This window comes from Camarhynchus parvulus, chromosome 4 (assembly GCF_901933205.1).
Source record: "Camarhynchus parvulus chromosome 4, STF_HiC, whole genome shotgun sequence".
Classification (NCBI taxonomy): Eukaryota; Metazoa; Chordata; class Aves; order Passeriformes; family Thraupidae; genus Camarhynchus; species Camarhynchus parvulus.
Window position 1 is genome coordinate 8596416 of NC_044574.1, and position 144179 is coordinate 8740594.

The 144179-nt window shown below is 41.5% G+C and overlaps 2 protein-coding genes and 1 non-coding gene across 4 annotated transcripts; 2 read left to right on the top strand and 1 right to left on the bottom strand.

The window, feature by feature from the left end:
- The first annotated feature begins 3612 nt into the window (after window positions 1-3612).
- On the top strand, window positions 3613-77157 carry NSD2 (nuclear receptor binding SET domain protein 2). Of its 2 annotated transcripts, XM_030946786.1 has the most exons (24): window positions 3613-3743; window positions 17689-18313; window positions 33409-33574; window positions 37537-37703; window positions 38059-38550; window positions 42806-42950; window positions 43975-44052; window positions 45482-45600; window positions 47670-47774; window positions 48980-49061; window positions 50017-50141; window positions 62898-63029; window positions 64070-64193; window positions 65187-65387; window positions 66069-66248; window positions 67304-67460; window positions 68200-68405; window positions 68872-68975; window positions 69191-69460; window positions 69554-69670; window positions 71454-71595; window positions 72250-72356; window positions 73613-73817; window positions 74719-77157. In XM_030946786.1, exons 2-24 carry the CDS (start codon window positions 17717-17719, stop codon window positions 74982-74984), a joined length of 4287 nt encoding a protein of 1428 aa, XP_030802646.1. In that variant the 5' UTR covers window positions 3613-3743; window positions 17689-17716; the 3' UTR covers window positions 74985-77157. The 2 variants fall into 2 exon arrangements, with proteins under 2 accessions (XP_030802646.1, XP_030802645.1); XM_030946785.1 differs by lacking the exon at window positions 47670-47774.
- LOC115903800 lies at window positions 71178-71307 on the top strand. Its single transcript, XR_004060730.1, has one exon.
- Window positions 77158-100462: 23305 nt separating the features above from the next.
- Window positions 100463-127607, bottom strand: NELFA (negative elongation factor complex member A). The gene is made up of 11 exons (XM_030947425.1): window positions 127000-127607; window positions 119787-119958; window positions 118527-118688; window positions 117539-117628; window positions 115568-115698; window positions 115328-115397; window positions 114386-114474; window positions 113103-113214; window positions 110678-110934; window positions 109590-109689; window positions 100463-108086 (listed from the first exon to the last, which is right to left on the bottom strand). Exons 1-11 carry the CDS (start codon window positions 127249-127251, stop codon window positions 107902-107904), a joined length of 1620 nt encoding a protein of 539 aa, XP_030803285.1. The 5' UTR covers window positions 127252-127607; the 3' UTR covers window positions 100463-107901.
- Window positions 127608-144179: the final 16572 nt, after the last annotated feature.

Sequence of the window (144179 nt, forward strand, 5' to 3'; positions counted from 1 at the left end):
ACAAGGAAATCTACATCTGTACATTCTATATGGCCTATTACAGTACTCATTCAACACCTTAGTACAATAAACACTGCAAACATGCTGTGCTGCTCTGCTAATTTGGGAATATCTGATTAACACATAGACTACCCTCATGTAACTTCACTTTAGCACTACTTTCAGTTAACATTGCCACCAAGATAATCTGCATGCAGGAAAATACACACTAGAGAGGTTATTATATAAAATCCCAAAACAAAAATGGGTACAAGAAAGGAATTTAGAAAGCAATCAATCCTTAGCATCCATATAGGAAAGAAACATAGGCAGAAGGCTCCTGCCATGGAGATCTATGAGATTAAATGTGCTCATGAGCTGCTCTTTGCCTTTGCCAGGGCAATGGCAAAGCTTCAGCACAGGGACTGCTGGTCCTCATCGTGTCTAATGGCAACAAATACCCCAAAATGTCAACAGCACTGACCCTGCTCTCCAAGAAGGCAGCTCTGCACTGCTGCACTGAGTAATGCCACACACACTGCCTGTTCCTGGCCTCTGTCTCACACCCTGCACCTCCAGCAACTGCAGCTCAAGGCCTTGGCTTGCCCAGCACTCACTGTCCCTGCTGTGGCAACAAAACAAAACTTCCTTCACCTTCAGAACTCCAGCACATGCCTAAAGCCAGGGGCACTCAATTCCGTTACTGCTGAATAAGTGATCTTGAAAAAGTGCTTGAATTGCAAATTATCTTTTGGCCTAGTAACTAATTGATAATCTCCAAAATATTTAAATATTTCTAGGACAGCATGCTATGACTACATTTATTTAAATGCCTTTGAGTTGAAAGAGAGATATTAATTGTGATATTGTGATACTGTTTAACACAATATGTCAATAAAAGTTGAAAGTAAGAAGCAATAAAATTTTGGACACCAAATGAAACAGGAGTCACTAATAAATGAATACTTTTATTTGCTCTAGTTGTGCATCTTTGATATTTCTTGGATACGCCATTGAAACCAAAACTGCTAAAAGATATTTTCTAATTTAAAATTGCAAGGAAATATAATGAAAGAACAAAATCTCCAAGAGGTTCAGCCTGGGAAATTGTGACTACTAGAAATTGATTAGAGGACGTTTCCTTCAACTCCTTCAAAGCTATAGCCCAAGTGTAATGCAGCATGCCTGTGATTTGTCAGCACAAGCTTATTCTGCACTGCATATGCATTTATACCTTGAGAAGTTAAAGCTTTTTTGAACTCAATTTTCAGAAGTGTCATATAACTATATCCCCTTGCAAAGGACCAGGCTCTTTGTGTACTGCAGTGGAAAAATGAGGTGTCTTTATTACCACAATAAGAGCTCAAGGAAACAGCCAATTGTTTTGAAAATTAAAAAACCTGCAAGCACAATTTTTATTTAAAGGGTCAAGACATTGGACAAGTTTGCACCAGTGTCTATCTACAATATAAACTGGTAGTATGCCATTTAAAGGTGTTAACTCCCAGCATAAGCTTTCTTGAAAATCTGCATGGTGCATTTATCAGGAGGTAATTACATGGCTGCAAATCTTGGTCTCACAGACAAGACCAGTGATCTACAGGAATTCTAAAGACTAAGGAAGATTTGTCACCTTGACCATGATAACAAAATCCTTCCACTTGCACCTTAAAGAACTGACACAGAAGGCAAACATAGGAACTGTGTTATCTGTAGGATATTATACATTAGTGATAGGTACAAAATGAAAATTTTTTTCTCTTTTGTAAGTCATACATAATGATTAATTTATATCATCGGGCCTGTACAAAATGTTTATTCCCAAGAGAATGTAGATAAAGTATTTGTATAACACAAATTATTGATGATAATGTTTTTTATAGAAGTTGGGGGGTTTTTGAGGGGGGAACAGAAAACACCCCTGAATACATGGCATGCTTTGTACTTTTAGTATGTTAGATTTACTGTTCAACTATGAAGAAAAGCAAGCCTGTATATTCCCTTACATAAACAACTGGATTCACATACTTGCACTTCTATTTATTTGTATTGATACTGGTGCCTCTATTTTTAATTAGAAAGGATCTTTAGTTTTTCTCTGACTGCATTTAACTGAACTTTAGAAAGGAGGCTGGATAAAACTGTCACGACTCTTAATCCAAATTAGCGATTTTAAAATGTAATGGCACTTTATCTTTCTCTTTAGCGCTGTAAACACTGACATTCGAAAACTAAATCTTGTTTGTCTAACACCTTAAAGATAGTGTATTTTCTTTTTCACTGAAAGGCTGTAAAACAAGTTAAGGTACCTTTATCACTGCAGACAGATCTCCTCCAGCCACCTTCAGCCTAAAGTTTTAATCAGCTAATGATTAAGATTTTCATTACTAAGTACTTAGCACTAAATTTGCACTGTTCAACTGCTAACTGCCATGCAGCCACCATTAAACGCTCGCCTGAAAACATCAACAAACTTTAACATATGAAAGTAAATTAAGGATCACGTAAGAAAATAGTCTGAGCCTTTCTGTAACAGATGGCCTAATTTCACCATTATCCATGAAGTATGACGCTGGTGTGTTCCCCTCCCTCAATTATCATCTGTTTACCTTTGGCAGGAGTTGCGACAGGTCGTTAGCTACCAGGTTAATGCAGTATCCATAGCACCGAGGAACTCCATTCTCTGCCTTGTACACAAACACAGCTTCTCAGTGCTCCATAAATCCTTTATTAAACCATTGAAAGCTTGAAAAATCTGGCCATTACCTGCTTTACATTATCTGGTGCAACGGTTCATGAGAATATTTGTTCCTATTGTAACATGACGGCTGTTTAACGATTTGACCTAAAAAAAAAAAGAAATAAAAAGGAAAAAAAAGCTGTGTTTTCAATTGGCAAATTACAAGCACATGTACTTATTTTGATGCAAGCTTAAAAAAAAAAAATAACCCAGGCCATACTTCCAGAAGAGACAGCCCGGATAATTCGCAGCCAGGCACACTTCGGCTCTTACAACCATTCGACAGCCTCCAAATTGTGCGCAGTTGTACGGAAAGTCAAAACATTTGGCTTAAATCAGAATTTTCAGGAAGCGCACGTGTACGGTGGCTGAGGCCAGCGGTGAAGAGACCACTTTTCAGCCGGCCAGAAGGAGAGAAATAATATAAAGATATTTAAAACTAAACGTTTTTTCACCTTCACTTTCGGGAAGGGGGGGGTGTGTGGGTTGGTGGTGGGTTTAACGCGTTCTTGCGCACCTGGGGACGGCTCACGGCCACATCCCCGTACCCCAGGGAAGATTAATAAAAACAACAAAAAGATGTTTTTTATAAAAGCGTTTCCCACCGCGGTGGGCGGGCTCTGGACGCGCTCTCGCCCACCTGGGGGCGGCGAGCCAGGCTCCCCGAGCGGGCCGGGCCCCACCTCGCCCCGTGGCCTTCCCTCCCCTGGCAGCCGGTCCGGGCTCCCCTTTCCGCGGGGCGGCCCCGCTGCCGGCGGCCCCGCTGCCGGCGGCCGCGCGTGCGGGCGGCTCCGCGCGGGGGGATTTGAAACGGCCGCTCCGGGGGCCGCGCGGCGGCGGCGGCCAATCAGCGCCGCCGATTTTTCGCGCTGGTTCTGGCCGGAGGAGGGGGCGGGGCCGCCGCGCAGGACCCGCCGGAGCCGCCGCCGCCGCTGTGTCGCCTGGGCTCCCGCCGCTCCCCGGCACCGAGATACCGCCGCCGCCTCGCCCGGCTCCCCGGGGAGAAGGATGCGCTAGGGCACAGGTCGGTAGGCCGGCAGCGCGGCTGGCTCTCCCCCGCGGGAAGGGAGGAGGCAACCGGGGCACGTTCCCGCAGGCCCCGGGCGGGAGGCGGGAGCGGCGGGAGCGGCGGCGGCGAGGCTCGCCCGGCCGCGGGGATGCTGCCGCCCGGCCGCGCCTCGCCGCGGGCACCGGGAGCCCCTCTCCCGGGCCGGGACCGCGAGCCCTACCCGGCAAAAATGCAGCGGAGGCGGCGTGGGGGACAGGAGGTTCCGTGGCGGGGCATCCGCGCTCCCCCTCCCGCCCCGGCGCTTCTCCCGGGGACTCCCCCTCCCGAGGCTCCGCTCCCCTCAAACTTACCGTCCTTACCGTCTCCATCTGCCCGGGCAGCCCGCAGCTCCCGTTTCCCCGTTCCCCGGAGGAGGGCTTTTTTGTTCGCTCCCCCCTCCTCCCCCCCGCTACCTGGCCCTCGCTGCGGGGCCGCGGGTCCCCCCGCCTGCCCCTCGTCCCCCCCCGGAGGCTGCCGCAGGATTTATGCCGCTGGCTGGGCCTGACTCTTAGGTGGCGGAGGAGCGGAAAGGAGCGATGCCGAGCCGGAGTCCCGGCTGTTGCAGCTTCATCCTTTCCCTCCGACCGCCTCCTCCTCCTCGGCGCTGCGGGAGGTCGGGGGCAGCATAAAGGGGTAAAGGAGAGGTGCCCACCCGTCCCACCTCCCTCCCCGGGGAACGGGGGATCAATCAGTGCAAATCAGACAGAAAACCGGAGCGGGGGGACACGACCGATGGGAAGGGGGGAAAAAGCCCTCCCCAGGATTAAAACCGCCCCCTTAAGGGGTAGCGAGGCTGCAAATGTTCCCCCCGTGGCGGTGAGGGTGTGGGGAGGTGGAGGCTGCTCCTGCCCCTTCCCGCCGGGTAGGACTGAGATTGTACGGCAGCAGGAGTGAATGTAACTCTGGAAATGTATGGAGGGGGAAGCCATGTTTGATTTATTCCTCCACTAAACACTGGTGTGATGATCCTTCTACTTACACCCTTCTGCAGTCCATCCTGGACCGGTATGGGAGGAGAGCCTTGTTAGGAAAATGGAAAGAAAACATTCCTGCGAAGGCGTGCGGGCTCGTTGGCTCGATATTCATTAAGTATAAGAGGACAGGGCTCTTGTAACTTGAATTGATATTTGTGTGGTAAAAGAGCTTGGGGAACTTGTATTCCCAAGGCCACAGTTACAGCTCATCTGCTGTGGCTTTACCGCTCTGGGGGTGGAGAAGGGAATTTGCCATATTTCTTGAATGTATTTATACTTGCTTTTTGGTTTTGGGTTTTTTTTTAAATATGTCGGCTGAAAGGAGGAGTAAACACTAGTAGAAGTACAGAGACGGTAAACACCATATTTAAACACATTTCAGAGAAAATGAGCTTCTTGCTAACAGGCATAAGGCAAGCAAGAGGCTGGTATCAGTCATTGCCCATGTATTTCATGTGCATGAATATTTTCTTATTGGCATTTACATTAAAATTGGTTTATAATGTTTGTTAAATTTAGGAGCTAGTGCACCACACACTGAGTTAGCTAAATAGGTCTGCTTTAAAAAAAATTGAAAGAAAAAGGAAGATATGTTTGGCCTTTAGCCTTTGCATACATCCAAGGAAGGTAAACACTAGGGTGGAAGTGAAGTTTGTAATAGATTTTGCTAAGAGTCCTTGCTAGTGAATTAAGCAGACGTATATCTATATATGTAAGGTTACTAATTCCTTACACATGGACAGTGTGGCTTCAGCTGCAAGAATAAATTGGTTCTTCACTGAAATGTCTGTATGTTAGTAGGATATCTGCAAACTTATTGCTGAAGCTATTATTTGCTTGTTTGCTGTGGGAATTTCGCTTGGGAAATGCAGCATATCACCGTTAATAAACTGCTCAGTTTCACAGTGTGGTGAATTTGACTGTGGCGTATTTGACTGTTGGATGAAATATTGGAATTAAACCACTGTGTTGCAGGGCTACTCAGGGCTCCGTACTTAAAGTAGATGCAATTTGTGGTTGCTTTAGTAACTATCTATATCCCAGATATTAAATCATACAGGAATTTTTGTCTAGTATGCAACCATCAGAAAATCTGACAAGTTTTTTCAATATGTGAATACAAATGCTGTAAATAACACTGGAGACAATGTGAAGGTTATAGGACTATCCACCCTCATACATACTTGGAAAAATCCAGGTATTAAAAGTACAGTAAAACCTACTACTTTATCAATTGTTATTTGAAAATGCCAGAAGAAACTAGGTCATTATACTTAAAGTACTTTAGAAGATGGAAAATAAAAATAAAATATATTTATTTTTAGTTCAGTATGAATCCAACAAATGGCTGGTATGAATAAAAAAAAATTTTGTCTGTAGGTCTATGTGCCTTTTCTGAAGCCAGTGGTAGTTTTGCAGGTGAGATTATTGCATGTAAATTACTGCCTGCATGCAATAGACTGGATACTACAGCAAAACCAACCCTGCTTGGGTTTAGACTGGAAACAAAAAATGACCGTTGATGGGTGGTTTTCTAGTATTTGGGTGGTGAATATACGCATATATGTGAGTTTGTATCCAAAACACTGCACTAATAAAGTAGCAAAGGAATGGCAAGAGGAGATTGTTTTTCAGTCCTGTTGTTTGTGGCCCTTTCACCTCTCACTGTTGCACTGAGCCTGCTTTTTGTTCCACCAGTGTCAGTACATTTCCCTAGCGAGGTCTTGTTTCTGCAGCCTGATAAATGTGTTTCCTTGTGGTCCATCAAAGCCTATTGACTGCATTGGGGCTCCATGTGCATAAATGTTCACCTGCTCTGCTCAGATTTTTGTGTCAAGGATCTGGTGTGTGATGAGTAGAAGACACAGACAGAATTCTTGCAGTGATTTGGTCACTGCTGGTCATTCCTGCTTATATAACCACACAGCATTTCTTGGGTTTTGAGCATAGAAGATGGTTTAATGCATGAAAATTGCACATATTTCCTGTGTAGAGCAATGTAAAGGGCCAGGCCTTTTCTGGGGAAAAAAATTAAACCTCTCATCAAGATCAGTGTGCTGCGCAGTGAGAAGCATCTATTAAGTGGTATTGCTGAAAACAACAGATTCCCTAACAGTCAGTAATCAGGCATGAGTGAGAACTGCTTGGGTGGGACTAATAATAATGCCATAGATGATGACTCCATGTTTTAGTCCTGTTTGTGGCTCTACTGTTTGAGCTCTTTCATTACTTTCCTGCAAAGAGAATTGAAATGGCCTTCTGGTTGAGTAGATGTGATAGATCTGGTGTAATTATCAAATCCAGCCTTGGGATGAAGGAAGAATGGACATCATAGAATTAGAGAATGGTTTGGGTGGGAAAGGACCTCAAAGATCACCTAGTTCCACCCCCTCCATGGGCAGAGACAGCTTTCTCTAGAGCAGGTTGCTCAGAGCACCATCTCAAGTGGATCAGTAAGTCCCATGTTCCTAGGGAACATCACTTCCCAGTTAGGCTCCAGCTTTGAGAAGTGTCTTCACCAAGGATGCAGTAGAATCTTGGTGGTCAGTGAGAAGTGGAGATGGAGCTTGGCACCAAGATTAGTGCTCAGGTGGTGAAGTGAGTCCAAATTTCCTTTGGTGCATAATTGCAGAGAACTTGGGAGAAAGGGGCTGTAAGGACAGTCTTGTTGATGTGCCAGTATTCACCCTGCTGGTTGTAAATTCACATAGTTGTTTGAATGGGTCAGTCAGCTATTTTATACAGTTAATGGTCACTTGGAAGGTTTTGATTCTGAGAACATTTTTGAAGGAAAAGAGAGAAAGTACCTAAATTTTCTGCCTTCATTGCACCTTCAAATTTGCTTCTCTATGACCTGCAGTCGTTGGAGGTAGCTGTATAAATGTATTTGCCTTTTTCCTGTCACTGACATAAATTACTAAAATGATACATCAGGTGTTATTTTTAATGCTTTTATCAAGTTTGTCAATATCTCTAATAGTTAATTAGTATTTTCTAGCATCAGTAGGAAGAGAAGTTTTTGGAATCTGTAGAAGGAAAATGTAGGCCATATTCCTTTCTGGTGCCCTTTTGGTTGAATAGCGAGCTACAAAAATACTCAAAGTTCATGGTGAACAGGAATTTATACTAATATTTATTAATACCTTGTGATGATAAGTAGTGCATGATGGACTATGCATTAACCTTCCTGACAAGCAACTCTAAACTTTAGCACCAGGTAATCTATTGACTCTTTGGTACATTCAATAAGCAACCTCTGTCCAAAGCATACAGTAGATTATAACATAAACTGAATTTTTTAAACTGCATGTTGTGTGCAATAGACAAGTACCTGTGAATCATGGTTGAACCAAAAGCAGGATTTGTACTATCCTTGCTAATGTTAAGGAATAATACCATTGCATGGAAGTTGTTCTTATGGTACCATGGTATGCTGTGTGGAAAGTAGGTGTTTGAAAATGTACTTGAATGTTTCACAGCAATCAGATTGCACTTGGTGAGTATGGAAGAGTGAAGTACTAACCTGATGTACTTCACAGTTTTCATATGTTGGGCAAAATGACTTTGCCCTGGGGCACCACTGGTGCAGGATCTCATATATGACTTATTGTGAAACTAGTAAAATATATAAGAGACTTAAAGCATGTTTTAAATTGCAAGGATTGCTCAACAGGTGATGGCTCTGTTTCTAGTTTTGTTCCCATCCTTTTAGCTTATCCTATTTTCATTTTGGTGCAAGATAGCAATTTGATCTTCTTTTGAACTTTGGTATTCAGCTCCCCAGCACAAATTGGAGCTATTCGGGGTAAGGATACATAGGTGGCAAATGACTGGAAAACTGCAGCATGATGTGCTATTGAGCTTGATTTTCATAGAAGCTTTGCCATTTTTCCTCTGCTGTTTGTGAAGGATACTGATGGTTTTCTGTGTCTCTTTGGAGAAGCACAAGGATGTCTTGTTCTGTTGTCTGACAGAGATCACCATTTAACTGTCTTTGTGACATCTCTTTGGCTTGTGCCTTATGCAAAATACTAAAATATTAGCATCTCACATCCATGCTAAAATACACATTAAAAATGTGTTTTATACAGAATCCTAGAGTGTTCTGAATTGGAAGGGACCCCCAAGGACCATTGGGTCCAGTGCTGAAGTGAGTGGCCTGTACAGGGACCGAACCCGTGATGTTGGGGTTATTCACACCATGCTCCAACCAGCTGAGCCAAACTCAGGCTATACAAATCATCTTCAGGCGTATTTGGCCTTGAGGGCTAAGATCAGAATTCCATGTTTTCTTTGCCAAAGTCACATAACAGGAGTGAGATCTGTTCTCTGAATTCTGCCATAGTAAACAAGAGATAAAAAAGGAGCAGAAGATGAGATATTCTGTGACAAAAATATCTTTAAGAGAAAAGGCTGAGGTTAGGGAAGATCTCATTAGAAATGTGATTTAAATGGAATTTGAAATATTTTGAAAAGCTACTGATTAAAGAATAAAAGAAGCATTGGAAAGAATATTTAGTAATGCAGCCTTCTGTCATGGTGTTTGGGAAGCATTCCACACATTTATTCATTCTAATAAGCAGAAGTGTAAATGTTCACACTGTGGCATGGGTTAGTCTCTGGAGCTGAGGTTCCCAAGATCACATATCAGATAAATTAATTGTGGGACTTGCCAGCCTTGGTGGGATTCCATTGGAGCAAAGATCCTGACTGCACTGGCACTCTGAAACATCTAAACTGGGGAGTTATCTCTGTAGTAGAGAATGCCTAGATTCTAGTCTGATAATAAAGCCAGAGGGATTTAAGCCAAAGTATGAACCTTGTAGCACAGTGTAGGGTGAAAGATGTGAATATGGACCATTTCCCTATATGGAGTGCTTGCCAACAACTTTCAATCAAATACTTCAGAATGAAATTAATCTTGTGATTTTTCTGTGAGTGCAAAATGCAGACTCAGGAGCTGGTTTCTAGTAGCACTCCTGAACAAACTAGAAACAAATGCTGGGATTAAATGTGGAATGTGACTGAAATTCAGCAGTAGTGCCAAAAAAAGTTCCAGTCATAAAATGTGTAGCTGAAAGTACATGTGCAATATCTATTCATCAGGTGAAAGCCTGGCTCAAAATGGTAGTGATAGCTGAGCCTTCAGAAACTCTGCAAATAAGGAGAGCAGCTACAATTGCTTAACACTACTGATTTCTGCAGTCAGAACTAGATTTTCCCATGAGAAGTATGTACAACACAATTTGTCCAAAGAACTAAATGTGATAAGACAGTGAAGTAATGCGCAAAGCTAGTACTGTGCTGAAAGGAAAGCAAAAAATTGCAGGAGATACCCACTGCAAACCTCTCTACTCAGAAGTTTTGGAAAGTGGACAGGAAGGAATTGGTTTGTTAGACAGGGAAGTGTTTTATCATTCTGTCTTCAAGTGGAATGGATAAGGTTCACTATATCTACAGAAACTTAAATTCCAGACCTTTTACCTCTAACAGTTACACTAATCACTTTCTGAGAGATTTTTGATGTAGATGTAGCAAAAGAAATAAAAAAGGAATTGAGAGCCCTGAGAATGATGGTAATGCATTTTGGCAAGAGCATGGTAAATCTCCAGCACAGGGAAACACTTCAAGTAATGTCCAAACCAGAAAGGCCACTTCATAGCAAGTATTTGGGTTTGTTTGAAGAGTGTCTAATGTCTGAGGTCTCAGGCCTTGCTTGAGTGTTCCTGGCATACATCTGCCAGTTCCCTCTGTGTGTGTGTTTTGCCTCAAGGAAATACATTGATAGAATTATTAATGTAGTTGCATGTAAATGGTTATGGTCTGTGTGAAGGAGATCAGAATTAGCACAGTATGGCCAGGATCACATTATAGTCAGTTCCATTCAGATGTGGATATGTGCAGTTTTTAGTGAATGGTGCATATCTGTGAGTTAAATTCTGTAGTGCTGTGGAGTCAGGATTTATCACCTGTGACCTTTACCCTCCAGATCTTTACCTAATGCTATGAGATGTGAAGCTGAAAGTACTGGTTGAAAGAAATCAGCTATTTGTACACATTACCTGTCCACATCAGAGAGGTACACTGTGAGTGCAGTGTATTGCTGCTTCTGTAAACAGCAGAAGATGTGGCCAAATGCTGCTCCAGGATTATTTTGCCCTCTCTGTGTGCATACAGCTGGGCCTTCATAGTGTTGGCAAAGCCTCACATATCTCCAGTGTCACTGCCACTTCCTAGAATGATTCCAAGGCGCCAAGTGTGCTTCTGGCATTTAAATGCACCCACTTGGATGAGGAGGCTTTAGTGCTGTGATAGACAAAGATAGCAGACTTGTCAGGATCTAGGCAAAATGACTGTAGCCTCTGGATTAGTTAGCTGCTGTCTGGTCACATCTGGGAAACACTGGTTTCTGTAGAGGTGTAGCAGATAACATCTTGTTAGCACTGCAATTTGATTCATTGCATATAACATTTTGTGGTGTCATCCCAGGTTTGATCTTCCTTCCCTTGAATTCCCTCAGAATCCGCACGATCAGAAATTTTCATGATTCTCTTGGTGAAGCTTCAGGCAGTTGCTGTGCTGTCACAGCTACATATGGGAATAAGAGCAGAATCAGTGGCCATAGTGAAGAGGAAACAGATTATAGTATGTTTATCTGCTGCAGTGAATATTATGTAAGCCAGAGGATCCAGATCCTGAAAGCGTGGTGCAAGGAGTGGAGGTGGGATGCTGACAAAAAAAGGCAATGGGATTAAAGAAGGTATGGGAAATTAAAGTAGTGTTAGACCAGGTAAAAAAGCAGTATAAATAAGCATCTCTGCACTGAAGTGCTGTGCTATTTGAGATTGTGTTTGGTTCTTTGTTCCCAAGCTATGCGGATGCCAGGTGCACAACTCTGAGCCGCCTGAAAGAAGGGAGAAACATCATTTCATTGGCGAGCAGAGACATAAACTGAGCAAGTACTGAATTGTTGAGTCCTGTTTTGCTAGAGAGGGACCATTCCCTTTGGAGTTCTCCAGGACACAGGAAAGTGTCAGGTTTGGGGGTTGCCTTTTTGTATTTATTAAATACTGGTGGTATATTCACTAGTTTCTACCATTTTAGGCAGCAGTGTTCCTCCCTGCTTACATGCAGAGGAGAAGCCATTCTTTTCGGTGTTATCTGTGGTCCCACCACAGTGGTGTGTGTAGTCTCACTTCAGACAGAATTACAATATCTTAGAAGAATCTGATTTTACTCAAATGTATCTCATTGCTTCACCCCCCTCCAGCAGCATGAGTGGAACTGACAACATCAAATTTCTGCAGGAGTGGAAAAAAATATTTCTGTGATTTTAAAAAAAGGAACTCATGGAGAGGAATCCTCTTACAGACTCTTCTAGCCTTGTCCACATGAAAGGGTTGGTTGCAGAAGCTTTTCCCAAGGAAGAACAAGAAAGCAAGTCAATCCATTTGGCAAGCTTGCTTTCTGCAGTGGCAAGCGGCATTTGAAGGGAAGAATTGCTTTCCATTCTACGGTTGTTAAATGCCCAAGTTGGTATTACCTATTGTCTTGATAAGAAGGCGGTAGATACTTGTTTTGGTTCATGAAAATAGGCTGTGACATTGAAGTTCAGAAATTTTATCCATCAGGGAAAAAAGAAAAGCCAACCCAAAACAAATTTTAAAAGATGGATACATTTTTTTTCCCCAAAAAAAATTTGGTGGCAGGTAATATTTGGTAGTAAATGCACTGTAAGTACACTAACTTTTTTCACAGAGTTTTCAGAATGTGCTTTATCTTGTTATATCTTCTGCAAGATTAATTAAGTCTTTACTTCAGGTGCTTTTACATTAATAATTGTCTCCTTTGGAGAGATGCTTTTTTAAAAATTTTCCTAAGACTGATAAATTTTTAGAAAGGTTTGGTATATTTATTTCCAATTCTATCTCAGCTACTACAGAAAAGGTTTTCTTCATGAGAGATGCTGCACTTGAATTTTTTGGCTAGAACTGGTTTGTGACAATTTTTGGCCAATCTTGCAATGCAATTTTTAAGTTGTGTTTTCTTCTAAAATAAAATTCTGTTTAGATCCTGTAGTAATTTTTCATTGTTTTAATGCAGTGAAGAACACAGTGTACTACACAATAGTAAATACTCATCTACTCCTATTTGATATTTTAGGGGTTTCATACAAGATAATATGAGTAAGCATACTCAAGTCTTCAAATGTATTAGCAAAAAAAGTGTAACCTTCTTAATCTCATTAAGTATTTTCTCTCATTCTTATCTGAAAACAGGAATAACCTTTTGTCTTAAAATTGATGAGACAATGGAGAACACTTACCAGAAAGCAATATTAACACAAAAAAGCAGCAGCCATCTATTAGCTTTTTAGTGCCAGCTGATTTGTAGGTAATAAAAATAGCTTTAGTGGGTAAAGGTCTCTTACTGTGAATTTGTACTGAAGTTTGTCATCCTCCCCTTCTTTCCCTCACCTCCCTGTCCCTGCCCCCAGTAATTCACCTGAGTAAGAAAACCCTTAGACAAAACAAAAGTGATATTTAATAGGGATGCTTGTTGGTGGTTACTTACTCAAGTCCCTCCCTTTGGCAGAACTGAAAGGAATGGAGTACTCCATTCTTTCTGACACACCAGAAAAGCATCTCTGAAATTACAGCAGATGTGGAAGAAATGGCTAATAAATATCCCATAAATGATAGCGGCTTGGCTAGTGAAGGAGGAATCTGACATGCACACTAACAGTGTTTGACTCATGACTCCTGTCAGATGATGAACTTTCAAGTAATTAATGCATGATTTAAAATGTCTGCAAGATAGTTTGCCTTATATAGAACCTGTTTTTTAGTATGAAGATGTGTACGAAGCCACTTCAAGGATTGTCCAGTTGTCATTGTGTGTTTAAAAATTCTAGAGACCTTCATCTGATAAGAAATCTTCTTTTCCATACTGAAAGCTATTTGTTCACAAGCCAAAATATCATGTTTATTCAGGAGACTCATGGTTATAATGGTTTTTTTCCCCCTTTGTTAGTGAAAATGGTGCTTGTTGAGTCACCAGACATTCAGTATGGGACGATACTGGCTTAAGCTCATTAGCTGCTACTGGCGTGTGATGCTTTTGTCCCCTTCCTTTCCCTGCCCTCCCCCCCACTTTCCTTTTCAATAGATACAGAGTCATCTAGAAAAAGATAAGGGATTGCTTTTGCTCCTGTGTGGTACCATGGTCCAGCATGAGTGCACTTGATTTTAGCTACCAAATCTAATTGTATGCTCAGCTGCTTCAGGACCTTACTCTTACAACTTGAATCAACCAGATCTTGTCTGTGATCTATCTTACTTCATTCCTTAATTTCTTGTCTTCTAGTTCTCCTTGCATTATTCCCAAACTCACAGCAGCACTGCTTGGTTGGTGGTTATTTTCTCCTTGCCCCTTCTTTCCTGCTCTGTCCCCTCCTCTCACAAAGGGCCTAGTTCATTTCCTTCTGTTTTTTATAGTGTTACCATGAAGTTTTGTATAGTAAAGGTGGTGCAAACTGTACCTGGCTACAATTTTGGTCTTCTTCCCTGAAACCCTTTGCTATTCCCATGTGTAGATTTTCTTTCTTTTACCCAGATTCCACAATGTAGCTTATTTTTTGCAAGGAGGACTGAGATGTGTATCACTAATTTCCATCCCACTGGTTGTCCTAGAGATGGTGACTAACCTGCAGATTGCTGTCTACGTGTCTCATCTCCCCATGGGATTATATTTTCTGTTAGGTACTCACATCTGTTATCTTAGCCCATTATTCTGCCTCTTACTTTAAGCCTCTACTCATTTGGTTCCATTAAATCTTTGTACAAACGTGGTCTGTTTCCCATGTTCTATAATCTGTATCTCCTGGTTCTGATATCTTACAGTTTCAAATGACTGCCTTTGTCTTCATTTTCCCATTTACGATTGTTGTGGGTACATTAACTTCCTCCTTTTACCAGTATTACTCCTGGATTTGTTCTCTCTAGGCTCCAGTGATTTGAGGAGCCTTTTTCAGTGCTTTCAGCTGTTTTTAGTGACCTGTATTAGTGAGAGTCATTAACTGAACCTTCACTCACTGAAGTTCTTGAAATCTGTGTATCTTCAGATGGATCGAGCAAATCAAGGTAACTGCTAAAAGTTCAGGGTCTTTTACTTATTGGTCTTTTTGTTTTGGTTTCTGGTTTGTTGTTGTTGTTGTTTTGGGGTTTTTTGTTGGTTGATTGGTTTTGTTTTTGTGATATGGAGTGCATACTGTTAGGTTTACTAGCTAGAAAGAGAATAACTTGATTTTTTTTTTAAGCCATAGCTTTTAATTTGGTTATCTGCGGGTCATTGTTCAGACAAGGCCTTGAGAAGTTTGATCTGGCTTAAGCAAGGGGTCGGAGTAGATGATCTGAGGAAATCCCTTCCAGCCTAAGTTATTCTGTGACTATGGCAATTTTTATGTTTTGACATTCTTAAGATACCCATTGTAATTCATCAGTGTCCTGAGATGGAGTGCACCACTAACGCAGTCTCTCACTGGATTATTTACTGCTTTTTTGGAGGCGTGCCTCAAGCTTAATGGCTCTGTAGCTTCAAGACGTATGTGATGAGAGTAAGATTTATAATTCACCCGCACAGAACAAACTGTGGGTTAGAAGATGCAGCTGGCCCGATGCAGAAACCCATCCATGCCCTGATCAGTTTATGGATCCCTCCTGAAATGCTCCTGGGCCGGGAAGAGCCGCGCCGAGCCCGGCGCCCACTGGAGGGCGCAGCGGCCGCACGGAGCCGCTCCCGGCCCCGCAGGGAATTGGGAACTTGGATGCCCAAATCCCATCTCTGCTTTGCTCCGTTAGGGATCCCTGCGACGGATATACAGATTTAGCAATAGACCGCTGGTTTGGTGGTTTTGTTCTTGGTTTTGGCGGGTTTTCTAAGGAATTTTGCTCTCTGTAACTATGTGATGTGCTTCCCAGCAGGTTTCCCTTTTGCACAGAGATTTATAGAATTTGTCACTAGTTGTTTCTTAAGGGAAACGTGATTTCAGTTGTCTGCTGAATCACACATGAAACACTGTCATGTTATTAATTGGGTTGAGTGTTTGTCTCATGTCCATGTTTTCAAAGAATATACTGTGAAAGGACACGAGTTCTCTTTAGGTTTAGTCATTTATTCTGTTCTGATTGAGTTTTGAGTTTCCTTTTATCTCTGATTCCTCTTAAGAAGAGTTAATATAGTTGGCTGCTTTCTACTCATTTTATCAGAGATTTTATTGGTAATTCAGATTTCATCTGGCTAAAGACAAACTAGAATTTTTTTCTCTTGCAGATTCACTTGGAGTTCAGGCACACTTGCTGTCCTTGCCTTGTTTAATGGCAGATTTTCAGGCTGCTGTTTGTGCCTGGAGGGAGAAGGGTTTTCATCTCTCAAATGAGTCTATATAGCTTGTGTGTAAAGACACACTTTTATCTTGTAGATATTTTAGAGCAGCATGTTAGGGAGATGGGACCACTTGCTAAGGAGTGATGGAGTTAATGGTTTTAAAATTTTTTTTCTACATCTTTGTAAATGAAAAGGTTTCATGTTCGTCAGCTGCTTTGAATTCAAGCTTGTCATCTTAAGAAGCTTTGGCAGGCTGCAGCAGTGCTCAGTTATGAACATGTTTACATTGCTACTCCTGATGTAGAGCTATCAAAAATGCAAGTTGGAGGACTATGCCAGTTGTAAGCATTATAATTGTGTGCATTAATAAACAAGGTGAGACTCAGAAGTGATTTCTCCCATAGCAACTGACAATTCAGTAGTTATTCATCATGGTTTTTGCTGCACTTTTTTGGAAGCATGGGAGACTAGATTTGATGAAATTTTGATTCGATGTGACAGTTCTTGGACTTAATCATATATGAAATTGGTTACCTTGAGCATGGATATGATGATTATTGTGCTGAGCTTTCATAATATTTATGGTGGTGTATTTTTCTATATCGTGTATATACTGGACCCAGTAATATGAAGAATCTATGCAGGTGAATTTTAAAAATTGAAACCATCATCTTGCCTGGTTTAGGAGCAAGAGTCATTCTGCCAGATTGGTTTGTTTGCTACAGTGGTGTAATGTTGACATAGGCAGGGTTAGCTGTTAGAGCCCTCGGAGAACCTGTTTAAGGCAGAAGATAGTGCAGTTTTAGCTTGTTGCATGTTTGCAAATTACTATATGAAAAGTGAGTGTTAGATGATATTGTTGCCATGAAAAATCTGAAATTCCAGGAGTTGCTTTGATCATTTGAATTTTGTCCAGTACCATCACTGGCCTGAGGGATTAGCTGTTTTCCAGTGGGCTGGTGTTCCTGGCCCAGAAGGCTCACTCTTTATTCATTCTTACAGCCAGAATGCTTTGAGAAATGTCTGGAGACTGAGCTGTGGTGTTTCTGCAGGGGGTGTGTTTTGATGGATGTTTGAAGTTTGGAGAGTGAGGAAGGGAAGCTTGTGATTCTGCTGTCCATAGTGTAGGTGCTACAGGAACACAGCTGTGGGGTTTCACAACCTTTGGAGATAAACTCATCTGGTTTATGTTGTTAGTAATGATATTATCTTAGGTCTAACCTCTTACTTGTTTTATATAGTGCAGTACCTTTGTGTAGTTATAAGCAACACTCATGCTGTAGATGGTTAACAAATGGTTAAAATGAAAGCTGTGATTTTGCTTTCCACTTTCGATTTAATAAAATTGATGATTCATAGATCTGTTTTTCTTGGAATTCTTTTGTAATGCATATTAACAGATACTGAGGCATTTTGCCTCTGAAGATTGTAAACAAAGCTTTTTTTAGTAAAACTAATGAAGTATGTTGAGTTTTATATTAGTGCTGATGTCTGTCTGAATACTTAAAAGCTTTTGACATTTCTTGTTTAAAATATTTTTTGTCTTTTTGTCTTTAATATAGCAGTGTAAGACTGGAAACATTGGGCTGAATGGACTTTAGCATCAAAAGAAGTTCTCAACTGTTAACTCAAAAAATTAACTGCATCAAAATGAAGCAGGTACCAGAAATCCTTGGAAATACCAATGGGAAACCTCAGAATTGTGAAGTGAATCGTGAATGTTCTGTCTACTTGGGCAAAGCACAACTTTCTGCCACCTTACAGGAAGGTGTCATGCAAAAATATAATGGCCATGAGACTCTTCCATTTATTCCAGCTGATAAATTGAAAGATCTGACCTCTCGGGTGTTTAATGGCGAGTCCGGGGCCCAGGATGCCAAGCTGCGCTTTGAACCTCAGGAAATAAAGGGAGTTGGAACACCCCCCAACACTACTCCTATCAAGAATGGCTCTCCAGAAATAAAGCTGAAAATCACTAAAACCTACATGAATGGGAAGCCTCTTTTCGAGTCCTCCATTTGTGGAGACAATGGTGCAGATGTGTCTCAGTCAGAGGAAAATGAACAAAAGCCAGCAAACAAGGAGAGGAGAAGCAGAAAAAGAAGCATAAAATATGACTCCTTACTTGAGCAGGGTCTTGTTGAAACAGCATTAGTATCAAAGACTTCAAGCACCACTGAAAAGAAGGTAGTACTTTTTTTTTAATGTTTTCTGTGTTTTGTGAGGTTTGTTAATCATACAGGAGTTTCAGTGTTGTATGCTCATCATCAGGCATTTAATAGGTGCCTCACAAAACGGGGGGAGTAATTTTCTATGCCTCACTTTGTCTCAAAAAAAGAACAGATGCACTCTAGTTCTGGTACCTGTTTCTTCCCCAGGATAGGAATGCCCCATAAATTCAGTTTCCATATCAGTAAAGTAAGTCTCCAGAGCAAATCAGGGCATGTGGAAGTATGTGATGTATGAAACAGAAACTTCCACTGGACACGTAGCCAAGACCTAGTCAGGATGTGCACCTGAGCAAGGAAACTGAGGACGTAGAGATGGTCTTGAACTCCTGGAGAATGAGGTATTCTGGCTTCCTAATAAGCAGATGTTTCAGAAAAAAACCCTACCTTTTCTCCGTTTCTGGTTCTGAATTAAAACAAAAATGTACTCAGCCGTCAGCTGGCTGATCAGCCAGCCTCTTTGCCATCAGATTTTGCTAATTGGAATGTAGTCCCTATGCCTATTTGTGATTTGAAAAGAGCTGGTTTGCTTGCTATAACCTAGTGACTTATTTTAATTGAAAACATCTAGATCTTGTATTTGGTGTCATTAATTTTGTGGTCAAGCTCTTTGGTTTTTTACTTCTTTTAAACATTGGCAGTAATGTTTAGACTTTTTTAATTTGCCTTACCAGATTGTAAATAAGAATTTTGCTGGGAACCCTTTTCCCCCTTTACTTAGCTTTTATTGCCAGGCTCCATTTAAAGGAATGTGGTTTGCAATAACTTTATCTCAGAGGAAAAACCCTACATAGCAGGGATACTTCTATGTATATTAAGTTTCTCAGTGAATAATTCAGAATGGTGTTGTATAACAATGGTGAATGTTAATGAATGCTTTGGATTGTTGAAAGGTCCTGGTTTTGCACACCTTAAACACAGAACGTATGTTACGGTGTTCTGTCAGCTCCAGTTAATCATGGAATCGTGGGCTGAAAAATACCTCTTAAGAGCATCCAGTCCTGTCATTAACACAGCCCTGTTGATTGTTACTTTCTTCCAAGGTCACACAAACAGAAAAGAAACAGAGTTGCTGTATTGCTGATTTTATTTGCAGTTCTTTTCAATAAAACTAAATAATAAATGAGAACTGTGTAAATGTGTTTCTAGGTATCAGAAATATTTATCGTTTGTTTATGGTTTGAATGCGTAATTTATCCTAAAATTATCAATACTCATGTTTTCAGGAATGTTGTTCAAGAGTTTGTTTTCCTTAATTTAGTTAAGGAGAATGTTTTAACACTAACTGGTTCAGACTTTTCTGAATCATTACTCAGAGGTAAAAGGTATGGGCAGAGTCGATATTTTGAGTAATTCTTTGTCCAGCTCATTGTTAATAAGGATAAATTGGTCTAGGAGGTGGCATGTTTAATAGCATTGACAACTGAAGCATATTTGTGTGGGTTTGTTAGTTTGGTTTTTTTCAGAAGGAGGAGGTGATATTTAATATGTCCACCTATGCAGTTTGTTCTGAAGCCCTTTACATTGGTTGTCCATTGAGAGTGGCCTTTAATTTTTCCTCATGCACAGTTCATATAAAATGAAAAGAAAGATTTGTCTGGCTTCTTTGAGTTATCTTTTGGGCAGAAATGATCAGGAGAAAACCACATCAAGACTGCTTCCCAGAGTGGTTGGGGCTCAGTGGCTGCTGAGTGATAGGGTTATTTGCTCCTGTGCCAAACCCCTGAGCTACCGAGCTACCCAATCGAGGCAACCACCTGCTCCATCTCAGCCCTTGCAATATGGCAACCCTGCTCTTTTCAGAGAGTTTGAAACACAGGGTCACACTTCTGGCTTCTTTTTTTTCCTAGCATAGTGCGCTTTAAAGCACAAAGGTCAAAAGGAGAAGCATTTAAAGGTTGCAAGATGTTATTTTATGATATAACTCCTTGATTGTAAAAAACCTATTCTTCCTGTCACAGGGAGGATTTGCAACTGTGCAGGTTTAAAATAAGGAAAAACAAATATGAGGGAACACGTGAAGGAGACGTTTCAAATGTTTGTCCACGTGTACTTGTCAGGCTTGTGACATACATGTGTTTTCTGTGATGATAACTGTAATGTCTTATTATCAGTGTTCTTTGGTTTCAGGCTGCAGCCTGAAACTCCATGGCCAGCATCCAAAGCCTTAATGTTAGTGCATCATACTGTGGTTTTATGTAGCCGATTGTGGCTGCAAAGTGGAAATTGGGTAAATATCCTTAGAGTAAAAGCTGATTAATTTTGCACTCAGGTACCTGTTTATTGTAGGTTACAAGTTAATGCAGAACCTGTTTGTCTGGTTTTATTTTTCATCTGGTTTCTCTCTCAATTTCTTGTTGTCCAGCCTCTTACTCTTTTGATTTAACAAAAATCACCCTGTTTCAAATGCTGCCTTTTGTGTAGGGTAATTATATCTCTGTCTGATGGACGCAGCAGATTACTATTGCACTGAGGTGAGAGGCATATCATGTAACCAATGTTCCAGTGCTCTGCTGTTGGGTTCTTGTTGTTTGGGCATTTTTGTTAAGAGAAATGAAGGCTATTAAAACATTGTCTGTGAGTTAGTTTTCAGCTGGGAATAAATGTGGTCTGCCCAGCTCTGTTGTGAGTTAGATTTCTGTTGATAACCACCAGCTTTTCCAGGCCTCTGAGAAACAGCTGTACTGCTTTCATTTTCCCAGGGTAAAGGAGATGAAGTGGGACAACCTGTGCCTCTTTCCTCCTCCCCTCCCTCTTTTCACTCTTCTTCTCTCCACCTGAGGAGTTTACTTTAAAATTCAGGCCTCTCATGATAAGGCTTGGTTTCTTCAAAGCCAAGGCATTGCACCCCTGGATGTTCTGTTATGGGTGGTGGGTATCACCTTAGAGGTTTGAATCAATGCCAGAATCGTGGGCTCCTGGAGCTGCTCATGTGCCAGGGTGCCCTGGGACTGGGATTTATCCTGGCTGCTTTCCAAGTCGCTGTTTGCCAGTGATGAATGAGATTTTTTTACTCATTGCTTGTGTTAGAAGTGAAGCAGTCCTGTTTGGAGGAGAACAGCAGAGGTTTATTTCATATATTAATATGAAGTAATCCCAGTATGATCCCTAGAGCAATGCAGAGTTTCTGTACAGGAAACAGAGAGTACATCCATGTGCAGCTCTCGTGCTGGGGGTCCCTGGGTAGGTCTGTGCTCTCTGACCGTGGGAGCAGCCCAGTCTCTGATCCTGGCACATCTGAGCTCGTTCTGCAGAAGCTGGGATGGGTTTACAAGTGGCAGTTTGCCCTTTTGGCTGGCCTTCCTGGCCTGGCTTCCCAGCACGGGTGCAGTAGCTCACAAAAGCAGCAGCACTACGTCCAGAACAAACCTGGAAGTCCACATCTGCTCTACTTTCTAGTTTAAGGTTTCCAGCTGTGTAATGCATGTACATGATCCAAAAACTATACCTTCCACATAGCTTCCTATCCACTTTTCTTGCAGTTCTCTTCTAGTATTATACCAGAAACTTGGCAGGTTTTTACTCTCTCTCTCTGCAGGATATGGCCTTTAATGACCTTGCAGTAGCTACATGGGGGGCAATTGCAAATTGCTGGAGGAATTCCACTAGTCCTTGTCATATGTTTATGTTGCCATTTCACCTTCACAGAGAAAAACTTTCTGGCTAGCTCCATTATATCCATTATCTACATACTGGCAAAGATGTAAAAACCCAGTAAGGGTAGAACTGAAACAGTCTGAGAATGATCTTCTAATAGTGCCTGTGGTAACTAAATGCAGGAAGATGGGGACCACTGAAGGTGAGGATATTTCTCTGATGTTTGCATCTAATCAGGTAGAGGCCAGCACAAAGCAACAAGTTCCTTTTGTAATATTGGAGAATGGAGTTTATTGAATGTTTTATTATCCCATTGCAGATGGTACAGACGGACCCCAAGATTGCTCATTTTGTCTTAATTTCAAAAAGAAAAACGGGAAGAACTTGATTGTTTCTTATCATCAGTTGTTAGGAATTCCTGGTAAAGTACAGTTACTGTACTTGTGACAAAATGTGCAGCTAAGCTGCCACAGGAGTCAGGATCTGTAGTTGTAGGATAAAATGAACTCAATTATGTTTTCCTTTTTAATAGACTGTCTTGAGGTATCACATCCTGTCTTCAGGCAAGTGATTACACAGACTGTCTGGCTGATGTCACCAAGATCCCAAAGGAGGAGTAATCCTAAAAATCTCTTCAGAAACAAGAGAAATAACTTCTTACCCTTTTTGAAAGAGTTTCTGAAATACTGTTTTGCATTAGCCCATAGTAAAGGATTAAATTTAGCTGAGCCTTGAGAACTTGTTAGTGCTAAGCAGCTCATGATGTGCAGCAGTAATTGTTACTTCAGTACTTAAATTGTTTTTTCTTTATGCCTCATTGGGAAAGTATCTTAAAGAACCACTTGTTCTTTAAGAAGCCCTGAAAAGCATACAGCATTGTACTGGTTTGAGGGGAGATTAGAAGCTGTGAGTATTCTTAGAGTGGCTACAAAATTAATTGCAGAAAACCTGAGTATTTGTTCAGGCTTTCCATAGCAGACTTCCTGTTCTTGTATGTAAAAGTGGCTGATTTAAGTGCACTTTTTACGTAAAACTGTTGTCCCAAGAAGTGTTCCCTAAATACATTTTTGTCCTCTTTCTTCATAAACACATTGGTGGGAGAATCCAAATGGAGTATGAAGTAATATCTTGAAGTGTTGACAAAAATACTATCTAAGAATAGCACTACCAAGTTGGATCAAGGAGCCATTTAATTCAGCACCTCTGCTCGGGGTAGGGTTCAGTGGAGGAGGCATAATGGGGAATACAGATACTGCAAATCATGGAGTGATGCTCCTTTTGGATATACTCAGCCTCCAGCAGTTTGTGACTCAGAGCTTTCTGGAGCTGGTGACTTTGTAGTTAATAGCTGTAGATGGATGAATTCATGGAAGGAGACCTCAGGTTCTTTTTGAGCCAGTTTGAGCTTTTTGCATCCAGTACATGAAGTCACAGGGCAATAAAGCAGCTCTTTCACCTTTTCAATTTGCTATCTACTTGTTTTGCTAGATTCTGCCATAATAATAGAAATAGGGATCCTGGACTTCTGTTACTGGTCATTGTGTAGATTTCTCACAAACCTGCTCTATTTTGAATTTCAGCTTGTCCAGTACTGGTGTGTCATTCCACATATTTTACAAGCAATTCCAGAATGCTACTTTGTGTTATCCTGTTTCTGCACTGTGCTGCCCTTTGGGTTCTGCTGTCTTGTGTTTTATTTTAGAATAAAGAACCAGAACAATAGAGGACATTCAAAATATAAATGTCTTGTGAATGCATGCAGTGGCCTGTTAATGATTTTCTATATTGTTCTCAATTTCATTATTTTTCATTATAAATAATACTTAGCATATGATTGATTCCTGACTGCTTCTGAACACTGGGCCAGGTTTCTGTAGAAAAGAGCTGACCAGATGTAGCTGAGTCAATTCAAAGAATGTCAGCATATCTTGCATTTTTTCATATTTATCATTGATTTTTGCATTCCAGAGCTTTTTCTTTTTTATTTTGGTCTTTTGGGCATTATGGTGGACATGACAGATGAAGTAAAGCGGTGAGTAAGCCATCTTTGGAAGAACTAGCTTCCCTTTACATGTCAGCAGCAGATGGTGTTGAGAGATTAATGACAGTTTCTGGTTTTATAAGCTGACCAGATTTATTGTCAGTTGTTGCACAGGTAATGTCATGATTTAAGTGATTTAAAATCTCAGCTTTTCCTTTTCCTCCTCCTGTATTGACCACTGTAGGTTGGTTTGGCAAGGAATTTGCTGCTTGTTTAACTGTTTGGGTTTCTTTTAGCCTTTCTGTTGCTCTGCTCAGTGTTCTGCTTAAACAAAATAATGCATGTCTAAGTCTCACATGTAGCAAGGAGTTGGATCTGCAGTTCAGGGTTGTGTTACTTGGATGGATTTACAGGCAGATATTTGGGAAACATTAGTGATCTGTACCAGATGTAATTTCTGGCCCTTATAGCTCCCTTCTGTCAAGAAAGAAAGATATTTTGTAGTAACCCTTAGGCAAAGTAGCAAAAGCAAAATATTTTGATCTGTCTTGGAGCAGTGGGTTCAACCTCCTTTACAAGTTTCCTTGTTTTAGAGTGGATTTTATGTAGGGCAGATGAACTTTAAGTTCTCCAAAAGAGGTCTTTGTCCACAGACACTAATTTTATGTTTGTCTATTACCATCTTTCATCATCTTACAGTTACAAATAAAGGGATCCAACTGGGCTAACTTATATTTTTGCTTTTTGTGAATAACAAAAGTTCCCACAGGAGTGGCACTCCCATGCATCATAAAATACTAGTAGCTAAAACTGTATGTTGTCAATAATCAGAAATTAATTCCCTTCTCAGAAGGACTGTTTTTAAAAATTGCTATTTTGAAAGCTGACTGGAAGAGGGAAAACTGCATCTTGCCTTTATCCTTGTTAAACAAGCCCTTCTCTGCTTCCTTGTGAGGAAGGGAATTTGTGACCTCATAGCAGCAACTAATGCTAAAAAGCTTGATTTTGTTTATTTTTTCTGTTTTGTTCGTTTGGTAAATAAATGTCAACTTGAGTGTATGTTGTGGATGCTTGTGATGAAGTGAAACAATTTGGGATCTCAGTTCTGGTGGAATTGACAGCACTTTGGTTATGTGCATCGTGATTTTGCACTGCAAAGATTGCCCTAATTTAATATTCATGGGGGATTGGGGTTTCCCAGAATTTCTGTACATTTTTATTGCTGGAAACAAGGGATGTTTCAGAAATAAGCTTCAGCATTGCCAAGTTAAGGTAATGTTTGTCTGTTTAGGATTTTCTTGGTTGTCTTTCCCCACCTGTCTTAGACTTACTAACCACTGACTTGGCATTTCATCTGTAGAAGAGGAGGCCCTGCTAGGTGAATGTAACAGGAGAACCTGTGAAAGTTCTTGTGCCTGCTTTTAGGTGTGGGAATTCATTTTAAAGGTCTGATCTCTAAAGCAAAGTAGTACTTGCACTATGTCAAAATATTAGTTAACTAACAGAGCCCTTTTATGCCACATAATTATTTGTTCTGTTTAAGCTTAGTCAGCTGCTTTCAGAAGTGTTCTTTTATTAAAAAAAGAAAGGTAGAGCTAAGTCTCTGTCTTCGCCAGAAAAGTGTCCTGTAAATGTAGTGGCCTTTTGGCAGTGCTGTCTGGACTTGGGTTTTTCAGTTTTCTGACAATATTAGGATTCAGAACATGTAGCCATGCTGTCCTGGATGTCTGTGAGCTGCCAGGAGGAGGATACCTGTTCAGAAAGTGTCTTGGGAAAACTCTCTAGGGGCGTCAAACTCTGAAGAGTGCTAAAGATAAGGTCCTCTTATAGATTCTGATCTTGAAGAATGTGAAACTTGGTACATGCAGATAACAAGCTACATATGGATATGGCATTCTGAAAATCTGTAGGTATGCTGAGATGATTTAGCTTTCACTCTGTTATCCTGTGTGAAGTTCATATGGAAATTGTTCAGAAATAATCATTTCTCATGCCAAAGTTCCTCATGGCTCTACAGTTATGTTTTTACAGATTTCTGTAGCATCTTGTATCCACACTGTCTTTTATACCCAGATACCACATCAAAAGTTTAAACCTTTGAGGGTGGATGAAGGTTAGATACACAGGATATAGGCAGAAATCTTTTTCTAATACTCATTATAAAAGGTGGGCATATTCATTGTGATCAAACATTATCTAGTTTAAATTTCTGAAACGTGGAACCTTTCATTAATAAGCCAGTAACTTAAAATTTAGGAGGTCATCTAAATGAAAATGCAGAAATTCAGTAAAACAGCTGAAAGAAACTAATCTCCATATTTTTAAGAAAGACTGAGAATTGGGAAGTGCTCCAGATCTCACGTTTTACTGAATCTGTGAGTGATTGAGTCTGTTTCTCTTCAGCTCTTTACTCTGAAAGAAGAGTTGTGTTCTAATTACTAAAATATCATGTTAAGTTTATGTCTGAAATACTTGCTTATATAGTGTTTGGGTAAAGGAAGACTGATTTGAGTAGACAGATTTGCTTTTAAATGGAATTTTCTCATGTGCTAGAGACTTGCTAATGAGGGAACCAAAGCCAGAAAAAAAAATTGAAATGGAACCAGGAGTTTACTGCTTGATTTGAAAGACAAATTTGAACTTCTGCCTTGTTTTAAAATCCACAACCTACATTCTGAAAAAAACCATACATCCCTGTCTAAACTTCAGTGAATTTTATTGTCTTTTGTTTGCTTTCCCTCCTGGAGAGAAGGGTCCTGCATGGTGACACTCAGCCTGCTGTTCACTATCTGCTTTAGATGAGTTTGTGGGAAGAAATGGGAGAAACAAACCCATTGTGATAAAACTTCATATGTGGTTCAAACAGCCTCAGCCAGCACAGAAGAGTTTTCAGATCTGCAGTGATTTTCTTCAGCATTTTTTGACATTATTTTATAGCTTTACCATCTAAGCATGGTGAGGGAAAAAAAATAATCTGGGTTGTGGCAGGAAGATAAGAATATACTGTCGTCTGCAAACATAGTTTTTTGCACTGTCAGATTTGACCCCCTTTTAGTGATAGAAGAAATTAAGTAAGTGGTTAGTAATGGAAGAAAGTGATAGATAACTTGATGAAATACATTTAATGTAATTGCTCTCAAAATTAAATTTAGAAGATTTTAGTTAAATGTCTAGTTTGCTATAAAATCATTACAAATCTAAAAACTTAACAAGCCAGTTCAGAATAGAGTTTGTTTGCTTTTCTGTTCTGAGGTAGACATTTCATGTCCTCTTCCCCCTCAGCAGTCTTTACCTCACTGTGTATTTTATGAGGTTGTTGCAGATTTAATTGTGCAGATATGGATGCAATGGCCTTTTGGGAACTGCAGTCTTTTGAATGCTCTGTTGTAGTGTCCTCTTCTGTTTTCTGAAGATAAAACATAAAACTTTGCCAGTTCATTGCTTCTTTCTTTGTTTCTTCATCCTTCTCCATTTTGTAGTAATAATTCCACATTTTTCCTTAATCTTGTGAAGTTCTGGTTTACTCTTTACTCTTCTGCCTGAAACATTCTCTCTTAGGCAGTGGTTTGCAAGTATGTAATTGTGCAGCATTCTTCCATTACGTAGTGAACAGAATATAACAAGTGAAAAAAACTAGTTTTATTCTTAATATATTCAGTCACTTGTCATATATCTGAATATACTCCCCTACACCCTAGAATGTGGGAGATACTTGAATAAACATATTCAAGTATCTGAGAGGCCCTTTGGGGATAAACAGATTCACTATAATGTGTGCGTTATAATCTTAAAAATTTAAAACCACTTAGGCAGTTAGGGTTGTGAAGATACTCTATTTTTATAGGCAGAATCGCATAGAATGAACTCTGGCCATTTCTTAACAAACTTAAGTTGCCACATTTTTTTGTTTGAAGCAATAGTACATACAGAGGAGTTTGCACTGCTTTTGATCAGCTGTAGTTGTAGTTTTGGGGTTTGAAGTGATTTGATTTAATGAGCTTTTTGTCCCCAGTCACAAAGTGAGAGCAGCCATTTCTCTGTGGGATGACAGGGTGTCACTCTTGGGGACAGTTCCTGCATCCCTGGGTGCCTTGGGCTGAAGACTGAATGTGGATTTGTCTTTTGGCATATGAAATTCCTGAATTTTTCACAAAATAAGAGCTTTTCTAAGAACATAATTGTTACAGTGGTTTTTTTGAGGAAGGAAGGCACAGGATTGTTGCCCTGTTACTTTGGTTTGTTTTTTTTAGGTTATAATGTCCTTAGTCATTGAGGAATTCAAGCAGTAAAATATTACAAAAATAATATTTTCTGTTCTGTTGCTCTCTTCTTCTCCAGATGCACCAACCACCTCTCCTGAACCTCTGAAAGGAATGAAGTTTTTCCTGCTACCATTTCCTTAGTTCTCTATCTGTGCTGATAGACAAGGAAGACAAAACAAAACATTTTCACTTTTATTTTCATTACACGGGATCATGAGAGACAGTAGGAGTTTTAGCTGACAAAGCACAGCACAAGTAGATAGCAGGAAGAGAAAAATAATGTGTGTTTGGTCAGCAACCAGTCTTAGCTTTTTCCATAGTAAATCTTATCTTTTTCCATAGGAAAGAAATAGGTATGACTAAGTTTGTGTGTTCTAATTTAATACAAAATACATTTTAATTGTATACATTCTGTTTAGGGGCCTTGATTATTTTGGTTTAGTTTCTTTGTAATGTGAGGAGCTTTGTTTTTATCCTGGCCTGCAGCTGGACCTCCAGCAGTCTGTGTTTGTAGCAGGGCCCTCTGCTATAGTGAAAGTGGAAGTTCTTTGGTGCAGAGTGAAACCGAATGGAAAATGAAAACAGAAATACCAGATAGCTGCAGCTTAAGCTGTTCAATATGTACTTCCTAGTTACATTACACAGAAAAGAGCATTTACTGTCTTCACTTGTCTTAATGGTTGATACTTTTTTTTGTCCAGTATTAAATTCTTATGGTGTTGTGGAGACTTGAGAACTTAACCAGTTCTCAGCATTGTTCTTTGTATAATCCCTTTGTGACAATTAGCAGAGGAATTTTTAAAAATTATTTCTATAGCTTTTCAAGTTTATATAGTGAAGCAGTAGTTCTTTGATGCTCAAGGTAATTTGCAATAATTTTGAAGGGCTATAATTCCTTGCATATGTGTGTACATGAGCATATACACACAAAATAGCTGAAATACACCCAAAACACCACTGTGTACTTTTAAAAAGGATAAAGTAATCTCAATCTGACACCACCTAATGAGCCTTCTAGGTGGTTTTTTTAAAAACTACCTTTCTCCCTTGTTTACTAAACACTCATCATGGTGTTTTCATAGCAGAGTCTACAAACAAACCTAAAGCTCTCAATGCAGTAAAGATGCTGTCCTTAAATGAGTTTGGTTCTGGTCATTTAAAGATACTTTTAAGCTTTGAAATGACCTGTTATTCATGATGTGTTCTTGTCTCATCATATTCAGGCAGACTAGAACTAAATGGAAGTTGTTTGGATTTTTTTTTGAGCAAAGGTAGCCAAAGTTAATTAAATGCTAGTGTTTTCTGTGGCCAAGCCACTTCTTTGGGCTGGTAGAATGCTGACAGCAGTGTTGTGAATTCTTGTCAATCTGCCTGTCACTCATTGTCTGTGAAAGTGCTGAGGGAATGACAAACAAATCTGTCATATGTTAAGGAAAGAGGAGAGGCATGGTAAATTTTTGTTTTATTTTTCAGTCCTTCTCAGCCTATTGCAGCTGCTGGCCCAGATGAGTTTTTGAGGATGCTGCTTCTCCTCTAGTCATAATTTCTCAAAGGAAAACTCAGTTGCTGTAAAGGAATTACTCAATTTTCACACTCCACGTCCTCCTGGACAAAATAAACTTGAAATCCATCTAGTTGCCTTTCCAAGCAATTGTTTCATTACTCCAGAAAGTCAGGAATTTCTGTGCTTGCCATCCTGAGTAGTGCAAAGCCTGTGGAATGGTTTGTGTATCCGGTGTTAGGATTAGTCTGTGTGGGAGTCATCACCTCCACCTCAGCACTGCCCACCTTTGTAAATTCTCTGCAGTCTCTTGGTTGAAAGGGGATCAAAATCCTCAAATTCCTTAAAGTAGAAAAGTACTCTGATCCCAAGCTGTCTCCTTCTGATGTTTAGTGTAACTGGTTTAAAGTTTGGGGCTAGGATGACTGAGGTGGGAGTTCCTCAGGCTGCAGAGCTTGGCTGTAATTAAGGATGGAAAGCTGAAGGAAGTTCTGCAATTAAATGGTTTTAATTCTGGCAAAACTGCAGTTAAAGGTAATGGGATGGGGCATATGCAGGGCACTCCAGACTTACTTAGCAATGATAGAACCAGAGAGTGTTCTGTGCTCCTCTGCAGCACAGGGAGGCTGCTGACATTAATGGGTAGATCTAATTACAAGTGAGAACAATTTCAAAAAAAAGAAGTCATGAAAAAGACACAAAGGAGCCAAAATTTGAGAGAAAGCTATTTTAAAATAGTTTGATTTTGTGTGATCTTCCTTTCTTTACAGGTGTGTTCTAAACCAGGAGTTTCCCATCTTAATTTGTTTGCTTAAATATAATCACAGGAAGAATTGGTCAGGCCTGGCAGGAGATGTTCCCTGCATTTTTCTTCCCTGCCCTCACACAGCCCACAGGACTGTGCTTCTACTCCTGCCTCTCCATCTTCATGGGTGCACTCATGCCCTGTGCTGTCTGACCACATGTTGTTCTGAGTCCAGACTTCCCTAACAATTTCTGTTTCCTTTGGGAGGAAAAAGAAACTGCAAGCTGAATTACTTTTCTTCTATACTACTTTGTAACTTGACAGTGATCTCCTACTCTTTAAAAATGCAGAGAATACAAGTGTCTTATAAAGGAGCTTCAGTCCTCAAGTGTATGAGGAGAGATACCATGGGGGGATTGGGTGGCAAATTTGTTTAGAAATTATTTCTTTCCCCCCTTGTATTAATAATTAAAATAACCCTACCTGGATACTAAAGTAAAATCTACACATGTGACTGCATTTGGTTTGCAAAAATGTTTCTGAGAGGGAGTACTGAATAAACTGTTGGTGTCCTACAGCTGCATGTCCAAAGTGCACGCCAGGAATTGCACCTCATTGTTTACTGTTGGGATACCTATGGAATACATCAGAGCAATTCCCAGAATGAGAAAATCAAACTAAACCAGAATGGTGTGGGAAAGTAAGATGGAAGTGAGCAAGTGGTGTTTTTTCTATACACTTCTTAAAAATCTCATATGACAGTTCCATGGATATCGAATGCTATGCTGGATTTTGCTGTTGCTTTTAAAGTATGAATGTTTTATCAGTAGAAAAAACCATAAGTACATCAGGCCCACCACAGATAAACCTTGCAGGTTTTGTCAGAGCATGTAATTTTCAAGTTTTTTATCATGATCCAGTATAGTGAAAGAATTCTGGGCATTTCTAAAATTTTGTGAAGTCCTTGTAGACACATTGAAATGTGATATTCTCCCCTGTACTGCCACCCCTTTTATATTATGCTGCAGTTAGAAGCATTGCTAGAGCCTTTTCATTATTCCAGCCAGCTCCCTCTCAGACTAGTCATAAATCTTTGTAGCTTAGTTGCACTTTCTGAAGAATACAGGGAGTCATAAATTAAAAATGAGTTTCAGACTCCTGAGTAACTTTCACATTTCTGAAAAGTTGATTCATTGAAAAAAAATTCCATCCTACCTCTTCAGCTGAAATGCTGAAGTTGATTTGTTGTGTTAGGATTAATGTTTTTCCAGACCTGCCCCTGACATATGGGCTTCTTAATTTTTGGCTTTTAAGCATAACTTTTCACATCATGTTTAACTGCTAGAAAGAGCATTTGATTTTTCACATCTGCTTGGAATCTTTTAGGTCTGCTGAGAGTGCTGGACTTGAGGCAAGCTCACAGGATGGGTTTTCTGACAGTCTTAGAGAATCCTCAGAGAGCCAAAAACCTTGAGACACGGGAATGTAGCTCTAGCTGGAGTCACATGAACCAAGTCTGAACTCACCAGAAAAGCTGAATCACTGGATGAGTAATTGTCCTGAGCAATCAGAGGACATGGCTGCATGTATGTTTACCAGGCAGAGTTTTAAAAGCTTTGAGAAATGGATTTCTGAGTACGTTGAGTTTTAGGGGTTTTGACTGGTTGTACCTCTCTTATGTTTGCAAATAAATCTCTATGCAGTTGCAGCCCATCAGAGATTTTAGTTGTTTGTGTTTGGAGTATAATGTGTAATTATTTATGGGAGTATTTGCTGGATTTGAAAATATGTACAAGATAAAGTGACCTACTCTGATTTACCATAATGCTCCAAGTACTTGTTTATAAATTCTAGATTTCTGCTCTCTTAACTGTCTTCGTTCTTTCCTCTTACCTCTTCTAATTAATTTTAACTGCCTTCTGAATGATGAGCTGGTATTATACAAGATGAATGATAAATGTTGCATACAAATTTACTACTAGAAAATTTAAAAGGAGATTCAAAATACATGATTTTATAAAATATGTGATAGGTGTGTAATGAGATACCTTCTGTGCTTTTTTACAGAGTTAGTGCTTACCTAGATAAAGGTGCACTCTATAGCCAATAGAACAGATGAAACCAGAGAGACAAAATGCAGCTAATTCTGTGAAATGGTTTTATTTGGTGAATAGATGTCTGTGTTGCTGAACTTTGTTATGATGTAGTAAAAATGTGTCTGTCATAGTGGGACATGAAACACCCTTAGCTAAATCTATCCCTTGAAGTGGAAATAGTTATGTAATTGTTTCCCAATAGCTAAAATAGCTTTACAGCATCAATGGAGCACTCACAAACTTTTACTGCTAGAACTGGAACAGAAAAAATCTCACAAAAGTATGTGGGGAATGGTTCATGTTACAAGTTCTCAGTATGTGAAAAAACTGCTGAAAGACGGAGGGCTTGGGGTTTTAAAACTGGTTATTTCTGTAGTTTCTATTCAGACATAAAGACAATATTTCAGTCTGTTTTAGTCTGGGGGTTTTGTTTGGTTTTGTTTTTTTGAGTTTTTTAATCTAATAGTACATTTGTGTGTGTAGCACTTAACTTGATTAATAATATTCAATACAGAGAGAGGTTGACTTTTCCACATCCAGTGCTCAGGTAATGTATTTGAAATCAAATTAAGCCTTCCTGATGGTCTCTCAGAAGTTATTTGAAAAGATAAAGGTAAACCACAGCTTACTTGCCAATATTTCTAATTAAAAACAAAACTATAACTGGAATGTGGATTTTTTTTCCTATGTTAGAGAACAAAAGCTATGACTTAAAGTTTAAGGTTTTCATTACACATGAAATGCAATTATTGTTTACTAGCAAACATGACAGCACTTTTTATGAACTATTTCTTATTTTTCTCCTTCTATTACCACTGATGCATATCTGAAAAAATGACGATCAGTTTGGCTTTTCTCTTTTTCTTTTTAAGGCTCCTGCTAAGAGAGATCAAACTCAAAGTACCATCAAAGAGGAAAAAGTCCATCTGTTGAAGTATAATATAGGAGATCTAGTGTGGTCCAAAGTGTCTGGTTTCCCATGGTGGCCGTGTATGGTTTCTGCTGATCCTGTTCTCCATGCCTACACTAAACTAAAAGGTATGTAATTCAGATTTCTTCAGGTAAACAAAATGATTGCTTTGGAAAAATTCTGTTCATCATCTATGCAGTTGATCAGCAGCTTATTGTCAGCAGAAATGTTAAAATCATGTAAATACTATTCTTGAGTATATGGCAGTCTGTCTTTTAAGTCAAATGTTCTCTGGTACCAAAGGTACCAAAATTGTGAGCTGTCAAACTGTGTGGAGTCTTCTTAAAAAAAGGAAAAAACCCCAAACCTAAGAGTGTTTTCATTGTTTCTGTTAACAATGCTTGTTAAATTGATACAGGCTAAAAATTTTATTAAAGCTGATGGGAATTAAATATTCCTGATGATTGTGATTTACTAAAAGCAATCCATAATTCAGGCAGCCAGATTTTCTCTGATTCCTAGAGTCAGTACCGATATCTACATACAATATTAGTTGATTTTAAATGCTGGAACGACCAAGTGTTAATGAAATTTTAGGTATGAGTCTGTACAATTTCTTAATCTCATTTGCACCTTTGTTCTCTGTTCTGATACTCGAAACTTTTGAGGCTTTAGTAGCAATAAATATTTAGACTGCATATTAAGAAAGAGTTGGAAGGGCTGAAAGCAGTGAAGTATTGGGGTGGATTGCCCAGAGAAATGGTCTGATCTCATTCATAGGAGGTTTTTAAGAAAATATTGAATTAATATCTCTAGGATTGTAGCTAGATTCAAAATTGGCAGTAAACTAAATGGCTTCTGGAGAACCTTTTCGAGCATTCATAATACAGTTGTTGGAATGGTTTAACTGACTCCTCAGACAATTTTTCCTTGTAGCAGTCTTTCAGAGTTTGGATCAGGTAGTCCCTGTCATTTTTAGTCTTCGGATTATTAGGTCTATTGTGACATAAAGAGATGGGTTTTGAGTGTAGTAGAGCTGTGTATGTGTTCCTAACAATTGCTCTGTTCCCTGAAAGGATCAAGGTTTATGTTCATTATCAGAACATAAACATTATCAGAAGCTATAGAAACAGACCCAGGAAAAACCAGTACCAAATGTGTGAATGCAGCCTGTGGAGCACAGAAAGAAGGGCCCATGTACTTTGTAATGTTAATTTCCCTCTCTTTGAAGTAATGGGAATCGTGGTCATTTCTCATATTTGCTCTGGAGTTGGTTTGGGCCTGCCTTTCCCTTGAGGTTAGTCAGGGTCTGAGCAGCCATCCTGACTACCAAATGCATTCTGATGTGTGTATTTCTATCAGTAGATATTTCCAGTCTTACCTTCCACTTACTCTTTATTATTTAGGCACTATCAAAAGTTTCTTCTTGCAAAAAGAAAAGGTCTTTTATCAGGGAGCTGTAGAAATACTGAGCTACGTCTCTGTATTTCTCATTTCTAGGCTTAGGATCAAGTGTTTATAAGCAGTCTGAATTTCTGGATGTTGCCACTTGATTTGATCATATTAGCTGATTAGGCTTAATAAAAATTAATAACTTTCAACTTGTGGGAAGTACATTTTTGTGTAAGAAAGTCTGTGCTGAGTCTGGCTAAAGCTCCATCTCACTGAATATCCTGTCTCTGGCTGTGGTCAACCACAGATGCTCAGATACAGAGAAGCACCAGGGAAGTGGTGGGTTCCCAGAACACTCTCCCAAACTGCCAACAATTAGTTGCTTCAGGATTCTGTGGGCTAAAAATTAAGTTTCCCTATGTAACGGTTAATGAATATCAGAAAATCAAGGCAACCCCGACAATGGGGAGAAATGATGCATCTGACTCCATTGATATCAGAAGGCTAATTAATTACTTTATTATACTATACTATTCTATACTATACTGCACTACATCTAAACTGAAACTACACAAAGCACTCAACCCAACAAAACTGCCCAGAATCTCGTGACTGTCAGCCCACAGTCCTGACACACACCTGGATTCAATTGGTCAATGAATCAAAACACTCACACCAGAATCCATTTACCAATTCCCTTCAGGTAAACAATGCATTCCACTTGTTCCAAAACACAGGAGCAGTTAATGAGATAAGAATTGTTTTTCTTTCTCTGAGGTTCAGAGAATGTGAATCCCAGAAAATCCTTGGGAAGTTGTGCCTTGCTTTTCTCTGTGAAGAGAAATGCAGCCACAAATGAATGTCATTGTTTTATCCAGGAGCATTGGTACAAATTCAACTCTCAGAGGATACCTGAAGATTCACCACTAGGTTTGTGACTCCAGTGGCAGGCACTATTACTTAATCTCCTTAATTAGGCAATTACAGCTGTGCAGCATTACAGTGCAAAAGGAGCACAGTGCCTGCCTGCTTGGCAAATGGGCTCTTGGAAAATCTTTACAGGAGGTTGGAAACCTGGGCTGTGCCATGTCTGTATGCAGCCAGGGCATCCTGGTAAAATAGATGGATTAAGCCGTAAGAGCTCTGTAGTCACTACTTAAACATTTTCTTGATGAGCACAAAGTAATTGCTGTGCAAGACAATTATTCCTGACTACACAACAATGGAACAATATATGTTAGATTACTGATTGGATGTACGATGGTTACAATCCCAAGACTTTCCCTCTGCCCTTCCTCTAGATTCTCATATCTGACCTCAGATGAGTCGTTATAATTCTTGTAATACTCATAGATGTTTTTATATATAGTGAAAGTTTGTAATTGTTACAAAACCTTACATGTATATATTAAAATTTTTGCCCATACCATTATTACCCTTCCAGATGCCATATTTTGCAAGATTAATCCCCTATTTCAATAATCGCCATTATTGGCTGAATCACCATGAAAAGAAGGTTCTTTCTGACTCTAGAAACCACAAAAATAGAGTATGAAGCAATCAACTAGATCTATTTGGTGACTAAGCCTGAAGATATGCTGTGTATGAATAATGGAATTCCTAATGGAATCTAGACGTAGTTTGAAGTCACCTGTAACAGAACTGTGGCTGTTTGTACCTAGTGGATGTCCATCCTTCCCTGAGTTTGTCTGCTGTCCAGTCTGTGTGTTGGACAAACTGGTGTGGTGACACTGGAGGAACCACAGGTACTGTAGGGAGCATATTTGATTTAGCAGGATTGAATTTGCGAACACAGAAGTGCAGCTTAAAACCTTTTCTATTTTTAAACAAGACCATAATTTGAACACTTAGCAAACCTACAAGTTCTAATGAACAAGGTGTTAGAGGACATCTTAAGTGTGATCTCTTACTTCTGCCTTTTAGAAATTCATTGTTAACTGTGAACCCTTTGATGAGTTTTGAAAGTGGTTTCTTCCCCCTTCTCTGTAGAATAGCTGAGACCTTTGGAAGGGAAAGGTTGTATGCCTGTATCATGCCACAGTGAGACAATATTCCTCTTGTTTTTCTAGGGGATAAAAGGGAATATTTTTAGTTTTAAAAGAAAAAAATGTTTCTTATTTAGATGTCAAAATTGTATTCTTATCCCTCCACTCTCCCTTCCACCAGCCAAATCCGTTATTGATTTCCTTGATTCCTGAAAAGTCTTGATTAATATGAAGTTTTGATTGCAAGGGTTATAATCAGATGAAGTTAAAGAATATTGAAAGATACAGTGTAGGAGACTCAGAGAGGAGGCTGAGTGCACAAGCTCTCCAAGCTGTGGAACTTTCTCAGTGTTCATTGATAATTGAATGCTAAATTCATTTTCAGAAACACCCAGACCTACATGTGAAGTTAATATACATGGAAAACTGACAGGTGATTGTAACCTCAAGTTAATTTAGCCAAGCATGTTCTTGCTGGAAATTAAAATTTCCAGCTCATATTATTGAGCTTTTGGGTCAGACTTCCTACATTATCTTTCAGAGACTTTAAGGCTGATTTAAGTGTGTTTTTGAAAGGTTATCCAGTTTTATTGTGCTTTTGTTATGGCAACTGTAGCAGCTTACAGACTTCAAGTCTGCGGGGGCTTACCAGAGTCTGTATCTTAAATACATGTGGTTTTTTTAATTTTCAGGACAGAAGAAGAGTTTTCGTCAATATCACGTTCAGTTTTTTGGAGATGCCCCAGAGCGAGCCTGGATATTTGAGAAGAGCCTGGTGCCCTTCAAAGAAAAAGACCAGTTTGAACAATTATGCCAAGAGAGTGCAAGACAAGCCCTCACTAAAGCAGAGAAAATAAAGGTAAGAGGTTACCAAATCAGGCAAGATTTGGAGCTTTTTATTTTAGCATTACAGAGATGTACGGATATAAATAGGTGTTATAAAAAGCTTAAAGACAGCTTGTTTTACAGGAGTCTTTAATTTATAGATGCAAAGGATGGGGTGATTTACCACTGTTTGTTACTCAGTAAACATCAGTACGCTTCTGCTTTGTCATGGATTCATTTGTGGTATCAGTAGTATTAGATACAGCTCCATTTGAACTCTGAATTACAGACCTGCATGACAGCTGGTCTCTTGGGGTTGTTTGATGTTAATGTCAGCATTTTGCAGTCACAGGTGGGCAGATTGCTCACAGGGCTGTCTCCTGTTGCAGATGCTGAAGCCGGTGTCGGGGAAGCTGCGGCCGCAGTGGGAGATGGGTGTGCAGCAGGCCAGCGAAGCTGTGGCAATGACAGTGGAGGAGCGCAAGGCCAAGTACACCTTCATCTATGTCAGGGACAGACCCCACCTCAACCCTCGAGTGGCAAAGGAGGTTGGCATTGCTGTGGAACCCTTGGAGGAGATGGATGAGTCGTCCTACTCACATGAAGAAACCACTCCAAATCTGAAATCAATGAAGGAGTCTGGCATTCCTAGCAAGAGGAGGAGAAGGACATCAAAACTCTCTGCTGCTGATGATATGCAAGAGAGCAGTCAGTTGGAGGATAAGAATACTACTCCTCAAAAGTCATCTGAACAGGCAGAATCCAAAAGAGGGATAGGCTCCCCTCTCAATAGAAAGAAAACTCCAGCATCTACTCCTCGAAGCAGAAAGGGCGATGCAATGTCTCAGTTTTTGGTCTTTTGTCAGAAGTACAGAGATGAGGTTAGTCTCTTTTAGCTGTTATTATTGTTGATTGCCTCTTCTCATTTCTGTACTTGAAGAAACTACTTTAGTAAACAAAGATTAGTTATTACTGCACAATCCATAATACTCTGGGTTTCACAAGTTATGCCTGCATCAAATCTTATTCTAGACAGAAATAGAGAAAGAAGGGAATGTAAGTGAGCAATATAAACAAGATGGTGATAACTGCCTTTGTATCTCAAGTAAAAGTTGTGTTAGTATCTTCCCACATAAGCCAGTAGTCCTTTGTATCAGCCATATTTTTTCTTTAATGTATGTACAATATAATACATATCCATACATATATGCTCAGGCAAATATAACAAAGATTATGCTGTTCATGGCAATCTGCTTGTATATTGCCATGTAGCTTTTACATTCTTTCTGAGGACATGTCTCAGTTGATTCTGTGTGTTCCCTTATCTTTGAACACCTCAAAACTTAATTTACTTATCCAGAGTATTTTTTGCTGAGTTTCAAAAGAAGCTGCTTACCAAAGCTTGTAAAAATCACTGTCAGTGTGTGCAGTCTTCTGGGACAGAAACTGGATCCTCTTGAGGCACTTACACTCCAGTACAAGGTGGAATAAATAATACCTTATTATCAACTTTTTTTAGGAAGACTTAAAAGTGTAAAAGCACTACTACTGGTGTAGCTCATTACTTTAAAATCAGGACTTATAATTTTTTCCTTACAACCTTTTGCTCCATTTACAGTGCTGTTCCATGATTTGAAGCTAGTGTGATATCTCATGTTTTCTTGCACTATTACATATTGTTCACAGAAGGATCAGGAAGTTTGTGCTGACTTTGTCATACTCCTTAGCTACTGAATGGTTGACTTCATTGTAGCATACTTGTGTTAGAAAAGAATTAATAGATGCAAACTTTATAAAGAAGTAATGGAAAGCAGCTTCTGTTGGATGGAAGTCAATTAGCTGTGGTTCAACTTGGGATCTTATTAGATCATTGAAACTTAAGGTGATATTGAGAATGAAAATGAGCACAGTGTTACATAAACCTTTTAGTGTCTTTGGTTACGTTGAGAAAAGCATTGGCATTGCAGTTTACTGCCTCTGGAAAGGAAATGGTTTTGTAACCAGACCATTAAATATAGATTTTGACATATTAATTGTGAAAAGCTGTGTGGGTAAATCATCTGTCTCGTGTTGGAGACACATGAGTTCTATTCACAGTTCTTCTGTAAGTGACATTGCAAGAGGGAATTACCTTGGCCTTCAATGTATGTAGCAAGAAGTCTTTTGCAATATTGAGGGACGTACAGTTGCTTCTCTGGAAGAAATAAGATTATGATGGCTGGCTTTATGGACTCTTAGCCAAACACACCTTGCAGAGAAGAGATGTGCTGAGTCTCTGGTATTTCTATTTTCTGTGCTAGTTATCAGGCTTTGTTCCCTACTGGGGTTATAATGTAATTCTCAAATTAATAGATAGAAAATACGAAGACTATTAGAATATATGAAATTGAGGAAATACTTTTTCTTCAGTGTGATTTCAGGAAATTGAAAAACTTTCTTAAACTTGAAATTCTCACTGACGATAGTGGCTAATGTTGCACAAACTTTAGGTAGAAGGAAATAAGTTTAAAAATATTACATATTTTTAGACAGAGGGCATCCTACCATTTCTGCCTGGAATACCTTTTAATAAGATCTGTCATGAAAACCCAAATCTGCCTGAATGTGTGATCCATTCTAACAAGTACAGAAACACTTCTGTGGGTAGAGCAGAACTAGGTTGTGAAAGCTGCAGATACCTCTGACTGATCATCAGAACTGTCTTCCCTTTGTCATGATTGGAATTTGACTGGCAAAGTAAGGAAACACCAACTTAGATATTTATGCTTCTTTGCCTTTCATGTTGCTTTTAAACTGGCAAGTTCATGCCATTGGTGGAAGGTGAAGATTCTAACCTGAGATTTGGAGTGTCCCCTTCTGTTAGGCTTATCTGGTTCAACTTACATGACTTTCACCAAGAGTTTGTTTTGCTGTGTTGTAGATGTTCTGATGCTGTAGAAAGAGTGATAATGTTGGCTAAAAAACAAACCTGGTTTTGAGCTTCTTGTACTAGTGGCATTGGAGAGTTTAGTGTATGGCTTTCTTAGTATTTGCATGCAGAAACAGAGAAAAAAGGAACATTACAGACCCAGAAGAGGCTCTCTGTCCCCAGTCTTGGGAAGGGGTGGAAGCGAAAGGAATGGCTGAAGACTCCTCTTGTGGAGCCTCTAACAATACCAAGCTCTCTTAAAAGTAGAACCATTTCTGCTGTGTCTTGCTTGGAGTCTGGCTTTGTGTGGTAGTGAGATTCATATATGGGTTTGATTTTATTATTATTTAACTGCTGGAGAATGTTTTTAATGATTTAAGAGACACACTTCCCACATCCCTGAGGGAGGTGCTGAAAACTTGGAGCACTTTTGTGGCTGTAGTGGTGCATTAAGTATTTTGTGCTGTTGCCAAAGGAGTAAAGATGTATTTTGTACTCTTGTATTGTGTGCTTCCCCTGTGAAAAATACAAGGCTAGTAAGCTTTGGAAGGAAGTGTCTGACTGAAGATAAAGGTGTCATTCAAGTGAGAGGCAGAGAGCTATGCTGTTTACGTTAATTGATTTGGGTCTTGAGTCTCTTGTGAGGAAAATTAAGGAATAATTTCACTAATATGGAGATTTTGGAGAAGACTACTGAGCATTTTCTTTGGAGGCCTTATTTGCAAGGGTCCCTTCAGCATTAAGAATTCTGAGTGTCTTTTCCTTGTCATTTCACAGTGCTGCTAGTCAGCTGAAAGTTATTTTGTTGAGACTAGAGGTAATGTTAATGTGTATCTCATTTCTCTGAATAAATCTAGTTATTTCTTCTCTGTGCCCTCACTGAGCACAATGACCTGTACGTTTGTGACAACAGTCAAAATTGATGCTAATTTCATGTCCTGAAGAAGTGAGATTTATGGATGGAGGTATCTTGTGGGTTTATGTTCCTCCCTTTCAATAATGTGAATCTAGTTGTTGGATTTTAATCAAAATTGAGTAGAGGCTTTCAAAGGTAATTTTACTCCTCAGGCCTTATGCAGACGGATTATGCCAGGTAGAAACAAGACAATTCTTAGTACTCTACTAGGAGAAAAACTAAAGCATGGATTTCCATACTAGACACTGACCAGTGGAAGGAAGGTACTGCAGCTATTTTAACACCTGGAAAAGCAACAGTCACACTTGCATCCTGTTTGGTAACAGGAAATGTAGTTTTAAGACCCTAAATTCTAAGAAATTAGGTTTAATCATTTCATCTTACCAAAAAATTTGTATTTCTCTTCTGTTGAATGGTGTTACTCTTTGAACAATTGGCTTTCTTGACTTAGTTTTTGTTTGCTCTGTGGTTTTGGGGTATCAGTTGCATCACTTAGATAGGTTTCTGGAGAATGCTGGGTAATGGGATGAGAAGGATTGTTTTTAAACTCACTGTTTCATTTCTGCACAAGCATAGAGTTTTTTGACTTGTATGATTAATCAAATCTGATTTTCCTTAAGTAGAAGTAGGGGTATACTGAAGGAGTTTGAGAGGACTTTTTCTTTCTTTTTAATACCGGATTTTTTTTTAATATACTTTTAGAAACTCTCTTAAACTCCATGTTGATGGATGTTATGTGTCTTGCTTATAGCATTAAAAAAGATGCACAGTTTGTGCAGTCCTAGTGTTCATATGCATAATACAAAAATGATGAATCAATACAGGGAAATCTTGCATCAGATGCTAACTTATGTAAATCTCTGCTGAGTTAGGTGTACTGAGTTCTGTGATTAATGAGTTTTGCTCTGAATTGATGGATTGCTTTCTAGGCAAACGTATATTCCAGTATTGCTTGCCTGTCATTTGTGGATCTGTATTTAAACTTCATTGAGAGACAATATCCTTTTTTTTAATGACCACAGGACAAGATTTATACTCCACTTACTCCATTTTTTGAATGGCAAAAGGCAAATAGATACTTGCAAAATTAGTCTTAATACTTCTGAATAAGCTAGTTGATTTTTTTAAAGACAGAAAGAGAAGTGGTTATTCAAAGCAAAACTGGATACAGTAGGTTTTTTTTATTCTAGTTCTGTCTACAACAGAAATATTAGATATTGTTTGTATCCAGTTTTCCAGAGTGATGGAAGTGTGTACACCATTCTTTCCAATGGTCACTTTTTTTAATTCAACCCTATTTCTGCATGTATAGGTGGTTGCTGAACATCCAGATGCTTCAAGTGAGGAGATTGAAGAGCTGCTCGAATCGCAGTGGAACATGCTTAGTGAAAAACAGAAAGCTCGCTATAACACAAAGTTTGCCATAGTGACCTCTCCCAAATCTGAAGAAGACTCTGGTAAACGTAAAACTGTGCTAGTGTACTCTAACTAAATTTGATATACATAGTGGCATTAAACTAAGCACTTATTTGAGACCCTGTAGGGAAAACAGCTTTCACTGTTTTCCGGTTTTAAATCTTGGTGTTTGTGCCAATAGCAAAGGAATGCCAATGGTTACAATAAACGCAACCCATGAAGTCTACATTTCTTGCTCATTGTTCTGGAGAGTTGTTATATGTAAACCTTCTGCTGTTTAGACATTGCTGATTTCTCATTCTTCTTCTGCCCATAAGCAGCTGCCATTGCATCCACTGCTTGTTACAAGTGGATGGTGGGAAGGGAAGGTGAAGTGTTAACTGCTAGTAAAATTTGGGATGTTGTTTTTATAGAACAGTTAGAAATGGTTTAAAAAATTTAATCAGTGCTACACCTTTTCTTCATATATGCCTAAAGTGTATTACTTCACATCATCATCAACTCAGGAAGAACTATTCCAGACTTTATTCTGTACCCTTCAGCCATTTGGCATTTTATTGTGCTACTCAAAGTTTTTAGGACTTTGTGCAAGTTTGCAAATACTTTATTTTTTTTCTCCTTGTATTTTTGTTTCTTTTTTCTGGTGTTTGTTTTTGATGAACAGTCTCGATTGTTTTCCAAAATATTTGAGGGGGTTTGGAGTCGCTTACTTGAGAGAGGAGGAGGAAGAGGATAGTTTGCCATTTGCATGAACTTTATCAAATTTAACTAGCTATCATTTTTCAAATTTAAATAGCTTTACAGCACTGTAAGAAGACTTATATGGAAGTATTAGAAGCCAACAGGTGCTGCTTTGGGCAATGACAAGAATGAGAGGGAGTGTTTGAAAGTTTGTGAGACTTGGAAAAACTTGTATAAAAATGGCAGTCAGTTTTGTTAACTATCTGTGTGTGTGTGTGAAATAACATCATTTTGTGGAAAATTGAAAAGTTTTTAACTTTAAATTTTAAGTGTTAAATATTTGGATATCAGTTTAAAAAAAACCCACGTTCTGTATCTCTCAAGGTTCATCATTGAAGAATATTGGAGAGGCCAAACGTAAAGTGTTTCAAGACTCACCTAAAAGGAGATCAAGATCCAGAAGTAATTGAAATTTGTGTTCTGTGCAAATAGCTCATCATTATAAGTAGCTGTTGAGTGTATTTTTTTATGTAATCGCCCACGTATCATAATCTCTTTATTTTATCTCAGATGTTGTCTTCCTTGACGTTAGAACTTTAATGGATCCCAAATTAAATATCTTAACACTGTAGTGCTGAATTTTGTTCACCTTCCTCAGTGTCATATTGCAAGAAATGTAATTGAAATTGTACCTGTACCAGGTGTTTCTAGTACATATATTGTGTACATTTATAGTTACCTACAGATGAAAATATGTCAGTTCACTTGTTCCCCATCTCAAATCCTCTTACCTTAAACTTGGAAGAATGTTGTGGGATTTCTTTTGCTGGCTTTTTGTAAGTAGCAGGTTCTCCTGGAGCCATTTCAGTCTGCTTTGTGGATTCAGTTGGATCATAGAATATTAACTAGATTGTTTAGATAAGAAAATTAATTTGAAAATTATCCATATTTTCAAGTTGCTAGATTTTTAATATTTACAGACATTTGTTCCCACTGGAGTAGAATGCTTGCAGCTGTAGGGCAATTTTCACTTAACGTATTTGTGCCCCTGGAGCTTGCAATTTTCATACTAATAATACTCTGTAGCTTCATAAACTAGAGGGTACTGGAGAGTCTAATTATGTTGTCATTTCATCTTGATGAAACAGACCACTTCCCAAACCCTCATCTATCTTTCTGAGGTGCAGACAATAGTGGAACCTGTGGCAGGGGTATGTAGATTACTCACTGACCTTTGGTATTTAGCAGCTGCTTAAACTTTAACAGTGAACAACCATCTAAATACATAAATAACTTTGTGGTCTAAAATGGCCAATGTGGTTCTGTTCATAGGATTCAGGTTCATAAAGGAAGGGATCTTATGGTCTCGTGTAAAATACAGTCAGGTTGTTAAGAGTCTGGAATTGCCATACCAGAAAGAGAATTAATCTGTACAGTTGGTGATATCTTTTTCAGAGGCCCCTTAATAGATGTCACCAGTTAAAGCAGGCTTAAGGTGGAGCCTTAGAAAGTAATTTTAGTGGTAAGACACTGTTACAAAGTGGCAGGAGAGTGAAAAGCTGTACAGCTCAATCACATGCATTCTGATTATACGAAATAAATGTTGGGCAGTAACGTTCAGATCTTAAACTAGTGCTTGTATAGGTAGACTCATCTTTGTAAAATAACTTGAGTATGAAGCAGTTGATTTAGATTTGTCCTAGAGTTAGTCTTCAGCACCAGAAACCAGAGCCTAAGCATTAAGAGGTCATCAAACTGTGTTAATGTTTAACCATGTTTTAAAAATAATGGCTGAAAGAAAAGTACCTTAAATAACTAGATCAGTTCAAATAATTTCAAAGTGGGTTTTAGATTATTTTTCATGTGAGTTTCCCCCATCCCCCATCCCAAGGTAATTTACATGGAAATAAAAGAAACCAAAAAAAGAGGACAAAGGAGCCTACAGAAGATTTTGAAGTTCAGGAAGCACCTAGGAAAAGACTCAGGATGGATAAACAGAATAATCGGAAGGTAATTATGTCCTTGGTTTGTTGGGGTTGATTTATAGCAGCACCAGTCACATTGCTGTAGTTAAGTTTGTCAGCATTTCCATTTTCAGGATTAAAAAAAAGAAATGTCCATATATCATACCAAACTGTTGCCAATATTCAGAGATCCATGTGAGCTTACCACTGGGGGATTTTTCCCTTTGGTTCTGAGGATGGAGGTATGACAGGTTGCACTTGCTACTTAAACTGTTTCCCAAAGGGATGTGCAGAGGGAGGCATGATCTCTCTGTGGTGTTATGCTCTGTAGTTCTTTTTCTTTCCTCCTGATTTGGAGTTAGTTTTACCAGAATGTGAAAGAAATATCTTTAGCCAGTAGTTACTTTAGACAAAAGTCAGAAGAGAGGAAAGCAAGTAAAGCAAAACGGAAAAACTACTTTTCCCAAACAGGAAGGCTATGGGACACTTTAGAGTGGCATGCTGCCCCTTTTCTTAGGTTAGGAAACTGCAGTAAATTTATATTTCTGCAGTAAAAGTATATTTATCACACAAATTTCAGGCTCCTTTTCTGGTTAGCTTGCTTGTGAGAATGAGAATTTTCCTTACATAGGTCACTATATATGCAGACACAGCACAAACCTTGTGGAGACTCAGGCACAGGTTTATTTAGTGATGCATGTAGAGCAGTGAATTTCATGGGTTTTACTTGTGTGGAAAGCTTAACTCACACATGTGCTCAGGTGTTTTACTGCAGTATCATACTGTAGTGTGAGTACCATAGACCTAAGCTAAGAATTTCAGTGGTACAGCAATCAAATGAAACAACCTGATAAAAGGAAAGGTGGTAGATTTATTTTTTTCATGAGTTGTGGAGGTCTTATTTGTAGGTGTCGGTTTGTTTGGTGGGCTGGTTATTTTGTTAGTTCTGTTGATATTGTAGATATTAAGACAACTTGTTGTCTTAGAATTTAATATTAAAAAAAGAGAATTTCAGATAGGCTTAATGAGCTGATTAGCAAGGGACAGAGATAATTCTCAATGTTGTTACCTCTGGAGAAAGAAGGGGCAAAACTGGTTATTGCAGTTCTTGCTGGAATGGGTTAATCATTGCATATTCATGTGACTTTCTAGGAGCAGTTTTTCAAACATTTTTAAACTTGTCTGATTGACTTGAACATACTATAATGCACGAGATGCATGGAATAATGAAGTTTACTTATTATAATTAATTCCTCCTATAAAGTCCTTGATTTGTCTTGTTCTAAAGGTACTTTCCTGTCTCACCAGCATTTGTACCCTACAGTTAGCCTACATTCTCAGAAGTAGGATGAAAGGTGGCTGCAGTATAGTTCATGCTTGAGAGGTTCTGGTACCTTTGGTGCTGTGACACGCATGTGAATATACCAGCAGGAAAATAAATAACTAAATGAGATTAATGATTCCCATAATATTCATAGCACTAATGGCTATGAATAGCACTTTTTTCACAATGTGCATTTTAAAAATGTTGTTCTCTCTCTGGTGAGTTTATCAGAACTGCTTACAAGGGGGTTGATGTGTGCAAATATTAGGTGGTTTGGAAACTCTAAATGTATATAGCAGGGTTGTGCTCCACGGAAAGGTCAGATCTGGTTTACAGTTTGTGTCAGGAATTCTCTCAGTCTTTTTCCTTCCTTCACAATTCCAGCTGTATATGCTGCTGCTTAGTAGAACATTCAGTGAATGACGGTGAAAATATCTATGTAATGATTCAAAAAAGCAAACTCTACCCATACACCTTCTTTCTGCTATTCCCAGTTTACCTGCAGGCTTTAGGTACAATCATTTTGGATAAGAGAAGCTTTAATTTCATGACATTTTACTTCTTGCACAAGAATTGTGGGTTACACTCTCCCTTTGTCCTTAATTCTTATTTACAGAATCACAATGTTTTCACATAAAGTAACCAAGCCATAAGTGCCCATATGGAGGTTTTGAAAAACTAATTTGTTCTTTGTTGTTTTGGTGATGTATATAAAATGCACATTAACAAAATGAGGGTTCTGTCAAGTGTGCTTTAAATTTAAGAATGAACTATCCTGTACATTTTCACAGAATCACAGAATCCTTAGGATTGGAAGGGGCCTCTGGAAATCATCCAGTCCAATCCCCCTGCCAAGACAGGGTCATCTAGAGCAGGTTACACGGGAATGTGTCCAGGTGGGTTTGGAGTGTCTCCAGACATGGAGACTCCACAACCTCTGTGGGCAACTGTTCCAATGCTCTGCCACCCCAAAGTAAAGAAATCTTCCTCATGCTGAGGTGGAACTTTGTGTGGTTTAGTTTATGGCCATTACTCCTTGTCTTGTCACTGGGCACCACAGAAAAGAGACTGGCACCATCCTCCTGACACCCTCTTCTCTTTCATTTTTGCCCAGAAGTGTAACAATAATCTTAGCAAACCCATACTGAAAGCCTCTGGTGGCATTGGTGGTAGGGCAGCTTAGAGCTCAGTAAAAGCCCAGCATGGCACATATGTGCTCTTATTTTTACAAAAGAAATCAGTTCCCTGGCCTTTGAGGTGTTCACCTGCACATCCTTGGTAAAACTGATTATCAGATGGAGACTGTGGAAAAGCATGTAAAGCATTGGAAATGTGTGTAAAGCTTTCTGTTCAGTAGAATTGTGCTTATTAATCAGGTGAGCATGACAGGGTTAAGTATTCTAGGGTACAGTTTTAGTGATTTGAATGAATTTGTAACATAACAAATGGAAAAAAATATAGTGGCATGTGTAAGGAGCAATGTCTTAATTTTGACAAAGATTTGACAAATCTTCCCCTGTTTTTGGCCTAAACTTTTAATCATGAATTCTCAATCTGGAGCAAATTTAGGTGCTCTTCATTCTCCCTTGAAAATAGAGGTTTTATTTTGGAAATGCTGAAACAATCTTAACCATAGTAATTTTTAAAATGGCACTGCTATAAGTTGTGGAGTTGGAAACAAGCCTCTCTGAGACTTAGATTTCTGCACAGGGTTTACTCTCAAATTTCTGTACTAATTCTGCAATTTTCTTATAATAATTAAAGGTCTTAATTTGACCAGTTTTTACAAAGAATAGTAAGGGTAATTTACAAGTTTTGTGTTTAGCACTCCCCCTTTTGATATGCTGAATTTGGGATGGATAAGTGGGATGCTGAAGTACTGTGTTCTTTAATATTTCTCATTTGTTTATGGGTTTGTGCCCTGTGCTGTAAATGAGTTTTAAAATTCACTTAAGTGGGGCTAGTTTAACTACAGTACCATTCAGATATTTGTAAAGACACTTTCTTTTTAATAACATAAATCCAGAACTAATTGCCAGTTGTATCCAACCACTCATAAATTAGGAGTTTTTTTATTTTTTCATATTTTTTTTTGTGACAGAGGGAGACAAGCAATGACAAAACAGCAAAAACAAACTCTTCTAAGGTCACAGAAACCTCCTCTTCACAAAAGAACCAGTCAGGTAATGTGGTCAGAATAAGTTTTAATGTAACTTTTTCAATTAAATACTTTTAAAATGCCAGCGGCTAAATTCTGCTGACTCAGCGAGGAGTTGCAGTTGTGCCGCAGCTGGGGGGGAGCCCTGTTCCTTCACTGCCCTCCTGCAGCTGGATCCTGGACTGAAATTGTGCACTGCTGACTGAGAGCAGCAGTTCACAAGTTCCCCGTGGGATGGCACCAGATTAAAGCTGGTGCCCCAGGTCTTGGTGTGCAGGGAACAAACCCTGCTGCTCCCCTTTGCCCCCTGCGCTGGCCCAGTAAAACAAGTGCAGTGGCCATCAGTCATCAGGTGCTTTGGGTTTTAGTCCTTTCACATGGTGCTTGATGGGAGGCAGTGTGGAGCATGAGAGGGAATTCTGTAGAACCTTGGATGGAAACACCAAAGTCAGACTTGTTAATGATGCTGAAGTTGAAGGTAACTGCTACCAGAGCATGTCTCTGCAGGTGTTACAGTGATTTGCCAAAGACAAGCGAGCTTCAGCAAGTCCTGCACGGTGTAGAAGTGGTGATGTGCCATAGCTAATGTGTGGCACTTGGCTCCTCTATATAAATTTTCTCTTAACAAAATGTTAGTGGTACTCAGATTGTGATGAGCTCACGTAGGCCTTCTCATATAACTGCTACCTCTGCCTTAGAGGTCTTAAGTCACAAGATACTTTGATTTTAATACAAATGAGACTATAAAAAATTGGGAAAACATTTAGTACGTATTTGATTAATGGAGAACTTTTTTTTTTTTTAAATCAAGCCAAAATACATGGCTTCAGAAGCTTCATGTTCACTCAGTCCTGTGTAGGTGCCCAGAAGACTTACCTAAATAATTCCTTCCTGTGTCTGCAGGAATATTTTAAATGGCTTCAGGGAGATAACATTTTAAAGTTCCAAACTTCACTTTGTAAACCAAAATTATTTTACAGCAACGAAAAATCTGTCTGATGCATGTAAACCTCTGAAGAAGCGAAATCGGGCTTCAGCAGCAGAATCTTCAACTCTTGCTTTTAGCAAGAGTTCATCTCCTTCAGCTTCCTTAACTGAGAATGAGGTAAAAAAAAAGTGGTGTTTGCACACAGCCATTTAATTACAGAAATTATCAGGTGTGAATCTTGTTTAAAAAAAAAGGCAAAACTCAAAGGCGAATTCTCTAACGTTGGTGCTCTAGACAAGTTCCAGTTTTGGCCTCTGTGAATCTGTTACCGTGTGCATTGCAAATCATTTATTGTAACACCAACGTCTGCTTTGGGGACGTCGAGATATTATTGTGGTTTTTAATGTATTTACCAACAATGTTTTAGAATTGTAACCTTCTATTAGAGGCAAAGTAAAATGCCAGTGTGTTCTGTATTTTCTTCTACAGATTTTTATGTAAGTGTACTACATTAGTTACGTTATGTAACTCAATATTGTCATGTTGCCATAGCTTTTATATCGAAGCAAATTTCCTAATCCTCTGTTTGATCTAGAACTGGACAGTCTTCTGAGCAGAGCCCCTTTTAACTCAAATCAGGTTTCAGGCTGTTTTAGTGCTATTTCTCTGTGATGCAAATAGCTCCAACCCCAGTAGAGGTAAACAGGCAGTGAAGGATGTATCTTTTTGATACTTGCTAATCATAGTCTTAGCTCTGCATATTTGGAACTGTAATTCTTCTCAGTTGACATACAATAAATGAAATGTATGTACCAGAAGTGTATTCATACAATCCATTAAACCATTCCCCAAGTCATCTACACTGTTAAAACCAATCAGCCAAAGAGTGGCAGCATGAGGGTGAAGTATGCATGCTGTTTTGCAGGTGGGTTTGGATCTGTAGTTGATAGGATTTAGTAAAATATCCATAGACAAACAGCTTCACCCAGTCTGTGTTACAGAAACTGTAGAGAAAATACTTGCCTGCTAACAAGGGAATAGGGCTTCCAGCTCTCCTAGAAACTTTCATCTCCCCTAACAAATGCATGAGGTGCTGTAATGAATGCAGTTAAAATATCTAGGCAATGTTCAGTCAACAGTTTACCTTTGGGTAGGGGAAAAAAGATTGCATGTTAATGGCTGTATATCTTAACTGTAACTGGAAAAACATTTTAATTAAAAAACCTCAATAAATACTCCCTCCTGTACCCCAATCAGACAAGCAAAGGGGGTCCCACAGGAAATAATGTCCATAGCAGCAGCCAAGTAAAGTAATACTTATTTTGTTTTCTCAGTTGAGAGACTCCCATCTTTTGGCTTACCAGCTTCTGCTGGATTGGCTTTGCTGGTGGGACTTGCTGTGTAATGGTCTATTTGGGGCTGTCTATTCAACCAGACTAGTTTAAGGAAAAATCTGGGGGGTTTTGGCTCAAAATATGCATCTCTAAATATTGTGCACTCAGAAGAAAGATTCTTCTCTTTCTCAAGATTATGATTATAAAATGAATTACTATGATTAAAAAATGAATCCAGAAGTCTTTCTTAACAAAAGATATTTTTGGTAGGATTTTGGGTTGTAACATAATGGTTCATACGTAAGAAAGGACGTGGTTGTATCTTACATATGGCTGAAATGGAAATTCTAAAACTTACCACTAATTTACTCAGCTACTGCTAAACAGTAAAAGATCTGAGAAAAATTACCTTCATACACTGCTCACAGAACACAGGTACACAAATTAGAAAGTGAATTAATTGTTTTCAAAGGGTTAAAATATCAAAAAAGTCCCAAACAGCATAACAGAAAACACATCTTGTTGAATAATTTTGGGGGACTGGGTGCAGGGGGAAGTAGATTAATGGACTAAATCCTTGGGCTGGTTAAAGCTACACTGACCCGAACCTGGACCAACTAAGGATTGGGCCCAGTTTGTTTCCTATATTAGATAGATTTTTGCTGTTAAATAAAACAAAAACGTCAGGCATGTGTTTCAGAAATTAATATTGACCTGCTCTACAAAACAAGGAAAGACAGAAATTCTGGATTGTGTGGGTGGCTCTTAAAAACTTTCCCCCCTTTTGTATTTTTATTTAGCACTTGTCTAAACAGCTAAATATGTGTGTGTCCTGAGAGCATTCATGTGGAGAGAAACTTTCCCAGTATTAAGGGAAAGTTTTTTAAAAATAAACACAGTCAGGTAATGGTGAAAGCCTTGCACAGCTAATTGAGTAGGATGTAATTCTTCTCAACTTTAAATAGATTTAATGATTAACTTTCACATTTTTGTGTTCACTATAAAACTTCTAAGTGTTCGTTGAGGTGCTCTCTTAACAAGTATAGGAAAAATTCTGTGTATTCTACAAGCACATACATCTCCACAAGGTGTATATAGGAGGATTCTGGTCTTTTTTTTCCCTTCTCCTTTCTTTTTCTCCCATACTCTTTGTAAACACTTTGTTCCAGAATGGAACCTGGATGTGACTGTTATTTGTCCAGAACTGTTGTTAGCTACACACCCCTTAAATGTTTGTCCTTTTCAGCCAGGTTCTAGGAAAGATGTGCTCAGTTCGTTCTTGTTTGAAAGATGCATCTTATTTGACATTTTAAAAAAATTTTAAATGCCTTTTGTTGTTATTAGGGGATATTTTTTAAATGGGGTTTATTTGAAATACTATAAAATCAGGCAAGGCCAAATTTTCACTTGATAAATTACTTTGGGAGGGAGATAAGAGTGGGAGTGTGGACTTGTTCAAACAGATTTATAGATGTGACATATTAGAGATTAAAGGTTCACTCCCTTCAAAAAACTGGGCTTTGAAGTCGTTGTAAGAGGGGTGGACAGAAGCAGTGAAGTGTTTATACAGGAATAAATGAATTTCATATGTGCATTTAATTTTGAAACAAAATAATTTTACTTCTAGGCACTTGACTCAAGTCACTTATGTGAAATATGATTTTGTTGAAATACAATTCTTAATGAGCAACTGGTAGGGCCAGATGTGAAAAAGATGCTCAACACTGGAGTCTTCAAAAGCTTGGAGTAGTTTTTTACTGGCTATGTAAGACTTGGTGTAAGCATCCAAAAGCACATATTTGTGAGAAGAGATGCAGATGATGTATTTTAATTTCTTTTTTTACCTTGGCCCTCAACCTCCCAATAATGTAGTAGGTGCCAGTAAGAGTGTAATCAGTATTTTTTTAATAAATAAAAAAGACTTTACATTACCATTACTGCTGGATTATTGGCACACTTGGTGTGTTTGCATGAAACATATCTGCTTTAGCTTTTCAATCAATTTTTGTGATTATTGTCTGGCTTCATTAAACTGGATGAATTTGTTGACAGCAGATAAGTGTCAAAGTATGGTGCAGACCATAGGTACTACTTACAAACTTTGTCGAAGAAACTGTAATCTTTTCCTAAGAGAGGACAAAATAAAGCACATGTGATACTCTCTAAGTTAGCCAGCCTGTCGTTCATCACACCCTCAAGTCTGAGCTGGCCAGCAGATGGCAGCTTAAAGAAGCTTGGGAAAGATTTGAAGAGATGCTTTTATTTTAATTTCATCACATCTTCCTTAGAGGAATTCTTTCTTCCCTTCTGTGACAACCAGTGTCAAAACAAGCTCAGTTCCTGGTTATAGCTACAAATTCTTGTGTTTCCAAGGCCTAACAATGCAAATTATAATAATATAAGCCTTAATACTCTTTTTCTTCATATTAAACAGTGGATTTTTCCCCCCATTACTGATTTGAGACAGATTTCATTTATCTGCATTTTTAATGGGCATTAGCATGTGAACACAAAGGAGAAAACATGTACAGCTCTTAAAAGGTAAGGTGTTTTTGAGGAGGCAGTCATGAGACATGCGCAGCTTGCAACTCAAAAAGTACATCAGCTCCATTTATCATCCCTGGAGTCTAGTTGTCCTAGAATATGCAACTAAAAACTTACTGAAGGTGAAAATAACTGACTTTTTGATCCTAAGAACAGGAAGGAAGAAGGGAATTCTTGTTATTTTAAACAAACTACTGATCTAAAGAAAAAGCAGTTGCTGTTGACCTTGCAGGTTGTTAAACAAAATCACCGTGCTGCTAGCATTTCATTCAAGCTTCCTGCAAATATAATCCTCTCTTCTAAACATTGCTTAAGGATAACTTAATATATAGTGCCACCTTACATCCTGTGACTTAGCAGACAGTTGTTTCCTGTGTTTGTTTCTGTATGCCTATGATTTTATTTTTTTTCCCAGTGAGCAGTCAGGGGTACATTTTTATGGGACACTGCAAGTAGTTGGACTTGTTCCTTGCTAAAGCCTCTAACATTTTACATGACCTGCATCACCCACCAGACCATACAGTTTTGTTACAATGGTTCTATTTTCATGTGGAAAAAGGTTCAAAGCTTCATTTTTGTTCTTTGACAGCACATTCTGTGTAGAAAATTAAGTTTCTTGTGTACTTATTCTCCTCTTGTGTATTACTTAGGCTTCAGAGTGCAGAGAATCTGTTAACTGAATGTTTACATGATGTAGGTTTTTATTCTGCATCCCCTACCAAAGTATCATGAGTATCTGTAGGCAATTTTATACTGTTTTAAAATGTTCTCATAGTTTTAATTAACTTTCCAGGCAAATTCAGAAATGCATAATATCCTTATCTGAAACGTCTAACTCCTGCTAATAATAAAAATGAAACTTGTCCCAGGCTGTCTTTTTTTTGCTATTATAGTACTGTGTACACTGTGGCACCGCATACTTAAAGAATTTATCTAGTCTAGCAGTATGGGCCAAAATATCACTCTTCATTCAGTTCAGGAATTCTTATATGAAATAAAGGAAATGTTAACTGTAACTCAATTGGCTCTGTCAGTTTTTCTGTCTCTGTGTGGGTGCACGATAGATTGTCTTTTCAATACAGCCTGACCTGTTTGAATGTTGCTTATTGACTTACTCTTACATAAGTTGTTCTTAGAGTAAAAAACCAAAACAAAACAAACCCAATCTTCTAGCTGCTCAAAAATAAGAATGAAATACGCAGTTGGGTTTTACCTGTTGGAAAGATGGAAGAGTTTATTTATCAGAACATGCATCCTCCAAGCTTTGTAGAGAGAGCTCTTAGCCAGCCCACTTCCTCCTGGGGGACTGTGGTGTAGAAATCACGGACTCTAAAGTCTTGTCAGGAAGTCTTAGATTGTAACTGAGTCCTGAGTGTTAAGGAAAGTGAAACTTAGTGGGCAACAGCATTCAGAGTTCATGAAGATGTGCCTCTTTAATTGCCTGTGAAAAGATGCTGTGTATCTTATGTATATGATATGTTAATGTCATATGATCGTAATATATATCATGGCAGGTGACCTGAGAGGATGTTGTTTAAGACATCCCTGTAAAAGGTGCAGGTCACTCTTTGTGGGCCCTTTATTTTATAAATGCTGCTGCTCCTGCCCTGGAGGAGACTTGCCTGCCAAGCAAGCAGGAGGAAATAATTTCCTGCCATGCTTTGTTTTCAGTTTATATACCCCTTGCTCTAAGATAAGTGTACGTAGTGGGGTGTGTTTCCTTTTGATGTCCTACAGCCTGCATTATAAAGCAAGTGATGCTCAAGTAAACCAGTGGGAAGTGGGAGGGCTTGCCTTCTTTGGATCTCAGAAAATTTGTCCTTCCGTTGTTTTTGTTGCTGCTTGAACAGAACATGACAGAAGAACTTCATTGTCTTGAATGACTAAGACCAAAGCTTGCATTAAGGCTTAAGAAGGCTGTTACACAAGCATATGTGAGTAATACAAGAAGGGCTTTTATTAGACAGAGTGAATTGATCAAGTGATTTTTTTTTGAAGAAGACTTTTTTTTGGACAAAAATTGCGCTTTGGTAGCTGGAAAAGTCGGAAGAGGTGTGTGGCTGGTGGAGTAGCCACTGTTGGAGCCTGTTCCAGTGTAGGCGCCATAGATGCTCAAATGTTAACAACTTCTTCAATCTATATTTCCAAATTTGTTTTGAGCCTTCAAGCATGGCAGGAAAACCTTGTCTGGATTGGATCTAGGAGAGAGGAAGTCCCAGGGAAGCTGATGAGCACAGAAATGTTGATGTTCATTGTGCAATTGCCAACACACAGTGAATAGTATTTGGGACTTGATTATGCTCCATGAGACAGAAACTTTTGCCTTAGCAAATATTGATTCTGGTCCTTCAGGACAGCCTTTAGCCCGGAAGTGCTTCAAGGGAAGAAAAAAAGACACACCATGACCCTCTCCCCACCTCCTAGGATAACACTGTGCCAGCAAGGATGCCTTCTTAGATCAGCTGTTGAAAATGAAGACTTAATCCTAAATCTAAAACAAAAAGCACATTTAATAGCCAGGTCACCAGCTGATCAAGCAGAATGTTTGCAATTTTTTGTTCTTACTGCCATAGCTTCCTAAATTCCCAGGTTCTGGATTGCATGAGTACCGACACTTTATTTTCAGACCTCGAATTTCTGAACCTTTTTTTCTTTGAAATTACAGAGCAGTGATTTTGCTGGCTCTGGTATTTACTCTGATTTTGGAGCTGTCTGAAAGGAAGGAGACAATTTTAAGTGGAGGGGAAAAAATTCAAGTGGGTGGAGCAAATATCTGCATCAGTATTTGACTTCATCTGCTTCTTTGATTTGAATTTTTAAATTCCAGTCTGTCCTTTCACAGCTTAAATCATGTATCAATATGATTGGATGCCAGCTGAGAATATGTCACTACCTTTTTTTTTTTTTAATAAGTGACATTTCAGCCACCCAGATGTGAAAGGAACAATACCATTTGCAAAGTTCACCCACGTGGTTCTAGAAATATGCAAGCTGAGTGTGCATCCCAACTAGCATTTAACTCTTCCTTGTAAAAAGCCAGAGGGAATGAAGAATTGCCTTGCATTTCTGCCAAGGTGTGTGGCTGAGCCTGAAATCAGGTACCTGGTTGTAAAAAATGCTTTAGAAATTGTAGTAGATGTGGGTTTAGTATTTAGGTGTACTGTGAGAAATGGTTCCCTGTGTTAGTGCTTGTCCTTTCACCTTTAATTGGTGGTGCAGTGAGCTGTGCAGTTAACTCAGGCTCGGTCTTGCAGCTGCAGGACTCGTGTTACAGCTGGAGGAAGTCTTTCAGGAGGAAAACATTGAGGAGTGGTTTTGTACACAAAATCTGTGTGTAGAGTCTTCTGTCAAATTGACTTCCTGCCTGCCCCCCTTTAATCATTTAGAGTGCTTCAGATAAAAGACAAAATTAAGAATATAAACATATAAACTCAGAAAATTCACATAGCTGACTCAGTTTAATTCCTCTCAATGCTGTAGTGTGTTTTCTTATTGTAGCTGTTGTGTAGTTGCACACATTTCCTCCTCTAAGCCTGCTTGGCAACCTCTGTGAAAACCAAACACTTATTTACTCAATATAATCATGCCAAGGAAACTCCATTATCCTACCCACAGTCCTTGCATCTGTATGCACATGTAGGTCCCTTCTGCACATAAGAGGCAAAAGTAGTCCAGGAAGCAGGAAGAAAAAGTAAATATCACCCTTATACTGAGCAATTAAACAGTTACCCAGTGTTCAGCAATGCTTGCTGATGTAATCTGGCTTTGTACATCAAATATTGCAGTGTGCAAAGCATGTTCATTCAGTTATGAATTCATGCTGAAGATGGTTTTTACAAGCATTGTTACATAGTCTTTCTAAAAATAGGTTGACGTTTGTCTGGAAGAATCCCTTAGGCACTTCTTTTCGTTCTTGTGAACAGGGAATTTTAGCATATAGTTCAAAAGAAAATTAAAAATACTTTGGGGGATTTGAAGTCTTTATATGCTGATCCCTGTACCATTGTGGGCCTGAGTAACTGTTCCAAAAATACAGTAGTAGTATAAAATGTATGCTCAAAATATCTTGAGATGAGTAAACCCATTTGTTTAATGACCCATTGCTACAATTTCTGTCTTTTGAAGGGTAAAAATACAATACTAAACACAAAGAATTTACAGAGATGCCAAAACTTTGTCCCAGTTTGACTCAGTAGTTAAGTATTTTTTCAATAATAAAGCTATGGGGAACTTGGAAAAATGCAGTAATGTGTCCCTACATGTTCCCTTTTGAGTTTTATGTGTGTAAGTAGTAAATAATGATGGAGACAAGTGGGAAAGGAAGGATTGCCTTGGGAGCCTGGTGGGAAATTGGTCATTTCTGTGAGTAGCAATGGTATTTGGAACCTCACTAACCCCTGAAGTCAGTTCTGGCCTGCCCCACATGAAGAGCATGGACTGGTTTTTAGGCTGTTTTCCTCCCATTTTCTCACTTGTGTATGCAGGTGCAGAGTTTCCAGTAGAAGGAGCTGCATTTGATTTCTGAAATACCACTCGTGCTCAGTGTTCAGGCAGTGAAGTGTGAAAGCCTCTACAGGCAAATCCTCACAAAGTAATGTTGATGTTCAGTGATTGAAGGGAATGGGAAGGAAAGCCTGACTGATGTGCAGTATGTGAAGGTGATGGTGCTTGCACTGATCCTCACCTCAGCACAGGAAGGGTGTCCTTGTCACAGCAGCAATAACTGCTGAAGAGGAGGTGATGGCAGAGTTCAGGCACAATTTCAGTGCAGAAACGTGGCACTTGCTAAAAGTCTGAAGTGAATAGCCTTGGCTGTTTTCCCCCTAAATTTATGCTCTTTAAAACAGTCCTTTGCCTTTATGAGAAATAAGAAAATACTCCAAATGTAAAGCAGAATAAAATAGCTACAAATTGCCAATTAACATGTTTTGCCATTAATCTAAAGGTTGATTACTTTGAACTCCAGCCTGAATTTCAGAAGAGTTAATTATGTACCATTTTCTTTGCTAGGAGGATTATATTACAAAAATAAGGACAAGACAAGCTTTGGTATGATTACAAGGGAAAGATGTATATATGTAACTTAACCAGTAAAATAAGAAGCCCCCCCAAACCTGACCAGATTTGTATTGAAGGCTGTGTTTAGGGCTCTGGTATATGAACTGTTAAAAACTTCCCCAGAAATGTTGTTTCATTGCAGAGGTGGCTGTGTCACGTCAGCATGAGCTCATTTCTAGCAATCTTCTTGTAAATCATCTTTACTTAGTGGCTGTTTCAATCTACAGGGATTTTAATTGCAAAACTCAGTGTCTCCCAGATGAATCAGAACCTGTTAGGGCTGCTACAGCTTACTGGGGGTACAAATACAGTTTTCCCAACCACCTCATGCTGTTCCTCTCTTAGGTTCTAAGTAATTTCTAAGAAACACTGGATGAAGGGTTGGCTCAGCCTTTTCTCCACAGGCCTCAAGGAACAGATGCTCTTTTACTTCCCTGACATTTCCATTGCCTATTCTGGGATAACTGCAGGAGCTGAGGTGCTGAATTCCAGTTTTCTTCAAAGAGGGAGCTTTCCTCAGAGATGTCTGGTAGACAGTGTGTCACCTTCTGCAAGATACAAATAAGGGTCCAGTTAAATTATCCTAAAGAAATGCATCCCTTTCTTATGACAGGAAATCTGCTACCCTTCCCCTTCATTAGGGCCCTGAGCTGTGAAATCTGCTGGTGAAGTGTGTGTGAGCTGTGTGTGGATTATGGCTCTTGGAGAGGATGCTGAAAGCTCTGCTCATGGTGGCGAGGATGAAGAAATGCATCCTGCAGCCTGCACCAGGCCAGGGCTGTATCACTGAGCTGTGCATGGGTTATGGCTCTTGGAGAGGATGGTTAAAGCTCTCGTCATGGTGGCAAGGATGAGCAGTCACTAAGTAAAGATCATTTACAGGGGGGTATCCCTGAGCTGCTTGTGCATGGAGTGACTCACAGGAGTTGAGACAGCCATGAGCAGGTATCTGGTCTTGTCTGTGTAATACAAAACTGGTGCTTAATAGAGCATTTGATTTGTAAAGTGTGTGAGATTCCTGACAGCTGTAAAGGAGAAATTTTGAAAGATACTCTCAGCCTGGCTGCCATTCAGTTGATGAACTCAGGGTATTTTGTTCATGCTCCATGTGTTGGTATTTGTGCTTGAAACCTGGCAATAATCTGTAGGTGAATGTAAATTGCCAAGATTTCTCTTGAAATGGGCTGATAGGATTTGGCTTTTGTGGTTGCATTTGTGATGTTGGGTTTGATTCTTGCCAGCAGTGCTCCTTTTTTGGCTCAGTAACCATTTAATTTAAATAAAGGGCTGATGCATTTACTCTGAAGCGATAAAATCTCTGTTCTGTAGGAAAATTGATGTCAGCCTGAGGTTCACAAATGCCTGGGATTTTGTCACCCATATCTAGGGGGATTCTGAAAAACTGCCTTCTGCCAACAGGGCTCTCTTTCCATATAGAGGTCTGCATCCTTTGGTTGAACAGTGTATAAACCAAGGAAAATCTTGGGGAACACTGCTTTGACTCATTCTCTTAACTGAATATATTTATCACTGGGTATGTTCTATTTCTCTGCTCTGTTTTTAAAAGCAATGAGCTGGGGGAAGAGGAGCACCTTCCTCAAGGGCCAGGCTCTGTGGCTGTTGCTGCTGGGAAGACTGTGTTAACTCAAGGGGTGCTGCACAAATGGGTTTTCTCTGCATTTAGATATTTTGTAGGGAAAAGGTGGAAAGCTCAGTGTCAGGTTACAGCAAGACTGCTTGTTTTGCTTTGCTTTGTTTTGTTCTGTTTTGTTTTTAAGTGGAAAAGAAATGTGGATCTAAGACCTTCCAGCTTATTTTTCCTTTTTTCTTTTCTAACCATGACTAATTCTGGCTAGTTCAAACAAGAACATAATGAGCTACTAAAAATGTTAGAGCAGTGTGCCACTAATTAATGTTTCTGTGGGAATAGTTTAAACAGAAATGAGCATGTGTGTAAGTTTACTTAAAACCATAAGGGAAATTGGGTTTGTGGTTTTGCTGTGCTCCCACGCTGCCTTCCTTTATCTGCCCCTTCCCAGCAAGAATTTTGCAGGTCACTATTTCACAGCTCCTTCCAGGAGACAGAGATTTCCAGGTGCCTGAAAAAAGCAATAATTTTACCTGCAGTTTCTTTTAACCACTTATGAAATGGTTGGGCAGAATCTCCAAATCACTCCAGTTGTAGAAATTTTCCTAGGTGAAGTGGAAGTATGAATTTGCACAGAGGAAATGAATTTATACCCTTGCAAGAAATGCGGGGGGAAAAAACCCACCAACCAACCAAGAACTGCCAGTCTGATCCAATTTACAAAATATTTTTAGACATGATCAAGGAAAGCAAATGTTAAATGGAGGAATGCAAGTTAGCTGGCATCAGCAGTGAGAATTAATCACTCAAAACCAGTGTTTCTAAAGGGATTTTATAAAAACTAAATCTAGGCCTGGTTTGGTCTTACATTTTTCTGTCTGATTTCAAAATAATCATCTCTGATAAATTTGCACATTACATGGATTGGTTGATAAGGAGGTTGCATGTAGCTGTCTCCAGCATGTGGCCGGGCCATTTTTAGAAAAAGGTGGTTTACTGTAGATAAATATGAGATTTTGTTTCTGAAAACAGAGAGTAAATTCTTCATATAAAGTGGGGTGTCTGTGTCCTGATAAATGGCTATTGGCAAAAATGGTCTCTTAAACAGCACAGCAGTTTAGAGTTACTTTCAGTGCTATATTGAAGAGACTTGGGGAGATTCTTGCACAGCAGAACAGAAGTGGAGAAGAGTGGTATCATGTTGGCAAGACTTGTAATGGGTTATTGCCTCCATTTCTCATGCTTGATTTTTCAACAACTTTTTTAAAGCACAGAAAAGGTTTAGAGAAACCCCTCTAAAATGCTCTAGATGCTGGGAAAAGTCCCCTAGGGAGAAAATTAGAGGGTGGAACAAAAAGGATTGAAACAGGCTTAATTGCAGCATGCTTCCACAGGAGGAAAATGTCTGCTTCCAAGGGACTTTTAATGTAGCTGAAATGCCTGGAGAAGGCATCATCAACTGTGAGCTGCAGTTAGGCAGCCGAGAAGGGCAGGAGGCAGTACTTTTGATGATATGTGTGAATAACCATTAGAATGAGCTGAAACAGAAATTAAGTCTTCCTTTTGCAATTCCAAATTGTGATCCTCTCCTGGAGAATGTACTTAGTGAGGCACAACTCACTGAGTATCATCTGGGGGCAACAGCATGAAATTCTGCATCCTCTGGTGCAATGTGAGATGAGACAAATGACTTGGTTGTCTGTTAACCTCCTTAAATTCTATTGAACTGAAAACTACCCTGTATTTTCTTTTAAATATGTTATTTAGGATGGGTTTTTTTAAAGTAAATTACAACTATTTTTAAAAACACCCCATATTTATTACATCTAGATCTGTTATATGAGATTTATCCATAACAGGGCTATCTTCTGTAATATTTTGATTTTATTGTTGACTGTAATGTTCCTTAAACATATTGAGAGCTGCTTGTTCTTTTCTTCCTCTCTTCTGTATGCTGTTCACACTTCCTTGGAGAATATTTGGGTCAGAGACTTTGCAGCTTGGAGTTTACCAAGTTTCTTTTTAAAAACTGACTGTTGCTCTCTCATAAATCACATGCGCAGACTTTATTCAAGGGATTTGAAGATATCCCTGTGTTATGGCTAGGCACCTCTTGCTAACTGTATCTAGAACTGAGTATAAATAAAATGCCATATTGCAAAGTTTTGGTGTTCTGTTTTGGCTGCTGGTGAGGGGGGTTGTTGTATAATCCTTTTGATGAGACTTCCACAAATGCATATTCTGGTTTTAATCAAGGTGGTTTTTTTTGAAGGTGGGGGAAGCAAAACCAGAAGAGCGTGCCTAAACCTGCTAGTCTGAGTTGCAGTGTGTGTGCTTCCATCAGTTCTGATGCTGTGCTAAGCTGCCTATGTGTGCCTGCTTTCTCTAACACCTGTGTTTAATCTTCAGATCTCTGATGGCCAAGGAGATGAGCGCTCAGAGTCCCCCTATGAGAGTGCTGATGAGACTCAGACTGAAGTGTCTATATCATCCAAAAAATCTGAGCGAGGAGTGGGAACAAAAAAAGAATATGTGTGTCAGGTGAGAGACCTTAGCTGGGCTGTGTTTCCTGAGCTTTCCTAGAAAAGGTCTTTTTAAATATGAAAATGACAATACTAGGCCAGAATCAGGTTTATCATGTGTGTCTGAGATGTCTGTTAGTGATGAGGTTGCCATGGCAGTAAATGGGATTCTTAATACCTAATTATTTTTTTCTTGACCTCCAGTAAATGACTTAGCCTTTCTGCCTGAGTTTCCAGGTCTGTAAGATAAGCATAATTTGTAGCTCAGAAGAAGCACATGAGTGTTGCCAGGTGACTGGTCAGATGATGCAGAAGAGCTGCTGGTTTCTCTGTTAGCACAGAGGAGGAAGCCCAGCCCAGTGGGGTTTGAGCTCTGCCTGCAGCAGGGATGGCAGCACTGCCCTGCTGTGCTGTGCAGGAAGGAAGCCACTGAAAGCAGAAGCCTTTCCTCAAACTGATCTAGAAGAGCTCTTGGGCTATGAAAAATCATCCAGATCAAATTTGTTTCTGTGAGGCTGGGCAGGCAGTTACATTTCCATTTTTTGTACATAGTGGGAATAAGGTTGTATCTGTCTGTAAATGTTGGGTAATCCTTAAATTCTGCCACTGTTGTTGGGTTCATTTTTAGTTATGCATGTGTCCCTGCTAACCACTGATATACCTCCCATAGAGGTATCATTGTGCCAACTGGACTGACTCCCTTTTGCCAAGGAAAAGGAAAGGAAGGATGCTTTTTAACCCTACTCAGATGCATCAGTGTGCTCAGGGAATATTTCTTACAGCTTTTTTTTTCTATTCCTTTTTTTCTGTCAGGTTGTATTTACTCCTGAACCATGGTCTGAGAGGGATATTTCTAGTGGTTTAATGATTCTGTTACCTGTTTCAACTTGAAGCCAGGGCATGTGATGATGCTTGTAAAATTATCTTTCACTTGTTAAATTTGATTTCAACATTGGGAAATGATATTTTGAGGAGCAGTATATGAAAAGGAATAAAGAAAACCGTTTTTTTCCACATATGAACTTTTCTTTAACATTCAATGCCTTTGTGTTGTAAAAGCTGTGTGAAAAAACAGGTGATCTCCTGCTGTGTGAAGGACTTTGCTATCGAGCTTTTCATGTGAGCTGCCTTGGGCTCTCTGGAAGACCAACAGGAAAATTCATTTGTAGTGAATGTACATCAGGCAAGTTTGTCCCTTTCTATTAATTAGAAAAAAAAAAAAAAAGTTATAGTTTTCCATACATTGTTCTAGGATATCCTCCTGGACAGAGTACGTATCCTCAGAGAACCCTTACTTATCCTTGGGATGTGACAGGGTGGGAGTCCATAGAGTACCACTAAGTGTGCCACATTTTACAAAGTTTGCCCTGTTTTCAGTGAGAACTCTCTTGCAATCTGGGTAATTTAATCAGAATGCCATTGCCTTAATAACTGCAGATTATTTGCTTTCTTAGTACAATTAGAAATTAGGTTTAAAATCTGTCACAATGACTTAAGAAATCGTAGAAAAAAGAGCAGTGAACGAAATATTTTAAGTTGTTTTTCAGTCCTTTGTGTGTCTGCATCAGTCTTTTGCTTTTCCTGTTAAAAGACTACCTTATTGCTATTAATTTAATTTGCTTTTAATCCTGTAATAACTGCTTGGAAGTTCTTTATCTCAAAACTTTACATAAGATTTGTGTTCTTGCTCATAAGCTCATTTCAGTACATGCAGTAAACCTTGCTGGAACTGCTGCTTCAAAATAAAGAAAAAAGATTAGAGGATGGTTGTCTTTGGTTTATAGTCCTGCTTCAAATTTCAGAGGACCACAGACAAGACCATCATCCTATTCCGTTGGTTTTAAAAAATTTGAAAACTAAAAATTCCTACTTGTCCTGGCATACCGAGGCTTATAAATAAGAACATAAAATCAGATTGGTGAGGCTTTGGGTGTTGTAGTGTATGCTTCAACTGCAAATAGGTTTGCTTTATTTTATTTGTATCTGAGCAGATCAGTATTTAATAGTAAAGAGCTAAAGTAAATAGATTGCTGCATCAAGTAATGCAATTGATTTGTTGAAAAAAACCTCCTCATACCACAAAAGCAGTTCCCTCATACATAACATGAATTTTAAACACCTCTCTCATGCATTTATGTGTTTGAATATTACATTCTGTTTATCATTTTGCCACTAGGTGTGCACACCTGTTTCGTGTGTAAGGAGAGAAAGGCAGATGTGAAACGCTGTGTTGTGTCTCACTGTGGCAAATTCTACCACGAAGCTTGTGTGAAAAAATTTCATCTCACTGTCTTCGAGAACAGGGGGTTTCGGTGTCCTCTCCACAGCTGCCTCAGTTGTCATGTTAGTAACCCCTCACATCCACGAATTTCAAAAGGTAGTTTCATTTTATGTTTATATGGCTGATGAATTCATTTTATTTATGGCATGTTAAGGTAAAGAATGCGTCCATTTGAGAGCTGCTAGCTGCAGTTTTGTTAGGCATAAATGGACTATCAATTCATTCAGAATTTTTTAAAATGTTGTAAAAGAGTAAGTTTTAGTCAGCTTTAGTATTTACCTTGTTTGTGCTCTCTTTTTAACTAGCTTTCAGTTAACCATAGTTAACTATGTTTTCTTCTCAAGAAAGAATGAAATGTAGAATGTATAGGTGATGAGGAGAGAGGCAAAGCACTGAGGGCAGGACCTGGGAACATACAAACACTGCAGCAAGGCTCGATGAACACAGAGACATTTTGATTCTGTGCAGGTTTTTCACTTTGGGCAACATTTGCAGACAAAATTACATGACTCAGAAAGACTCATGTCTACCCTGATACGCATAATGAAAGCTTTAAATTGTGTGTAAAAAAAACCTGTATACATTCAGTATTGTTGCAAATCCGCAAGTGTTGAAAACACAACGTCTGGGGTTTTGTGTGTGTCTATAGGGTGTCTCAGCACCTCTTTTTTGGTGAAATGACGAATCAGTGTTGTCCCAGAGCACCTCAGCAGTGCTGTGCTTTGCCACACGTGTCCAGTTGTGTCCCAGGGTGACCTGTGAGTTGGTGCTTTGCAGGGAAGATGATGCGCTGCGTGCGCTGCCCAGTCGCGTACCACGCCGGGGACATTTGCATCGCGGCGGGATGCACCGTCATCGCCTCCAACAGCATCGTCTGCACCAACCACTTCACTGCCATGAAGGGGAAAAGCCACCACGCCCATGTCAATGTCAGCTGGTGCTTTGTGTGCTCCAAAGGTAAACAGCTGGGGAGGGAGCTCCTTCTGAAGTGTGGAGTCAAAGCGTTTTGTTCTTCAGCTCAAGTGTTGTTGTTCTAGCAAATCTGTTCGTAGCAAATCGTTAGAAATGTTGCATATTACGTTAGGCTTTGTTAGGTTGTGCTGTAATGTGAAGTTGGCTTATGCTGCTTCAGGGTTTTAAATATCCTTTTTTTTCAGAAATAATTTATTAAAGAATGTTTTTAATTGGGCTTTATCCAACAACTAGAAGCCCAGTTAATTCTTTACAAGAGACACCTAATGAGTATTTTTCTGTTTTTTCCCCTGTGTTCAGTGTACTAAAGCTTTTTGTTTCTTTATTGCTAATATGTAATATTACACCATAAATATTTTAAGAGTTGCTTTTAGTTTAGCAGCAGACTGCAAATTGAATCAGTATTAGTTGTTGCCACTAATTAAGGGTGTTTTGTTTTATCTTGTACGATAAATCTGTTCCTTATTGACAACCACAAAATGCTCAGTGCTGATTAAACTTGTAGCCATGAAACTTTACCTGATTTGTTAACAAATTAACATGCAGCATAGCAGCTTTTAAGCTGCAGCCAACTTTCCATTTGATAATTCGTGGAACAAACTAACAACCTTGTTCCTTCTGCCCCCTGAGGGTGGAAAAAAACTCCCAAAATCATAAGAGAAATGTGTTATGGTTACAATTTTTCTTACATAGAAATGTTAATATATATAAAAATTACGTTAAACATATTGTAGTCATTAAAGTACAGCAAAGTAATTATAATTTGTGCATTATTCTGGCATTTTTATCACCAGCTTGCTTGTTACTTTGCATGTGTTACTAACCTGAGTCTGCCAGGCATTCAGATTAGTCAGGACCTTTTGGCTGCTGTACCCAGCTAAGTGAGGTGTGTATTTGTTGCTGAGGGTCAGCATGTTTTAACCATTTATTTTCTAATTGAACCTACCACATGTGTATCATTTCTAAGCTGTCTGGAAAGCAAAACTTACACTTTGATCTTGATGTTTTCCAACCTTTTTTCCTTTTCTGTGTCTGTGCAGGTGGCAGTTTACTGTGCTGTGAGTCCTGCCCAGCAGCCTTTCACCCTGACTGCTTAAACATCGAAATGCCAGATGGGAGCTGGTACTGCAATGACTGCAGGGCGGGCAAGAAGCTCCATTTCCAGGATATTATTTGGGTTAAACTGGGAAATTACAGGTCTGATGAAGGAATTTGTGTTGTTTTACAGTACTGGCATGTTTAACTAAGGATCATACAACTGGTTGCTCCTGTAGGCCAGCCTTGCTGCACACTGATTTCTGACTCCTCTCTGAACTAGGGACCTCACCTCCTTGCAAGCTTCAGGTTCAAAGATTTGCAGCTTTGCTGTTGCTCCTGGCCAAGGCATTACCCATACAGGACTCCTCAAGTCTTCTGACTTCTGCCTCCAGTGTAGGAGCCTTCAAGCCCTGTTTGTGTCAGAGATCTCTGCCAATAAATTGGTGTAACTGGTAATTGGCTAAGTTACTCCCTTGCAGGCTGGGACATCAGTCACTCAAGTTGTTGGTGTTCCACATTTGGATGAGATTTAAGTGAGATAGAGGTGGCTGGGGTTATCCTTAAAACATTCATAAGTGTTATCAACCTTCTCTTGATTTTTAACAATTACAATATTTGCAGGTCTTGTAAAGATGATGGTTTTGCTACCCAGACACAGGGAGTCCTGTGTGTGTGCTTACCTTGCAGGCAGGTGAAGTCCCACAGATCTGAGTGTCAGACTTTCCTTTTCTAGTCTTCTCTCACTCTCTACTAAGAGAGGGGACAAAATAATCTTAATCCTCTTGGATCTTGGAAATAATAATCAGTTACTGCTGTTTCTAGTGATTTTGTTAAACTGTCTCTTGCAGAAAGAGCTTGACTAAAATGCTGTATTTTTTTATTTGTACTTCTGTGCTAGATGGTGGCCTGCAGAAGTTTGCCATCCGAAAAACGTTCCCCCAAATATCCAGAAAATGAAGCATGAAATCGGAGAATTTCCTGTGTTTTTCTTTGGTTCTAAGGATTACTATTGGACGCACCAAGCACGGGTGTTCCCTTACATGGAGGGAGACAGAGGGAGTAGATACCAAGGGATCAAAGGAATTGGAAAAGTCTTCAAAAATGGTACACAGCTAAAAGTAAACAAAAATAATCCTGGGATATGCACGCTTTGCTTTCTTCACACATAGCCTTGGTTTTGAAATTTTGTTTTACAATATTGAGTTAAAGAAACATGTGGTGTCCTGGGCATCAGTCACTATTACTGTCTTTAATGAAAACATTGTTTTAATGTTTTGTAAAAGACTGGCATCTAACTGGAATTTTATCTGATGTTTTTTGCTTTCTGGAAAGCTTAAAAAAGTACTAAGAGACTGGGCTCTTTCAGATTCCCTCAAACTGGGAGACTGAAAGAGTAGAATTAGTACATCTATTAAGAACAGTAATACTCCAGAAGCGTTGATTGCAAGAAAATTAAATGATGGGACTAGGACAATGCTTTGTTTTAACACACAAGGGAATGAGCAAGTGAGTTTGGGGAGGGGAGCAATCCTCTTTCTGGCATTTCTGTTGATTCTGCAATCTTTTTCAGCTTTGCAAGAAGCTGAAACTCGATTTCGAGAAATAAAACTACAGCGAGAAGCCAAAGAAACCCAGGAGAGTGAACGTAAACCTCCACCATACAAACATATTAAGGTAAAGTTTGAGACAATGGGTACTCAGAGGTTTGAGCTGAGCAGTGAGACAGGGTCAGATTGTAATGATGGTAACTGTGCTTTTACAGTCATGAGATGGTGAAATTTTGCTTTTGTTGGAGTGGTGCAAAACCAAATTAGCAACCACCGTGTAACTCTTGCAATAAAACTAACTGTTCTAAAGTAATACTTTCTCTATTTTAATGTATTTTCCAGGTGAACAAACCTTGTGGCAAAGTGCAGATCTACACTGCTGACATATCTGAGATTCCCAAGTGCAACTGCAAACCCACGGACGAGAACCCGTGTGGCTTTGACTCGGAGTGCCTGAACCGGATGCTGATGTACGAGTGCCACCCCCAGGTGTGCCCGGCGGGGGAGCGCTGCCAGAACCAGTGCTTCACCAAGCGCCAGTACCCCGAGACAAAGATCATCAAAACTGATGGCAAAGGCTGGGGGCTGGTAGCCAAGAGGGACATCAAAAAGGTAGGAATTGTTCTTTCCCAGCAGAGTGGGTGAGCTGCCATGCTGTTGGTGGGTTTGGGATATACTTCACTAGTGATCCTTGGTGTCTTTCAGGGGGAGTTTGTCAATGAGTATGTGGGAGAGCTGATTGATGAAGAGGAGTGTATGGCAAGAATCAAATATGCACATGAAAATGACATCACCCACTTCTATATGCTTACTATTGATAAGGTAGGGTATTTGATGGTGTTTGCCATTATTTACTTAGAGCCTTATTTTGATCACTTTGGTAGGGCACTCTGCTACCTTTGACATTCTACATTTTCACATACTCACAGTGTTGCATCTTCTGTGCCTGCTCTCTCCATTCTATATGTACATAATGAATCTCCTTAGTTCTGTGTTATGTGATAAATTACATATTAAGGTCTACAAGTTGTGCTTTGTTGCTTGAAGTGAAGAGCAGTACTTACCTGCACCTGTAAGTACAAAGTACTTACCTGCCTAGTCTTAAAATGAAGTTTGGGGAAATAGTAGTGATACAGTGGAAGGAATTGCTGTTAGCAATCTTTTACTAAAATTTCAACAACAGGAAATAAAATTGATACTTGAGAGAATGTGGAATAGAATTGTGAAGCTGTGTCCTATATAGGGCATTTAATCTTTTTTGTAGCCATCTGTCCCTTGCATTGTTTATGGCAAAATCAGGCTTGTGCTTTTGTAGAAACTCTTTTCTGAAAGCACTCTCTGTTAGTAGCCAGCCAACCCTCCACAAATTGATTCACTGCAAATTATTGCAGCAGATTAATTAACACACCAAAATAATTCAGCACCTGTGCCTCTGTGCTCACCTCTGAGTATTTTGTTCCTTGGGAGAAGGAGAAAGTGAAGAACCTGGACAGCAGGAGTTGTAGATTATCTATATCATATTGCTTCAGTCCCCAGACAGCTAGTTAGGAGAAAAACAAGAGCTGGCTGCCAGTCCTGCAATTTTTTCAGTCCCAACCACCATTCTTTTTCCCAGGGCTCTTGCTCTGTATTTCCACAGCTACTGTTTCCACAAGTCCTGTAACTGAGGAGTTCTGCACAGGAGTTACCACCACAGCATGGTGAAACCACATTTCTCTGAACACTTCAAGTTTCTCACTCCTCTGCTAGATTGACATGCAACATCAGTGTGTTAAAAATCTGAACTGAACATGTATTTGACTCTTAGTGTCATTAATAAATGCTCACTGTGGGTCTGTCTTGCCTAAACTGCCAGTGCCATTATGAGGCTGAGCTGCCCATGCAGTGAAGTGTGGTACACAGAGGCATGACAGTCACACATGTGCATTATAAAAATCAGCTAGAAGGAAACTATAATAGTACTTCATAAATAAGCAAAGCCTTCTAAAGCAGCTCTGCAAAGAAACAGTTCTGACAATTTCAAGCTTTATTTTATTTTGTTAATGTCTGGTATATTTCATAGAGATAGAAATTTAAGAGCAATTGTTTGTAGGAATAGGATGTTTTTAGCTTACCAAGAGCTTATTTGCATTTAAACTAGGCTGATTTGGGGAAAGAAATCTGGTGAGAAACTGGTAATCTCTGGAAGTAATCATGCATTTGGTAAATGCCATAAAGTACCATACTTGCAAATGCCTCACAGCTCCATGAATGCAAAGTAAATGGTAAAGGACTGAGTTTGAGTTTTGAAGCTTCCTGGGGAAGGGGGTTCCTTAACATGCCCACCATAATGCTCACAAGAACACTCATCCTGCCCTGTGGCTGTGATGGGTGCTGGGAAACATGAGCTAGAGCATGAGTATTGCTTTGGGAGTGTCCCATTCCAGGCCATATGGGACACTACAGTTTCCAATACAACATGTACCAGCAGCTGGCTTGTGTGCTCTGGGTAGCAACACCATATCAGCTCTGAATGCAGCTACTGAAATCAGTTATGGATGATTTTTATGGTTTTTTGTGAGGGGGAGAGCCAAATCCTTCAGTTTGTGGCTGGTTTGTTCTCCAGGACCGAATTATTGATGCTGGCCCCAAAGGAAACTATTCCCGGTTCATGAACCACAGCTGCCAACCAAATTGTGAGACCCTGAAGTGGACAGTGAATGGAGACACTCGTGTGGGGCTCTTTGCTGTGTGTGACATTCCTGCAGGTACATCAGCTCAGCTGCCTTTGCTTTCATTCTCTCCGTTAAACCTTTTGTGCATTTGTTGGTGGGACAGTCATGGTTTAACTGATTCAGTGCAAATATTTTTGTAGAGGACTCAGCACGCAGAGGAGATGGGCATTTGTGATCTTTGTGATGTTTTGTGATCACTAAAAATCTTTCTGATTTTTAGTATTTTTTAACTGTGAGTCCCATGGCTGCTTTTTGTTCCTTGTATCCTTAGCAACTTTGTGTTTTGGAGCTCTCAAATGCATAACAAGAACATAATAAACTTAAGGAGTGGATGTAGGAGGCTGTTCAGAAGTATCTGTTTTTTGGTTTGTGTACACACATGCTCACACACATACCTATATCTGTAGCTATATCTAGCTGGATAGATGGTTGGATATAATATGTGTGAAGGCGAAACACAAGCACAGTTTTGTGAAGTCAAACAAATTTATTTTAAAATGTAATTGCATAAGACATCATGATGTATGGGCATCTAGTCAATCATTGTCAGTGCTTATAAGCAGTAAAGAGAGGGAAGATCCTATGACAATACATCACCAAGCAAGTCCCAAACCAGCAGACAGCAGCAGTTGTATTTGTTTGCAATAATTTTGATGAAATTTGTTACCTTGTCCTTTTTACACTCAGGGACGGAGCTGACTTTTAATTACAACCTTGACTGTCTGGGCAATGAAAAAACAGTCTGCAAATGTGGTGCCCCAAACTGCAGTGGATTTCTTGGGGACAGACCAAAGGCGAGTAATATATCAAGTAATACATCAAGAGATTTTGACAGTCTTGTCAGGGGAAGGGTTGTAGAAGCTTCAGACTGACTAAGAATGTGCCTAATTGGGGCCAGTGAGATTATTCTGACATTCTAGTTTATATTTCCCCATTTAAACCTTACAGTATGATTATTTTGCTAAGATTCATTTTAAAAAATTGAGTTGAACTGAAGAATAAAAAATGTGAGTTTTGAATGTGGAAAAAAAATTACCAAAGTATATCAAGAAATAATCTGTATGAATCCTGTCCAGGTTAGTTTGAAACCTGTAATCCTGCAGAAGTTGATGGAGCTTCCTGAAGGGCTGGCATAGGAGTGTGGGGGAAGGCACAAGTACCACCTCTGGATGTTGGAAAGTTGCACTTTCCTCTGGTCCTTCACACTGCTCAGTATCAGCCACTTCAGAGGGTGGACTGGGAGACTTCAGAACCCACACAGCTGTTTTTTGTTAGAAGATGGACTTAAAAATTTTTAAGGTTTCACATAAGCCTGTGAAGATTTACACAGACAACCATGAAGAAATTCAATGTTACAGTTTAGTTTTATGGGTCTGTCTTCATTGGTAGATAGAATGGCTAATTTAAAAGAAAGTAGATAGTGATTACTGGGGTGAGAGGGAGGGAATGATGGTAGAGATGTCGAGAAATCATCCAAACTTTATATGATTTGGTGAAGAAGAGTTAAAGTACAAGCAGCACTTGAAAGCTGCTTCTGTGCATGCAGCACAGAATTGAAGTCAGATTGAAATGGGGATAAGGTTTGGTATATTCTTTCTGTCATTAACTACACTTCCTGAAGTTCTGCTGTCTGTTCCTTAAAGAAAAATGGGGGCAGGTTTTAGTAATTCCAGCATGAGTGTTCACAACTGGAAGAGAAAAATGCATATTGAAGTGCTTGGTGGTGCAAGTACATAATGAGGATAAATTAGCCACAAGTAGATTAGACTGGAATTTGGAGACCTTTTGTCAGTGACAAGAAAATGAAGGGGGTTTGTTCAGTAGGAAGGTCCTGCAGGGAGAAGATCTGGTTTCAGGATGACTTTTCTCAAGGGTCAGTGTAGGTTTTTGTCAGCACAGATCAGAAGAGTGAAGCACTGGGCAGGTCTGCCCCAAGTCAGGTTCTTGGCTGTGTGCACGGTCTGCCAGGTGTGCCAAGACCTTTGCAGGGTTGTGTAACATTTTTCCTTTGCAAAACTGGCATTTACAGATTTATATCTTACTCTTTTAGAATTCTTCCACTAATGCCTCAGAAGAAAAAGGCAAAAAGACCAAAAAGAGAACACGGAGACGCAGAACGAAAAATGAAGGGAAGAAAGAATCTGAAGATGATTGTTTTCGTTGTGGTGATGGAGGCCAGCTGGTGTTGTGTGACAGGAAATCTTGTACTAAAGCTTATCACCTCTCCTGCCTTGGTTTGGTGAAACGTCCTTTTGGTGAGTCTTACACTTGTATAAATAACTTGTGCAGGTACCTCAGTTATTGCACTGAAACCTTGTCAGGGGTGTCATCCTGAACATTGGGTTTGTATGGCAGGAATTTCATTTGTGCATCATATGGGAGCAGTTCCTCTTGGATTTGAAGACCAAATGGTGGCTTCCTCCTGCCTCCCTGGCAAAATGAGGCATTTCTTTTACAGATGTAGGTAATTGAGCACATCACCTGGTAGGAGCACCATGGCCCTGCCACAGAACAGTTGATTATACCTAAGAAACACATGAAGCCCTTTGAGCTCAAGCCAGAAGAGCAACAGCAGCTTCTGAAAGAAGGCAAGTAGGGAAATTCAGAGCAGCAGACATCAGGTTGCAGTTCCGGATATCACAGGAGTTACCTGGTTCCAGTCAGCCATGTCAGGTGAGATAGGAGGAGGGGAAGCAGGCAAAGCCTGTTATCCCAGAAACAGATAAAACAAGGACTGGTAAAGTATGCTGGGGCAAAAGAACAGCTGTAAGTGAAGCACAGCAGTCATTCCTGAGCAGGACTGGCAACAGACAGGGAGACTGCAGTAAGAGGGGGCAGCAGCTGGCTGGATGTTTGGATGCTCTGCCAGCCTGCAAGTTCTGTAAAATGCTATTGAATGAAGCCTGAGTCATTTCTTCTAGCTGGAGCTGACTGCTGTGTTTGAATGAGGGTGTGTCAAGTCTGCTCCTTGCAGCTGCCAGCTGAGCTTTACAAGTATGATGTGGCATTCTGCGTGTTGGGATCAGCCCCGGTAGCTGCTGTCATTTGCTTTGTCAGGAAGGCTGTGCCTTGTTCAGCTGCTCCAGCACAAAACCCCTTGAGGAGATGATGCCGTGTTTTACTCCCCATTAATGGGCTCTTTGGTTTTGATTGCAGGGAAGTGGGAGTGTCCTTGGCACCACTGTGATGTTTGTGGCAAACCTTCTGTTTCTTTCTGCCACTTCTGTCCAAACTCTTTCTGCAAGGAGCACCAAGACAGGACAGTGCTAAATTCCACCTTGAATGGACAGTTATGCTGCTCTGAACACGTTCTCGGGGTGGATTCTGTGGAAACTCAGAAGACTGAGAAACCCCGCAAAAAACTGAACAAGTTCAAGCCCAGGAGAAAGAGGAATAGATGGATGAGAGCTGAATGCAAATAGTCATGGACTGCAGTTTCTACTGCTAACACTATCTTGTAGATAAGTTGTGAATATGACCAGGGAAGGACACAATTTTACGTATATTCTGTAAAGGTTACAATGGGTGGGGGGGGATTTTTTTGTTTTGTTTTTTATAAATCCACTGAGCCAACCACAGCAGTCTTCTGCTGCTTCTGCACTGATAACGAACTGCATAGTTCAGCAAACTTCAGGACAAACCAAACATTACTCAGCATTACAGTTACACTTGAATTGTTACGAATGTAAAATGTTCCCTCCAAAATACTTTGCAGGTTGGAGGTAGGTTAAAATCAAACCAGGTAGGCGTAAACATAGTTTTTTGAGATAGTATTTGTCAACCAACAGATGTTTAAAATAGTATATCCTTGAAAGAAGTTGTTAGTTCTCAAGTCCTTTTGAGTAAGAAGTGGCTTGGTCTGTGGTCCCAATGAGATTTGCTTGCCTTGTGTGTTTCTGAGCAGGTGCTTGAATGCCACTTATGACCCAGGTGTGTCCCTCACTACAGCCACACACACAACAATTGGTTTGTGCCCTTCAAAAATTATTCTTAAGCAATCATGACCATAAATATCCTTCCACCAAGAAATGTGGTGTGTGGTGGGAAAGGCACACCCTGTACCAGAGAGGAGGAATCTGGCTTTGCAAGAGATTTTTTTCTATACTGTTTTTTCCTCTATTTCATCCCAGCAAAATATGAAGTTACTTGATCTTGCAGAGCTGTGCAGATCTGGACTTAAAGGGATATTGTCTTGCAATCTAGGCCCAATACTTTAGGATTTTTGTGTCTTAATAAAAAGAAACCTTTCAAAAGCTGTTACTTGGAAAAAATTACTTGTTTGGGTTTTTTTCGCAATGGCAGGTAAAATGCAGACGCAAACTTTTCTTTGGAATGCTTGGAGTCCAAGCATTTCAACTTTGTGATAATGCAAGAAATACCCAAAAAGGAGCAAAACCACCCCCATGAATGAAACAGAAAGCAAAACTTGAATAAAGTGCAAAAACTAAATTCAAAACAAGTAAAAATGAAATAGATTTTTGAAGCAGCATGTAAGAATTTTGATGTGAAATTTATCCTTACTCTGTCCCTTTGCATAGAGTTCATATAAAGATGGCTACTTGACAGACTGAAATTTTTTGTTACATTTCTGGGAGCTCTGCTCTTGACTGTCCTGTCCCAGCTGTGTTGTGTCAGCAAAGCTGTTTTGAATTCCTCACCCCCATTAGCATGGGTGACTCACAGTGAGGTGAACATACAAGACTTGGTATTGACAGAGATAATACTGGAAGTAGGAAAAAACAGTAAAGAGAAACATCTGTGCCAGTTTTCCTCCCAGTGCACATCCTTGGTGTGTGATCAGGCAGCATCCCAAGCACATTTTGATTTTTGCCATTGTGACCCACCCTCCATAAGCACCTCCATGTCCACTGAGCCATTTGTGTGTGTTCTAGCCTAGTTTGCCCTTCATAGTGCAGGAACTCTGTGTAGCCCTTTTGAAAATGAAGCCTTGCTCCATCATGGAAGTGCATGGTTTTTTTCCCAAGGTATTTCTTCAGGATTTGATTTAGTTCTTGGAATTGCCAAAACCCCCATTTATTCCCAACATATAAAAAGTCTGGTTTTATTAGAAGATATTAATTGGAAGAGGTTATAAATGTTGCATTGCCCTATGCTGAACACTTTGGTTTCTGTTTTGTGACCAAAATGCTTTGTTTTTTGAATCAGTTTTTATAAACACTGTTGGAAGGTTAATTTTTTTTTTAATAATTTTGAAGAAATAGCAGAGTTCAAAATCAGGGGAAGTGTTACATGTTTGCATTTTTTAAAATGATATGCCAAGCCTTGCACTTAAGTTAAAATTCAAGATTCTTTAATTCATTTTGAGGGAAACTTTTTCTCTGCCATGGGGCCGAAGAACAGTCCTGTGCATAAAATCAAAACCAAAAAAAATGATATTATGGATGTTTCTTTAATATTAGGATTCAAGGGAAGGAAAATGAGGTCAGGTAGTAAAGCAGAAATGTTTTCCTCATTGCTTTAAAACAAAATGAAGGAATTTGATGTCATTGGGACCACTCTTTGAATACTATACCATGTAAGGAAGGCTTTGTAAGAATACCTTTAAATAAGTTATTATAAAATTTTTCCTTTACATTCCATTGCTTTCATAATTTGTTAATTTTTTTTTTAGTTGAGTTGTTTTGTTTTTGCTCTCCATGTGTAACAGCTCTGTCACTGTGGAACTGTGATGCCCCAGGTCCCAAGAGGCAGATCCCCACTTGCAGAAGGCACAGCCTGTGGTGCCAGCAGCCCTGGGCTCTCAGGGGGCTGCCCAGCACATCCAGCACAGCAGGATGCAGGACAGACACCCCTTCTGTCTGTCTGTTTGTCCTTCTGCTTCCTTCTACCTCTCCCTGCTCTGCTGTGGGCCCCGGGAGCTCTGCATCCCTGGGGCTGCAGACCAGGAGGGCACTTGGGAGTTCTGGGAATTCCTTCCTGAGCAGGAATGTGCATCAGATTCTCTCTCCTTGATACCCACTGGCCATGAGAGCCCGTGAGCTCAGCTCAGGCACTCAGGTGTGATCTGGGAGAGTTTTGGTTTCTGTACCAGGACAGGTGGGCTTTAGGTGCATTGTAATGAAGGCTTCTGTACCTTGCTCTGCAGCCTGGGAAAGCAGGCTGAAGTTTTGTTTAAAAAAGAAGACAGAAGAAAAGTTGTGACATTGTTTTCCTTCTCCCACTGTTCAAATCCAAGGTAAAAAGAATCCTTAAGACTTGAGCTTTCTCATGATGCAACTCAGTACTTTTTAGCATTCAGCAACTTGAAGGATTTTCTGCTATAAATTAATCTAAACAACATTAACTGTGGCATATTATGTGGCCTTAAATGATGTTCTTTGTGTCTTGCCCATCAAAGTACCAAAATGTCTTTCCTTTTTTAGCAAAAGCTGATACATGACAGCCAATTTCAGAATTTGTTGTTCTTTTATCACATGAGCAAGCATGGAAACAATTTTCAGTTGAGTATGTTAGATGTATTTTCATACAACCTAGGAAAAGTAATCAGAGTAAATGTCTGTTTTGTTCAATAGCTTTGTGTTCATGGTCAGGTTTTAGGAGGTTTTTTATTTGAATTACTTGGAAAAGCAAAATATCTTGAAAGACGTATTAATGGGATTTTTCCACATTGTTGAGTCTCATTATTCCATGTCTGACTGCTTGAGAAACTTCAATGTCTTATTAAATGTTGAATTTTATTCCTAGTTATTTAAGAAGTTGCTAAGTCTCTTTTGTAAAACAGCTCTATATACTTACTTTGGCACCTTTTTTTTTTCCTTGAAAGAAAAAAGTGGAATTGATACATACTGAGCAAGCATGGTTTGGCAGTGAGGGAACAGCCTTTTGTTCTCTCATAGGGAAAACTTACACTCCAGGCCTTCCTAAGAGATGCCCTGGAAATGCTGATTTTATGCTTCCACAGAGGTGATAATGATTGTGCTGTGCCTTCTTTTCACCTGACATTTCTTCCAGTCCAGTTTTTCCAGTGCTGCTCTCTGTTGCTCATGATTTTACAGGCTTTTGTGACACTGAGCTGGGGCTGCTCAGCCCAGCCAGCTCTGCTCCCTCAGGGTCCTTTTGCTGTCACAAGTGCTGGTCCTACTTGGTCAGGTCTGAGTTTGACTCTTTGGCTTTTCCACACAGGTTTTTTTGGGTCTGGTTTGGCTTCACCTGTGGAGTCTCCCACGTGTGACAGCAGCTACATTTTTTTATAAAAGCATTTCAGAGATCAGGCTGATGGTTCTGCTGAGGTCACCTGGTGCTGTACATCAAGATTGTGTCCCTGTGCTGCTCTGGGGAAAAGCACAGCCTTGGGCCAGGGAGAAGCTTCTGTCTCTCCTAAACCAGCAGAGGGAGAGGCTGCATGGAGCTCTGCCCCTGCTGGGCACTGGGAGGGCTGTAGGAACCATCCCTCTTGCTGCTGATCCAGAATAGAATCACAGAATGGTTTGAGGTGGAGGAGACCTTAAAGACCATCCACTTCCACCCTGGGCAGGGACACCTTCCCCTGGACCAGGCTGCTCCAAGCCCCATCCAGCCTGGCCTTGAACACTGCCAGGGATGAGCAGCCACAGCTTCTCTGGGCACCCACAATGGCTGATGTCCCACTCTTGCACCCAGTTCCTCACCTGATGGAGATCAGAGAACTGATATATTCTATAAATTCTTTTAAAAACTTCTGACACCTTCCCTGGGGAGAGGAGAACGAGCAGCTGAGGGCAGGAACCACTTAACCCCCCACAGCTGGGTTCCTTCAGCCATCTCTGCTGCTGCTGCAAGATTCAGTGAGAAGTAACACCTGCCACCACCTCTGTGCAGAGCCATTTAAAATCGTGGCTCTTTTGACAAGAGGCACTGGTTTTACTGGCCATGGAGAGCTGGTGAAGCACAGCACCGGCACAGAGGGTCACAGCTGGCTGGGCTGGGTTCACACAGCACCTGTGTGGGAATGTCACTGCAGCAGGAAAAGGAAAACAAGGTGGGAAGGTCAAGAGGCTACAGGTACTGGTTTCATGGAACAGTTGGCACTGGCTCCAGTAGAAGTGATGTTGAATTTTTTCTGGGCATTTCTGACTGCTGGGGATGCTGGCTAAGAGAAAAACATAACAGGGGACACAGAGCAAACAACAAATTAAGAGTCAACCAGCCACACACAGGAATCATCTCTGGAAAATACAAATCTTACCAGTTTAACCAGATGGTTACACTGGGCCGGGTGCACAGAAAAGGGCTTGGAGTGCCACAGCAAAGAGGCACAAACCACTCTGCTGCTCTCCTGGGTGGGGTTGCAGTGCCCAGGACCAGGAACAAAACTTTGCCCAGGCATTTGGGCAGGGGTCCCCTACAAGCCCCTCTCCTCAGCTTGCAGAAAGGGGCAGGGCATCCTCTGTGCCTGCACCATGCTGCTCCTTCAGCTCCACCCTGAGCACCACCTGGCAGCAGGAAACAAAAGGGACTTTTGTCCAGGAATCAACCATTTCTTTTGTTGCAAGTTTGCCCACAGCTGCAAGGAAGGGGAGAGCTTTAGGATCCCTTCCCTTGACTTGTGCTTATGCTAAAACTTTGAGAATGGGGAACAAAATAAAAAATTGCATATTATTAGAAGGAGGTATACCCATATAAGTTTGTGCTTGGGTGGAAATGAGTGTGGTATCAAAGGGACCTCAATAACTGGAGCAGTCACTTGTCACTCTGTTGAGCTGATTATTAAAATTGAGAAACAGGTACAATTGATTGCTTTTTGGGGCTTTTTTCCCCCTGCTGAAAAAAGTATTTACGAAGGAAAGTATTTGTGAAGGAAGCTGGGAATTGGAAAGAGAGGACTTTTCCGATCAGCCCAGTGCAGCAGAGCAGAGAGCTAGCCTGGTTTGCACGAGTAGCCACAACTCAAAAACTGAGTTTTATTCCCCAGCACTGATTTTAGCTCTACAGAAATAGGTTGCTCGTGGTTCAACACCTTGCCCAGAGCCACATCTGCATTGCCCCAGGGGAAGGAGAGGCTGCTGGCCCTGGCCAGAGCTACCAGCCGGCATAGACGGGCTCCGTGTGCTCCGTGCCGCCGTAGGAGCCCAGCCCGGAGCCCCGCGGCAGCAGCGGCGACTTCAGGGAGCTCCTGCCGTGCTCCTGTCGCCTCCTCAGGATTAGCAGAAACACAACAAGGATTCCTCCTGGAAAGGAAGGAAGGAATGGTAGTTATTCACAGGTGGGAAGGTAAAGTGTCAGGTGATGTTTGCTCCAAGGGTTCTCAACTCTGGTATTCTCTTCTGGTCAAATAAGGAGTTTTTTCCTCCTACATACTCTGTCCCTCTCCAAAAAAAAGGTTCCACTAGCACTAATAACAGCTTCAGCAGTTCAACTTAGCTCTGCAAGGAATAACTACAAGTTTTGGTGAAATAATTCAGTAACTTGCTTTCCTGCTCACATTTACTGTCTGGAACTGTTTTCCACTTGGCATCTTATTCACTGCAGACCTCACCAAAAGGATCTTGTTGAGAAATCAGTTTGCTCTGTGCAGCACTCACACTGAAGCACAAGAAGTAACTAACCTAAATTAACTCTGAGTCTAGACTGAGATCAGGGCTGTCAGGAAAAATTACTTTTGCATTGGGCATAGACATGGAAGTAATTGGCAAATCTCAAGTGGTGCGACATTCTGTTCGTTTGTTTCTGGCAGAAGCATCATCAGAGAAAACTGATCTGAACAGAAGAGCACAAATCTGTCTCTGTGATGCAATATGGCCAGACAAATACACCCAAATTTCAGTTGTGTGAGCAGACAGCCTCATGGTAAACACTTGATCTGTGAGACCAGCCGTGAAAAACTCGCGGGTTCCTGCGTGGGCTCCTTCCTTCCCCCTCTCTGCTGCAAGCTCTGGGAGAGGCAGGAATGCTGTTCCCTGACCCTCAGACTTGTTTATCACAAATGCTGCTTAATGGGCCATTGTCCCTCTCCGGGCAGTCTTTTCATATACTGCAGTTTAATCTACTTTTTCAAATTAACACTCGCTTCAGATGGCATCTGCTTTGGCAGATTTTTGGACAGCAGCCTGGCATGAGGGGATAGGGGTCAGTGGAGGACCTTTCTCATGGCTCCAAGCCACAGCTTGTGAGAACAGCCCTCATCTGCTCCCCCCAGGCATTCCAGCCCCATGGGGACAGCCCTCAAAGGGTGCTGCTGGAGCTCCTGCAGACCCTGCTGTCCTTGTCCCCTCCTCACTGCCAAGAGACAAAGGTGATGAGAACACTTCTTGTTGGAGAAGCAGCTTTGCTGTATGGCTTGTTACACATGCATTTAACCTCTCCTCTCTTTCAACAGCCAGCCAAGTGGAGTCTTCAGGAAGAACATAAAATACACTTGAAACACAGAAACTGTGAATATGAGGCTTGTTAGATATTCTTTATCCTCTGATGGCTCACTCATCTCTATGACTTGGCTCTCTTGACACAAGATTCTCATCTCTGGTAGTGTAAGGGCACTTAGGAATTTCTCTTCATCTCTCTGGGCACAGGAGACAGATTCCTCCTCCCAGCTTCCTCATCTGCCCTTCTTGCAATCCACATCACCAAGAGTTGCTCATTTTCATCATAACTCTCTGATTAAACCTCCCCTCAACTTTGATTAAAAATGAGAGAACTCTATTTTTCCCTTTCCTAAGACTAAAAATGCATATTCATTGTTTTGGAATGATTATTCACGGTGCAGCTTCCCAGTTGAAAAGCTCACCCACTCATTAGCTTGCCCCAGTGAGCTAATTCACTGCAGGTGGCATCTGGAGGGATGCTCCCCACACTCAGCAGCTCCTGACTCTGGGATTCAAGGAACATTTGGCATCAATGCATCCAGCAGCTCCCCATTCTGCTGGATCCTGTGGCATGACTTAAGGCAGGAATGCTTTCAGGAAACAAAATCTCATACCAAAGGAAATTGTCCTTTTTCCTACTTTGGTGCAGCCAAGGAATCCCTGTTTGAGGGTTCACACACATCCCTGCTTCCCAGGGACAAACAACAAGCATTCAGCACTGTGCCACCTTCCTTCAGAGCCAGCAACAGCACTGGCATTGGCACTGAGAGCAGCCAGAAGGACTTTCATTAAAATCCTGCTGTCCAGAAACACAGAACACACCACCCAGAGAGTGCCTGGTTTAACACAGCTGCAGAGGGGACCCAGACTGACCTGCTGAGAAGGCGGCCAGGACAATGACTGTGGCAGGGGTCAGCTGGCAGGAGTCCCCTGCCTTGTACAGGAACAGCTCCATGCAGTAGGTGGGCTCCACGCTGCCCCGGGGGCAGAAGGCATCAGCAGGGCACCTCACTGGCTTCACATCTGGGCTCTGCCCAAGACAAGTAGTAAATCAGCAGCAGCAAACTGCAGAAGGTAACCAGGGCAAGGGGAGGTGACATTTCAGCATTAAAGGGGTGGGGGAAATAAGTGAAGGAATGACCCTGCCATCATTAAATCCAGCCCTGTCAGCCCCTGCAGTGCTGGAGTGTGGGGAGGAGCAGAAGATGTCGTTACATAGCAAGTGTGTACCACAAACCCCTCATTAAAGCACACACCATCCCCTTGTGCCCCAGTCAGAGCAGGCAGCTCCAGGCACACTCCTGGAATCATCATTTGAATTATTCCCTGCATCAGAGCCCTGTCTATGTTTAAGAGAAAGGAAGCTCAGATAACAAGAAAAAAGGAAGTGTTAATTGAAGGGTATTTAGCTTGTGTGGGACAGCTCTGGCCAGCACAGGCTGTCCCAGCTGCTCACAGGGGACTCACAGGGCAGTAGTGATTTTCTGGGCACAGCTCACAGCTCTCCTTGCCCCGCTGTAGCTGGTACTCTCCTGTCCTGCAGGCCTTGCATCTGTTGTCACTGGCACCTTTGAATGTACCTGTACAGCAAATAAGCACAATATTAAATTTGAGACTAAAGCCCAGGACCTTTGCAATTGGATATGGATGGATCAGCTGTCAAAGCCACGGGGAGAAAGAGCATTAAGTGCTCGAGTGCATAACAAAAGCTGAGCCTGGACTTTGGTGCTGGTTCGGTGGCAAAGGGTCAGAGCAGAACAAACAGGGACAGAGGGACTAAAGAATATTTGGGGTCAGACCTTGGCCAACAGAGCAGTGTGAGTAGGAGTACGTGGGAGAGGGGTTTAGTAGTGAGTTCTGGCTTTAATGTAGGGGAAGATGGGAGCTGGAGGTCAGCAGTGTTTCATCCTCTCCAATTCAGGATTCAAACACCTTTTCCAGCTGTTTGAAACTTGCTGAGCAGACTTCAAAGCACAGCTCAGTTTCCCAAGCTTTGTGGGAGAGACAGGTCACAGAAGTTCCAAGTCTCACAGTGGTAAAATGCTTTCCTGCAATGTTTAAAACGCAGCTGGGCTGTGAGACAGCCCTGGGGCTGTGTCCAGGGAGGCTGGGCCCTGCCATGGGGGTGGCTGAGTGCCCTGCCCAGCCCTGCTGGCCCAGCTGAGGCAGCCTGGGGTGTTACAGAGAGTGCAGGAGGGAGCTCTGCCATTCCCTCACATCCCCTCCCTTTGCCCCAGGCTGCCCCTGCAGAAAATCCATCTCTGACAGCAAGGCTGGCCTTTCCTCAGCAAAGCCACCACCACGGGCAGAGATGCTCTTTGCTGGAGCTGGTAACAGCTGTGGATTTGGGCTCCCGGGAGCGCCAGGGACCAGCACAGCCCCAAGGCATTCATGAACCAGCCTGGCACAGCACAGCCTCCCAGCCTCCCCTTACCTGCCGGGCAGGTCTCACACATCTCTGCCGCCTCCTGAGGCGCCTCCTGTCCCCCGGGGCAGGGCCGGCAGCCGGAGCAGCCGCTGGTGCTGTAGGGAGAGGAGCAGGACACGCTGTGGGATCGGCACTGCCCAGCCCGCCAAAGCCAGCTCTGACAACCTGGAGGCTCCAGGATCAACCTTCGCCGTGCTGTGGGTGTCTGTGTGTCTGTCTGCAGTGCAGATTCTCACACAGAACCACAGAATGGTCTGGTTGGAAGGGACCACAAGTGTAGGGGAATAGAATATAGAATGCAATCTTACCCCCTAAAGAGTTGCAGCTGAGCCAATTATTAAGGATTAGGAGCAGGTCTGACTTTAATAGGCCACAGCTGTGGCCAATAAGAAGAGTGTTACAAAAGAGTGGATTGGTTGGTTGAGGGGAACTGGAGTCAGTTGGCTGCTGTGAGGATGAGTCAGCGCCTAGAGGAGCTGCCTATGAGAAACATCAAGGAGGTACGAAATTCTGGCAATATGGAAGCCTTGCAATGTACTGACAACAGAACTGCTCCACTGTGATGAAAACAAATAGTGACCCTGACATGATTCAGGAGAAATGACCCCATGGATTCGGGATGACCTCGTGGATTTTGGGAAGCAGGATTTGACTATATAACCCCATGGATTCAAGGAAAAGGACTTGAATACTAAACTATTGGTAAAATATATCAATTGCAGCTATTAATGTTTGTTAAATATGAGTATAAAAGATTTTGAAGATAAGTACTTTGTAAACTGAGAAAAGCTGCAAAACTAAACCAACACTCAGAAATAGATATATTTGTTCTATAATATGTTGTTTGAACATTTGTGTAACTCTTAGTTCTAAATGAAATATATGAATATGACATAATTTATTTGAATATGTGCTTCTAGAAAAGCTGCAACTCTGTAATTAAAAGAAAAAGGGAGAAGTGAAGGGGGATAGAGCATAGAATGTAATCTTACCCCCTAAAGAGTTGCAGCTGAGCCAATTACTAAGGACTAGGAGAAGGCCACAGCTGTAGCCAATAAGAAGAGTGTTATAAAAGAGTGGATTGGTTGGTTGAGGGGAACTAGAGTCACTTGGTTACTGTGAGGACAAGGAAGAGTCAGTGCCTAGAGGAGCTGCCTGCAAGAAACATCAAGGAGATATGAAACTCTAGCAATATGGAACCCTTGCAACATAAAGACAATAGAACTCTTGCACTATAATGACAATGCTCAAGGATGATCTCACTCCAACCCCCCTGCATGGTCAGGGACACTTGGCCAGGTTGCTGGAAGCCCCATCCTACAGCTGAAATGGCAGGTGACTTATCTTTGGGCACTACATTCCTGCTTCCAGCTCAGTGGGGGCTAAAGGAACCCCCCTCCCTGTCCATGTGAGCCCCTGCACCCCAGGAGCTCCTTACTTGCAAAACGATCCTGGCTGGCAAGGCAGACAAAAAGCTGCATTTTGCTTGGAGCTAAAATAGCCTGGAAAAGAGAAGGGTAAGGCTTCAGGATGCTGCCTCCACATCTGTGCCCCACATTGTTGTGAATGTGCTCATGTCCATTTTACAAACAACCAAACAACTCCCCACTAGAGGCTTCAGGTGGCATTTCAGGGCATTTAGGGTTATATTTGTCAAAGGCTCTGAAAGAGCAGTGGAAGTTCCCTGCTGCCCACATTGAGGGATGCATGGAGGGCTCTGGCAGATTCCCCTGGTGGCTCTCACATCTCTCAAAACCACACCAAGGAGACAGAGTTTTAATGTGTGGAAAATAAGGAGAGTATTACACTTAATATTCAGACTGCAGAAGATTGTTGGTTTAGACTGCAGATAGTTTAGACTCATTTTTGCTATCAGAAATAGAAAATATTTTGTTTCCTGACAATGCTCCCCCTTGTGCTAAAACTGAATTTCATAAAAACTTTTTTCATTGCAGAGTTGGCAATAACTTGTTGCAAAAACAATGATGGCTGAGATCTGCTCTTTTCATTTTAATAACAACAGAATAGGGAAGAGATCTGCTGGGCTATTTTTAGCCTGTTTACCCTTCAGTGCTTTTAAGTTACCTGGTAATTGCATCTGCCCCTGGGAAAAAGCACCATGTGATGAAAATGCGTTTGGGTTGAACACAGACCAAAGCCTACCTTGCTCACAGGCTCTGCAGGCTGCAGCCCCAGACTCATTAGCAAAATGTCCTGGTGGGCAGGGAAGGCACACAGAGCTCCTTGGGAGGCTGGGAGGGAAGGGAGCAGACAAAAACACAATTTTAGGTCACCCAAGCCTCCATCCACTTGGAGAAGACAGAGCAGAACATGTCACTGACTACTCTAGAAATAGAGCAATTATGAAAAAGGAGTTCAGGCAGAAAAACATTGTTTTGAACTCACCTGAATAGTAAAGGTCCACTAAAAACTGAAGTTTTCTGTATTATTAAAATTAGAGATGGCTTGTGGGCAATATGGAAAGCGACCATATGCATTGAAGGTCTTTAAAAATATTCTGTGGTCAGACCTAAAACCCTTGGCTTGAGTCAGACTCTTAAATCCACTCTTGAAAATGGAATAGAGAAGGTGTTTGCTGTTCAGCATCCCTCAGGGATTTCAAAAGGAGCTGCTCCATTGCTGGGAATCAGGAGCTGAAAAAAGCACCTAAACCACAGGCAGTGACCTGTGAGAGCCCTGACCTTAGACAGCAGGGAATGTGGGAAAAGGGAGGGAATGTGCCAGGAGGAGGGGAGGAAATGAGTGAGGCAAAGGCAGGCAAAGAGGAAGCTTTTACATCCATCACTAACAGAGCCAAATCCCCCTCAATTCCTTATCAAAGGAATTTGATAACATACTCAGAGATGCTTGGAGGAAAACAAGGACATGATCTTTAATTCCTTCAGAAACTGCAGGGCTGCATGAGATTTGCAGAAAACAAACAAACAAACAAAAACCACAAAAAAACCCACAAAAACCAACCAAGCAAACAAAAACCCAAAACTCAAAAAAAAACCAACCCAAAACCAACTGGAAACACAGCAAATGTTTTGCTGAAAACAAACCAATGCGGGGCCTGGGCCAGCCAGAGCCTCTCAAAGCTGCAGTGAGGCCAAATTCTCCAAACAGCACAGAAATGTTAAATGGTCCCATCGAAGCCCTGAGGCCCAGGCAGGCACCAGGAGATGGCCATGCACACCCTGCACCCCCAGGTCCCTCCAGATCCCCCTTTGGTCCCTGCTCTGGCACACCCAGGCCAGCACTGCTGCCTGGCCCTCTCTGGTGCCTGTCCCATGTCCCAAAGCAGCAGCTCTGTGTGCCCTGGACTCTGCTCCTGGCTGCTTTTTAAAGCAATTTGGGGGTACATTTTAAGGTCTTCACAGCACAGACTGCAGGGGTAGAGCACAGAGGAAGATCCTGCTGGCACCTCAAACTCAGGGGCTGCTGCAAACAAGCTGCACAGTCAGGTCACCCTTCCCACAGCCCAGGACTGACCCCAGTGGAGCTGCTCTGCAATGGACACAGTCCTGGGAGGCCCTTGCCACCCCTCCTGTCCTTGCCACTCCACAAAGGACACAGCTGACTGCTTGCAGACATGGATACAGCAAGAGAAAATCTGATAGGAGCGCAGAGAGCAGCACGTGCCCATGTCCCCACAGCCAGGGGACACTGGTACAGCATCCCTGGATCAGGCAGCCTGGTGGAATTGCTGGGCTCCTGTCCTGTCAGCTTTTCCACACTCTGTCAGCCGAGGGTATTGCTTTAAGTGCCAGCAACTCAAATGTAATGAGATGCCTTGGGGGCAACAAAACAGGGATTGAGAAAGGAATTGGGCAAAGCAGGGAGATGGAGCCTGCTTGTCAGACATATCCCAAAGAAAAGCTGAGGAGATAAACCCACACCTCCCTGCCAAGTGTCCACCACAAACTAACATGTTCCCTCAGTGCAGAAAAAAGGCATGAGGGTAAAAAAGGGAAGCCCACAGAGGGGCAGCCTCAGCACAAGCATATCCAAGGTTTCCTGATGAGGAGAATTCAGCCTCTGAGAAACAGCCCTGGCAGCACATTTCCTACAGCTTGTGGGAATCCACAAAATCAGAGGGTTTTGGGAAGCTGCAAAAGGCAGGCCTCAGAGACAGCAGAACTGTGATTAGAGCTAAGCAGCAGCCATGAGATAGGTCAGCAAAAAATTATTTAAAAAATAAAAAACAAGGACAAATAGAACCATGGTCTGTGTATTAACGCTTGTCTAGAAAAACTCCCTAAGCTACAGAAAAGTTTATCTAGCAAGATATTAGGAAGTTTGAAGCTTAATAATGGAGCTCTGTTCATTGTGTTTTAAGGCTTACAAGCAGGTATTGTATTGGAAATAAGCAAGCACTGTTTTAACCAAAGGTTCATGTCCCTATAGTGGTTGGGTAGAACTACTGTCAATGTGCTTTTGCTTTGTGTGATCGGTCAAAAAACTTATAAAGTAAGTGGTAACATTAAGTTCTTGGTCTGCTGCCTGGGATGTGAGCTGATGGCTTCTTCCCACTGTCATAACCATGTAATGAGACTGATGCTGAAAAAGAAAACAGCTCTGGGCACGTTCCACAGCAGCCCCGTCCCGTCTGTGATCTGCACACAGCCCCCGGCCGGCGATGCAGCCCAAAGGAAGAGATTTTCCTGGCTGGGAAGAGTTTTGTGGTTTGTGATGCAGTGCCCACGCCCAGGGGCTCAGTCACTCACCTGGTGTAGGAGCCCCGAGGGCAGGGCAGGCAGGAGGGCTGCCCACTCTGGGGCTGGTGCTGCCCTGGGGGGCAGGGGCTGCAGGCACCGGGGTCAGTGCAGGCGCCCCCCAGGCAGCACGAGCAGCTCAGGGTGCCTAAATTGGGACAGAAAGTCAGGGTCAGGATGGCAGGAATTGACTGAAACCCCTGTGTCTGCCAGGACAGGTCACTGCCACAAAGGCAGGAGTATGCAGTTCCCCTGGCAAGGCACTCACAGAGGGTAGAAACTGCAATGTACATGTAATTATGCTGCTGCCCACCGTTAGCAAGCTGCAGAACAGCCACAAGATGATCTAAGGAGTCAAGGCTATCAGTGTGGATCTCCAGTAATTAAGCTGACTGCTTTTTTCTTCTTTAATTTGAGGGGCCAGGAAAAATTTCCTTGTTTTCCCTCCAACACACAAAAAAGAGACATAAAAAAGAAGAAAACAAAACAAAACAAAAAACCAAACAAAAAAACCCAAAAAAACCAACCAAACAAACAAAAAAACCAGAAACCTCCCTCCCCTAAAAATAAAAATAAAAACAAAAAAAAACCCCAATACACTTATTCAGATCACTAATAACTGAAGCTTTAGGAAGCTGACCTGATGAGTAAAGCCCCAGAGTCAAAGATCTGCCTTAAACAGCAGCAGTTTTTCTTTGAGCACAGGTACCATGGCATTCCCAGCAGGCAAGTTCTACCCCTCTCTGCTCCACAAAACCAATCCCAGCCACTCAGAGGAATTGGGTGGATTTACTGCAGCTGCACCACCAACACAGGCAAGAGGACAAGGCCCTGACTAAGAAGATCCTGCATAAAAGGGAGGTGGGAGATAATTCCTGTCCTCTGCAGATTCACCCTAAAGCATCAGAGCTGCTTTCAAAAAGTGCCCTGCAGTGCAGGGAATAAGCAAAAATTTAAAAAAAACCACATGGTTTGTATTTTGGAGAATTCTTTTCTTTTTTTGAGAGTTTTTTTCCTGTGCGATGGAGAGGTGGTGTTTGAAATCAGAACCCAACTATGCTACAAGAAATAACTTCTGGGAAAGGTTCTATTATGCACTGCTGACCACAACAGAGGTTGATCAAGTATTTTCTCAAGGCCATGGAAAAAGGCTGTCTCCATAGCAGAGATTCTTTTTCAAACATTCAACACAGCTGGAAATTGGCCTTGTATTTGGCCCTGGAGCCCAGAATGATGTTCTGCCAATAAATCAAACTGGACTGCTGTTACACTTTGTGCCACAGTCTGACCACTTTGTCACCCCACTGGGGAAGCCTCAGAAAGACCAGAACACAGCACAAGGCCAGCAAAGACCAAGCCTTTGATTTCAGGAGGGTGAAATGAATCAAGTCCCTCTCCTGCTGCCTGTCCAAGCTTCCAACACAAGAACAAGAGCGCTGAGAAATCCCTTTTCCTCCAACCCAGCAGAGGGGACAGGGACCCTTACCTTGGCTGGGGACTGTCCCTGGGGGACAGGGGACACAGGCTGTCACATTCTCTCTGCTGCAGTTGGAGGGCTGGGAGGTGCTGGGGGGCAGAGCTGATGGCAGGAGCCCAGGGGATGGGGTCACTCCTGGAGGGGACGCTGGGACACTGCTGGATGTGGCTGTCAGTGCTGAAGTCTGAGAGGTGGAGACAGTGCCCGTGGTGGGGGGCAGAGTCTGGGCAGGGGGGTTTGTACTTGGATCAGCAGATGGAGCTGCTGTGGATGCAGCAGGGCTTGCAGTGGCTGCTGTCAGTCCAGCTGAGAGTGTTGCAGGAGTAGCTGAGGGAGCAGAGGCTGGAGCAGGGGCTGCACTTGGAGGTGCTGGGGTAGATCCAATGGGAACCCCAGTGCTGTTTATACTGGGAGGTGCTGGGGTGGATGTGATGGGAACCCCAGTGCTGGTTGTACTGGGAGGTGCTGGGGTGGATGTGATGGGAACCCCAGTGCTGGTTGTACTGGGAGGTGCTGGGGTGGATGTAACTGGGGCCTCAGTGCTGGTTGTCTGGCCTAAAGCAATACCTAAGAGAAGAAAAAACATAATTAGTGGTTGAATTATTGTTCTCCCTTTAATAATGGCTTCTCATTTAGGTCTTTATCAACTGCTTAAACCATGGATCCTTGTTTGATGTCCAGAAACTCCCCTCTGCTGTGCTCCACTATAGAGCAAGGATCTGAGCGTGTCTGGCACATGAGACTTACCAAGGACATAAATTAGTGGGTCCATGAGGCCACAAATAAGTAAATGCCAATGTCTGGGAGGTCTGACTCAATGGGTGTGAGAATTGCCTGAAACAGTTTTGTTAGCTCCTTGAGACTGTTTACTGAGATCTCATGACAATCTGATTTAAGATGCTTGTCAAGTAGCTGGCTGCTTTATCCCATCTCCCTCAAACAGATCAGCCAAGGAAAGACAGGGGCTCAGGCTCTTTTAAGCTGTTCTGGGGGTATTTCCAGTATCCAGAAGGGAGCCTGAGGGCCAAGACTTGCTTTAATTCTGAAATCCCTCATCAGAGTGAGGATTGCTGAAATCTGTAGAGAAAGGAGGTGTTGCTGCAGCTGAGGTTGTTTTGCTGTGATACAGGGTGGACTGGAACATCATCTGCTGGTGGAAGACATCCCCTGGCACAGCATGGGTAATGTCCTCCAGTTTCTAACAGAGGAGAGACCCACGGAACTGAGCATGGAAAGCAGCAGGTTATTGTCAATTTATCAGTGTGGTACTAAGCAAAGGAAGAAAAGCAAAACCAAACCAGGCAGCTCCTGCCCCAGCAGCTGTGCCACCAGCTGGGTTCAGGAACTCAGGGCAGGGATTTCCTCAATATTTACTGCAACTTCTGAAAGCACCCAACTTTTTACAGCACCAGTAGGCAACTGGAGCTGATACTGTGGGATGTAAGTGCTCTGTCCAGCAGTACACACCTGCTAAACCCCCTCACCAATCCATGCCTAGTGGCACAGAAAACACAAGGACTCCTAAGAAACTGGTTCATGGTTTTGCAGGAGGTCAGAGAGTGCAGCTGATGCCCGAGAGTGGGATGTAGGTGAGGAAGGACATAGGCAGGGTGACAAGAGGGGTGACAGCACAAGCTGTCAGGTGTCAGACCCTCATCCCTGCAGGCTCTCCCCCAGCCCTGATTCACCCCCAGCCTTGAATTTCTCTCTCAGTTTTGTACCCACCATGCAAGGCCAGGCACAGACCAGCGCTCAGCACTACCCTGGCACAAATACCAACATGCAGACCAAGCTGATGGCAGCTCCAGTTAAAGCTCTGCACCAGGATCAGGACAGTGGATAAAAGAGTCTTTATAAGGTTGTGATCACATAGAGAGTTTGCTGGGAGTGCTCCCTCCTGTTGTTGACTGCCTGTTTTGTGCCAAAACCCATCTTGGAGTAGCTACTGAGGAAAGCAGAAGAGCACCCAGCCATCTGGGCCACTGCTCAGGTTTTAAAGAATTTACAGAACAGCCTGACTTGGAAGACACCCAGACTGAACTCCAGCTCTTAAAGAGAATGGCCCATATGTGGATCAAGCCCACAACCTTGGCATTATTAGCACTGTGCCAATAATGTTCAGCACCAACTGAACTATATCTCATTTCCTTGCTGTGGCCCTAAAACAGAGATACCAAATCTAGCACTGATCATTTTGTAACACCCTGGTTTGCCCCAGGCTCAAATCCAAGGGACAGAGGTGCCAGCATTTGTCCAAGGCAGGGAGAGCAGCCCCACAGTGCCCACACAGGACACTGCTGCTGTGGCCAAGCCTCCACCCCAGACCAAGAAGCACAATTCCCCTCATCTGACTCCCCTGCCTCGGGGGTTGAAGCCAGTCTGCTTGCTTTTTCCTCACCTCTGGCAACAAACGGAGTCAGTCCTGAGGTCCATTAAACTAATCCTAACACAAACACCAGCAGTAAGGTAAGGGCAATGCCAAATTCCCAGGGAAAACCTTTCAGAAGGATCTCTGACACCAAAGTCTGACCTCCCACAGCTCCCTCCTGACCCCAACAGCTCAACCCTGCCAGCCAGAGACACTGCACAGGTTTCAACAACTTGGGATGCCCATAGCCGGATGAATTTTGTTGTTTTGGGCTTTTTTAGTTGACTGTTTCATTGGTTGGTTGGTTTCAATGTCAAATGGTGGTGCTCTTAAGGTGAATTTGTTAAAATGGAAAGCAGTTTTCCACAACATGTTACCAAAGGTAGAAAAGTTGTTTGCAAAACTTCGGTAGCCATCAATAACCTTTGGTAGGCAGTATTTCTTAATAATTTAAACAATTTCTAGAGAAAAAAAGAAGTCAGAAGGCTGATAAAATAGTTTTGAGCACTAGTAAAGCGTTTGTGTATTTTACCAGTTATAGTCAGTCACAGGTGTGAAAAACCAGTACTCAAACAACATCAGCTTCATCAGACAAAGCATTTTCTCTCCTGTACTTACACTGTCTATGACATGGAACAGCAATTTTGCTTTCTAGAGCATTTTTTGGCGCTTTTTTTTGTTGGGTTGTTTTTGGTTTTTTTAAGGAGCACTGTGAATCAGCTGAAGTGTCTCCAGGGGAACCTGAAGGATGTGTGATTTTGCATGTGACGCCTTGGTACAAACAGGAGCCTTGAGGAAGCCAGGGAAGGATAGAGAGCTGATCTTTCCCAACCTACCAACAGGCATCCTGCTCCTTGGGGTTTAAGATAAAGCCTCTGCAAATCCTCACTATGCAGAGTAATACAGTTCTATTTCTTTTTTTTTTTTCTTTTCTTCCCGTAAAAGCACATTTTTGTATTTACCGCAAGCATCCCACTTCCACCACTGCCTGTGTTCCAACAGTTCCCTCCTTCCCCCAGCCCTGCCCACAGCCTCACCCCAGGGCTCCCTGAGTGCCACTCTGGCTTCACCCCCTCTGTGCCACCCACAGGAGACAGACCCTGTGCTGGAAGGCCTTACCTGTTAAGCACGCCATGGTTAAGCTCCACAGCAGGGGACAGAGCCAGGCACTCATTTTTCCCTGAGGAGTAACACAGCCTGTCAAGAGGTGAGATCAGCAGCTCCTGCCCTCACCCAGCTGCTCATTCTGCTCCGCTTTGGTGCCCAATTTTGTCACCTGACTGATCATGTGGCTCAGCCAAGTCAACCTCTCCCCAACAAAGGGGGGTTTATATTCGGAGGCTGCAGCAGGTCTGAGAGGACACGGCCTCCTCAGAGCAGAGCACCCAGAGGAGCAGCTCTGCCCTCCCAGAGCAATAGAAATCCCTGTGAGGAGTGTTCTGGAGGAACTGGTGGGAAGGAACGGGCAGAGCAGCATGGGAACCCAGCCTGGCTGTGGGCCAGCCCCCCGTGACCTCGTCAAGTGAGAGGATTTCATTTTTTACACCCACGAGATTTCCTGAGAGAAGAGAAACAAGAAAAACAACCCCAGAGAAGTTCCCATTTTAACTGGGGCCAACCATGCTGTAACCAGAAGTCAGAACTCAGCCTCTGGTGAGCACAAAGCTTTCCCAGCCAGCATTTCCCTCCCCCTCCCTCCCCCATTGCCCCCTCGGTGTCCAGCTTGATGCATCAAGCTCTGATCAGGATCAAGCACATAGATCATTATGATGATGATGATTTTGAGGTGAGAGCATTAAGTTTAATGGGGGCCCACCCCATTTTCCATGTGTTCCAGTGTCTGTACTGCCTGCTGGGCCACCTGAGAACACAGATGTCCCCATGATTTCCTTACATTGCAGCTCTGCTTTGAAAGATCCCCCGTTTCCCTCTGCCCCCACTGTTCAGCAATCAGCATTGCCAAGCCCCCAGTCTGAGAGGATTTCCTTTAGCTGAATGCCACATCTCACATGTCACCTCTTTGCCCAAACTGAGGGAACAGAGGGTACTCATACAGGATTGTGGATGCTCCACAAGCAGCCCCACAGCTGCACATTCAGTGAGACCAGGCACTGTCATGCACTGCTGGTGTCCCTTGGGCTCCTGGATCCTCAAAAGGCCCAACATAATGAGCCAAAAGTAGCCTGCTCTAACACAAACCCTCAGGCTTTCCTCACAGTGGCCCAGGTGGGTTCAATCTGGGGTCAGGGACACTTTCTTGTCCTCCTGTCTCTGGCAGTGACATCTGCCTAACCATCCTGCTTCATGGCAGCTGCACAGAGACAGGGCAGCCTCCTCCACTCTGTGTCACCACTTTGGGTGGGTGCAGGTCAGGCTGTGACCAGCTGGCTCCCAACACTGTCAGACAGAACCTTAACCTGATCTTGTGACTGCCCAAGGGATCACAAGCAAGACATCAGTCTCAAGGACTGCCCAGTGGCTCAGGACAAGGCAGGGCTGGGCTGAGTGCTGCCCCTTCCCTGCAGGCAGGAGAGCTCTCAGTGTGACATTGCTCTGCTGGGCTTTGCAGGTTGTACAAGCCTTTGCACAGGATGTTTGATCCCAGTCTGTGTAAGAACCTGCTCCAACCAGAGCTGTGCAGGGCCACCCACTGTCGCTGGGCTGAGGCTCTGCAGTGAGAGGCAACTCCTGCAGGAGCAGCATTTGGGGATGGAGCAGCTCTGGGCACTGGTGAAACACTGCCAGCAATCACCCAGTGGGGTTTATCCTGCTAGGGAAGCTGGCAGCAGACCAGTCCCCCCATCCCACAAGCTGCACCCCCTAGTTAGTGAGTGGGGAGCTTTCCCATGCTCCCCAGTCCCAGAGCCAAGTCACACATTTGCTGAGCAGCTACAGCACCCATGTACACACTGGCACCAGTTCAGAACTGGATGTGGCAGCACTTTCACTGTCAGTTTCAGCCTAACACATGGAAGAAAAAAGGAAATTGTGCATTAAAGCCCCTCCTGTGCCCTCAGAGCCCCCTTTCTGGGTGAGCTACCAGAGCCCAGGTGAGAGATGAGACATGCTGCTTTCCTCTCAACTGTTTTAGCAACTGGGCAAGCTGGAAATACGCTTCTGATGGGGAAAATCTAATGTCACTTCAGGGGCAGAAAAGTACAAACAGACAAATTCATAAACTCCTGACCTGCCTTGGCCTGTCTCCATTGAGATTAAATGCTTTTGCTAGTTGGTTCACAGAGAATAAAAAGCAGTGTCATGGTTTATCAAAAACAATGTCCTAGGTTGGCACAGGGCCCTGATCTTGTCAGTTCTGTTGCTCTTCCATAGTTGGCAGACCTTGTTTTTCCCCAGACAAACTAGACAGTGCCCTCCACCCTCAGAGCTTACAGGGCAGAGACAGGAGCAGTGACACTTCTCCCAAGAACACAGCATCCTGGGCAAACACCCCACAGTTTGTGCCAGCTCCCTGGCCTTGCCCAGCCTGGAAAGGATAGCTCCTGTCTAAGGCTGTCCTGATCCATCCCACTGCGCAAGCAAAGGATTTGCCATCAGAGGTTTCATCTGCTGAGGGTAGATTGGATTTCTGGGCTTCCCAGGCTTTACAAACCCAAGGAGCACCACAGGGCTCTGCATTAATTGCCTGCCAGTCACTGGGTGTCACATCTCCAAGTGATTGTTTACAAGCAGAGCTGCCTGCTGAATAAGAAACACTGAGCAGGAAGACTCTCAAACACCAGCCCTCTTCAGTGTCACCTGTGACCTGCCACTGCCCCAGCTTTTGTCAGTGGGATGTGACTAAGTGCTGTGGGGGTGAAAATGCCCAGGTGAGGTCCCACTGCAGTGGGGACAGTGCAGAAGAGAGGAATGTGTGAGCCGACAGTGGACTGTCACATCCCTCAGCCTGAAAATGGCAGGTCACCAGGTGACTCCTTAAGGCCAGGAAGGTATTAACTACAAGCCGAGGAGCAGAGTGGTTTGGCTTGAAAGGTACTGCAAAATATCATCTCCTTTCAACCTCCCTGCCATGGATAGGGACACCTTCTGCTAGACCAGGCTGCTTCAAGACTGATCCTACCTGACCTTGAACACTTCCAGGATGGTGCAGCCACAGGTTCTCTGGGCAAACACTTCCAGTGCCCCACCATTCTCACAGTTAAGATTTTTTTTCCCTAATAACTAATCTAGTCCTGTACCTTTTCAGGAAGGTCAAGGACCATTCCCCTTATCCTATCACCACGTGTCCTTGTGTCCCTCTCCAGCTCTTTCATAGCCCCTTGAGGTAGCAGGAGGTGCTGTAAAGTCTCCCTGGAGCCTTCCCTTCTGCAGGCTAAACAACCCAAATTCTCCCAGCCTGTCCTCATAGCAGAGGTGCTCCAGACCTCTGAGGACCTTACTGGCTCTCCTCTGGACTCAGATCATTTTATCCTTGCATTCTTAGGCTCTTTCCATGGTTATCCACCACTCCACTGCACTGTTGGTGTCCTAGGCTTAGCAGACACCTTTTGGAGGGGCAAATGAGTGTCGTGCTCCAAGGTAGGCAAGGTGCAGCAAAGCTGTGCTGTCCCCATGACTCTAGGGAAAATGGGGATGCTTGGTGTGCTGTGTGCAGCTATTGCACAGGACTGTGGTCCTTTGGCAGGGTTGCTGGGCTAGAAACTGGGGGTGGGCTGAGCTGCTGCTGCTGCTGGGAAAGAGCAACACATTCAGGCAAACAGCAAGCTGGGCTCTGACAGGGGCTTTTTCTTGGAAAAAACTTTTCTTCAAGCAATATAGGTTGTGATTCCTACCCAAACCTGGCTGTGTGTAGAAGAGGTACCAGGTATCACTTGCTCCTCCACAGACAAAAAAGCAGAAACACTCCTGAGCCCCCTGGGATGCATAACCCCACGGGATGTGCTGGGAAGCAACAATGAATCCAGAACCCACTTTTGGGTGCAAGATTATTCCAAGGGATATCCTCTGACTCCCATAAAACAGGTGTCCAGGCTTTAGGGATGCAGGTCTAACAGGGAGTCAACAGCTTTGCGCTCAAGAGGGGGCCAGGACGCTCCTAACAGAGGTAAAACAAACAAACAAACAAACAAACAAACCCCAAAAAAACCCCAAAAAAAACAAAAAAAACCCCCAAAAAAAACCCACAAAAAAAAAAAAAAAAAAAACAAAAAAAAAAAAAAAAAAAAAAAAACCAAAAAACCCCCACAACCACAACAAAAAAAAACCCCAACATCACTGTTCCCCGAGGAAGCGCACAGGGTTTTCCTTGAGCGAGCGGCCACGCGATGGCACCACAGCGCCGCGCAGGGGACACCAAAACCGCCGGACCCAAAATCAGCCTTTGGGAGCGGCTCTTCCCAAACCGCGCCCGCAGGAACCTTCGGCAGCTGTGGCTGTTGGGGAGGTGGAATAACGACAACAAAAGGGAGCTGGAGGAATTGAAGTAAAAAATAAAAGTTAAAAGTTATACAGTCACTCTAAAACAAAAACTTCTCACCTTTTTAAAAAAATGCGTTTCTTCTGTGCCTGGGTTTAGAAGGAATATTAAAGAAAGAGTAGAGCTAGCCAAAGGAAAGGTGCTGTACTGCAGCAGGGATCTGATGCCATAATCATATATAGAGGTTAGAAGTTTATTTTCTCACAAGAAGCACAGAACACTTAATTCTTATTTAGTCCCCCCATCAGTTAAAGAGGTGGTCATAAATGGGCCAGTGTGGCTGGTGTGTCAGCCAGTTTTATGATGCAGGTCAAACCCAGCTGGTGCTTTAGGCAGAACAAGTGCAGGGGGTGTTGCCTGGGCTGCTCATGCCAGCAGCATTTGGGGGAGGGAAGGAGGAAACACCTTCCATCCAGGCACAGCTTGGGCCCCCCTGGCCAACAGCTCTGGATCCATGCAGATGATCACAAAATTTTAGCACAAGACCACCTTGTCTTGCCAACTCTCCTATGTCAGGAAATAACCAATTAAAAAAAAATAATTTTAATTGAAAGATGAAAGTGAAAAAGGAGAGAGACTATGGACTTCGGTGACACCAAATGATGGAGCAGGCACTAGAGCCAAGCTTACATGCTAGTGAGGGGTTCAATCAACCATTCACAGAAACCAATTTCTTTCTATTTTCATTAAATTTCTACCAGGAAGAAATAAGTATATTATAAAACTAAATACACAGGAACCACATTCTGAAAGCCAAATAAAGGAATCTCCCTAAAATTGTCAGGAAAAGGTTGCAGAATCCCAGAATGTTTTCAGTTGGAAGGGACCTTAAAGATCATTCAGTTCCAATCCCCCTGCCATGGGCAGGGATAGGTTGCTCCAAGCCCCATCCAACCTCGCCTTGAGAAATTCCAGGGATGGTACAATGCAAGTGTCTTGAAACAGCAGGTTCTGGAAACAGTCGCCTCATTACTTTAGAACAGTCAGGTTTTGCTTCTTGCTTCATTCTCCCTTTCCTGCTCTCAGGAGAGCCTGTACTCACACCTGTGTGGCAGGGAGAGGAGTGGGGTCCCAGATGTCCAAGCTCTGTCTAAAGGCACTCAGAACACAGGACAGCATCTGGCACAGGCTTGTCCAGCTCTGGAGGAGGTCAGTGTTTGGTCCATCAGTCTTAAGGGTTAGCACGAGAGCAACATCCTAAACATTAAATCCCCTACAGCCTTGTACCAGCTAAGCCTCTCCAGTGTCCAGTGGCACAGAGATTGCTGAAACCAGCTGGGTCTGGTTCTGCCCAGGCCAGGCTCTGCAGGCAGATGAGGTGGCACATCCCTGTTCATGTGGAGTGTATCAGGTCAGGGCACCAGGAAATCTCAGAAAGCAAGTCCCCTATGAAATAACAAATGGAGTGTGCATCTAAGCCTCTCCTAAAGCTTTTGTCCCAAGCATTCTACCAGAGCAGCTGCCCTGGAACAGAATTCCCTTCCTGGCTATTTGATAAGGTCGACTTGACACAGAAAATAAAAACTTCTGATTATGTCTGGCATGACCCCAGCACAGGCAAGTGGAACAGAGCCATTTCATACAGCTGCACATAGGGAAACTGGGATAAGGTCAGCCACACGTAACACTGTAACACAAACCTTTGTGCTGGTCACAGAACAGACCCTAGGAACAGTACACGAGCATGAAACCGTCTCTAAACACCCACAGCAAACCCCACACTGAAAACCACCAATCCCAAAACACACTCACCTTCTGCAGCACCAAACTGAGAGAGGCCACCATTGCTCCAGTTCAGATAAAGGCAGTGTTGAAGAACAGGGTTTATTTCACACTTCCACACCCCATCCCCAGAACCTGGGCATGGCAGATGTTCCTCACAGAGGATCTCAGCACAGGCACACCCACACAACACAGACACAGCACCCAGGGCTCACCAGCTCTCAGTGAACCCACACACAGAGCCAAGAGCAGGTATTGCAGTAAATCTACTCACAAATATCCTAAACCAGCAAAACCAGCACTTTGAAATGCTAACTCTGAAATGCACCTACAGAAACAATGCCACAAATCTGAAAAATACACAATACCAGGCAATTTGGCTGTTTGGTCTCAGGCTGGTGGCACACTGTCAGTACAATGAACAACTTGGTTATTAAGAGCATCAGTCCACTTAGAAAATCTAAATTTTTTATTATACATACTGTATTACACTGAAAATACGTACCCAAAGACAGCATATTTTGAATTTACATCTGTACAAAAAAAAAACCAAACAAAAACCAATAGAAAACATATGGGCTATGCTATAGATGTGACATTTTACAAAATGACAGTTTTTGTTAAAGGCACCAGATTCCCAGAGGGCTCTGGCTTAACATTTTTTAGTCTCTTTTTTTTTTCCAGTCAGACCTTACTATGAAAATGTGATTCACTCTTTAACTGCATGATGCCAAAGTCTCAAGATTCTTTTATCTAGACAAGTGGTCTGCACTTGGACACAACTTAGTGAGAGAAGTGATCAATTCCACATGGAGATATCAAGCAATTACCAAAGGCTCCTCCCCACTGTATCCAGGATCCTATGGTACTGAACTGAAAGATTAAATGGCAAAGCCAGCACTGAAAATCAGGTTAACCCACAAAATACCAGCCCAATACTAGAGTGTTAACTGTACTAAGCCTAGACAGGTTTGTATGGAGACAACTACAAAGCATTAGAGTAGCAAAAGAATGAACAGAAAGATGGAATCTGTGATCTCAGCATCGTTCTTGGGCTCCCTTTCTTCGTTACACTCATTTCACTCTTTCTGGTCCTCACAGCACACATGAAAGGAAATGGAGCCTTCAGAAACCTAGCACTTCACCATAGGACAAGTTGTTGAAGAACCCTGGGTAAGATGAATGTGCTCTTTCTCCCCTAAAAAAAAGCCTGGACAGGACAGGGAAATCACAAGCCACTTTCATTGATTCTTTCTGCAGTATTTCATACTCAAATCAAAAAACCTAATTCATATCATGCCTAGGCTTGCACAGACAGGAGCTTCTCTACAAGCAAGGGCAAGAGAGAATGGGACATCCCCCTTGATGAGGTGCAGCTCAAGCCCAAAGTTCTTAAGTTTGGGCTTGCTATTTCCTAAAACTTCATGCTTGGATAAAGGCTTGAGGAAAGGAGAAAAGCAAAGCTTTAAGAAAACTCTGAATTACTTCTCTGGTCAACTCAGCAAATCTGCAAGTCATTCTAGAGTAAAGAAATGCTTTTGTTTAACCTTACAGCACACACTGAGCCTCACTGAATAGCTTCCCATCCAAGTGACTGAGTATTCAAGACAGAAAACATCAAGTTCCAAGGCCAGATTTTGTTCTGTATGTAACAATTCCAATATACTGGAATTTCAATATTGAAGTTTCCCTTTCTGATTTGTCTGGCATTATTCCTACTTCCAGAACACAGATTTGCTGATTTAATTTGCTGAACCAAAGAACTCCATGTAGTTTTACTTCTCACTGTATCACTTTAACAACGTTGCAGAAACTTCCCCTTCTTTAGGCATTTAAACACTTTATAGATTCACAGATCGAGTTGAAGTAATCCTCTGGTATTGAGGGTCATAGAGTGACTTTAAAAAAATTTGCAGTGTTAAATTGTCTCATCCTAATGAGTTTATGGAATTAAAAATATACTACAGTTCTACTTAAAATTTCCATTTATTGCCTATGACTGACTTTAGACAAACAGGCCTGGAGACCAACTGCATTATGCAGCAATTACAAACAGCAGCATGGTTAAGCTTCCTACATACTACTGCACTCAAACGACTCCACTGCATTCTAGAAGGGCTTCTTGAAGAGCAGAGGGACAGCTGTCTCCTCCCAAAGCACAGCTCTGAAATGCAGGCTTCTGTGGCCCCAGGAGTGTAGTGAGGGACCACCATTAATCTCAAGCAAGCCAAAAGAGCCACCACACAGCAGCTCCTGACCACGATTGAACTGCACAGGTCTTGCAACAAGAGTTTACCGTGACAGTACATGAGCCTCAATCCAGCCAATTTTCTAAATAATCATTCTTAATAACTGTTATCTGATACTTGCAGCTCATCTAGCAAGCAGGAACAGTTAAGGCAGAAGTATCATATACATGTACAGAAAACTGGTCATCACAAGGAAACTTCAAAATCTGAATGCAGACAACAAAAGGAATGTCACTTTTCTTTAAACCTTTCTTCTAAAAGATGAATACTTTCATATCCTATCATTAGCCCTCAGTGTGTAACACTCTAAAACCAAATAAGTTATAACCATAACACATTCTACTAAACTCCTAAAAACTAAAACTCACTACTCACCCTCACTTGTCAAGCTGTTTAAAAAGAAAAGTTGGAATCAAAATTGCAATCTATGTTGTTTCTGAAATGGGCAATTCTGGGGAGGACAGCCCCATGTGGCAGTTATATGTAACTTTCACACTAAAACATGTGCAACACTCTGTAACAGCAGCAGCTACCATCAAACACCCTGCCTGTTACAGGAGCTAGAACATTCTGTGTATTTGCTTAAATAAAGTTAAGAAATCTATAGTTTTGGTCACATGTTAAAACACTCTAGAATACAGGGCATTTTAAAAAACGTTGTTTATACTTGCCCTGTCCTGTTGGGTAGTTGATTGAAAAACAAAGATTAAAATGCAATAAAAATTCCCCAATAAAAAAAAATTCTAATCAAACATCTAAATTTCTTCATTAGTATACAAGTGTACTATGGGATTTGGTCTGCTTTTTTTCAGAAAAAAGGAACAAAATAAAAAGCCTCACTTAGTCCTAAAAGTTCCACTTCAACATGAATCTTTAAGTCAGCCCAAGGTATCTCCTCAACACATCACCACTCTGCTACTCATCTTTGTATTTCTTCCTCCTAAGCAGCATTCCCAACCAAGCACAGCTCCACACACAAGTACTGGCAGAAACCAGACACTGAATTCAAGACTCCCACACATGATGAAGCTCAGTCTCCCAAGAAGGAATCCTGACTAATGTACATAAATCCTCTCAGTAAATGCCAGCTTTGCTTGTAGCATTAAAGCCAGATTACACCAGGGGTATGAACACAGTTATAAAGATAAAAATGTGCTTCTACTAGCAGGGGACAAGTACAAGGCACATTTATATGCCAGTATAATTGTGGTCACATTAGCAATTATACTGATAAAATTACATTGGTAAGAACCACAGCTACAGTCATTAAAACTTTTCGGGTCAGGGTTTGGCAATCAAGCAGCTTTTGACTGCTCAACCAAACATACATTAATAGTGCCTCAAGGCAACAAAACTACTTCTACTCAGATGTGTCTCAACCATTTCTAGGGCAATTTTTAAATTAAGCTCCAGTTGGTTTTGAGATGTATTTGTTTCCCTTCCTCCAGGTTAAGTTATGCTGTGCAAAGGGCTTGTTATGTAAGAGCTATGGATCAACTTCTACCCCAAGACTCCTATGGCAAGAAACTATCACTTCCAGGCAGCAACAAGCCACAGTTATTTTTATCATTTTGATGGGTTTTTTCTTCAGAAAGTTATGATACTCATAATAACTAAATAAAGTTATAATGAGTATTATAATATTTTCTCATAATAAAGAGATAAATAAATAAAGATTAACTCATGCTGGGCGTGTGCATTGACAATATAGAGAGTTAACAAGATGTAGGATATGGGGTAATAATTATTAAAGGGGTTTAAGGCTGATGCTCCCCAGAGGCCCCATGGGAAAGGCACCACAGCTGCAGGCTGGAGGGGGCAGTCAGGAGGGAGGAGAGTGTCACTGAGTGACAGCTGGGAGCGAGATTGTGATTGGCTGGAGGAACACACAGCAAGATTGTGATTGGCTGGAGGAACGCTGGACAGCGTAAGAGCAGGAAGCTGATTGGATGACAGGACAGGTGGACAGCAGCACGGCAGCTGAGTCAGCCAATGGGTGCCTTCTTTCTGTTCTGTTAGGTCTCAATTTGGTTTCAGTTATGTCAGGTTGAGATTAAAGGTTTACAAAAATGTGATTTCTACAATAAAGCAATCTCCTTTGGATGCATAAGGGGGTCCATGTCACTTTGTTCCCACTGCTGGTGGTCCAAACAGGGACCTATAAAGGGGGCTTAGGGTGTGCAGTGGACTCTGGTAGCAGCTCCCACTAGGTCAAGGAACCAGCCAGGCAGATTCCAGGAAGAGTTTGGGGAGGAACTCGGGAGTTTAAAGTGTGTGCACCTCACCGGGAGGGTGAGGAGACCAGTGGGAGAAAGTATGGGAGGTGGAATATCAGGGGAACAAAGCAGGAGCTTGGGCCAGGTCAGGTTGCTCCTACACCAGCAATTTATTAATATGGCTGATGTGAAACTAAGCACCCTGCTGGACTGGATGTCTAATCAAGTTACAGATTTTACCTTTAGTGGGTCCCTTTGATCAGAAACCTGCAAGCAATAGGGCAGAGACTTTTTGATATCACCAGGGTCGGTGATGCCGAAGCTTGCGGGCACCTCACTACATGGGGGACAATCATGGCAGCCATTAAAGGAAGTCACACAAATGTCAGCCATTACGCCGCTTCACAAGTTCATTCCCCCAAACCCATACTACAACCCCAAGATGGACCCAAACCCCACTGAATTCCCTCATCCCAAGACTAACCCGAGCCCCACAGAGCTGTCTCACCCCACTAAAACTCCCTGCGTGCTGGCCCCTTTGGCATGGAACTCCCACATCACGCGCGGGTGGCAACTCACTCCCTGCCCAAGATGGCGGTGCAGCAGTCCAGCGCTGGCAGCAATGCTGGGAAGCCACCATGAAGGAGGGTGACTTGGTGGTCATTGCAGCCTGCCCAGTAATACATGCACTGAACCAACACCCAGAGTACCAAGAGCTGGACTGTAAAGTAAAGAACTGAGGGCGCTAGTAAAAGAAAGTGGCGTATTCTCCCATCGCGCCCTATCTACCTCGAATCTATCAGTACTGCATACATCCTCACACGCCAAGACTGGAAAAGCACAAGGAAAATGATTCTAACAGTGATGCAGTTTTCAGTCTGGCTGATTACTGAGCTGTGTACAGCCCAGGGGGAAGTGCTGCAGGACAGAAATGCACCAGTCGCCATTGGGCTGCTGACCACAGAGGGTCCCTTTGCAGTCCCTGCAGCGCAGGCAGCCTACCCGTGTGATGTATGTGATATCATCACTCACCTAGCCCTGCAGCAACTCCCAGGGATGGGTATCAACTCTAATATGTCTTTTGCTGACATTTTACAAGGTCCAGCAGAGTTGTTTGTGCAGCTCCTGGACAGACTGCATGCCAAGCTCTCCTGGCAAGTCAACGATGATGAGGCCAGAATACAGAATAACTCTGGCCTTATTCTGTTGCAGCAGCTTCCATTTACAAATGCGAACAAAGACTGGAGAAAAGCACTGCTCACTGTTCGTACCCTATGTACTTGTGATATAGCAGATATGGTTAGAGCATGCCAAAATGTGGGAATTACTGCTCATAGTATTAACTCTCTGGCAGTGGCTTGAGCCGCACACTTCCAGGTTTTGGACACACATCTGGGGGCCCTGGCTGGGTGGGAGTCAGGATGGGCCTGGTGGCCACGTTGACAGCACTCAGCTTGCTGCAGGCCAGCGACAGGCACATCAGGGACTGCCAGCCCATCAAGTATGGCAATGTCACACAGGAAGTGTGGCCCAGCAACACCAGCACAGCCAGCGCAGTGGCTGTCACCAGAACACTTGTCTCGTACATCCACCTAGAAGCAGCAGTCAGGGCACAGGGCCACCAGAAGCAGAGGCAACCAGGGGGTGCAGACCACACTGTTCTGGGGCACAGGGCTGCCAGCAGTGAGCAGGTGGCTCCCCTGGCAGGGGCACTGCCATGCCGCCCTTACAGCGAGCCCCAGCATTGTTGCTGCAAGCCACCAGGACCTTGTACCTCTGCCTTGCCTCCTCAGAAAAACAAACCTGTATGGAGGCTGCAGGTTTGGCTGAGACAAAGAGACGTTTCCTTTGATAGTTTTGAATTGGTTTGTTTGTGATAAAAAGGTAAATGGTACTTTCAAAGGAGTTGTATATATATGTACATAGTTATAGGTATTTACAAGTTATTTATGACAAAGCCAGCTCTTCTGTGAGTTATTACTCAAGATTTCTTTCAAGGATATGATAGGAAAGCCTTCCCAGTCTAGGTCATAGCTCTGGCCAAGCTATGGCCTTGACTGGCAAGGAAAAGTACACTATCAAACCCAGGTGTTTCTGTACAAAAAAAAAAAAGACTCACTAGCTTTGCCAAAGCTAGACCACTTTCCTTTGAGGTAAACATGGAAGCCTTGTCCGGAAGAGACCTTCCAAGTCCTCATTGTGAAAAGAAGGCTCTTGGGAGATCCTGGGTGATAGCAAAGCATATAGGCAGTTGTGAACTTCACCTCTATGTTCCTACTAAATGTTACTACTCAAACCAGAGAAGCCTATGTTACAGTTTTTGAAAAGTGGTAATAGTTATTATTGTTGTCACAGTTACTAATGTCTTAGGAATTGTTTAGGTTTTTCCGAGTAGGTTTTCATTGCTTAATAAAAAAGAGGGGGGGAGATGTAGGATATGGGGTAATGATTATTACAGCGGTTAAGGCTTATGCTCTCCAGAAGGCCCCATGGGAAAGGCACAGCTGCAGGCTGGAGGGGTGGGAGTCGGCTGAGGGGTGAGAGGCAGTCAGGAGTGAGGAGAGAGTCAGTTGAGTGACTGCAGAGAGATTGTGACTGGCTGGAGGAAAGGTGGATAGCGTAAGAGCAGGAAGCTGATTGCATGATAGGACATGTGGACAGCAGCATGGCAGCTGAACCAGCCAATGGGTGCCTTCTTTCTGTTAAGTTCTGTTAGGTCTCAATTTGGTTTCAGTTATGTCAGGTTGAGATTAAAGGTTTAAAAAAATGTGATTTCTACAATAAAGCGATCTCCTTTGGATGCATAAGGGGGTCCATGCCATTTTGTTCCCACTGCTAAAACAAAGCTGCTCAATCTCATCCTATGACCCAAGCATAGACAAGCTAAACATACAGTGGGTACCTTTAGACACTGACATCTACCATCTGCAATAGTCATACTGTAGCTGAAATGCAAAATTATCAAGTACTGACCTGTGGTGCTTCAAACATCCATTCTTATGACAGAACTCATGTTGCCAAAGAAAATGTTTTTATAATAAAGATCTGTGCCCTCAGTTAACAGTAAACCGTGAGTGACTGCGCAGTAGTCTTCTCTTCTGGTACTTAGCAGTAAACTGCTCCCATCAGTAACCTTTCAGCTGTGATCTCCTTTTTCAGCATCCTGAACAAAAACACACCAACAATGTCCCCCCCTCCCCAGGATCATCTTTCCCTCTCCCAAGATTAATAAAAAAAGAAATGAAGTGAGTTTGACACCATCAAACACGTCTGTGTTCACTGAGCTCAGTTTGGTTGAAGAGCACAGCTTCTACTCTGGAGGGTAATAAGAAATGTACACATGAATGCCGTTTTGTACAGTTGACATACTCTATGAGCTGGTTGACTCTAAACTTGATTTGGTCCAGTCTGCTGCCGCTGCATCTCTTAGGAAACATTAGTTATAGGTTTGTACTTCTTGAATCTGGTCCATTCACCAGTAGCATAGTTCATTTCAAAGACTGTGTCAACCAACATAGTGGTGCTGCCCGTGCCATCTGCCTTTGGTAAATCTTCTGTATGTTCACTAAGTTTAATTTGGATGATGTCACCTTGCTCTTGGCAAGGATTCTCTGCAGAAACAAGGAGAGAAACACGTTATACATTTCAACAGTACATTAGTTTATACAACAGTATATTAGACAAGACAGGGGGCTCTTATGCTTAAAAAACCCCACAAAACACAAACAACAACTCTCAAACCCAAAGCTGAGCAAACCAGACAAAGATTTTCCTCACTCCATACTCCTGAGACCAAGTTTTAAAAATAACAAAAGCAGACCCCAAAAGACAAAGCTCAAGGCTAATATCATTGGAAGAACAATAAAAGAGGGAGTAAAGCCTGTCAGTGTCATTTCTCTCTACCTCAAGAGTCAGAAGAGAAGATTATAATTTAAATGGAGTTGGTAAACAAACTACCAGAGTTACTTTACTTGGGAGACATTTTGTAGTTAAATGTCTCAAGAATTTTTAGCTGTTAAGGAAGCCCAAAAAGCTTCACTGAAACCGTTTGTCCCAGACTCAGGTCCGTGACAGAAGTTTTAAATGTTACACTTCAAGGTACTGCAATGATGCTCAAGAATATCAGTTGGCAGTAATTTATCCAACCTTCAGAAGGTGCTGGCATTACTACTAAAGGAATTCATGTTAATATTTACTTTACTATATATGTATATGTGAATCTATATCACGCACACTTCCAAAATAATATTTTACCTTGCATTAGAAAAGGCTGTCTGTGTAGATATTAAAGTACAGCCTCCTAGTGCAATTTGAAGTAGCACTGAAAACACCATCATTTATGCAAGATGCACCAAACTTAAAGCTCAGGGATCACCACAGTAACTCTGCTCTGGTCATTCTCACCAGTGTATTGCATTACTCCAAATGCATGAGCCACACTTAGGCTGCAGGACTCTGGTGGTAAGAGCCCACAAATACCAAATTAGAAACCCGAGCTAGTGCAGATAATGGAGTTCACTTAAGGACTCTTGAGCCCCTTCTCATCTTACATCCAATAATCTTCTAGGTAAAACAGCTTTGGTCTATCAAGGCCAATACATAACAGGATCTAGCTATGAGACAGCTTATCTCTCTGCGATTCACAGCACCAGTTGTTATCTAAAGTCTCTGAGATAACAGTTGCCAGTTTCTAAAGCAAGGAATTAGCAAAGAGGTTCTGTACTAACCAACTGGTACATCAACTGGCCACAAAAGAATTTACATTCATTGGTCCTCTAGGCAGAGCAGGAGCACCCAACAACTTTGTTCACAGCTTACCAGCTGCCTTGTTTCTCTTCAACCCTAAGCCCTGATTCTACAGTGAGTTCAGTTAAATTGTGGTCAGCAGCTTTTCTGACAGACCAGTTGACTTAGTGGAAATGGACCCTAAAGAACCATTTCCAGGTAGTTAGAACTATAACTCATCAAAGTATATAGAGTCCAGTGTAAAGCAAAGAGTCCAACACATACAGACAAAGCTAAAGCAATGCACACTTATATGCACATTTAGAAATGCTGAGCTGTATTTCAGATTTGTGTATTCAGAAGCAAGCTAAATTAGTATCAATACATGCCTCTGGATCCTGCCATGAATCCAAGTATAAGAGCCTTTTCTGGCCTTGTAACTTTGTTTGCAGTCTTGAACATTTCCTGTGCAGCATACATTTGCTCCCTCTGTAATAGACACAATAAACGTCAATTCAGCTGAAAAAAACTCTGCCAACAGGGACCACTTTAATACCCACAGATAAGCATAAAAAAACATGGCAAAGGTTTGTAGGACCTAGGAAAAGTTAACAAAAAAGGCATCCTAACCTTAAGGTTTCCCCTCTGTAATACTTACACCTAACATGCACAGCAGTGACAATTGAACTCTGGACATTAAAAAAAACACCCCACCTTCAAATAGTTACAGAAACATGCGAGAGGCTTAACATTTATGTTACCCATTTTGTGTCCTTCATGACATTAGGGAAAAAAGAAAATAATCCAATGCTTTCTCTACAATCCAACAAACCCAGGCTTACAATAATTTCAGAGGATTTCTTTTCCTTTAATAAATGTAGTAGAGATACTGAAAAGAAGAAGTCACCCAGCTTGCTAAAGTTCAGATCTTGCAAGCCAGGCTTACAAGATGTGCTTAGCAAAGTCTTACGCACATAATACATATCAAACCTTATGCACCAGGAATAAGAAGCTTCATGAGATATCCCCACTCTCAGGCTTTGAAAAATGTGTAATGGTGGGATGAGGTGGATCAGAAATAAAATCTTTTACCTTAAAATAATCTATTTATGTATTTTCTCCTACTACAGCTATGTCAGGACAATTTTAAGCAATTTATATTATGTGCAATTGGCTGGGCAATTTCTGCTGGAAATTGCCAACCTTTCCCCCAAAATTCTTTATAATGAGCAATTATTTTACATAACAAACAGCATTAAGTAATGACATCTTACTGCAACATTAACACTGCACAACTAAAAATGTTGTGAATAGCATTAAGACAGAAATGCTAAACCACAAAGTATTTTTGTAATCTTTGGTTATAAAAAAAGCAGCTTCAACCACTCCATAATCCAAAGGCCAAGAAATGCCAACATATAAACGAGATCCAATCCACATCAAAACCATCAGTCAAAAAGAATCTGTTTTTACTTACTGTGAGAGAGAGGCTTTTCTTCGGTGGTGGCTGTTGCTGAGTTTGGGGGGCCACTTGTGGTGCCTGTGCCGCAGGGGAGATGGCAGGAGGTGTGGTGGGCGTTAGGGGTGAGGTAGGTGTAGCTGCAGGGGGATTAGAGTTGCTGTTGTACATGGGTGTTCTTTGTTTGAACTGTGCAGGAAGAGTTGTAGTAGCATTTGGAGCAGCAGGCTCTTCAGTCTGTCTGTTGGTCTGCAAGGCCTCTCGTGCAGAGCCAGCTGCAAAAAACAGTCAGGATAGTTAAAACATTATTATCCACAAATAGGGATTAGCATCACCAGTGGCCTTTAAAGAAAGCTAAAATCTCTGATGATTCCATTTTAGCACCACGATTCAATATGCTCTCTAATATCCATATGAAAAAGCTGAGAGCTAATGCTCTTTCCATTCAATTATCTTTAGAAATCATTAGATAACAGAGTAACTAGCTGTTCCATATGGATATGCTATACTTAGCATCAAATTTGATGTTTAATCAATATCCAATTTATTAAACTGAAACTGCAATACTTACTCTTCAGTTTATATAGCTGTAACAACTGTACTCTGATCCTACCAGGATTGTTGCTGTACTATTACAAAGACGAAGTCAAAAATTATTTCATCAGTTTTTACCTAATGTAGCAGCAGCTTTCAAAGGAAATGCCATTAAGATACTGAAAATACAAATATACTTTAACAGATGTCAGAATTAATTGCAGTTTTCACAAATCACTTGTTACTTAAACACTAAACTCCTAGAAGTTAAAACCCCACAAGGCTTAACTGTTCTTTCTCAAAGCTGATCCATTCACCTGCAATATGGAAGTTAAACTATTCCAAACCTGGCTGCAGTTGGAGGCAGCTCATGAAATCACAGCAGCTTGACCACACAAGTTACCATCTGTGCAGCCAGTGGTGATTACCTAGTGGACACTCTATCTATGTTCTTTTGCAGCTCTTGGACACAGGCTGGAGCACCCTTAACAAACCTCATGAGCTGACCTGTTTACATGTGTTCACAGAAGATCACAGGCAGATACAGATCAGAGCTACATTGATGCCCCTTACAGCAGATTTTAGAAAATGAGACATCTATGGCTCTCCACCTTGACACAGACACAGCAATGGTTTTAGCAATACTGGTATTTTTCAGTAGATGTGGAACAATTGAGAGGATAAACATTTGCAGTATGAGTTATTCCTTATTCTTTTACAAGTTTCATTACTGGCTTTGTCTCTTGTCAAAATAACTGACTTTCATAAAGTAATGTCTTAATTATGCAACCTCAGATTATGTGAGGCCAAATCTGTCAATCTTCTGTCTGCATCCTATATCAAGCAAACAGTATGTTTTATGTTCCTGGTCCCTAAGAAAAGCCAAATACTCCATACTCCTAAAGGAAAGAGTACATAATAGAGAATTTTTAACTAATCTTTTCCTGCTGCTGAACACAATACCAACACTCTGGAAAATAGTACTACAGCTGCTGACACACTGCTGTGTTCTTGGCTGCATTCCTTCTGGAGATGCCAATTTTCTGCCAGAGAAAGATGTGCATAGACCTTCAGAGAGATTCTGAACTGTTTTGAGGCCAAATGAAATGACTGGGTCTTGCATCTATGCCATTTTCTATGGTGCCCAAAATGCCAGAGCTCACAAGTAAAAATAATATATTAAACTGAAATGTTGGTTCTCTGTTAATGGACAGAGCTGGTAATGAATCCCAGCCATGCACATCTTTTAGCATAAACTGATACATTCTTTTAAAGACTTCACACACAGCAGGGAAGGAAAAATAAAATCAAGCTGGTTAAAATAAAACTGTAGGAAAAAAGGACTTCTACAAACTATTTTTTACTATTGGCAATTTTCTAGAATTGAAAATAACAGCACTTTTCAAAATATGCAGTAGGTCAGCTATTATCTTTGTTATACAAAGGTAGAAGAAAAATGGATGGCTTAATCCCAAACTGTGTGAAAGGTAATATGCACTTGGCTCTAGAAATAAAACTGACTTCTGAAAGCAACTGTTTTGTATGTGCTAGCATGTGTGTGCATGGAATATATACTTCAGACTTATACTGATTACTCTTTGGGGATAGCAAAAGGTGGATTTTCTATTACTGTGTAAGAAAAAAATCAGGAAATTGTTTCACTTACTTGACTTAGCTAGCAGTCACTCTAAAAATTTAGAGCCAACAATTACTTTCTTTACTTAGGTTAAATGATATGTCTGGTTTCCCCAGACTCAAAGGCTGGAGTCTTGCAACGGATTTTATATTGCTAAGGTGGAGTTTCACTCAAGTTGAGGGACAGTAGGTTTGTAAACAAAAGAGTAGGCAGGCAGTAAAACTGTACAGAGTTGCAGTCATCAGGTCCCAAGAGCAAAGAAGCGTCTGTTACCTGGCTGTGTTTCAGAGCTTGGAATATAGGAGGAAGACGGCACCACACTGGGGGTAGCAGGTAAATAACTCGTAGAAGGTAGTGCAGGCTCATTGTTCAACGAGCCAAGTTTCTACAGAACAGAAAAGAAAATATTAAAGCCACACTGCAAGTATTCATGGGCTGTTTCTGCATTTTAAATACAACTTCAACATTAGTTTTACTAAGATATTCCTTTTGGGAACTTAACTGCAGACTTCTCTTTCAGGAGCCCTACCTAACAACCTGTTCAACACTGACTTTCTACTTTGAAGAAGTATACATACATCAGATATTCGTGCAGATGGCGCTCTGTGAAGAACTGCACTCTAGGACTAAGTGATCTGCCAGAGGAAACATGCTCTTCACCACTAGCAAGCAGAACCACGTTCATCCATGGGCATAAGGCCTACTAGGCTATCATGCAGGAGAACACAAAGGCCTCTGGGACACAGGCAAGCACAAGGCAGCAGTAACAGCAAAGGCAAAAACGCCATTCCCACTGTAACAGGCAGCCAACACCAACATGACTGATGCCATCTAGGATGATGAGGCTACAGAAAAAGCCTCATTTTGTACTTAATTATACATGATACTGCATACACAGCATAAAAACAGCAGCATGGTTGATGATTTCACTGCCTGATCCAGCCTTTGAACATAAGGGGGTGAGAAAGGAAAGAAGTTTTGGGGGGAGTAAGTCTAACAGATGAATCATTTAAGGTAGCCCTATCTATATAAAACATGGACATTCTGTAAAATGTGGAACTTGCTAAAACAAAGATTCTCTTAGCACTCTGCAGAAAGAGAGGCAATGACCTTCACTGCTGACTCTGGCCTACCACAATCTGCCTGTATGTTGGCCTTGGCTTGTCACACATGCCCAGCAGTTTCTCACTCAGAAGTAAGGGCAGAACATAACATTCTTGTAAAACCTACATCCTTACTGAGGACACAAAGCTACACTGTAGTTTCTAATATGCTGTATCTGAAATAGGAGGAAAAAGGCCTACACATGACAGGTTCTTCCTCTCCCTGATTGAAAAACTTCTAGCAAGAGGTTTGCTTTTTCTTAGGTGAAAATATAATGGAATTTTGAAAAAGTTATGCAGAAATTTTTACATAAAGAGACATGTTTCAACAAATGAGTAAAATACCATTACAGTGTTTACGTGGTTTAGAATAGCACATGTCAGGAGTATTTTTCTTTTTTTTTTTTTTTTTGACTGGTTGGTTTTTGTTTGATTGATTTTGCTTGGTTTTACCTGTGTAGATACAAGGCCAGCAGCATAATCTGGGGTAGCATTTTCTACTACTGTTTCTTCTTTGGCTTGCTTTTCCACAACTTCTGCATCTATTGCATAAAAATACAAGTGAGTCAAAACAATTTTTCAGAAATATTGAATATACTTTTTAAACAAAGATATAAAAATTCATTTCTCAAAGTATGCTAAAACATGCTTGAAGAGCTATATGCTGAAATAGACACAGTAATCTCCAAACACAGTTTTATAATGAACCCAATAATGAACTGAACAACACTGTACAGGATACAAGAACAGAGTAATCTGATACTAGAAAGCATGAAAGCCCAAGCAACATTTTAATTGCAATTATGGTTTTCTTCTGAGGTGGTATTCTGTTTTTGTAACAAACACAAAAAAATTGTTTTAGGACAAATATGCTGCATAGTGCATCTTCTTGATATGGTTAAGTAGGGCACAACCCTGTCACTTGCCTTAAAAGCAGTGTATCAGATATTATTTGCTTGCTAAGATCTCTCAGTCAAAATATTGGAAAGTGCTATAAATTTTTTCAACATTACTTACACCTAATTTACATTGCCATACAGCCAGCAGAAGTGAGCTGATGAAAACAACTCAAAAATGCCAGTACTGAAGCCACTCACACATCTATGGGTTGCCCAAAGCAAAACTGATTAGCTCAATCCTTTCACATGATTGAGTTCTATTACCTAGGCCAAGGCAATATGAGTAGGTGCACTGAAACAAATGAAAATCCTCCTTTAAAACCTATTTCAGTCAGGGGTTTACTTCATTCACAAGTACTGGTTGGTATCACATCCCCTAATTTTTTAAGTTTAGCTCAGGCTAAGCTTTAGCAAATTAAGAACAAAATGGTACTACAAATCTTGATCCTATCTGCAGGTGTACTGACAGCCTTAGTAAGTAGAATGCTGTACCAACCTAATGTCTTTCTTCTTCTCTTTGCTTCACGGCCAGCACCTACCATATCCAGCTCAGAGATATCTAGAAGCTAAAAAGAAAGACCACAAAGAATTTAATAATCATTATTAAATGCATGTAGTTTATCTCTAAATATCATCCTCAGGTTTTTTCCCTTTAATGTATTGATTCAAAGCAGCAGCAGAAATTCACTTTAGGTGAGAGAAGAGACCTGAGCAGACAAACAAGGAGTGCACCTACCTTCACTCCCCTTTCTTTGCGCAAAGGCGTTCTTGAAGGAGGAATAGGAGTTCTGTTTCCAGAAGGACTAAAAACACTGGGAGCTGAAGTACTCCTGAATGGAGCTTGTTTTGGTATTCCTTTGAGTGGTGCTTAGGGAAGAGCAAAGAAAGTAAAAACTGAAATATGTGTTTAACTGGTTATGAAAAATGCTTTAATGAGTTCTTCAGCTCCTCCCCTTCTTAATGCACACACAACCTGCCCTTTAAATTAAAATGTTTAAAATAAACATTAATATTATAATGTGGAATTAGCTATAACACTACATGTCCCTCAAAGGTCAGATTAGGTTTTACTTTTCAAAAAGGGAATAAGGGCCAATGTCTGACCAATGCTTGCAACCCCATTCTACATTAAGTAATCAAACAGGTGCACTGCTAACAAAGCCTACTTTTCCTATACACACAGCAGCTTTCCTTACCTATAAAAAATAAACTCTGAACATGTAAAACAGTATAGAAATAGATCTTATGAATCCAATTATTGCCAAAGTTGCTCTTTGATTTTCACAATCAAATTACTTGATAAAATTGTATTTAACCAAAAATCTTAGCCAAGCTTCTGCAGGGCTAAAGGCTTGTGATATATTGCAAAGGTAAATTAGTGCCTCACACAGGGGTGTGAAAATCTAGAGCTGCTGTTTGCACAAGGAGAAGGACCAGTCTGGGTCTATAGTGCAAACAGAAGACCTGCTGTCTCAATACTCAGAAGCATCAGCTACACCTGTAAGCACCTGTTTCCTCCCAACTCTGTGATGCTGCTCCTCTACCTCACACGTAATACTAGCACTAAACACAGCAATCTTTTAACTATTAAAAGATAAGGGATACATATACAGATCTATCAGGTCTTTGAGCTTCCTGACAATCTCATCATGCCCTGTAAGTTGAAGTTTGAGCTTAGAGACTCTGCATCCCTCTAAATGTTGTACTGAAAATGTTTTCACCATAGACAATGCTCTGACCTATGTGCCCTTTCAGCAGAGCAAACCTCAGCAGGTCCCCAACTCCTTTTCTAGAGGCCAACTGACTCTAAAGGCCAGGTTCTAAGAACTGGCTTTAGCAATTCAACAGCAACACAGAATGCCAAGAACTAACAGTCCTTTTCTATAATGGAAAATTTTTAGTTCAAATTACAACTAGACCTTTTGCATTTCCTGCATGAACACAAGGCCAAACTTCAGCCCTCAAAGCCACATCTTAAACAGCATTGTCACAGAGTACTTGATAATATTTCATAGTACTTCCAGCCACAACACCAAGGAATCACTCAAAGGTTCACACCTCAGCATCACTGGTGGCCGGGAACGTTATACCTGTGCAGTGACTTAAGAGCATGAAACTAATTTTAAACCCTCTTCTCACAACTTATTTGAAAAATTCAAATAAGTTTAGGAACTTCAGCAAACAGCTGAAATGCATTAATACAAAGCTGAAGGATCATTCTACAGGTTTGCCACCTGGAATTCACTGCTCAGCCTTGGTTGCAGAGCACACTGTCCCCTCTTCTTTCTCCAGACAGAATTATACAAACACAAGATAGTTTCAATCTACTTCACAGCATTTCAAAGAACACAGCAGACTACTGTGATCCACTCTGCTCTCTTTTGGAGCAACATGGCTTAGTCAGGAGTTATTCCTGGAGTGATGCAAATTAAATTCCTACCAAAGTCTATAGGCATGATGTAGCTGCATACACTTTAGAAGCATGGCAGATATACTTGCCATTTGAAAAACCCCACACACTGTTGTTCTTTCTGACAAGACATGTCAGAAATATTTAAGTATGAGGAGAGAGGGAGGCAGAAAGGGAGAAATCCTTTGCCTCAAAAAAAAATTTAAGCTTTTGTAAAAAAACAGAGGGTAATTTTATTTTTCATCAAGGCTACTTTATCAGGTTTTCTTTCTGAGAACTGATGAAAGTGAGCCATACTTGTTGTATCTATCTTCTTGACCAGGCCCCTGCCTTTGGCATGGAAAGGAACTCCTGCAGTCTTCTTGAGCTGCTGCGCAGTTTCTGTTGCTAAAAGGAAAAATTATTATTTAGTTATTACAGAACCTGTGCTGAAAATACACAACACAATGCTTCTTACATAAAATGTTATTAACTAATAGATAAAGAGATAGGAATACCAACAAAGAAGGAATTGTATTTTAATTAAAACCCAGGTAATTTATGTGAAGTAAATACAGTATTTGGAGAAAATGCAAAATCAGTATGACTGTGCAATGGACAAGGTGGCCTAAGCTAAAAGAAATAACCAGAAAAGGCAATTTACTCAGTAGAAATTTAAATAATTTTTAAAAGTTATATGACACATTATGAAAATTTACAAGCTTTGTATTTAACCAGACCAACTCAAGTTACATGCAAGAAAGCAGCAAGCTGCTGCAACAAAACAGCAGCTGCAGTAAACTATTTTAAGATCACTTAGTTCAACCAGCTACCAATACAAACATGTACACATATGCTGCCTTTTGTTAAGAGAAAACGCTCTTGGTTTTACACCCTATACAGCCACACTGAGTGAAAGAAAGCATTAATTAGCAGCCCTTGCTCTCTGCTCCAAAAGCACATGGCAAAATAAAACTGTCCTCATTTTACTTTTGCTTCAGGAGCTTTAACCAAAGGTGTCCTCAGTCAGACTGTTACATATACCAGGAGAGGACCTATCTGTGCTTTATGAAGCTACAGCTCATTGTATGCCTTGAAATCTGAACAGCATTTAAATCAATATTAGCATTTTAATGCAATCCTGTCTGGAATGACTTGCACCTGCTCTTCCACACATCAGTCCATCATCATCCAGGAAAGGTCTTGTAATAGAACATTTTAATGTGTATCCCAATTCTGGAGAATAAGACTGAATATAAATTGGCCTTTCGCCATTTAATTTCTACACAATCTTAATACTACTTACACTTCTGCAAGAGTTCAGCTCTGAGAGTGGCACTTTTAGGTTTCCTTTTCAGCTGGAAATGTTTCACTGGGGGAGTAAGTGGCCCAGCTAGTGTTGTCAAGGCATTTTTGTTTAAGTATTGGCATTCCAACGGCAACATAGCTGAAGTTTCACATTCACTTACTGCATAAAGAGTTAACACAGTACACAGGGGTGTTAGCACCTCTTTGACAGCTAATGACAAAACATTTTACAACTAGACTGTACAGGTGGTTTTAAATTTTAGATTACTTCTATAAACACCAAGAGTAATTTAACTCCAATTATTACACAATATATAACCACTTATTAGTATGTTTGCTTTTCCCATTAGCTTCATAAAAGCTTCCATTTTAATTATACCTAGTCAAATTATAGGTATCTTACACATGCTGCTATTGTCAAAAAACATAAAAAATATTGAATTCTCAGATTCCTTAAAAATTACACATGAAAACTAAACTACTGAATGAAAATCCAAATCACAAGTGTGGATAGACAAATGATCATTTGTTTATAGAAAGAAAACAAAGTGTTTCCACCTCCAAGTCATTTAATTATTGTTTTGCTGCAATCTCCAGCCCCGAGATTGCGTCTGTCCATGGATGCCTGAGGGCTTTTTCTAGACAATGTGCTAAAATAAACACACTGGAGTAGGAGTAGTTTTGCATCCATCGGTAGTTTTGCTGCTGTTTGAAGCAGCAACTGTGCATATTTTCAGCTGCTGGGCAATCTGTAGCTGCTTGGCCATCAGCAGCACAGCCCTTCCGAGATCAGCCTCCCTCCAGCACCGATCCCCTGCTGTCCAGACTCTTCCAGAGAGGCAGCCCCTGCCCAGGACAGTGGTGGTGCCTCCACACAAAACAGAGACTTGCTGTTGTCTTGGCTACTACAAATGTGAGACAGAGCAACATAGAAAAAGTCTTTACCGACTAAGCTGCAGCACAGCCTGTGGTACTAATGAATCCACACAACTTTTGTGCTGCCCTTCACACTCCAGGCAATAACTGACATTAAATTCTGATGATATGTGAAAAGAAAATTTAAGAAGCTACCATTCCTCAAATACCACCATTCCCAGTCCAGTAACATTCCAGGTCATGAACTGTGGTAGTCCAAAGACAAGACAGTGCTTGTTCTTGTATCTCTACTTTAAGACAGCAAGGCTGCCTGTGAAATGACAGGTTATTCCTACAACAAGGCACCACATTCCTGCAATTTTCACCAACAGAAAAGGCTTACCTTTCTCTCTAAGTTCTCCTAAAATATCTTGAACATTGGGATTCTGTTCTTCAAGATCAAGGTTAAGGGAGCCAGTATCTGGAAAGGATTTTAAAATATCAGCTACCATTAAGACCCAGGGGTCTGAATCCAAGGTAGCGAGCTGGATAATTTCAGTCAGTGCCCCTTTCATCTAACAAAAAAAGAAAAAGAAAATCAACCAATTGGAAACAGTTTTAAACAGGTTATAGTTGGATTAATTTAAAAAAGATACAAGCATGCACAATGTTTTACTACTGGGGAAGGAAGAGGGAGACTGTTTCCACACTGTTATACATTAACTCTAGAACCAAGCAAAGAATGAACCAAGGTAATTTTTAAAAACTGCTTTCAGCCAATCTAACACAAGTTTTTTGAGCTTTTGGCAGCTCAAAGCTTTGTTTAGCACTGGGCATTTTTAAAAGCAGCAGCCAAATTTTTACATTACTGTCTCCTTCTGTTTTACATTCATACTCCCTGTGGACCCACACCTTCTATTCAGTGATGGGAATATGCAAATACAACACAAGTTATTTAGGACCGCATCTAAATGAAGATGTGCCCCTTGCCAGCCTACAGCATAATTACACAAACAGATTGTATCTGCATCATAATTGTCTTCAAAATATTACTTAAGCTGAGGCCAAAATAACCTAATCAATACTGTATTGTTTGACAAAAATTACATATTATGGGAAGTAAACACAGCCCTCTTAACATGCCATGAGCAACAAGATTCTCCATCTACCCAAAGTTTCTACAGTCAGTAAAAAGTTATTTTTGAAAAATGCAAAAAAATAAACGAAGCAAATTTTAGGTTTCATTGTAACAGTATTTTTTTAATTACTGACCAACATGTCTGGCACTATGACATCAAAATCAAGGTGACTACAGTCAGGGGTTTACTTCATTAACAAGTAAGTATAAACCCCCAAAGACTGAACTTTCTTTTTTTCTAAGTAAATTTTCATGTAAGCATGACAGCACAAGCTTCAGTGAACTAAGATGTTTGAGATATTCTGTGTGTCTAACAAGCCACAAAACACAACAGCAAAATCACATAAAGTAGTTTACCATACTCTATCTGCATTGCATTAACACTGAAGAATGTACAAGCAAGTATAAGGAAATACATGAATTTTGATTTTTCACCACACACTGTGGCACACATAGCTTAGTTACAGTCATCATGTATCTGACACAGGAAGACAAGCAAGAGACTCATCTTCACCTTCATGCTGTTCTTTCCCTTTATTTAAAGCACTCTTATATGAAAAGATTTAATAGAATGAACTTACTCTTTGCATACAACTCAAAATAAAAGAAATAAAAGTTAAATTTCTGCTCCCCATTCCTCTCCCATCCACTTCTAAAGCTCAGAGGCAAACAAACATTGACATTTCTCAAGTCCTTTCATCTGCACAATGTTATTGCCCTCTCACTCTGGAAGGGTTTACAAGTCCACTCCAGAGCCAGTTTGTCCTTTACCCCCTGCATGTTTTAGGGCTCACACATTATGTGCTTGTGAAACAAACTGCATCAGTCCATCTGACCCAAAAGGAGCACCTCTGTAGCTTAAAGCTGGACCAGCTCCTCAGAGTGACTGACTGCAGCCACACAAACACCAGAACCACAAAGAGGGGAGCAGGAAGAACACACTACATGGGCCAGTTCCCATCTTAGCAGTGCCATTGATTTGCTTTGGATTAAACTGAGCACATAACCAGGAGCACACACTGTTTAATGTGCTGTCAAATTTAACCAACCTTACCCAGTGAAAAGAATCAATTTCTGAGGTTCCAGTCTTTGCTGGCTCTCTATTGCTCATTTATTCCTCAGTAAACATAACCCCACCAGAACCTCCACACGCTTGCCCACCTCTCTATTCTAACCCTAAACTCCTTAACAAAAGTCACTTCTACAGTGGATGAGAACGACTGTGAACACTATCAAAGAAAAGTCTTTTGTTCTTTCATCTGTCCTAAAGGAATCAAGGTACTGATTTACACAAAACACCTGGAAACCTAAAACATCCCAGAAGAGCTGATGAATTCATAACTTTTACAAGCTTTTCTGTGGATGCCACTAATGCAGGTAAGTGTACAGAATGTCATTTCTTTCATCAAAGCAAAGTCAGGCAGTAGCTAGAGGAAAAATGTCTCTTGCATCCTTACAATTTACCCTTCATATCTGCTTCACAAAACTACTATTTGTACCAAAAATTCACAGAGCCACATGCCCATACTATGAAAGTTCCTGTAGAACTCTGGTCTGGGCATGTTGCATCCCCTCTGCTCTCAGGGTTAAAGTTATGGCAGCCTATTTATGCCAAAACCCACTGCTTAACAAGCTTTTGGTTCCTTCAAGAAAGGAGCCCAGAAACAATTTGTTTGCCTAGCACGGGGCAAATAACATTATCACAAGGCCTCATGACAGAAAGAACGTGGTGAAATAACAGTCACTATCACACACAGGGAAGTAAAGCACACTAACAAGTACTGTGAGCTAACCAGAGACCTTGCCTAAATATGGCTTTGCATTTAACAAGCCTGGATTCGAGTTTTGACTCAGGTTTGCCTTCAAATGGCAATTTAAATACATGTTCCCATTTCACTGTTCAACTGGCAGCAAAAGAAACATTTCATTTATAGTTTGAGAATGCATGAAATGCAACTCATCAGGGAATGCTACATGTAGTTTTCCTGTTACTTTACAGGGCACAGCCATAATCCCTAATTCTTAATTGTCTATGATTGCAACACTGGGTCATTAAGACTCCCATCAGCTCCAACCAGCATCTTGTTAAGCATGAATGTCAAGATCTGATGTAACATGTTCCAGTGTCTTTCTCATCTAAAACTTAAGGATCTTAAGTATTTTTATCAGTTTGCTGGCACACAAGAAAAAGCGCAGGCCACGACTAGAAACATCTAGCAAGCAGGGATCAGGCAGGATGGGAAGTGTCTGGGAACACAGGCAGATTAATAATGGCTGTGCAGGAAGGACAAACAGGACTGTGGGAAGGTATTTAAAAGGAAGTGTTACAAGTAACACACAATGTGACAGTTCCAAGGTGACTACTTGCAAATATTTCAAATATTTATTTGCTTTGTATTCTGCCTAAATTAGCATGTATCATAATACTTTTAGACAACTGTATCAACAGTTGGCTAATAAACCAAATGAAGCTTTCATCTTTCTGAGGCTACAGGAAAAAAACAGTATTTAATAGGTAGCTACATTATCATTATAGAATGTTTTCATTAAACTAAAAGCATTGGATTGAAAACACAGTATTAATATTTACACAATACAGACCCAGGATGGGTCAATACCACTATTGGATGCGTTTTGCATTTTAATCATGAAAAAAAGCTGAAGTGGCCAAGAGAACTATTGTATTAAAATATCTCATTTTACATCACAGAATAATTATGAACTCTAAGTGCAGGCCAGAAAGGTGCACAGCAGCCTGTAAGCTCCCAATACAGAGGGAAATGCAAGTGTCATGTCCCCTCTTACTCCTTTGCACCCACACTCCACAATCCCCACTTCTCTGCAGAGATGGCTCGTGGTGCACATAAGCCAACACAAAGAAACAGTTTTGATTTCTACTGTAATAAACAGGCAGGTCCCTGCTGGGATAGGAATCTTCCTCTCAAGACAATTCAGAGAGCACAGAAGCACAGTCCTCGTTCCAGACTTGGTTGTAACCTCACAGTCTAATGCTGAACAAATAAATTAAACACTGTCATAAAAAGAAAGCTTGCACTTGCCATTGTGAATCAGGTTAACAAGAATATAATATGCAAAATAAACAGAAATAACAGTTCTGCCAAATTCACAACTGAAACTCTGGTCAGCACTACGGTGAGCTTTAGGCATCATTCCAAATAAGTGCAATTATCTAGAAAAAAATTAGCAGATGAAAAGCCATAAGATTCAAGAGTTTGCAAGTCCTTCCCAGAGCATTACAGTGGGAAAGGAATTTTTGATAACTGCCTACAAGACACAATTTAAAATGAAAATGAAAGTAAATTATTCTTATTAGTCAGCAGGAACAAACACGCAGTAATGAGGTTCACAGCATGATAAAAAATTAGTTTTATTACCTATCCCACAAGAGTATTATGAGGACTAAGTCACTTATATCTATACAGTATCTGGAGTGTTGAATGAAAAGATTATGAAAATTGAAAGATATTACATATGAGGATAAAATCACTTAAGTGAAGGACTGAGCTTTCAAGAGGGTTCACTGAAGATTCACTTGTCTAGACTGAAGCTTTCACAGAGATTTAGAAAGGACCAGAAGCAATTAAATCCCTTCTAAACCAAATACCACCAGTTTCCTTGATTCCCACATTGCTTTTTACTCAAATGTCTGCTCCCAAATGGTTTCTATGTTATTCTAAGCTTTCATGAAAATGCTACTACACAGAAAACAGAAAAAAAAATCTTTTGAAGAGAAAATAACTCAGTTGAATCTGTTATCTAGAGAGGGGAATATCTTTTAACATGTAACATACCCTGTAGCTGCTACTGAGATTCCCAAAGCTGTACAAAGCTGATGCAATACATTTTCCAATACAATTAAGCTTCCAAATGCCAGCTCGGTGCTTCTCGCACAGGATCGATACAGACTGGCACATGGCACAGGAAAGACATATGACTTTCCAAAGAGACTCATTCAGCACTCTCATAGTTCAGTTTAATCATTTTCAGACATGGGGGTGATTTTCAAGTGAGAAATTCACTTCCAGGCAGCTACAGCTACCCTGTCCAGGCAGGAAGGCACCGCTTCCAGCACTCCCCAGCACACAAGCAAAGGCTGCTGCAGAGATGTGCACAGCACAGCCACTCTGGGCACAGACATATTTATCTATTTTCTGGATATTCTGCGCAAGGTATTCCATGCCAATTCAAACACTGAAATTTTTGATACTAAGTTAGGTGACAAATCTGCACAAACAAAACTATCTTAGCAAACTAACCACAAATGATGAGCATCTGATATGACAACAGCCCTTTCTGTCAGCAGTTTGGTTACATCAGCTATTTTTGCCATCTATAAAAGGAAGCCTGTAATAATAATAGTAGGCCTACCAGCAATGTTAAGGGTTTTTGCCTCAGGGGTTTTTCTATTTTTAACCTTTTTTTAAGGCCCTTCTCCCAGTTTAAAGAAAAAAATCACATGTTCCTGAAACAATTAAAGATGCTAAGGGTAGATCTCAATCATCAGTTTACAATTAAGCTTATGATTGAATTCATGAACTCTACCAAACTGAAAAATCCCACAGTATTTTGTTACAGCAGGAACAAGAGCTTTACATTTGGAACACAACTGATCACTTTAAGTACACGGTAAAAGGCACACTGACTGGCTTTTCTCTACACTTTATCTCCACAGCTAACACAAGCACAGATCCAGGAAAGCTGCTGGCAGCTCTTCCTCAGGTTTGGTTTAAAACGTTGACCCAGTGAACACACTTGAAGCATTTCACCAAATTATTTCAGTTTGTTTGAATGCTGCTCCATCAAAGAGTTGCCACGAATGCCATTTATGAAGGTTCTTAAGCTCTTTCAAGCTTTTTTCAATCTAAAAACACCACTGATTTTTCTAAACACTGCAATACTAATTTCTTCCAGGCTACTTAGATTTTCACACTAAGGTCACAAGAATTTTGCAAACTCACAAGTTCACACGAGCTCCCATCCCCCTTTCTGGCCTAGATTATTTTGTTTGTCCAGAACATGACCCCATTTATCACACACAAAGGATGACAGCTTGTTCACTGGACAGGCACTAAACATGAATATCATGTTTTAAAAATCAGCATAAAAACGCTGAAATAGAATATTTTTTTAAAGTGACACCGGTGTAACACAGTGAAGAATCATACAGATATATATGGCAAGACAAACATTAAATGGTATATGGCAAGACTTACACTAAACTATTTCTTAAAGGTGACGCTTGCCCATTTTGAGCCTAGAACTGCACAAAAGCTGAGCATACAACAATCCCAGTTACATACCACACCCTGCCTGATATATATGTATATTTAGCTTAAGAAGCAGTTGTCTTAGCCAAGAAAGACTGGTGAAAGCACGGCTGAGGATACTTTACACAGGAAGGTGAAAACTAACTCCACACCACTTCCATGATTGTTACCAGGAAATACTACTTTACATGATGGAAGCAGGAGACAAATTTGTCCAGCCTGGCTGAACAAACCTAAGATTTCCAGACATTCTCCAGCTATTGCCCCAAACATCTGTAGCTGCCTACCGGCAAGAATAAACCAGGTGCAGATGAGGCACAGGCCAAGTGAAAAAGCCTGCAGAGCCAGCTCAGACTCGAGCCAGCCAGTTTATTAGCTGGGGTAGGACAACAGAGGAAAGCACCAGCTGCTCCCAGAAAGGTAAAGAGAGGCAAACAAAAAGCATGGCAATTTTCCCCAAATCAAGACCTGACGGCAGAAGGGTGGGGAAAAGCAGTGCTCAGTGCAGACCCCAGATCTTCTACTGCCAAAGTTTCAGCACTTGCTGCTGTCCTCCCATAAGCCGAGACGCTCGACTTGTGACACCTACACAGCCGCCAGTACTGTGGAAGGAGCGGAGGAAGCTGAACACACACACGGACCGCTCCTGAACGATCCTGCCTCTCCCCTAGCCGTGGCACAACCACTGCCTCAGAAAAGCCCTCTTCGCTAAAAGGCACCCAAAACACAGCCCTACAATGAGTCCCTGTAGGCCACACAATGGGTTTCATGTCCAAACTGCTTCCAAAAGCCTAGTGCCAAGCAGGGAATCCCCGGAGAGCAGGAAGAGGAGGAGCAGCAGCAAAGCTCCCACTCCACTCACTCCCTTATCGCGGGGAATCTCGGCGCTTTTCCTCACACCGAGGACCGAGTCGGGAGACCTTCTTGACTTATTGCTGCTCGTCCAAAGAAGGCTGCGGAGACCGGCCCCACCACAAGCCCCTGCCCTGAGGGGCTGCGGCCGCTCGGCTTCGCCCCGCGGGCAGCCCGGGGTCGGTCCCCCCTCCCCGCAGCCCCCGTGCGGAAAAAAAAGGGCGGGCGGGGGAGGTGGTGCTGGCACTGCCCCCCTTTCTCCCCTCACGCCATCTCCGACCTCTCCCCCTCACACACACGCGCGCCCCGCTTCGCTGCGACTCCCACCCGGCTCTCACCTCATCCACCGCCCGGCGGGGCAGGTGCAGCATCCCCAGGAGCAGCTTGAGCTTGACGGCCGAGGAAAGGCCGTGGAAACAGAGTCGGATGTTGTCGATGACCGAGGCCGTGAGCAGCGAGGCGATGCTCGGCGGTGCCCACAGCTCGTCCGTGGAGCCCAGTTTGTTGTGCAGCCACAGGCCGGTGTCGCTCTCCCGCATCGACGCCATCTTGGGAGCGGGGCGAAAAAAGAGGGGATTCTCGACGGGCATTTTATGAAGGCACCTAAAGGGAGGAAGGGAGGGGGTGAGGACCCCTGCGGGTCGCCGTCTTGTTCGTAAGCCAAAATGGCGGCGCCCAATGAGATTGCGCTTAGGAAGGCGGAGGCTATGCCGTAACCTAAAATGGCGGCGCCCAGGAGGTGAAATGCAATAAGGCGCTTCTCATCTCTCGGCCAAGTGCAAAATGGCGCCCGCCACAGCTCTTCGTCCGTACTGCAAGATGGCGCCGCCTCACTGTAGAGAAGCTCCTCTATCAGCCCCAACTCATTGTCCCTCACAGTTCGCCCTGACTCCTCCAGGGCAGAAATGGGAGGAGAGCCGCGAGCGGGCCGGCAGAGCTGGGGGCAGAGCTTCCTGCCCGAGGTGGGCTGGCCCGGGCGCCTCCCGGCGCGGCGCTTTCCGGGGCACCACGTCTGCTTCCCTCACAGCCCCAAGCCCCCTCGGGCGGGCGCGCCGCCCGCTCCCTCCCTCCGCGCCCGGCCCGTGTTCCCACCCAGCGCCGCTCCCTGGCGCTAATGCCGCATTAAAACGCTTTAATCCCGGGCCGCGGCTCCTTCGAGAGCTGCCCGCCCCGAGCAGCTCGGGCGAGGCGGAGAGCCCCGCCCGCGGTGCTGCCTCTGCCAGGGGCGCAGTGTCTCCTCCATGGTTGTGCCCGAGGTTGGCGCGCTGGGTGCCTCAGCCATGGCGGAGGTGATCTGAGGGGCCGTGGCACAGGGGGAGGGCGCGCAGAAACCCGCAGCGCCAACATCCGTGTTCCCTATGTATTCGGCTCGTGGTTATTAAAATGTGAAAAAAACGAATCAGTTGCCTAAATCCTGGAAGATTCAAGGGGCTTTCAAGCGCAGCATAAACGGTTCATTTTAGCGCGTCTCTGGTTGAAATACAAGTAGGGGAATTGTAGGAGTGCGGAGCAGATTCTGCTGATCTCTTTCTCCTACGTTTTTGAATGAAAACGTTTTCTTTACAACATTCCGCCTTTCAAAGTTGTTTACAACCTGATTTCTCTCGGAGAGCAGAGCAATTGTTGCCGAGCTGCTCTGTATTTCCTCAACACAGAATCACAGAATACTTCAGGCTGGAAAAGATCTCGAAGATCACCAAACATCAACCCAGCACTGTCTAGGCCACCACTGAACCATGTCGGCAAATGCCACATCTCCACGTCTTTTGAACACTTCCTGCAATGGCGATTCCACTGCTTCCCGGGGCAGCCTGTTCCAATGCTTAACTACCCTTTCAGTGAAAATGTTTTTCTTACTATTAAATCCAAATATGGCATCATGGAGTCTTTTATTTTGTTCATGTTACTGATATCCAAAATGCTGACTGCAGCTATGACTTCTGTCAGTGTGGAAGTATTTTGAGGCAAAGAGTTTCTGTGTGAATAAATTATATATTAGTACATTGTGATTTTTTTTTCCATACCTTATCATGCTTTTTTTGGTACCATTGCTACCAAGTTGCTACCACAAATTTATGCTCAAATCTGATTTAAGACAGAACTTTTGTGAGCAGTGAGCTGATATTTTAGAACATCAAAATCAAAGTTGAGGCAGTTTGCGTAGCACATAAATATCCAGAATTTCTGTCTCGATATGTGAGTTCAGTATGTAGCTGGGGGGAATTACTTATCCACAATTAACTATTTATCTGTTAGTTTGTACAGAAAAAAAATTGTAACTAAGACACTGAGGTAAATTATTACATTGGAAAATAGTAGGAAATTAATTAAAGCAAAAGGTTTAAAAATAGCTGTAAAGGAATTTCATTAGTTTAGTCATATAATCAACATGTAATTATCACTAGTAACCTTTGTCCCCCATTAATTATATCCAGTTAAAGGTACGCACCAGTATTGCTAAGTCTTTGGTACATCCTTATCTATCGGGTAGAATCCATGAGATAGTGTTAAAAAATCTAATTAAGCAAGGAAAACTAGTGACGTTCTCATGTTCTAATTGTGCAGAAAAGTAACCAACTCTTTTTAAAGTTGTGTTGGGGGAGGTAAATCAGAGCATGTTTGTACAGCTGGTTGTCTTCCAGCAGTACCTGTAACAGATTTAACCTGGTTCTGTGAGATGGCACAAACTCCACCGGTTCAGGTGGCTGGACTGGCTGTCCTTTGAAGAGATAGCTCTGTTTCCCTAAAGTTATTGTGGGATTTGGTGCTGCCTTTCTCCGGAGAGCCAAGCTGCAGGCTGATGGAAGCTAAGGAAGGTTATTACACACACTCTGTTCCTGTGCTTTCCTTGAGGTATCTATTTTTGGGCACTGTCATTGTGGAGGCACTGAGCTGCATGGCCATCTACTCTGAGCTGCTGTGATCACTTCTGTGTTGCTATCTGAAGTGTGGCTTGAGAAGGGAGCCTATTCTGTGATGTGTATCTGGCATGTAAAGATTTGCATGGTCAGTTTGGCTCCAGCCCTGCCACCTGCAGATTTGTCCCTCTGGTTCTTAACTGAAGAGGCATCAGACACTCTGCAGATTAAGACAAAGTGCCAGCCTGCTGTAAGAGCTTTTGTCTTGCCAGCTACTTGTACCTTAAATATCTGTTGGAATAAAGTGCCTTTTTTTTTTAAACCTAAATTTTGTTTAGCTTGGGTAGTGATTTTCAGAGTAATATGGCAAATATAAAAAGGCTCATTCCTCAGGGATTTCTGGAGCTGGAAAGGGTGCACTTGATTTCTCTGGAATGCTGTTTATCCCTCAAGATGTTGCATTGCACAGATAACTGTCTGCAGATGTTTTTTCCTGTAAGTTGCAGGTCCCTATTTCAAAGGAGGTGATGTTGAATATGAAATTGTTGAGAAGAATTGGAGCATACTACAGAATTGACCAGGGGGACACCCTGGATTCACTCACCTGGTCATGACAGTATTCAAATCAGAGCCAGACATAGGCAAGGGTTCATTTCTTTGAATCTCTTTATAATTGTTTTAAGAAAGGTGCGAATTTGTCTCACACCAGAACCAGTGCTCCATGACTTTCCCAACCTGCAGTTTTGCCATGTTACCTGTTGAAATATTGTCTATCTAGTCCTGCACTACCCAGAGCAGGGTGCTGTGTTACCTGTCAGATCCAGGATAATTGTTTGTACTCAGCAGGATGTTCAGGGGCAGAGCCTGGAGCCGTTCTGGTTCAAGGGAAGGCAGCACAGCATCTAGTACACTCCTAGGCAGAGGTTTCAGCTGGGTGTTGGCTCTGATCTCTCAGTGAACAAGAAGCTGCTTTGCTGTTTTTAAGGCAGTGCTGAGGCATGTGCAGTACACATAGTGCTGGCATGAGCAGTGGCACTAAGCTCAAGCTGGCACCTTGTCCTGCAATGGCAGGAATGGCCGTGTCTGAGCCAGCAGGGCTTTGGGCTGTGATTCATGCCTTGCTCACAGGGGCCAGCCCAGGAAGGCAGACAGAGAGTAGATTGTGTATTATCATATAACTCATCCTCCTGCTCCCCCAGCATTGCCATCAGGACCGATTAACAGCTTTTCTGTGAACTTTTGTGTTTGTATCTTGAGTTCTAAATACCACATCTTTTCAATAGGCTTTTAAAGCACAGTTTCCTAGGTTTTCAAAGCAGAAAAAGAAGATAAATTTTATCCTTTGATGTCAGGCTGCCATGTAAGTTTACTGTGGGGTTAAGCATTTAGAGCAGTCAGGGGCACTAATGGAGTAACTGGTAGTAGTACAAGTCTAATATCCTTTATGGTGACTGACAACAAAGGGTTCTCAGTGGGTCTGAGGTACACAGTTAATTGTTATTAAGCAGTAGTTGATTTTATAAAATGGTATTCAGTGTCAGTTTGAAGACCTGCAAATACATTATACATTTTTATGGTAATTCAGTTTGTAAAATGCTGCTTATTATAGGTTAATGCAATTGTGTGGGTGCACCATTTTGTGTGGGAGTTTTATTTGACCCATTTTAAGACTGCTGTAGCAATGTGATCTGAGAGGACACATGGGGTGAGAATTTACTCAAATAAAACCAGATTATCTGACTTCCTCAAGTCTAAAGCAAAGCTTCCTTGTGGGAACCTCCCATGTCAGCTGTGACACAGCCAGCTCCCTTCCCTGGCAGGCAAATCCTCTGGCAGAAATAAAGATAAATAAGGATAAAAGCCATGAAAAATATCCTGGTACATCTTGTCCTGTGAATTGGCATGGCATGATGGGCAGTAATTGTTTCAGTGGTGCTCCATCCAGCTGCCTGTGTCCAGGATTATGCTTACATTGCTGTCATACCCTCTTGCAACTTCAGTCACATGATGTTGTGATTATTTTTCCTCTCAAATAAACTTCAAAGTGATGTAGTGACTTAAGACCAATGATGAAAAAGGCCCATGAAGAGGAAGAAGTTGAACTCAAGACAGTAATTTCCCTTCTATCTTGGTCTAGAGCAGTTTAACTTGATATACTCCCACTCTGGGCTCTGATGTGTGGCTGATGGGGCCTGAGCACTGAAGGTCAGCAGTGATGAAAGAATTTCATTGAGGTCTCTGTAGAGCAGCACACCTACCTGAGAGCTCCCATCCTTGAGGGAACACCCATCTGTTTGGAAACAGATCTGTTTGGTTGCCTTTGCCACCTCTTCCATTGTCTTTCTTTTACTCTTGGTTTTAGTAAGATTTTTAGTACATTCATGTAACAAAAGGAAGAATTAAAATTGTTATTTAAAACATGAAACTAGGAATGCAGAGCTCAATTAACTTCTCAATTACTTCTAATAAATAAGAACACCATCACTATGAGCAGTCCAAATACCATTAATCAGACCTAACAATGTGCAAAATTAAAGACCATTAGAGGTTTTGAAAAACCCCTAGGACCTAAAACACAAAGTGTTGCACATAAATAAATGTGTTGTTTTAAAGTCATATATTTGCCCATGCACTGTGCTTCAGATTGTCTTTGCTTATGATGATATGGCCAAGTGGTAGAAAGGCCTTGCATTGGATCATCTGTTACTTGACATCTCATGGCATACAGTGTATAAAGCATCATATTGTTATTTTGCTGGAGGCATAATGCTTTCAGCAGCTGTCACAATGAAACTGTGCTGTGAAATGAGGGGTATTAAAGGTTGTGACATCAGGGCACGTTGAGACAGTGCTGTGATCTTCCACAAGGAAGTCATGAAGTTTGCAAGGAAGAATGCTTCCCTCTTCATAATCCCTGGGACTTTGTTTGTCAACACCTATAAGTTTCTTTCCTTTTTTCTCTCCCTCTTTATTATGTTTCAGAAACTATTCTTCATCTTAGTTCATTTTTTATCACACTTCATGCATGTGGAATTCAGGAATGTAGGACTGGATAAGATGTCCTACACGACCACTTGCTGTCATGTGCCATGTTATTACATCAGTCTTTTGATAAGCTATTAAACTCCATGTTGCAACTGGCTTGACTGTTTTATCCTGCTGCTGAAGGCAGAAGAGTATTCCAGAAACTCACTGCTCTGGCAAGGATTGCTACCTTCTAATTTCCCAGCTAGACTACACCCATTTTTATAACAGCTTCTTCTCTTCTTTCTTTGCAAAGCGGATGAACTTTGAATTAAAGCAGAATTTTTCAGCCTCTGTAACAATTTTTTGCTCCTAATTTCTCTGTTTGAATGATATTTAATACTTTCCTTGCCACACCTCTTGATGGAGTCCAGGATGCAGTTTGCATTATTTGCAGTGAGAATGCACTGTTGGCCTAAATGGGCTTGTGCTCAGCCCAACATTAGCCTGATTCCTCGGTCCTTCTGCTGGGCTGATGCTCAGCCAGTTTCCCACCTGTCCTCATGCCTGGGGTTTTCTATCAAGCTTGAGGTATCTCTCAGCCTAGTCCTCAAATCTATCAAGATCTCTCTGGATTAAGTTCTGCCAGTCCTCGTGCCTGTCCTCATGTCAGCATTCCTTCCTTTGGCATCTGTAAAATTGCTTAGGGTGCACTCTGTGTCATCATCTGACGCACACTGTTCTTCACTTGCTGCATGTCAGCCATTCCTTGAGCCTGGCCTGGCCATCCAGCTAGTTTTCAAACCATCTGACAGACTGCCTGCCAGCCCTTGCCTTCTCACAAAAGACCATTTTTTTGTGTCATTGTATAAATTAAAGTAGAAGATAAATGGGGTTTTTTGTTTGTTAGTTTTTGCTGCTGGTTGGGTTTTGTGTTTGGTTTGGGGTTTTTTGTTTGTGGCGGGCTTTTTTGTTGTTGTTGTTTTGGTTTTGTGATTTGGTTTGTTTTTTTTTTTTTGGTCATAGATCCCACACTGAGCGCTTGAAGAGAGTTTAAAAGCCCAGGGAGCACAGAAAGGACATACTAAAATATCTGGATAGGAATTACAGTACCTAAGTCTTAACCAGACAGCATTGTGTTCCATGTGCCCTTTTCCACCGTTTGAGATACTCCATGTGTGATACAGCTGGATGTTCCAGGCGTGATTTGGGACATGTAGGTATCTGGGCCTGAAACTCTGTGAGTCATGGAGAACTTGCATTTCACAGCTCATCTCTGCCTGCTCTGAATCCTGGCCAACAGTGGTAGCAACACAAGATAGGAGTACTCAAATTTAGAAGCTGATAACTCTAACAGACAAAATTTCCTGCTTTTAGTGGTAGCTCCTGACCCAGTGAGCTTTCCAGAGCTATTGCTGGTGTATTTGTTACTCTTGTAATTAAAAGAGATTCCTTAAGGCAGTATTTGCTTGAGTTCCATGCATAAAGTCAAAGAATTCTCTCTTTCCTACACACACAAAAAATTTGATGCAAATCATTAATCAAAAAATTATAAAAATTCACCCAGCTCTCCAGCTTGTCTGAATAAACCATAAATACCAGTTAGTGCCTGACAGTTAAGATCTCTGGTGTTAGTTAAGATTCTGCTATGAGAAGTGGAGTTTTTTTTCAAAAACACAGATTACAGTAGGGAAAAAAAATGCAGACATGTCCAAATACCATGACAAGACAAACATATCTGAGGAATCTGTCTGAAATCAAAACATCTGTCATCATTTAAGGGATACTATGAACTTGAACTGTAGTCCCTTAAAGATAAAATGAACTGAAAGTTTTCAAGGTTTTTTATGCCAGCAAATTCTCTCCACCTATTTTTGTTTTTGAAATAACACTTTAAAGTGTTTTACTTTTGCTCTTTCCATTGCTATGAGAAAAATCCAAATAAGCAGGGGAAGATTACTAGCTTACTCCACAACTTCAGAGCTAGGTAGAGAACAATATAAATTATTATAAATCTTTTAATATTTTCTCACTTGTAAGTTATCTTAAGCTTTATTGGCTTTATTGTAGAAGTGTTTCTGGCAAATGCTTTACTTTTAAAGCAATACTTCTGTAATCTGTAGGAAAGGTTAGGTTTATAGCAAAACATAATTATATTTTATCAGATATAATTGGAAAAATAAACAATCTTGCACTCCTTACACTCCTTGTATTTGGTCTAATTTCATCTAATAAAACATATTACCTCTCCTTCCAAACTCTCTTTTCCAGCACAGATTTTCTCAGCTGGATTTCCTCCAGAACTGAAATAATAAATTACAAAGTTGCAGCTTTTGCAGGCAGACTTGGAATATTTCTATGTGATTGTTTATGAATTATTGAGACATTGCTACTCTCAGAACAAACTGATATTGCATATCCATTACAGAACCAGTAAATTAACTCAGATTAGTATGACGTGCTGAGAATTTTCTTTCTTTTTAAAAAAGTTATTATTATGATTTCAGCAAGACTTTTGTTATATTCTAGTAACTGAGGTGATATCCTGATTAACACATTTACAGAGAGCTTCAGATGCATAAATTTGGTTTGCATGTACTATTGGTATCCTTTGGTGTGGTGGATGCCAGTGGATTATATTGACTCAATCCCTGCTAAAAAGGATTCTCACCATTTTATGAGATTTGTACATGTGTTACCCTGTTTAACAAAGAGGCAGCAAAGGACTAGGGTAAATGAAATTCTATGCTTAGGGCCAGGTAAGAAAAACTAGATGAAGCAGGTCTTTAATTCAATTCTCCAGCATCTCATTGGTGTTTTTTCTGGGCATTTTCCCCCTTGAAGAATCACAGAATGATAGAATGTTTTGGGTTGGAAGGAACACTCCAGATCATCTTGTTCCAACCCACTGCATGAGCAGACTTCCACTAGACCAGGGTGCTCAGAGCCCCATCCAGCCTGGCCTTGAACACTGCCAGGGACAGGACATCCCCAGGTTCCCTGGAAAAACCTCTCCCAGTGCCTCATTGCCCTCTGGAACTGAACTCTTTTGAAAGAGAGATCAACTGGGTAAACCAAGGAGGAGAAAGCTAGAGATAAAAATAATGTTGCACTTTTCCCAGTTTACAATTGTGTTAATGAGGAGGATGTTTAAATCCAGCTTAGTGCAGTAATCCATTTTTTAGTGCTGGGTAAATTGAAAGTAGCTTGCAGGAAAATGTTCTGGAGTGGACTGAATTGACACTCACACAGAAGAATTTTTGATCTACAGCTTTTAATGCCCTTTTCAAGGGCAACATCATGGCCTTAGCTTTTCCAGCTGATGGAGGAGGGAGTGAGAAGAGCAAAAGAGGAAAGAGAAAATGAGAAAAAGTAAAATCCTTAATAATAAAAAAAATCAGTAAATGTTTTGGAGAAAGTAATGATATAAATTTTTCATATTATTTCCTAAAGTATCTTCAGATCCTGCTTAGGAGACCATCATTAGGAGGTCAGGCATAGTAGGGAGGCACTAAACAGGGAGCAATCTCACAAACAGACTCACTGGCACTGAGCTGTGTCATGGGGTGACAAAAATAATATAAAAGCTTTTAAGGCTGCAAAGTCAAACATTCTGCAGTTAAAAACTGCCAGGTTTTGTGGTTTTTCAGAACTTTGATTTGCCTTCTGTTGTATTTGACTGCAAGGCAGTCATTAATGACAGGAGCTCATTAGTGGCCAAAGAGGACAGTAGTCACTTAATGAGTCATTCTTCAATATTTTGTTCTCTTTTTGATGCCTGATATGGGACTCCATGCCTTACTACTTACTGTTCAAATTCTGCTGTGAAGGCAGAGTTACCAGTTTTGTTATGCGTTTTTCAGTGATATACAACAGGGTTGGAGCTGAGAACTTCACAAACAGAATTCAGTGTATTTTGATAACATCCTCATAAATTAAGGAGAAAATAGCATTACAGCTAATTACATTACATTGCAGTTACATTTTTAGCTGTAAAAGCACAAGATTAGAATTTAGGCTTTCAGCAAAACTCTGTACCCAGTTCATGGCCAGCCATGAAAAATGGGTTTTTAAGTGGCTAATTCAGTAGTCTGTGAGAAGGATAAAAATAGAATCCAGTCCTTCTGAGCTGCATACAAATGCCTTAGCCTGGAACCACTTTTTTTCCTCCTGCAATCATAGTGTTCACTGTCTGCAACAAACGAGCCAGGATTCTGTGGACAAGATCTGATTCATCACACAATCCTGACTCATCTCCATACCATGGTCCATTCTGTTCACTGAGTTGCTATATATACAGCTCTATGCCAACAAGCTAGACATGCTTCCCTAAGCATGATGGAAAAGTGGTAGAGGGAGGAAAAAGAAAAAAGAGAGAAAAAAAAGAGAGAAAAAAAGACCATTCCTGCAAATATTTCTAGCAGGCTCAATGGTCCTGGTATTCCTCTGCCTCTACCCTGATGTGGTTTCAGTGTGTGTCTGTGCACGTGTAGGTTAAATGTATAAAAACCCCTTCATTTGAAAGATGGGTTAAAAACGGCTCATGAGATGTATGGAAGACAAGTGCTGAGACGGAGAGGAGGAATTCTGGTTGCCAAGAGGCTTAGGGGAATTTGCTGGTAGGAAAATAAGGCCTCATTAACTCTGGAAGGATGTGTCTTGCTGTTTCCCGCCACTGGCCCAAGATGGTTAATGTGATCCTGACCTGTGAAAGATAACAGGATGCTCCTCACCCTGAGATATTAAGCACTGCTATTCATTGCACCACTTCCCTCCTTAAAAAGAGCAAGATAAAATCAGTTCTCATCCTTTTCCTGATGGGTGATGGAGCTAAACCCCTTGAAGAAGTGATAACACATAGGGGAGGGATTGTTTTGCCTTTAAATTCCTATCAACAACCTTCTTGTGGGTCTGCTTCAGCTTCTTGGTCTCTAATGTGAGTGTCTGGAAGCCGCTGACTGCCTTTGCTGGGACTGTCTGTGGGTGATGAGTGCCTAAACAAGATAAGTCCTAGTGGTTTTCTCATGTCTGTAGTCCTCTGGGTTGTTGTGTTGCTTTCAGAACTTTGACTTGCCTTCTGTTTATTTGATTGCAAGGCAGTCGTTAATGACAGGAGCTCATTAGTGGCCAGAGAGGACAGTAGTCACTTAATGAGTCTCTTCCAAATGGCAGGAGAGCCTGGAACTCCTCCAGGTGCAGCAGAACAGTGGAGGATGTGCAGCAGGCAAGGTAGGGTGGCACCATTAGTGTATTGCAGCTCTGCTGGGACAGGGACATCTTGCATGAGCAGCCGTGTGTGAAGTTTAGCAACGGCCTGAGGTGGCAGCAGGGCCAGGTTTGGCTCTGCTGCTCAGCCCTGCTCTGCTTGAGTGGCTGCAGCTGCTCCAGGTGGGCATTGCAGGCCCACCAACACAGCTTTGGTAGTGGAGAGAGAATTCCTGTTCCTTCTGCAGTGCAGGCACACAGGAGCCCCCTTCACATTACCCTTATGCAGGAGAAGAGATTGAGCACTCAGTACCAGCACTGAGAAAGAGGAAGTCCAGTGTTTGATGGATTTTTGGGCATGAGGATGCAGCAGGCTCAGTGCATCTCCACATGCAGTAAATGTAAAGAGCCCCTGGCTCTGGGAGCAGAAAATCAGAGAACATTCATGGGCTTGAACTCCCAAGCTCCCATAAGTTTTCACAGAACATTTTTAAACTGAGGCTCATCACTTGGCCCAGATTTGTACAGTGACTCATAGGAGCAGTGAGATACAGAGTTCCCTGTACAGAGTTTTCCTGATACAGTTTGGGGCTCTGCATCAAACTAGGAGGTGCACAAACATTTTAACAGAGCAGCCTTGTATTTATTTATTAAGATGGCCATTCTGCCATCTTTTATTCTCATAAAGAGCTGAACCAATCTTTTCATAAACAAGCAGGCAAAATACCCTTCAGGTCCTCAGCAGTCAGCCAGCCCAGAAAATCTCATTCAAACAGTTAAGGCTGAATTTGTAAAGTACTGATGACAAACCCAGTAATGAAAGTGTCAGAAGTCATGACATGCAGTCTCTTTATTTTACAAGCTACTAATTAATGAGATCTTGGACCTTCTATTTCTTGCAGATTTGTTCCTCAAATCAGCTTGGTGATGCAAAGAGTTAGTTTTAGGTGAGAGAACTCAAGCCTTTATGTTTTAAATTAGATAAATTGTTAATTATTGCTTGATAATTATTAATTCATTCAAGCAAGACTGAAAAACTGAAATAGGTGAGCTAAGCTTATAGCAACAGTTCAGAACATGAAGGGATGCATCTTGCAGCATCTGGCCTTCCAGGCTGTTTTATTACAGAAGATAAGCAGAGATGTCTTAATTTCCACTTGAGAGATCTGCCCAGATCTTACCTGTTCTCATTTCTGTAACCAAAAGGTGGCAGCATATTGTCTCCTTTCCGTCCATCCATACCAGCTCTAAGGTCCTGAATAACCTTACTTGCTCAGTTTGTCGGAATGCCAGGAAGTCCAGAACAATCATGCTGACTCAGGAACAATGATGAGATCTTATGTAAAATCAACTCTTTATCACCTTTAAATAGAAGCAGGAATAGATCAAGGTCTGGTGATTTTATCCCATTGTTTCAATGACAGCCTGATTGACTTTTGGAAATGAGAAAAAGGGTTAAATTTCAGCTCAGTGGTGTAATTTCAGAAGGGACATCTACCTATAGAGCTTAACACTTTTGTTAACATTAATGATTGTTAAAAAATCTGAAGCAGATAATGTTGGTATCTGCCAGATACTATTGCTGCGTCAGACTTTACCTCAGTTTTGTTCCTGCTTAGGTACTTCCTGCTTTGGTAAATACACAGAAGCCCAGTGGGCAGCCAAAGGTGAGCAGAGGTGAGGCAAATCCTTCATGTGGTACAAATACCAAGGTGAAAAGCACATGAATGTACCAGTTGAGTTTTGCTGCATGAAGGCATCAGTTCAGAGGCTTCTGGAAAGATGCCCAGAGACACCCATTTCCCATTTGGCTGGTAAAGTGATCTGGAGGTGGAGGAAAGCATTCTGAAACACAAGCTGCTCTCAGATCTACAGGGGTGCTGTGTACTTGGCACAGTGCCCCAAGTCCTCAGGAAACACAGCTGCTACAGAGCACTGCCATGTGTGTCCTCAACAACTCAAACATCCACATGCATGTCAGACTCATTCCTGCTCTCTGCACTGGTTTCCCATGCTCAGACTCCAGGTCTCAGCCATTATTTCCCTGCTGTTCTGTGGCCTGGCCTGAGGACTGCAGGTGACACTCTCTGGGGTGTTGGGTGGAGTTAACAGTGCCTAAGGCACTGGGGAGCTTTTAACCATGAGGGTAAACAAAATCCTTCAGCTTGAAAGGATTTAGAACTTCTGTTAGCCCCAGCTGAAGAACAGGTGTGCAGGAAGGATAAGAAAATTTCTGGTAATTACAGAAAACTTTAGGGTCACTTTCAATCTCCAATTCTGTAGATGCCTGTAAAAGAAAATCCCATGAGTACAAGCCTCAGCAGCCATTCAGTGTGAGACCAGAAGCTTTTCTGAAGTTATATGACACGTTTAGTTCATCAGGTTGCTGCAGCTGGCAAGTGGGGCTTGTGGTAAGCAGCAATCCCACATGGCATTGTTCCTCCTGTCCTTGCTGTCCATGACTAGATGTTGTCATCTTATTGCAGGGGTTCCATACTCTTGTCTCCTTGTTACCAAAGTTTTCATACCTTCTTGGTGTTTCTTATGGGTAGCTCCTCAGAGTACTGACTCTTCTTCACAAAGCAGCCAACTGACTCCTATTCTCTTCTCAACCAGCCACCCCACCCTTTTATAGCACTCTTCTTCTCATTGGTTACAGCTGTGGCTTATTAAAGTCAGGCCTGTTCCTAATCTTTGCTAATTGGCCCAGCTGCAACTCCTTAGGGGTAAGATTACTTTCTACACTATCTTTATATTCTTATATTCTATCCTCCTACAACTAGAGATCAGAGCTGGATGGAGGTTTGAGGAGAATGATGTGGAAGCTGGTGCTGACAAGCAAGATGCAGATGCAGAGGGGGTTGCTTAGGTGGCTGAGAACAAGGGCTCCTTTGTCTCAGCCAAAACTGCCAGCGAAGATGCATTTTGGGGAGTAGCTCACAGGCTGAGGACACAACTCTTGCAGAAGTTAAGGGTCACTCCTCTAAATGGAAGATGGTTTTTGGCCTGATATCTCTGACGCAGAAACATCATCCATTTAACTAAGAAAGCTCTCCAAATGTCACATTCTCCCTCCTAAGAGTAGAAGAGGAATAACAATGCTTATATGAGAATTTGATGTGGTGTTAGCCCAGCACATGAATGCAAAGTAGTAAAATAAACTTACCAATGAGGCCATGTAAAAACACATATGGAGGAGGATTTCCAGGCAGTAGTCTGGCTCTGTCATAAGTAGAGATGCCTTTGAGGGAGGCTGGTGGATTTTGGTGTGGTTGTTGTATCCAGGTGCTCCTCAGCAGCATAGCACTGGGTTGGTGGTTTGATGTGCAGTAATTCTTGTTGTTGGCTCCTGTGTGACAGCTGCTCCTGGCTGGACAGTGCCTGGAGCTTCCCTTCCTATTTAATCTATCCTCAGTTCAGCCACCTTTACACAATGTCAGCATTGGCTCTGGAAAGAGATGATAACCAATAAAAAATGCCACACATGGCAGGGAGGTTGGAACTAAATCCTCTCTGAGGTCCCTTCCAGCCCAGCCCAGCCCATTCTGTGATTCTGTGGTGAGCCCCAGCCACTGCAAGTCTGTTATTCAGATGAAGGATGCCTCCCACCAGTCACACTTGGTTTTATGCCTATCATCGGAGAGACAGAAAAAGGATAGTATCATGAATATTCTTGTATGTACTTAGAAATGCACAGGTGGGAAAATCCTCTGTGAATTGTCTTATATTTTACATGCTGTCAGCCAGGTGATATGTTAATAAAATTCATCCATGCCAATATGAGCAGATTTCCGTTGCTTGTCCGTTGCTCCCTTCATTTCCCACCTCTTGTTGAACAGCTGGTCTCTAGAAACAGAGGAATTATTTCTGTTTGGAGGTTTCAAAACCTGCTTGAAAGATAAAGAAAAGAGAGCACTTCATTGTGTTCTCTCTCTCCCTTGTTGTTAGCACAGCTGGAAAATTGTCTGTATGACTGTAAATCTCAGTCCTTTTTAGACCTGGAATAAACATTCAGCACAGGTTCTATATTGAATGGGAATCTATTTTCCTCTATCCTGTGTTTTAAAAACATCTGTAGTTCACAGCTATGATCAAAACTGAAAAGTCTGCATGTCAAATGGAAATGTCAACATAGTATGCTGTGACATGAACAGTGTCCAAACATTTTATTATGGCTTTTATTTTTGCTGGTGCAATAAAGGTATTTTTTAACATTTGTCTGTCTCAGAAGATGGGGTCTTTAAATGGTATTTTCTTTATTCTGGAAAGTTACCAGTTCTGCTACCTTTATACCCTTCTCCTTTTCTCCAATGACATTTGCAATTTAACACTTGTTAGAAGAGCCATCATTTATGGGTTGAGAAACATCCCCTACCACAATATCCAGCCTCTTTTTCACCTAGATAGAAAATGCTAGCAAAGAAAGTGCAGCCTGCATCAAATGTAAATAGCTGATCTCAAGGTAAAAGGTGACTCATGGCATAATCAATCTTCAAAGGCCATTCTTATGGAAAAGGTGACTGTTTAATCCTCTGGTAATTTCAGTGTTTGGAAAGTGGCAATTTTCAACTCCATCTTGGAAGAAATTAATTGCCAATTAGGGCATTCTATAGCATGAAGATGGGATGTCTAAATACATTATGTGCCTCTGCTCTCCTATATACTTTTTCACTTATATCTAGACCTGGTCTATAAAAATCCAGTTGTTTTGGTAGTTGCTATTAGTTAATGAGAAGCAGCAGTCTTTTTCAATAATATGACTCCTGACTGTGCTTAATTACAACCTTTAAAAAACATACATCTGACATTTTCTCTAATAATTAAAATAGTTGGCTAAGTACAAACAATCCAACTCATAAAATAATTGATAGTAAAACAGCAAATATTTTCTTCTCTCTCAGAATTTTAAAATTCTAGAATAGGCACATGCTTTAATTTTTTTCTTTTTTTTTTTTTCTTTTTAGGAGACCTGGAGCAGTAAAGCAGCTTGGCAGGTTGTCCCAGATTGCAAGGCAAGATGTATTCTATTTGCCATCCATATGGCAGTTGTCTTCTGTTCAGTGGGCAGTTTTCCTTATCTCTTCCACAACCACTCCTCTCTCAGGGGAGACATCTGCTGATAACAGGCTAATGTCACTGCATGGCTGATAAGAACTACAGCATCCCATTGGGAGAAGCTCAGCCCAGAGGGAGGAGCCAAGCATTCCTACCTGGATATAATCTGGAGATTCTGGAACACTGGCACACCTTCTCCACTGGATTTCCCAGAGGAACAGCTGCCTCTTCCACTGGATCTTCAGAGGAAGACTGCACCTTTCTACAGGAACCCTGCTCCATCAGAACCCCAGGAGGGCTGCAGCCACAATTCCAATTGGATTGCTACCAACACCTTGACCAACAGGGTGTTGGGTTGTGTTCTGACTCTGTCAGGGTTGTTTTGCTTTATGCATTGTTTATTTTTATTTTTATTTTTATTTTTATTTTTTTTATTTTTATTTTTATTTTTATTTTTATTTTTATTTTTATTTTTATTTTTATTTTTATTTTTATTTTTATTTTCTTCCCTAATAAAGAATTGTTATTCCTGCTCCCATATTTTTGCCTGAGAGCCCCTTAATTTAAAATTTGCAGCAATTCGGAGGGAGGGGGTTTACATTTTCCATTTTAGGGGAGGCTCCTGCCTTCCTCAGCAGGCACCTGTCTTTCCACACCAAGACACAGGTCTAAGTGAGGGGAATGAGGAGAATAATGAGGAGAAGAAATCCTGAGGTTCAGTGTAATGAGGGCAATACTGCTGGTCTGGAACTGAATAATTGTTCTCTCCTCCGAAAGGAAACCTGTCTGGAACCAGGCAATCCTGGCTCCCAAGGAAGCAAGGTCCCACAGCTGGTTGGCTGATGGGAGGTTCTTTGCCTCTCTGGAAGGCAGCAGCTCTTGCTGAGCTCAGAACTCAGTTTAAGCCAGGAGCTGACAGCCTCACAAATGCCTCTGTAAGGGGCTGTGGCTCCCGGCTCTGCTGCAGCCCAGCAGCTCTCTTGGCTGCCATGGGTGTCCCACATCACCAATCTGTCTTCTAAATCATGCATAAAGCCCCTCCAGTAGCATCAGTGCAACAGGGCAGTGAATCAAATTGTGCACATCAAGAGAAAAATGTTAAATACTTTTAGCTTTAAAACTGCCAAACAGATGTTCTTTGGTTTTGACTCAAAACCATTCAAGTTTAAATACAAAAGCAGCTGAGCCAAGTGGGAGCATTTCAGGCTCCAAAAACCCACTGGAACCAACAGGGAATGGTAGGCTTGTTTTGTTCTTACACCAGTACATAAATTCTGTTTCAAGAGCTTTCTCTGAGTTAGTTTCTGTTCCAGGACAGTGTATGAAAAAAAATAGCAGTTGGAGAGGTTAAGTGAGGATCACAATAAAAGATATAATTCAGCTTTTAACAGCCCAGGATGCTGCAGCCACATTTGTCTACCTAGTGCATGCTTTTT

Excerpts from the sequence above, each read along its gene's own strand:
- NSD2 (XM_030946786.1), top strand. The coding sequence starts at position 17,717 with ATGGACTTTAGCATCAAAAGAAGTTCTCAACTGTTAACTCAAAAAATT. Across the intron at positions 67,461-68,199 it reads GTTAAACTGGGAAATTACAG|ATGGTGGCCTGCAGAAGTTT; the intron begins GTCTGATGAAGG and ends CTTCTGTGCTAG. Across the intron at positions 69,461-69,553 it reads CCAAGAGGGACATCAAAAAG|GGGGAGTTTGTCAATGAGTA; the intron begins GTAGGAATTGTT and ends GGTGTCTTTCAG.
- NELFA (XM_030947425.1), bottom strand. The coding sequence starts at position 127,251 with ATGCCCGTCGAGAATCCCCTCTTTTTTCGCCCCGCTCCCAAGATGGCG. Across the intron at positions 119,959-126,999 it reads CCCGCCGGGCGGTGGATGAG|ATGAAAGGGGCACTGACTGA; the intron begins GTGAGAGCCGGG and ends TTTTTTTGTTAG. Across the intron at positions 113,215-114,385 it reads CTGGCCTTGTATCTACACAG|AAACTTGGCTCGTTGAACAA; the intron begins GTAAAACCAAGC and ends TCTGTTCTGTAG.